Source organism: Crassostrea angulata, chromosome 4 (genome assembly GCF_025612915.1).
Source record: "Crassostrea angulata isolate pt1a10 chromosome 4, ASM2561291v2, whole genome shotgun sequence".
In the NCBI taxonomy this organism is placed as follows: Eukaryota; Metazoa; Mollusca; class Bivalvia; order Ostreida; family Ostreidae; genus Magallana; species Magallana angulata.
In genome coordinates, this window is record NC_069114.1 from 8,900,853 (window position 1) to 9,045,031 (window position 144,179).

Below are 144,179 nucleotides of genomic sequence, written 5' to 3' on the forward strand. Positions count from 1 at the left end.
TGGTAAATATACATTGTTTTCAATAATTTAGAAAGAAATAATGAGATGTGTTCATATTTAAATTTTATAGAATCTTATCTATCCCCAAATAGGCAATTTACACGCCTTATTCACCCACCCTCTTTTACCGGGGTGTCAACATTTGCCTTTTTCACACAAATATTTTCTTTTTAAGAAATTTTTAAACTGAATCACCTTAAATTCTTTTAAAATACAAAATGCTTAGACAACTGAAGAAACGTGGCTCTTTGCTAATATTATATGTGTTTAATTTCTTATGAACAAATCAATTCCTTTGAATACTCCCCTTCTTTGATATTAACAAAGGCAAAAGTCTGATCCAAAAATATAATTATAGAAAAAGGATCAAAGAATTGAACCGTTTATAAAATAGCATAACTCACACATGTGCCCTAGTGCAAATAAAAAATAGCAATAATACATACCGCTTGCAGGTATCGGTATTTAACTTAATTGTAAAAAATATTTGATTTTGTAACGTGTCACGTTTTTAAGCGTGTATCATATTGGAAAGATGTGCAAAAAGAGGACGTATAAAATGTTTATTGTTTACATGATTATTTCAAACAGTCAAACACCGGAAGTTGTGAACCCTTCAGGGTGGTGTGTGTGTGTATATAACACCTGACTGAAGCCATTGTTTAATTAGTGACACCAATCAGTTTCATTTCCTGTTTATATAAGATCTACTGGCAAAATTAATGTTGAAATAAAAAAAACCCAGGTTTAAACTGCTTTTTTAATGTGAGTTTTAACTACATGTAAAATTATGTATTTTCATTTACACTTCGTGATGGATGTTTACAAACTCACCTTGGGTAAGTACTCCTTTTAAAGAATTACAAACCAATACCACTTATTTTATTACAAAATACTCGAAATTGAAAAAATAAAATACAAATGAAAAAATATATACCCCGGACCTTTTATGTTAGGCGGACCTTTTCTTATACGGGCCGGACCCTTTTAGAGCAAAGGCGGACCTTAAATGTTAACATTCATGGTCCGTCCCGGACCTTTTTACAGGGCGGACCTTAAATTATACGACACCGGTCACACCCGCCGTGTTCTCTTTGTCGTAATCGGACACGGAAAAAAACCGTGGACAATTGCTAGTGGATGATTAATTGTTGTCTTACAATAAGTATGAAAAACATCAGTCAGCATGCGACCCAGTGGAAGATTGTATTTGCTGACAAGGTGTTGTATCGACCATATAACTTACGAAAAGATGACTTGAGTCAAGACTGTTAATAGTCCTGGATTCGGTTGCACGAACGTTAGTTAAATTTAACTAGCCGTTAACTTGACGTTAACGTGACGTTAAAATTAACGGCGAGTTAAACGGGTTGCTCAAAAGTTAACAAACTGTTAAAGCTTAGTTAAGTATCTAATTTAACTTACAGATTTAACTCAGGTTACATAGGTACATTAAATATTTAACTAAGCATTTAAATCAAAATGGCGAACTTGTTGTTGTTTGGTAATTTGTTTGCTGGAAGAAAAGAGAGAGTATACAGGCAGAGAATAGAGATGAACGATTTAAGTGACGATCAAATCCGATCCAGGTTTCATTTCAAACGAGAATCAATTTTATTTATCGCAAACCTGCTGCGTGATGACCTACAAAGGGCTACTAAAAGAAGCCAATTAATTGCCGTGGAAACGCAAGTATGTCATACGGGTATTTCCATTTTATTTTATTTTTATTTCATGAATAAGTAATCATACATGTTTACGAAATACCCCCTTCCCCTTTCTCTCTTTCTCTCATTGAATTAAAAAAGTACAAACTGTATGTCTTAAAAATTGTTTTAGAGAGCTACAAGTAATGCAATATGTGTATAGTACATTTCTTCAAAACATATATATATATGATGTATTTGCATGTATGTATGCTACATGTATCTTGTTTTACTTTTTTTTGTAAACGAACGTCGAATATGACGTCATTTTTACTTTGACGTCATAAATTTTTTCACAGGATCCTAGACATTAAACGTTTTCTCAAAATTTCTAAACCCTGTAAATATAAGGTAGAAACTTATACCATTTACCTGATAGTTCATTTTTATTATTAGAAAAAAAAACATATAACGCCAGATGCCTGTGCATTTTTACTCTGAAATCTCCTGGAAAAAAAATGTAGAATGGGTGTTAACAATTAGTATTCATTTTAAACTCCTCCACGATATGTAATTTCGCATTGCAAGTACGGGTAGTTTCTTAGATGTACTTGAATAATTACGCTTATTTTTTTCTAATATGAAAATTGGGCTGAAATTAGGGCTTTTCGAACTACAGACGGAAAACCTCATATGAATCAGGTTGCGTACTATTTATTTAACTGATATCTTATGATTGTTAATCAACTATAGTACTGCATTCTACTATCTTTAGTTGAGTACGAAACGGAAAACAAAATAAAATCTACACACAATGAAATGTTAAGGTGGCTGGGCGATCAACAAATTAAGATCTACCGAAATTTTAAGATATGATTTGTTTAGGTATTAACTATTGTGGTGTAAAGAAATTATCCGTGTATTTCACCTTTTAAAGTTGTGTATTTCCCTATATTTTTTAGAGCTTTTCTTTTAAAGGAAGTCTAAAACTGGCCACGACCATCGAGTCCTCTTAAACCACAGGCACTTGGGGCATGCCCCCCCCCCCCACCCTTTCAATTGGGTTTAAATTTAGAAAAAAAAATGAGCTGTAACACACTTTTTTCTTGTTTAACTTTCCCAGTATGTGTAATATATCACGGATTATGCAGTCCATTCGTCTCTACAAATTATCGAAAAAAATCGCATTTCTCGACTGACAATAATAAAAAAATCTGCGGTAAAATTTCAGATATGATTGGTATTATTAAGCTAACAATGTAATGTGCAGAAACTTAACACATCTATTTCAAATTTGGAATTGTTAAAAAAAACTTCCCCAGCAGCATATTTTTTTGTGTGAAGAAAGATTACCATGATCATCTTACAGGTAATGCTTGCACTTAATTTCTTTGCTTCTGGATGACCACATGTGATAATTTACACCACTTTATTAAAATAAATAAATTATGTTTTTGATTTTCCTTCCCCTTTAACGACGAGTTAACTAAGTTCGCTCTGTTAAACCCTAGTTAGCTAATAGACACTTAACAATATTTCGAGCAACCCAAAATTAACTCATAGTTATGTAACTTGCCATTAAAAAATAAACAGCTAGTTACGGTTTTAACTAAGTTAATTTAACTAACGTTCGTGCAACCGAAATAGTTGTCATATTTTTATCAGATAAGTCGCGATCAGTGATTATCTAATTAATTCAACTTAACTATAACTTTTCTTAAACTTGCAAGATTAACAATATTAAATAATGAATAATAATCTACTGATCTTCATGGTGCATCAGATCCAAATAGTTTATAAGCAGCAATGGCCCCCATCCCCCACCCCAACACCTGAAATATGCCTTTCCTTCGACCAATTACTCACAGATTTACAACATTTTATGTAAAGGAGGCGGTGTGTATATGATATTAAGTTAATAAACATTATATATAATTTTTATAGATACCAGAGAAAAACCAACTGTACCTAGAGTGGGCAAATATATGTGTATATCTAGAGTGAGGGGGTCGGACAACCCCCCCCCCCCCTACCCGGCAAACAAAATATACAAAATTTCCAGCCCCCTTCTTTTGGGTTAAGTTTTCTTGATGTTGAAGGCTCTCTCTCTCTCTCTCTCTCTCTCTCTCTCTCTCTCTCTCTCTCTCTCTCTCTCTCTCTCTCTCTCTCTCTCAATCCGCATCAATGAAGATGATAGAAATTTCGCGCTACGCCAGAACAAATGTTCCCACTCTTTATCGACATGCAAAATTGTGATAGTTTTAGAGAACTGAACCTGTGTTCCGGCAGCAACATGAAAAAAATATTGTATCATTAATATCAATGACTAGTATATGTATGCATTTATTTGTTAAAAAGAAAAATAAACAATCAAGGTGTAGCTTGATTACAGCCCCTGTCCCCTCCCTCCCTCGAAATATACAACATTGGCAAACCAGATAGTCTACATTACTCTAAATTACTCTTTAATTTTTTTTATAAGCAATTAATTTCTTAATTGTTCGAACATATAGCAAATTCGTCAGAACTTATATTTTGTTTTTCTTCATTTGGTTCTAGGCTCTTTTACGCCGCAATACATACCAAAGCATATTGGTTTTAAAGAAAAAAAATTGGTGTGCAAAAAATATATTTCTTAAGTGTAATTGATAATGCACTATTTGTTGAAATCAATGTCGATGTTATAAATCTGTGTCTTATCTACAACCACTACCACCATCTCGCTTGCGAATCCAAAGCATTTGCGTTCATTTGAGTGAACACTGGTGTGCTGTCCTAGCTATTTTCCTAGTCTGCACGTGTTTTAAATTGTATATACATGTATGAGGCACTTATCATCTGTTTTTTTAAAAAGTGACAAAATTACCCGATATATTGATAAGCAAATACTTTTTTTTAATAAAATTATAAAAAGTCTTCAAAGTTTAAACCTTAAATTATAAAAATTAAATAATTCTTAAAAGCTGTGAATTTCAGTTCTATTTTTTTATTGATCATTAAGGGTGCTAAAAGGTGTACAGGAAAATTGTATAAAAAACATTCATAATGTACAATTAACACATCCACAAGATGGAACAATTGTATGATTGAAAGGTCACAAATATAAACCACAGCATTCATGTACAATAATACACGGTTATAATTAACAAAGGGCCAGGGGGTGACTTTGCTTCGTTATAACCGATAGTCGTTTTATCCGTTATTTACAACGTGTTATTTAGTCACGGGGAATGAAAATCACTTCACTATAAGCGTCAATTCATTATAAGCGTGTTCTGTATAACATGTGTTTACTGTATATCTATATGCTTAATACATGTATGTATATTTATATATATACGTGTAAATGAATCAACGCCTATATATAGATATTTAAGGAATAAGGAATCATTCTTTGAGTATTATGGGATGATAATTTCGATCGGGACGTGGTCAAATCAATAGATTTGACCACGCTCCGACCAAAATTATCACCTCATAATATTCTTAGAATGATTACTTATTACTTATCTTTACATTATTTCCAATTGCAATTTGTACACTTTGAAACAACATTATTTTAAAACCACTATTATCTACGTAGCACATGCTATAATATATAAATAGTGCCTGTTTGAGAGGGTACTGTTGAAATTGACATCCTGAGACAACCATTGTCAACAGAAGCGAAGCGGAGGTTGACAATGGTTTTCGAGGGGTGTCAATTTTAACAGTTACCCTCCCATACAGGCACTATTTATTTTATTATATTGAATGTCTTAATTTTAAAGAGAATTTTACTGAATTTATATAGAAATGATGCGAATTCTACGGCGAACCGTACGCGCATAATATTCGTTATGTTACCCGTTGCCAAGTGTAATGCTAACGCTGAGGGTAATAGAACGGATTACCAACTGCGTCCAAACCAATCCGATTTCGGTATTTAACATGAAAGTATAATAATATGTATTACTACGGGACGCAGTCAATACCGTTTTTCGGTTATGCTATAAGACACGCCCATTTTGTGTTACTCATGTTTTATGAGGTTATTGGGTTTTAGGGTTCAAAATTGATTCTTTATGTTATCACAGACAGACAGTCGGTTGAAAATGTAATTATGTTAAAATACATACAAAACTGAAATAATTCATCAAGTGTTGAAAAATGTATCATTGTCTTTAAAATACAAACTGATCATGAGGCAATGTCCATTAAATACATTCTATGTGAAGGGAAAGCTTTCGTCTCGGCAACTACCAGGTTTAATTTCATACTCGTACTTATACTTATTTGATTGGTAGATAGTAAGTTTCGATTTGGAAAGAAATATATTAGTTACAGATTTATGATATTTAAAATAAAGAAAGTTTCCCGCGATTTAGCGGTTAACGAGCACAAACGAAGCATTAAATATTCTGTAAAGAGGGGAACAAGCTTGTTGGAAGTATTTGCATTATTGATACATTGTAGTATTTTCATTCTTTCTCCTACCAATGAGGGTGACCGTCGTTATTTTAATCCTGGATATCGTGGTGCTTTTCGGATAAAAATCATAGACTCCCTTTGAATGGGACAGCAGTCTATCGTAGATCAACTTCCAGCCTGAACCGGGACCCAATTTTATCTTTGTGCACTAATACAAATGTATATAAAGTGTCTTGTCCAAGGACGCAACACACAGCAAGTGGCCACACCGGGGCTTGAACCGTCGACCTTTTTATATTTTCATATAACACTCACTTAATATATGATAAATCATATGGCACATGAATCGTTATGAAATAACACACTGTGTGAACTCCAGTATATGTGTTGAGAGATAAACCAAGTTGTACAAAGACCTGTATTGATTTAAATATTCGTTGACCTTTGTTCACGGGATTAAAGAACATAAAGTAACATAACGTTTTGTTTCGTTATTGATTTTATACACTATAAAAATCAAAAACCTGCTACATGCATGCAAATGTTATTACATGTAATACCCATAATTATTAACGTCTGATCACTTTAAGAGAGATAGCGCTGACTTTTACTATCTACTTTTAAAAAGTGTTAAGATGACTGTTGTAATAATTGTATGGTATGAATGTCCTTACACATGTACACCTTCATAACAATAACTCCTTCTTAAATGTCCATTGATTTCACCAAGTACTACATAATGTGACAAATGAAGATATGGATATGTAGGTCACTTCCTATAATAGTTTTCACATATAGCTATTTACATGATATTTGCTACCTCAAATAGAAGTAGCTATCAACAAATATGTCTGTTTGTCATGTAAACGAAATTCCAGTTGATGGTAGACTGGACAGCCGATATTCCAATTATAACTGTATCACACCTATATCTATTGTCGACAAGATAGCTAGACCTGTCAACGGCCGTGTAAACCCAATTCCTTTTGAGGGTCGACTAAAAAGGTCCAAATATGGGATACAGGGTGTTAGCCAGCCCCTTGAAAGAAATCGTATTTTAACTGTATTATACGAAATGTCGCATTTTCGCAGGCTGGCTAAGCCTCTTACTCGCTGTGTAAACCCAATTCCTTTTTGAGGGTCGAATGGGCTGTCCCGGAACCCCATCCTCACCAAATATGAATGTCCAAATATGGAATACAGGGTGTTAGCCAGCCCCTTGAAAGAAATCGTATTTTAACTGTATTATACGAAATGTCGAATTTTCGCCGAGTAGCTAAGCCTCTTACTGGCTGTGTAAACCCAATTTCTTTTGAGGGTTCACTGGGCTGTCCCGGGGCCCCATCCTCACCAAATATGAATGTCCAAATATGGGATACAGGGTGCTTGCCAGCCCCTTGAAAGAAATCGTATTTTAACTTTGTTATACGAAATATGTCGCATTTTCGCAGGCTAGCTTAGCATCTTACTGGCTGAGTAAACCCATTTCCTTTTCAAGGTCGACTGGGCTGTACCGGGGCCCCATCCTCACCAAATATAAAGGTCCAAATATGGGATACAGGGTGTTAGCTAGCCCTTTGAAAAAAATCCCATTTAAACTGTATTATACGAAATGTCGCATTTTTGCCAGGCTACCTAAGCCTCTTACTGGCTGTGTAAACCCAATTCCTTTTGAGAGCCGGCTTAGCTGTCCCGGGGCCCCATCTTCCCCAAATATGAATGTCCAAATATGGGATACAGGGTGTTTGCCAGCCCCTTGAAAGAAATCGTATTTAAACTGTATTATACGAAATGTCGCATTTTTGCCAGGCTAGGTAAGCCTCTTAAGGCTGTGTAAACCCAATTCCTTTTGAGAGTCGACTTAGCTGTCCCGAGGCCCCATCCTCACCAAATATGAATGTCCAAATATGGGATACAGGGTGTTAGCCAGCCCCTTGAAAGAAATCAAGATATAACAGTATTATACGAAATGTCGCATTTTGCCAGGCTAGCTAAGCCTCTTACTGGCCTTGTTCATTATGTCAATGTTCAGGTTAGGTGAGCAAGTAATAATTTTTACTAAAAACTATTTTTTTTCATTCAAAAAGGGAAGTTTATATAAAATTTTTGAATTTCCGTTTATTAGCATGTTTACGGTAATTTGAATAGCGAACCGACCACAGAATTCTATTTGCTATTCGAATAGTGAATAGCTAAAAGCGAATAGAATTCCAACTTTTGAATGCCTCGAATCGTACGCGTTTTGGAATTTTTTGTTTATCTATTTGTTTACATTGTTAAAATGTAATTTTTTTTATACTTAATAATATACATTGTTAAAATGTATTTTTCCTTTCTTTTCTTAATAATTAAAAATTTGCTAATAATTACTTGAAATTATTTGATATGCGTTTCTACTACTTTTATAAAATATGAAATGTATGTTATTCTCTTTAAGATTGCACGATTTCATATTGTAAACAAATGGTTGTTGTGCATGCAAGAAACTATTTAATAGCAAGATAAAACGTTCCATCTCTGAATCCTTGAGAGTCTTGTTAACACAACAGGGACATACGCTAGACAAAAGCATGTAATTGTGCTCAAATGCAGAATACAAGCTACGTCAAACGTACAGTGTGCGCCTAATGAAAATTCAACGATTAACTAGGCATGTATTTCACTTCCAATTGTATCGGCAGGAAAATCACATTACATATACGTGTTGTGTTGTGATAGAAAAAGCATAGTAGTTGTACCAGAAGACACATAGACCACTCGGACCAATGACCAACACAAAGTACGACCAGTGACGAATAACGTATAAGTCCCCTTGTTATACGTTAGTGGTTTGACTACCGCTGTCTTCCGTATGGTATATATCATAGGCATCGGAACCGGGGGGGGGGGGGGGGGTGCTAACTTTTTTTTTGCAAATTTATACATACCAAAGAACTTTTTTGGCTTGTCAATATTTTGTACAAGTCTAGCCCCCCCCCCCCCCCCCCCCCCCTCCACTTTCAATTTGATTCCGACGCCACTCATTTTTTTTTTTGGAAAAACTTGTTTTAAATACCTTCAAAAGGTGTTACATAAATTCCTCCTGTTTCCGAAGTGGAAAAAATCGACTACTACAAATGGTTGAATCGACTTCCCCATACTCTTTGTCGACTTCCCTGCGTTAGGGGTTGTATATGATGACTAAGGTAAATTAGTTAATAAAATATTTTTGAAAGTAATGAACATTTTTGTATTTAAACTCTTTAAATGAGTACGTGATTGTCATTTCAAATTTGCCAGTTTAAAGTTTATGTAAATACTATAAAATTTAAGCACAGTTACGCCTTTTGGACATTTTCATTTGGACAATACTGTCCACCGTTTAAATGCCCAGTTAACTCGTACGTTTATTACTTCTTATTAGAGGTATGAGAAGGTCATGGGCATTTGCAACGGCTTATTCCCCCAGATTCTTTATAATGGAAATTTACACTTATTTGTATTATCGTGTTTGAGTTTATCCATGCAAATGTGATATTGTGGAAACATAAACTTCGTGATTTAGCGGGAATATAATGCGCATGCGCAATATTGTAAAATCCGAAAAATTCAGACGATTTCCAGATTTTTTAAAGGAATTTAGTTTGATTATTAATTAGCAAAGCCTGATTGAGAAAAAACAAATTGGTAATCTCCAGGTACCAATGATGTTAAAAATATATAAAACAAAAGACAGTACTCTTCCAATTTCTCGGTATTAAATCTAAAAAAAAAATCGAGTATTATTTTAATACAAGAGTATAGATGTGCATATTACTTGGATTTGGATTTTTTAAAAATTATTTTATGAAAAGTCTCTTTGCAAAATATTGCATACATATTACTCTATTCATATGGGTATGTAGTGTATTTCAATACAGGTGGACAAATGGATAATAGATACAATTCACACAAAAGAAAACCCAGTGTTTTGTAACATTGACACCTTTTCTTTTGTTTTGTACTGCAATTAATATCTCTGCTTAATATGACACATCAGATGCAAATTGTTATAGGAATGACATAAAGAAACTCCGTAAAACAGTTTTGATATGTAATTCTTTATTTTAAATGTTTAATGTCTGAAAGAATCTTGACTTTTCAATACAATCGACATATAAATTTGTAGAAGCTTGTCCCAGATGATGTCTCTTGTAAACGTGTAGTTGTGTCGGTGCGAAGGTAATTCCCACTGCCAGGTTCTCCTGAATCCCATCTGAAGTAAGTAATAACCTGTCCATCATCGTCAACAAAGTTGGGGCCTGACTTAGTTCCTTGTAGATATATCGGTCCAGTGTTGAATGCATCTGCAATACAGTTATTTTCTTTATGTGGTAAGTTTTAATACCATATGCATTTTTCATATCTTTATACTGCAACCAGCATTTCAATTAGATTTCACAAACTCTTATATTGCAATTAATGGTTTTTACAGTCCTTTAAAAAGGGACGCTCGCGATTTATGCTCAAAAATTAAATTTCAATTTTTCATTTCTTATCGAAAGATTGCTAAATTCAGGATTTTTGCAAAAAATTATAATTCGAGTATCAGTCATCGATTTATAAGTGATGTACAGAACTCTCAACTCTGTAAAAAACAGAGGCCAAGAACATGTTTTTGATTACACATTGAATGATGAATAGAAAATACAAGTGAACCATATCATTGATAGTAAATCTAAAAAGAAATTTTGATTCAAAATGTTCTTTTGTCTTTTTATTGAATGTGGGGGCATTTAATAAAAAAAGGCGAAATTATAACACGTGGTGTTCATCTAAGAGTAAAGTATTATAAATAATGAAAAAGAGAAAAATGGAGTTTAAAATTGTTTGCGTATATTGTTCCTATCTCAGGGTAACGCGACAAGTTAATTTCTTTCGTCTTTAGGGTTAGTGATCATGTCAACATAGAGAATAAGAGTTCGATATGCACCTGTGACATTAAAAGCAAAAATGTTCTCATTTAATGCATTTTTCATTTATCATGATTTCAATTTATAAAATTACAAGGAATTAGCTGTATAACTAAAGCTAAGAAAACAATAAACTTGTTTTTAAATCACAATTTTAATTGGGTCTTTGTTAAATTTGTTTTCAATATTAATATTTCAACCACTTTCATACCGATAATTGAAACTGCAAAATTGTAGGTTTTGTCCGAGTCTATCAATAGGAGTCGACTGCTTGGATGCTCTGACATACATTTTCTCTTGGCGTCCACAGCATTCAGCTCTATGGTGTTTAGATGATAACAAATTTCATTTGATACATCCCAAATGTATCCTTTAGGACCAAGGGAATCACATAATTCTGCAAGATGTATAAAAACAAGAGGCCCATGGGCCACATCGCTCACCTGAGGAACAATAGGTATGATAAAATCAGCTTAATGGAGTCATAATACAAACTATCTGGACAATGTACAATAATACATCTTGATCCTGTATAGATAAAATCCATTTTCCCCTGGATATTCTTATGTTTATAATCATTAGTCCCTTTTCTAACAGGACGATTTTATAGTCATATCATATGTTGAGTATTGCAGTTCTCAAAAAGATCCTTAACAATTGTTTATATATGGGATATAAACGTACATAATCTCTGAACCTTCTTGTGAGGCCAAAGAATTGTCCTAGGGCCAAAGTCTTAACAATTATAAAGAATCATCTGGCTGATTAGTTTCTGAGAAGAAGATTTTTAAAGATTTACCATATATATTCCTTTGTTAAACTTTGAACCCCCATTGTGGCCCTACCCTACCCCTGGGGATCATGATTTTCACAACTTTGAATTTACACTACCTGAGGACGCTTCCACACAAGTTTAAGCTTTCCTAGCTGATTAGTTTCTGAGAAGAAGATTTTTAAAGATTTACCATTTATATTCCTATGTAAAACTTTGACCTTCCATTGTGGCCCCACCCTACCCCCGGGGGGTCATGATTTCACAACTATGAATCTACACTACCTGATGATGCTTCCACACAAGTGTCAGCTTTCCTGGCTGATTAGTTTCTGAGAAGAAGATTTTTAAAGATTTACCATATATATTCCTATGTAAAACTTCGATCCCCCATTGTGGCCCCACCCTACCCCCGGGGGTCATGATTTTCACAACTTTGAATCTACACTACCTGAGGATGCTTCCACACAAGTGTCAGCTTTCCTGGCTGATTAGTTTCTGAGAAGAAGATTTTTAAAGATTTACTCTATATATTCCTATGTAATAAAACTTCGACACCTCATTGTGGCCCCACCTTACCCCTGGGGATCATGAATTTCACAACTATGAATGTACACTACCTGAGGATGCTTCCACACAAGTGTCAGCTTTCCTGGCTGATTAGTTTCTGAAAGGAAGATTTTTAAAGATTTACTCTATATATTCCTATGTTAAACTTCGACACCCCATTGTGGCCCAACCCTACCCCCGGGGGTCATGATTTTCACAACTGTGACTTTACACTACCTGAGGATGCTTCCACACAAGTTTCAGCTTTCCTGGTCTTATGGTTCATGAGAAGAAGATTTTCAAAGATTTACTCTATATATTCCTATGTTAAATTTCGACCCCCAATTGTGGCCCCACCCTACCCCCGGGGTCATGATTTTCACAAATTAGAATTTACACTACCTGAGGATGCTTCCACACAAGTGTCAGCTTTCCTGGTCTTATGGTTCATGAGAAGAAGATTTTTAAAGATTTACTCTATATATTCCTATGTAAAACTTTGACCCCCCATTGTGGCCCCACCCTATCCTCGAGGGTCATGATTTTCACAAATTAGAATTTACACTACCTGAGGATGCTTCCACACAAGTTTCAGCTTTCCTGGTCTTATGGTTCATGAGAGGAAGATTTTTAAAGATTTTTCCTATATATTCCTATGTTAAATTTCGACCCCCCCCCATTGTGGCCCCACCCTACCCTCGGGGGTCATGATTTTCACAAATTAGAATTTACACTACCTGAGGATGCTTCCACACAAGTTTCAGCTTTCCTGGTCTTATGGTTCATGAGAAGAAGATTTTCAAAGATTTACTCTGTATATTCCTATGTAAAACTTCGACCCCCCATTGTGGCCCCACCCTACCCTCGGGGGTCATGATTTTCACAAATTAGAATTTACACTACCAGATGACGCTTCCACACAAGTTTCAGCTTTCCTGGTCTTATGGTTCATGAGAAGAAGATTTTTGAAAATTTCTCGAAAATTTTCATAAATTCCTAATTATCCCCCTTTGCAAAAGGGCGTGATCCTTAATTTTCAAAAATTTAAATCCCCTTAGGCTAAGGATGCTTTGTGCCAAGTTTGGTTGAAATTGGCCCAGTGGTTCTTGAGAAGATGTTGAAAATGTGAAAAGTTTACAGACAGACGGACAGACAGACAGACAGACAGACGGACGGACAGACAGACAGACAGACGGACGACAGACAAAATGTGATCAGAATAGCTCACTTGAGCTTTCAGCTCGGTGAGCTAAAAATGACGGAACAAAATATATCTGAGCCAAAATTCACAAGTGATACCCCGTTCTCATGTGGATATATAAAGAAGTTAACATTTAACTGGAAGTTGACATCGAACTTGTTAAAAAAAATGTATCAAAACATATGGAATGCCTGAACATGAGTATGTAAAAATTATAAGTATATTCAATTTATAGTTTCTCAAAAATCACTGACAAACATTTATTAAAAAAATAACGCTTAAAATGAACCAGATCGTCATTTACGGATGTTGACGTCTAATTGGTCCAAAAATGAATCCCACCATATGGCATACCTTTAAATCAAGAGTTAAAATTTCAAGCATCTGCGAATTAGAGTTCCTGAAAATAGACTACGAGATTTCTAAAATGAAAACTATGCAAAATACTAAAAAAGTCGTTGTTTAACAGGAAGTTGACATCGAAAGACGAAGCACACCAAATAGCATGCCTTACAACGAGATTGTGTTAACATTTTAATCACCTGCGATTATAAGTTAGCTGGAGAATCTTTGACGAAAATATGTGTGACAGACAGACAGACAGACAGACGAACAGACACACGGGAAAACAGTATACCTACTTTAGTTCGGAGCGGGGGTATAATAATACATGAAGAAAGCATGCTCTTGTGCTTGGAGAAAACATGTTAAGATAATATTAAGCAAGTTTTAGATCCGACAGGTTGACAGACATACACATGGTTCTACGTGTATCTTAACTACATACACCTCTTGATAACAGTAATGCAGTTCTTACGGTACAGTCAAAACAACTTAACGGGGCATGATCACGATTTTGGTCAAAAATATTTTTTCTATGTTTGTCAGTTGTTTGATACTGATCATTTTTTGAAGCAACAATTGATCAACTAAAACAACGGTATTTTTCAATGTGAGCATTGAACAAAGTTAATGGTACGTAATCTTTCCCTTTTTACCTTCTAAAGTAAAAATCAAGATGTACAAACATTCCGGGAAGCAATTAAAAATTGTGAATAAAACAGACAAAAACCACGTGTGTTTGTTGAATCGTAAACACGTTGTAGACTGTCTTGCATTTCAACTCATTCACTGGATTGGAGAATCTGTTTGACGTAAACACTGTCACGCGTTAAATAATGTTATCCATATAAGGTAGTGTACCCGGCCTGTTTAATCAAATACAAGTCATCCTAATGACCACTGATGTGTTCAAACTATATTTGGAGGTTTATCAGGCTGTGTGAAAAAGAACTGGACACGAAAGCCACTGAATCTACCTCTATAGCCAACCTTAGCCTGTGTGCAAATTACCCCTCTTCTTCTACCAACCCTTCGTTGACAATTAAAACACCAAATATTCTATCTTAAATCTAGAACTTTCTTGCTTTATGCGATGGACTTTTCGGTATCATATCACGGATCATACGGGAGGAGGGGTCTGAAACTCTGTAAATTTAAATTCACATATAAACTATAAATATAGCCAAAACAGACCTCTCTCCCCCACCCCTTCTCCGGCCTAGTGAACACAAATTAGCGAAATTCTGAGAAACTCCACCTCACGGTAAAAAATGGACCCCCCATTAGCTTTATCATTAAGAGAGGGTCATGTATTAAAAGTCATCTTCCTTTGGAGTGTATATGAATCATACAATGGAAGAAAACTTGTGTAGATTGTTTTTGTAACTAAGAAAAACCTTTAAGATTAATTGAGGATTTAAGATTAATAGAAAAACTAACACAAGTTTAAATTGTTTTAACATAAGTGTTTCATAGCCAGCTATTAGTCCAATTACATACATGTATTACCTTTCATAGTCTGCGTCTGTTTTCTAGGATAGTTCAAAACAAGAAGAGCAGTCGTCAGTGCGGCAAACTCTAGCGGACTAAACGTGTAGCCCCCATCTGAAAAAAATAAATGTAATTAAATTTCAGAGTTAGCTAAGAATGTGAATTCCTAATTACAACGCTAGGAATAATTAGCAAAAATTCGCAGGAAGCAACCCTCTTGAATTTAAAACCTTTTTTTCTGGTAGTTGTGAACCATAAAACTGCAGCAAAACATGGGTACTGCCGGGTTTTGACATTCGATACAAAACAGAGGAATTGCAAAATTGAGTAACCGCGATAAATATGGAATCTACGTTAATGCCCAAGGAAATAGGACAGCTACATATTTACACATTGCCCACTTTGCTTTTCTCATTTGAATCTTACTCGTTATGAACGTAATTCAACACAATGTTTCAAATGCATGTTTCAAAATTACAAATATTTATAAGATGCCGTTGGAATCGAACTTTTTAATAAATCTAAATAAAGTATCACAAAGAAAAATCTAATTGTCGTGTCACCTTTACCATTTAATAATGTATTTATTACATGTGCAATTATTATTAACGTTGGTAATAAAAAATGCCCTTTCTTGTTTCATAAGATTCAAATAAGTTGTTCTCTCCTATTCGATACAAATTCTCTATGCATTTCCAAATCTTCTGGTTTTAAGGTAGGACAGATTTAAAATAAATGGTTATCAAGAAAACAGAAGTTGTAATACCTTTTCATACTCATGTTTATTATTTCTAATTTGAACTATTTTTTAAAATTGACAACTGCAAAAATCAATGTTTAATTTTATGATGGTTCGCATGACCGCACACAGAACCTACTTTTTATAATTCACACAATAATTATGCGATGTGTTTTTCATAACGGACAAAAAAAATCTGAACAAAATTAAACTCTTAAACTCTTAAAATGTGCAATACTACTTACATTGTGACGCCGCAAGAGCCGAACCAACCAGCACTCCACTTAGAATAACACGGTTGTCCGTTGTCACCGCAACAGAATTCATCATCATCAATGAAATCACGATCACTGTCGGTATCCTAACAGACTTCAACATATCTTCCATCGCATTAAAAATTATCTACAAAATTGTACATTAAACTACTTTTATAAATCTTTTTCACTTGGAAAATGAATACTCCAGTAATTGCTGTGCATTCCTTCAAAAGTGCAAATCAAAGAATCGCTCAGCAGTGTTGTTTACAGTGCAAATACAATTGTATTACTATTATATTATTCAGGTCACAAATGTATGAATACTCACAAAAACAGAAAATGAAATCTGCATAAACATACCGCTTACTATCATCACGAACCCCTTCACCCAAAGTAATACCTACGAAAAAAATTATAACAATGATCAAAAACATTTTAATATTCACCCTCTATCCTCGTGTGCGACGGGTTCATGCAGTTACGACGTACACATGTAGCATCAAGGAACAAGAATAAAAAAGCTGTAGTCCCCTCCGGTGAAAACCGGTAGGGAACTAATAATGTTACAGGTAGGTCGATGTAATAGTTGAAGTAACTTTCCCGGAGGCTTTTCAATTATAACCATTTGGTTCACTCGTCGGTGAATTTATGTCAGCTGTGTATTCACATTCACACTTTGAGCAATCCTATGCGACATCGTAACCAAAAATTGAAAAAGTATCAAAACATTGTCAAAATCTAAATTTTGATTAATTTACATGTGTTTGACTGTCTCAAGCCCTAAATGAGAGTTTTTTTAGATTGCTTGTTATTACTTAAAAGACTTAGTAAACACTTCAAACACACTATAATTTACTCATGCACTTTATTCGCACGCTTGATTGACGTTCCACCTAGCTAAGCGGTTTTTTTTTCAAACTTAATACAGTGACCTCTATTTAGCCGTAGCAGCGCAGTCGGGATTTCGCACTCGAGTATACAATTTTATTTATTAATATCTTTTTTTACGATGGAAAACCTTATTGTTTTCGTGCTGTTTAATATTATTTTTTCTTCCAAATTTTTGTGCAGTCTATTTCTCATACACGATTCGACCGACCTCAACCAATTTTATATTACAGATGATTAAATGTGACCTGAATATTTTATGTTTCTGAAATTGTTGACGTCGTCACTTCCGGTACCGATTTACGGCAGATACTGTTATTTTGTACGACCTATTTCGTTTTCGCGATTTGTAGACTATAGTTTGAAGTTGTGCATTATTTTGTTGTTTTAAAGCAATTTGAGCTGTATTTTTTAGATTTTTTTTTCGCTGCAAAAACTTACTAGTAAGATAAGTATGCATGTAATTCAAACTTTTATGATAGAAAAGATTTGAAATTATCATTGATGTTTTTTTCAGAGAAAGAATTCTCTTCTAAGGAATATATAGCAGGTCAAAGGTCAATTTTTGTACAGAACGACAGTAGTGCAGCTTTTCCTAAAAAAAAAAAAATAGGGCTAACAGAAATCTAAAAAAGTACTGTAGTAAATAACGTTTTCGTTTAACATAATTTCAGCATGAAAATTGCAGCTCGTATTGCTTTAATTTCATTTTTTCCAAAATTCATTTCCTGTTGTCCGTTTCATGTCCTGCGACAAAAAGCTTGTGACATCCAGATCTAAAAAATGATTAAGACGTGAGCAATTAGATTTTGTAGGATTATAGATCTATAGTTGTAGCTATCTTTAAACTATTTTGTTTGGTTCGTCATAATTTCTGGTCGTCACCAGTTGCACTTCAATTATTTTGCGTTAAATTTATATCAAATACAATTGAAATATGGGTATTGATCCTTATATATGTCATTTATCCGATATCAAATAAATAAAAAAAAAAACTACTTCCGGTAAAATACCTAAAAAATTTCGGATACCCTCTTTCAAACAAATGTTTTACCCAAGGGATCTCAGAAAGTGCAAGTGATCATTAATTGAAAATGTGTTTAACCGATATTGATTTGACTCAAACGAGAGGCGATGTAGACACTAGTAGATAAATGTTTTATCATTGAACATTATTATCTGGTTTGTTATAATTAAATTATCGAACTAGAGTATTGAAATACTGGTCTCTCAGACTGTCAAATTCACTATTTCACCGATTTTCTCAATATGAAAATTTAATCAATTAGATAATAAGTAAACACAGATTAACTTCGGTTATACCCTTTAGAAAAACAGTCAGAATTGAAGTTGCCAAAGATAAAAGTATAAATGCAAACAGCACTGAACAAGCGGTTTGGATCTAGTCAAATATTCTACTTCGCATGTCAGCAGTTGTGTAGTTACAGTGGACCTCTCAATCAAGCTGTCAAAATTGAGCAACTTTTATCATGAGTGGCCATTTTGGTCTAGAGGGGCAAATCTCATTAATCAATATTAAGTAATACAATCTATCAATTACATCTCATACGTGGCGTTACTTGAATTTGATTTATGGCATTTTAGCAACCCCCCCCCCCATTTAAATAATGCTTTTCGAATATTTAATCTTTAACTTTTTTTCAAACGTATTACACAATATATCAAATGTATATAAAAGGTAGACGTGACCTATCTTCCATTATTTTCTCTTTCGATCACCGCAATGCGAAGATTTCCACTGGTTATGCCGAATTTATATTTTCATGTTACTCATTTGTAATGGTAAGTAATCACATCCGATTGAAAAAGGGTGTGTGTTCAAAGGAATTTAAAGATGGTGGTTTGAATATAATAAGCATCATAGAATTCATGATAATTGGATTGGATGAAGAACATTACATTACAAAATAGCAAAATATATTTAGTCTTTGATATTAAGAAAATGGTTTATGTGGGAAAGAGTCTATTAAGAAAAAAAAACAAAAAATGTAAAAGATACAATCTTCAAGGATGTTTTATATCCATATTAGTGCCATTAAATTCTAAACGTCATGCAATTTACTACTGATATCGTCTCTTTACTTTCCTCAGGCGTTCTCCGGAACACGTAATCTCAGCAAGATTCGTCGAGACTGAAAAATTTTTGACGGACGGACGTCTCTTCCGAATCTCAGACCAGTGCCACACAAAAAGATTCGGGAAAATTTGCCCCAACTTCGGCCTATTGTTACGATAGAAATACGCTGAATTGAATCAACTGCCCGCTTCAACATTTTACCTTTAACATCCTATTAACTCCCTATCAACATAAAATGTTAGGTTCCTACGTATACCGTTAAAAGATTTATATCCCACAAAATATGAACTTGTTTATTTTTCAATTCATTTCCACACTCATTCACATCTCCAATGCTGAAGAGTTCCAGCCAAGGTCAGAAATAGCCTTTTTAACGTACGCCAGTCACCATTACGTGAAGAAACTGACTATAATACACCTGCATGCACAGTTTATACCAAAACATGTCTTTCAAGTCACATTTCACAACGACCATTAATTATCGACATTTTTGTAACATGTGTACTAGACTTAATGCATTGTAGGCTTTTAAAATAGTTTTTGAGTAGTTTAACAATGTAAGTAAGTATGTTATTACCGACGAATGACTACTCCTTAGCACGTTTTAGATTGTTGACAAAATCGAGGATTGCTTTTCAGACTGTTTCATGCTGAACAATATTTAACGAGATAAGGCTAATCACCCCAAACTTCGACTTCACATAAATAAACAATTGTTCTGCAACTTTAAATAATTTAAAAGCTTGCCGATATAAGAAACATAAACTTTTACTTACTTTTTTCCATTTAAACTCCTCTCTCTATTTTCACGAGTCTGATACTGGTCTCGTTAAAATCCCGAGAATTACGAAGTTTTGACGTTCTCGGGTTTTTTCATTCTTTCGTGAATATAAAAACCAGAAAGGTTCCGAATATGCTAATAAGGCTGTGAGGTGTGTAATAGTATAATTTGAATGATGGAAAATAAAAGTGAAAAATATATTATTACAGCACATAATATGAAATGCGAGAGAAGAAAATTGTTTGGAATCCCGATGAAATAATACAATCAATAATTAGAAAGAACTATATATGATATTAGTCAAAGGACTATGTGCGGTTTTATGCATTTTTTGCCCCCAAAATCAAAGTTTTAAAAAGAGCTTTAAAAATACGGTGAAAGATAGTTAAAATCATATTGGAAATAAAGGTGTAAAAGGTTATCACCACAGTGACGTCATAATGTAGAAATGACGTCATGAAGATTGCATTATTTTGATAAATTGTTGTTTTGTAGCAAAATATGGGTGTTTTCCGATGGTTTTTCGACTGGGAAACATCGAGCGCAGGCTTGCTCAAGTACCATTTTTTAGTATAATGTGTATAACTATCTGAAGAAAAATATATGTTAAAATCGCACTTGAGCAGACCTGCGCTCTATACTTCCGAATGCAAAATATAGAGAAAAATTGAAAATATTTTCGTTTGTTTGCAAATTTGCGGGAATTAGGTCATTTAGATGACGTCATAGATAAACAGCAAACAAGCAATGATGACTAAAATTAGGATTAAAGTTTTAGGCATCCTCTATACAGTGATTTGTGAAGATTTGATTTTTATACGATACTATTTAAAAATTGGTTGAACTCGGGGGCAGATATTTGACCATACCGCACATAGTCCTTTGGCCCCCAAAATTCGCTATTTTTAAAATGATTCAGGTACACTAATTTGTTGTGTTATTTTATAAAGGAGATGACATGAAATATGTTTTTCACTTAATTTTTTGATTTATATGCACTCACTGGCAGTATATGACGTCAGAAGTGACGCTATTTTTATAATTCAATCGAAATGTATCAAAAATTGATATTTTTCTTATCTTTTTTCGAATGGGAAATATATACAGAGCGACTCTTTCAACAAGAACAAACTTCTTGTCATTTATAAGTATTGGAGAGATACGTCTTTGGCGAAAATATTTTGTTTGTTCAGGCAGTCGCTTAATGTTTCCTTAAAGAAAAACTGCCTCAAAACAAGCCGTTTTATGCTAAAAATGAGAAAATGGCGGGAAAGGGTAAACTTTATGATGTCAATTTTTAAATTGTTGGCACTAAAATCAAAATGAAAATTGTGAAAAAACTTCAAATGTATATTTGTACAAATAAAACAAAGAATGACAGTAAAATGACAATGTTCATTTTAGGGGGCCATTTTAGGCTCAAACCATAATTATATAGTCCTTTCATTATTTGACTATTGTCAACTGGATTAACGAAAAATAACAGGCTGATGTTTAAACACAATGATTACAATAAATGGGTACAAGCAAATTATCGATAACTAGGAAATCCGTATGTATGGTACCAGAGACATGATAAATGACAGAGATTGGCAACTGATCGAAATCCCGCGGTCCCTATTGTAAAGTATTCCCAGTTTAAGTCAGTATATTTTTCTAATAAACAATTATATCGAAATATAAACAGCTAAAACCTATTACCAAAACATTCAAAATATTATCATTTCATGAGTTTTTGTCTTATAAACAATATTAAAAGAGGAGTTTTAGGAGGCAGTTGGCTAACCATCGTCCGAGATTTCACCAATGTTTTATAGCTGGCCAAAATTTAGTTATACATCACATACAAATCTATACATGATACATGTATTTTTAAGAAAAAAAAAAATAAAAAATCAACTCCAAAAAGTTGTTGGAGAATACATATGAAAAATGAATAGGCATAAAACATTGTGCAGATTTTTGTTTATTTCGCCGAGCATGTAATTTCATTGTATTGATCCGTCAGAAATATGTGTAGTGACGTCACTTGTCCCATGGTATATAAACAATCTGGCACCGTCTGGAACATCCTCTGTTTAAAAAAAAAACAAAAGATTAAAAAATATTACTAATAGCTTAAGCTTACAAATGGTTTTACATTGGATTGCGTACAACGTTAGTTTGATTACGGTACTCAATGTCGGAAAATCGTTCATTACATGCCTCACAGTTGTGTCTCACCATAAAGAGCAAGTAACGATTAATTATGTAATTATATTTTCATTTTGCAGTGTCTCTGTGACAAAATTACGAGTCAAATTTCGATTTTTTTGTCAAAAACTACATCACAAACGTGTACAACAGCATCAAGTAGTAACTTTGTACGACGTTTAAAACATTGTGCAAAAAACATTGTTTAAAAGTGGGTAGCTCGGAGGAAATTTTTCCTCCGAGCTACCCACTTTTTTAAAGATCTTTTTTTTCTGCATAATCCCTAGCTGTGGTACACTTATCATAACGCCTCCAATACAATTTTACAAAAGTCCATCAAGGGTTATATCATTACGGAAATTCTATGGAAAGAAAGTGAGCGCACAAGATTGTAAGTTTGCAGGAATCCTCGACACGAATCAATTGGGATTTAAATGTCTATAACCTCGAAAGGCTATGTACAGGTTTCAACAAAAATATATTATGTTGAGAGTCGAAGTACATGGCTATTCCGGTTATTAAAAAACTCACAAAGCTTTCAAAAAATGGCAATGAGAGGTAAACCGATAACTAGTTGGAAATGTTAATGAAAACATTATTTAATGAAGTTATATTGTGTTATCCTAAAATACTAGTAATAAGAAAAGAATTTTTTTATAGTGTTCATACAGCAGATCTAGAAATCAATAAAAACAAATTAAAATATACCCGTATATTATAATTCAACATCATGTTATAATAACATACATTTAAAACAAAAAAGTTTTATTTTTTTTAAAAAGACCACCAGTTGGATTTGAACCCAAAACAGTGAGTGTATGTATTCACTAAATCCAGGACGAAACCACTGAGCCACGGGGACTTGTCAATATATGCTCTATAAAGTACTGTTTGAAACACCACTGTCATATCAATGGACTTTGTTTTTTATCCTTCAAAAAATAATTTGAAAAGTACATATTTAGTCATCTCTGGGTCATCTCTCCATCTTTTTTTAAAATGCGACATTTTTAATGTTGAAATATGTTACCTTTACACGTTTCAAATTTGTGGAGAGAAGACCCAGAGACAACAGAATCATTTAAAAACAGTTGTAAATAAGTAGGATTTTGCATGAATTGCATCGTGTTGCTATATTTAGACCCATATTATAATAAAACCTTTTGCATTTCAAATATTTTTCCACTCATTCCACATCCAACAGAAACCAAATAACGGTTATAATTCGAAAAATATTCAAAATTAATTGATGAAATTTTCACTCTCCTTGTGCGCACAAATTCCTGCCGAATCTACGTCTTAAGCGCCCACATTCTTTGTTAAAGTGCATGCGTTATATACTGTAAATTCCTAATTAAACGCAACGCGAGGAATTGATATCCGCGTAAAATCGCGAGAAGCCCGTCTCGCGAGTTTTAAAATCTCGCTTTTAATTTTCAAACATATGTAAACTACATGAAACTATGCTAAAAATTCGGCATTTGCGATTTTATCGTCTCGCGATTTGATGGAAAACCGTTGAATCGCGGCATTAAGTACTCGCGTAAAAAAAAGGAATTTACAGTAGATAGCGTATAGTTATTTATGTTCATGGAGAAATGTGTTATTAAGTCCAGTGATGAGCCTTCGACGCCGGGTCAGAAATCTAAATAAAATGCTACTACTGACCACGGTGCGTCAGATCATTAGTATGCACTTGATCGCATTTACTTATTAGGAGGAGAATGTTGTAGCGCAGTCCATGCGTATAAAATGGGGGTACGGAAAAAAACAGCTCTCCAGTAGCCATCTGGAAGCTATCTCTCTGCCTCCTCTTTTTATACAGACTGAGACACGGGCTACTCCCCATGTAGGTGTGGGCATGTTGGAACAAATATCTCGAGGATCTAAATAAATATCATAACACTCCATATAACCCGTGATGGACTTTTATAAAATAGTATTGAAGGCGTTATGATATAGTGATGGAGAACTGTTGGACACAGGCTGGGTTAAAATTATAAAAATAATGTAAGAATTTAAATAATTTTTATTGTACGTTCAGAAATTGAAACAAGAGGCCCAGGGGCCACATTGCTCACCCGAGCAACAATAGCCTTAACTCTGATAGTATAAAAATCAAAATATCTTGACAATTAAGTACAGAAGATCTTGCTAAAGAATTTAAAAATCTGCCAATTTTTTGGCACATATTTTTATAGTAAATATCAAGCCCCTTGTGTTGCTGTACCTGAAAGATTTTTCTCAATTCCTATATTACCATGATTTAAAGAAACTTGATTCTACACTATCTGAGGCTACTTCCACCCCAATTTGAACTTTTCTGGCCTAATGTTTTTTAAGAAGAAAATTTTTAAGATTTTCTCTATATATTTCTACGTAAAAATTTATCCTACCATTGTGGCCCCACCCTACCCCCCGTGGACCATGATTTAAACAAACTTGAATCTACACTATCTGAAAATACTTCTACTCTAATTTCAGCTTTTCTGGCGTAATAGTTTTTGAGGAGAGGATTTTTAAAGATTTTCTCTATACATTCTTATGTAAAAATTCATCTCTCACAGTTGTCCCACCCTACCCCAGGGACATGGATTTGAACAAACTTAAATCTACACTTCCTGAGGATGTCTCCATACAAGTTACAGATTTTCTGGCCTAATAGTTTTTGAGAAGAAGATTTTTGAAAACTACCAACAAATTTTCATTTCTAAATAATCTCCCCTTTAAAGAAGGCGTGACCCTTTATTTGAACAAACTTAAATCTTCTTTACCCAATGGTGATATGTGCTAAGTTTGGTTGAAATCTGCTAGGGGTTCTGGAAAGAAGGTGAAAATGTAAAAAGTTTACAACAACGCCAACTCAGGTGAGCTAAAAAGGGATGCGAAAATAAGTGATATGGAATTTGACTTTTATGAGACTGGTCATTACAGTCCGTAAGATGTCAGTTAATCACCTATCAGACTCACGCAATGAAAGTCTATAAAGATGATTACTTATTCTCTTATCATATTAAGCATATCATCAGAACTTACCGAATACATTGTCTGTGGAATTTTCTCGAAGACGGGCGACTGTATGTCTGACACAAAGAACCAGGCGAACGCCACCAAGTGGCCCCTATCGTACATCAGATGTAAGGGGGCTAACTCTTCACAGTACATGTCCTTACGTACATTGTACTGGTACTGGTGTCCTGTAATATCACAGTGATTAAAATACAGAGGAAGCATACTCATATGTACTAATAAGTAGCTCTAATACATGTAGAAATTATATCAGTAGGTTGAAATATTTAAAACTGTTACAATTAAAATTCGCCACAACATATAATGCCCTGGTCAGAATGAAAGCCATATTATATATGTATGACAGTAACTTTTGATACTGAATCGTTTTTTAATTACGTTTTAAAGTAAATCCACCCTCCTGTGACGTCATACATTTTACATAAACCATGAATTCATTAAAATTCTTGCAAGTACATTTGTAATTTCTAAGTTATTATAGGTGCACATCAAAAACTCAAATCATTGTTTACTTGGAGATATTTAATAAGCGTTTTTCATCCTTATATGCGACATAATTTAATAATGACAAAGGGAAATAACTCTTTTCTATTTTTTCTAAGTGATATATCTAAATGCTATAATTTTTCTAATGTAAACAATTTTTTCTTTTTTTTAAATTAATTTTAGTTTTCTGGCATAGTAAGCAATAAAATTTAAATAGATAAACAAGTATCCATCCACTTTTATTTAATTTTTAAACAAGAAAAAGTGTGATTTTCAGATGATTATTTCAGCCTTTGGTTTTTAATTCCTTACATCTTAAATAGTATGGATACATATATATTTTATTCATTTTTTGATGAAATTCAAGTCCAATAAGTTAAAAAAAGTTAAGTTTTTTAACTTTGAACCCATAATTTTATAGGTACAGGAGTTACCTTAAACAACAATTTTTTTTGTTTTCAAAAGAGAGAACTACATTTTGTAGTTGAAGGTTTTATAAATCGAGGAATCGATTTCATTTTGAGCAAATTAAAAGGGTTTCAATATTTTGACAGCAAACTCATCAAACCTTTGCCTTGTTTTTCGTACGCAATGCGTAAAGTAGTAGGAGGGGTGTAAGTGATACTTTAAATTTGAAGTTGACCCACCTAGTCTGGGCACACACTTTCCCTGTCCCCACAGCGTCTGTTGTATCGTGGACTCGTCTGACGGCACCGGCACGGCGTCCGTGAGGGGGTTGGGACCGTTCTGGAAGTACAGGCCCGACCCTATCCCCTCCGATATCATCTGGGCCTCGGTCCGCGTGGATGAACAGATTTTTGCTGCATAATAATATTAGCCACTTTTCTAAGTTCATGTCGAATTAAAAGAGCTAAGAAAAATATCTACGTGACATCGTATTTCATAACAGGAAAAATATTGAAGGTGGGCTGATTTACGGGTATGTAGTTAAAGAACGTACTTCTTTGGTGTACATTTCATATGTAAGTCTTTTTGCATAAAATAAACATTATGATCTTACAAACAATATGCAATGGGACTTTTGGATTTACAACAATTATCTCTGTGTCGGGGATTTTAAGAATGATCTTTTTGATCTGATAACAAAAAATGCTTAAATGTTTACGAAATCAGTAGTTAAAAACAACATGAATATAGGCTACTTATCAAATATTCTAAGCTTTATGTAAACGATAAATGACGTGTGTCCTCGCCAGATTTATATCTGTATTTTACAAAGTTGAAGACAAAAATAATCTTACATGGTTCCATGAAGTATGCGGTGACGAACAGAAGGTTTCCCTCCAAAACAAATGGGCGGGGTTTCAAATTACGGGTAGGGTATCCATTGGGCAAGTTATCCGGGATCTAAAAAAAATGTATTATTATAATATTTATCATGATGCATATATACGTATATACTTGTAAATCAACGGCAACACTATAGCCCTCATCTGACTTAGCACATGTTGTGCCTATTTCACACATAATTAATTAACCCCCCTCCCCCTTCTTCTTTGAGGAAAGAAAACAAACTTTTTGAAAGCTTAATTAGTTTTGGAGTAACCTTGTATACACACGTCCATATTCACAACACCTAAACTCATACGTTGATGTTCAATATTATATACACTGTATTATATAGTTTAAAGTGAAACACAGTTATAGCGAAGACGCTTATAATGAATTGACGCTTACAGCGAAGTGATTTTCATTCTCCATGACTTTATTTCATGTTGTAAACTTGATGGATATAACGATTTACGCTTTTAACGAAGTAAAATCGCCCGTCCCTGGTACTTCGTTTTAAGCGTGTTTTACTGTATAAAGATTTTAGGTTCTGTTAGAACATGTTCATGTGCCAGTGCTCTTATAATTACGGGTAGTCGCTCGATTCAACCGATTGGTAAGGATATTTGTCAACCTTTGAACCATGTGAGTAAAAATAATTCAAATAAGCCATACACATAATAAATACCTTAGTTACAAAAGATACAAACAATTGAAACAAAACAATTCTGACATGTTAGGAGGCTGTGTGGCCAACAAATTACCTATCAGCTATATCTAAGACTTATAATTTTAAATATGATTATATTTTATTCAATTTCAAAATATTTTAGCTTTCACTTTAAAAAAATTGTTCCCATATATCTTTACACAAAACTGTTATTCTCGACTAGATTGATAAGATCTATAAAAAAAAATATTGACGATCTCATATCTTGCCCTCCCGAGGCCCCGTTATACAGTATGACCCTTACCCCTGTCTGTATGCCGGCTATCAGCCCCTGGGAGTCGTAGATCAACACTAGGGCGGGGTCGTTGTTCCGCCAGTACCGCCTACCCACGAAATTCGCCGACCCTGAAACCGTAGAATATCGTATTTAATATGGAAATGTACTTGCCATTTTTTTTAAAAGAGAATGTGAATCAATTTTAGTAAAGCATCATGATTTACACATGTGAACAAAAGAATCTTAAAATTCCTTTAGGAAAAATAAATTCAAAATATTCATTTACGTATTAATACGACAAAACAACCCACTTCACTTATCCACCATTCTCCGCAGTCAATTTCACTGCCTGGATTTTCTTAAAGACCATTTTTTTTATCATATGCTTTTTTCTAGTTTTGTCTTGACGACAAAATACACAAATACGTTCTGGTATGCTATTTCATGAAAGGGGCACAGTCACGCTTTTGGTCAATTTTTCTCTCCAGTTTTTAAATTTTACAATGCTTCAGTAGGACATTTTTAATAATCAATCAAAATTTGAATTTGATTGTCAGTCGTCGATTTATAAGCTCAGATCATATATTTGATTACATTTTGAAGGTTGACAAGAACATTCTAGGTTTTGACCTAGAATAAATGTGACAAATTCTAGGAACTGTTAATTTTGCTCAAAACAAATTAAAAGAACTTCTACCGGTAAATTTAACCAATGTAAACAAACTCATGGCACGAGCCGTGTTAACATATCAAAGAATTGTGAGCTCTGTATCTTGCTTATAACTCTACAACTGACGCTCAAATTTTGATTGATCAATTGATATGCATTACTAAAGCATTGTAAACAATAAAAGTAGAAAAATAAAATTTGACCAAAATCATGACCATGCCCATTCAAAAGAAAAATATTGCGTCATGCGAATGTGTCTTACTTGTAAAATACAAGCATAGAAAGAGGGTGTGACAATGACAACTAATCCCACAGGTGCTTGAGGACAGGAACCCCCCCTCCCCCCCCCCCCCCCCCCCCCGGACTTAGAAATGGAGTAGTTGACGTTTTTGTTATAGAAAATTCTTTAAAATCATATACACATGTTCCATATCATATGTCTGAAAATTAATTGAAAATAAATGATTTATGAACAACCCAACCTGCATATACGTATATGTATATTATATGCAAGAGCTGGGGGGGGGGTAAATTAATCGTTAATTTTTCGTTAATTTTTATATACTTATAATTATGGAACATGTTGTATACATGACTTTAAAGGATTTTCTATCAATATGTCAACTACCCCGGGGATTTAAATCGGGGGGGGGGGGGGGGGGGGGTGGTCCAGTCGACAAGCACCTGTGAACTAGTCCCACTCAAGATGTTTGCAGTGATGAATGAATTACAATACAATTCATTAGTTAATCATTATTTGTATTTACGTTGAAATCAATCAAAGAGGTGTGTTTACAAATTCGGTCATCACTTGATTGATTGACCTGGATCACCATGACACGACCCATCAATCAGCGAGGGTCTCCTGTCGCTACAATTTATTAGGCAGGTTTATTTAATCAGCGCACGCGCCACAATCGTTTTTGTTTCTGGTGTGATATGTTTCTTTGATCAATCTAACGATGATGTATATGAATACATATTTATGTATGCCCTCCCCTTCCCCACTTATAATCAGCAAATGCATTCTTGTAGGCCTACAGAATAACTTTGCTATTTCTACAGCGTTGCTTGATACTTAATTCAGAATGGCGACTGATCGATAACTAACATTGCTTTATACATTCAGTTGCTTAGGTACTAACTTATTTTTTACTTAGACATTCTCATGTATACTTAATCATGTACTTAACATATACTGTGGAATCATCTTGATTCGTTGTGGTCAATGTTCGTGGGTAGCCAAAATTGTCCTGGTTCGTGGGGACGTACAGCGTAATTTCGTTGGTTGTGTAATCGGGATAATTTTAAGCAAATGATTTTACATGTGTTCGTGGGGATGTAAATTCGTGAGCAAGTGTTACCCACGAAAAATGATGATTCCACGCTAATGTACCAACCAGAACAGTCCGTCAGTAGCATATAACCATCGATGATGGCGTCCGATTCCTTCAGAGGTAGGTGAGCGAAGGCGGACGGATTGCCCATCAGACCGGGTTCTGTGGCGTTGTGGTCCCATGTTACTGAATGGAATAAGGAGTAGATGTATGAACAAACGAGTAAAAAATAAAACACATTTTACGGTTCAGTAATAATGTCAGTGAATGAAAAAAAAAATATTAAAAGCTTGCAAACAGAGAGAGAGAGAGAGAGAGAGAGAGAGAGAGAGAGAGAGAGAGAGAGAGAGAGAGAGAGAGAGAGAGAGACTGTTTGCTAAGTTTTTGAAAACTATAAATATATATACATGTAGAAAATACAATTATATCCACTTGACAAATTGAGACTGGGTTAATAGAATGTCGTTGGCCGAATATCACCCCAGTGTTGTAAAGGACACACGTACTCCGTGATTAATTATCATTATTTCGTTAACGCGATATGTGACATTTTCAAGGAAATTTCCCTAAACCACTCGTGTTCTTACAGCGTTTTTAAAATGACAAATGATAAATAGTTTGTTTGCTATCTGCTTTAGTTGCAAAGGTCATAATTTATCATATGCATTTATGCATATTTCAATGAATTTCATTAATGCACAGATATCCCGTGTCGATCTTTGCATTTTCGTTCACACAGAAAAAAATACCAGATAAAAAGCTAAATATATAGTCATAGAAGCAATAAGATGTTAATATTTTACTTTTATGATATGCTAGTGTAATGAAGTAAAGTATGAAAGCAAGTTATTTTCCATCTTTTTAAAAAAAAATGATATACTACATGTACAAGAATACCTACCTCGTAAGTCGTTCCATTTTGGAGACTGTCCTAGAATTGAAAAGAAAACCAAATTAAAATAAATGTTAAATCAACGAAATCCGAAAGTTGAAGAATATTTCAATATTGTTTTTATTTTCCGTATCCTTATCCTCTTAAAAAACAACACCCTCCCCAAACGCAGATAATATAATATAGCCCCCCCCCCCCCAAAAAAAAAACCTTCCGATTTTTCAAACAAAACATCCCTAAAAGTTTAAAGGTCTGGCTGATGTTTGTTTAAATTCACTTTCACAATATTTACATTTCTTAATTCCCCACCTCTTTAATCATTTACAGATGGTTGCATGTTAATAAAAATTAACAACATGTGCAATACCACAGAAAAAAAAAATCAAACTAATAAACAGAATCAACGCCAAAACAGCTTTAAAAAAAATCCTACCGTCCAATGGGAGCATGAAATTACTCATCTGCGGACCTGAATTTGACGAGGTCATTTCCGGTTGACCTATTGCGTTGGGTGTGATTTGCTGTGTACCGCCTGATCGCTGGATTTGTCGAGAGTTTTGGTCAGATCCTTGCGGTTGACTGGACTGTATACCATTCAAAGTTTCGCTTGGTAATTGATTATTTGTGGTAAATGTCGACTAAAATTAGAAGAATAACAATTAATTCATTTATTTTTCTTTTCGAAGAAACGATATATTGTTCGACAAAATGAGATAAATATCATTAAAAAAATAAATTTTCTTGGAAAACTAAATAGGCCAAATGTGACAAAACGAACGCTGTAGTTTTCATGAGAAAATACAGGTTATTTTCCATAACCATCCATAAAATTTTCATTTCATCATATTTGATGTTAACCACTGAAAATAACGCTATAAGAATATAAATATTGGTAATTTATTCTTTAAGTTTCAATTAAACATATATCTTTTTTTTAAACTTAATTTATTATTTCATTAGAAATATTAAAAAAGCGTTACACGTATAAATCTTAAATTGCTGATCAGAAATAGGATCGAGAATTATGCTCTTTTTCTACCATTAATTTTGCTTTGTACGTGTATAAAACAAAGAAACGGTGGAAACACTATGTAGGTATGTAAGCCGAGCATCGACAACCAGCTAGTTATGAAATAATTTATCTGAATATAGTGACCATTAACAGCAATTATATGTATGTAGTATTGCCGAGATCGATATAAATCGGTGACCGTTGCCACCTTTTCTGGGGCCAGGTGGTAGTAACCACTGATCATCAGTACTTATATTATGTTCCCGTCACATGTCAGAGCCATAAACCTTCTATAACGGGCATGAATGGAGGATCCTTTTATGTACTGTCTTAAATATTTGACCTAATGACTGTAATACTATACGACTAATTATCTATAGCTAATTACTACGAAGAAAAGATTCGATCTATTTTTTTTATATGAAATATAAAATTTGTATGCATCATACAAACGATGCCGATTTGATAGAGACTCGAGACTGTTGAGTCTAAATATCTTGCCATGGATATGTAAGATTTAATATATAAGATTTTAAACATAGATTGTTGTTAAAGCGCTTCAATAATTACCTTTGAATTAGTTGTTGTTTTTTTTTTTTTGGTTGACTTTGATTTAAGTATACACATAAAAAATAAATGATCGAATTACAAACCGTTTGCGCGGGTAATGCGGCTTCATAAAGTGGCACGTTACTTCCAGGAACAATGGATGGAATAAACATTTCCGGTTCCTCACTGTTTCGGCGGTTTTCATTCGGTTGGAACGGAATATAGACCGGGTAGATTTCTCCAGTGGCTGGGACACGCACTGCTAACTGGGGGTAGGGTAAATATATAGGTCTCTCTGGATATTTCAGCCTTCTTGTAGAATCAGTTGTAAAAGGTAAATACGCGTACGCATTTTGCTGCGGAAGAATATATTGAATATAGATGGTTGTTGGATCATCAGACACAACCGCTGTGCCTGCCACACCAGAACTTCCCTGGAAAATTTGTAGGGTAGCGCGATTTTCCACCCTCCGAAGTGGGGGCACATTTGGATAATAGGTATCAAACATGGATTTAATTGTGACGTAATGATCGTCATATCCATTATCAGGAATCGACACAGAGGGAAAGGAACCGGAAACGGAAATAAAAGTCACAACGGAAGTGGTGCTTGGCGGTACTGTTGGCACAGTAGGAATATTGCCTCCACTCTGAGCGGAAGCCATCCACGGTGGCGATGTAGCGGGTTGATTGGCTGGAGTAAAAGCCATGTTCTGAGTAGGGGGTACCACATTCCCAGGGGTCCCAATCGGGGGTAATGTTCCTATACTTTGTGGAATGGGTAGATTGCCAGGGGGCGGCAAACCAGGTAATTGTCCCGATACTTTAACCGTCAAACAAACAAGAAACGCGATCACAAGATTAAAATCCATTTTGAAGAAACGCATCAAAAGACGTTTGCACGAAGTGATAAAGATATAATTCTGTATGACGAGGTAAAACAATAAACCGGATTTCCTACAGAATAAAAAATTCAGTCCATAATACAACAATAACGTGTAGCCGTGCTTCTTTAGCGAGAAAGGTCACTTGTATATGATACTCCGTGTCTGTTAGCGTTATAAATGACCCCGCAAAAGTATCGTTAAGCGGAAACCATTATCATTTTATTCCTGGAAACAATGTCCTTTCAGTCCGAGGCTCGGTGCAGAGTTCTGCAAAATAAAATGAACATGAGGACACCTTAACGCTTTTGTTCAATGCAGTGACCTTTCACCTTTTGTTGTAAGTTTCAAATCCGTCATTCGGAATCATGTAGCTAAGAAATCGATCTTGTTAATCGATTTTTTTGGTCGTGAGACATCAAAGTCAACATTTGTTAGAATGCCTTTGAAATTCATTTAGAGCATCTTACGCGAATCAATTTCACTTCATCAAAAGTCTGACATAAAAAAGCAAAAGTTTGTTTTAAAATCATGATTTCTTTTTCATGAAGATATATCGTAAATATAATAAACATTAAATAAGCATAATTCATTTCCAGCTAATTAGCTGTGTTGTTCAAAACTAATACGTAAAAATACAAACCCTTCGACGCAGCCGACAGTACTCTATTTAGTGTATATAAATCCTATTTTTGTAAGTAAAATTCAAGAAATGTTGTAGTCTGAAATGTTTTCAATGTTCTAATGAACGCACAAACCCGTGCATGTTTTTTTATTATAACAATTTTTTACGCCAATATCGTTTTTGCATATTAATAAACAGAGAGGGATGTTACTCACAATATTACTGTCGGGTTCGGAAGTATGAATCACCCATATTCTGATATATTTTTATATATATATATATAAGGAAACTGACATGTAGATCAAATAACAATTATTTATATAAAAAGAGGTCGTATAACCTAATGATATACTTAATCATAGTTTTGTGGTTTATTAGAAAGTAAAAGAGGTGACGCACTGTCATGTTAAACTGAGAAAATGCTACCTTTACGCATGCTCATTCATTTTTCAGAGTATATAAAACAGTGAAAAGACACATATACGAGACTGCAGAGTCACATTTAAATAAAGCATTTTGAAATATGCCCGTAATTTTGTTTTTTTGATACTTTTGATTCTAAGATATGTTATTGTTTTATAGATTCTAGTAACCTCTCTCTCCTACCCTCTCCCTCCCCCTCTCTCTCTCTCTCTCTCTCTCCCTCTCTCTCTCTCCTACCCTCTCCCCCCCCTCTCTCTCTCTCTCTCTCTCTCTCTCTCTCTCTCATCCACAATTACGTACATATGTTAAGCAAGATCTGCACTTTTTTCTTCTTTACTAGTTTACATTTTAAAATAAAATGTAAACTAGTAAAGAGTAACCGAGTCAAAAAGCTTTCATAGAATACCTTTCTTAATGCATCAAAATTATATATAATCATTTAGAATTACATTTAGCAAAACTGCAGATCAACTACACAAATCAGAAAGACGTTTTCTTAAAAAAGTATAGAATTTAACAATGCATCACAGAAAAGTGAAACCCTGAAAAATAATTCACTAAGTCTTAAAAAAATAAATTAAAGAAATATTCTAAATCAATCACAACAATTACAAACAGAATTGATAAAATTAAATTTCTTACCGGCTTATCGCCATCAGATCCGTGTCATTTTCCGTTCTTTAGCTTGACCAAGCGCACGGCGCAAGCGAGATTTACACGGTGTTTAGACGAGGTCATAAAAATGGCGATAAAATCAGCAAAGCGTTGACACCATAACCGCACGAGACGGGGACAATGTGTAATAAATTGCAAAATATTGGCAAGCGTATACACATTTCTTTCAAACATATGTATGAATATTCCTCCCAAAGTTTGGAATATTTTGTTTGACCTTTATTGTTCGAAGGTAGTTGCGGTTTCTGTAATTGCTTGTATTTGTTTTGTTTTTTAAATCTTGGATTGTTTGGGATTTTTCTTCCTTTTTTAGATATCTGTCGGGAAGATTTATCATCTGACTGATGGACGTTTTTATAATAACATGGCACTATGACGATAAGGATTTATTTTTCAATTACAGGTACGAATTGCATTTAGAAGACCTTTAAGTCTCTTTGTGTAATTTCTTTGTTTTTCAGGACCGCAAAAAAGGTGAATATTTTATCAAAAGCAGAAATCTGTTACATGTAACAATATTAATAAATTCTGGATCAAAGTGATCTATAAAAATTTGAATTTTATATAACCCTTGCAGAATATATCCTATCCGCTTCACAGCTAATTTAAAAAAGTTGAAATGTTAATGTAATTTGAGTACATCTAGGTTCAAGAATTATCCTAACTATACTTATCACCAATCAAAGTACGAAAGTACTGGGCTGCGTTCAAGATCGTAGCTGCTACGTAGGGCTAGGGAGTTGAACGATAAGATAGCCTAGCCGCTACGTAGCCTAAATAGTTTATGTTAAGCATCAAATTCAAGATGGTCACCTTAGTTACCACTTTGTAACAAACATGAAATCTATTTATTTAGTGATATTTTGTTCATCCTTTAAGTTATAATAAATTTTAACATGTATATTTCCTCTTGAAATTAACAAATTATGTCAATATAATTAGTCTTTAGTTGAATATTTCCAACTTCAAATCTGAGACCTAGCGGCTAACCTAGCGGTCCGTTCAACAGACCTCTATATCTACGACCAAGCGGCTAGGCTAGCTGCTACGATCTTGAACGCAGCCCTGATGGGAGTTGATTTAATGGATTATTATTTGGTTTAAAATCAACGATATGTAATTTTGAATGGCATTTAGCTTCTAAGCTGTATTAGAATTACGCCTTTTTTCTATTACCGATATGAATTTTTGGGGTTTTCCAACAATAGTTCAAATAAAACCCTTTAGGAATCATGTTGTGTAATATTCATAGCGATTACATAGAGTAAATTTCATAAAACTATGAAATTTGTAATAGAAATAATTCTTGATATTCAAGGATCCGAGCAATATTGAACTCTTGTCTTGTTCGACCAGACGCTATGCTGTCTCTGTAAAATTCCGACAAGCAGAGCGTCTGGTTGAACGAGACTATAATAAACACTGGCGTAGGAATCATTCCTATAATCTCGTATTCCGAATGCCTACGACATAAATTATCTGAATTGTTCAGCCATATATAACCTGACTATTTGACTATTTCAAGGTATTAATAGATAGTTTTCCATGAAAAACAATGCTTCTGAATACATCATATCAAAGAAGAAAGGGCAGTAAGGGCTTATTTTGGACTCTATTTAGGCATAAATTTAAAAACCGTGTATATTTCTGTAATAGTAATTTATAAACTAGTCAATGTCTGTTTTTTTTAAATTAATGATTATTTTTTTTCTCCGGGAAAATAGATTTTGATACTGTAATGCTAATTTGATCAGAGTTATGGCTATTGTTGCTCAGGTGAGCGATGTGGCCCCTGGGCCCCTTGTTCTATTGTAGTTTTAATGCTCAAAACTACTCAAGTTGGCCCCCTATCTCCATAACTACTTCTGCATTCATTAACATATTCCTGAATGCAAATGGTTGCCATGACAACCATAAACTCATTTTTAAATTTAAAAAAACCAAATCATTTATCAACTATAATTAAAACATTTACCCTAATTACATTCAATGATGTGGTTAATTTAATGAATAGTTGTGATGTTAAGTCAGTGAGTATTACATGATAAGCCATTTTGCAGCGTTTTTATGCTGATATTTTCCCCCCAAAATTGACTTTTCCGAACAGTTTAGTACTGTTTTTGAGAAATAGACATCTACAGCATATTACCAGAAAATTATGATTCGTTTTTGAGATGGGGCCGATTTTGGCCCTTAGAATCCCTAGTTCTTTTTAACATGTCCCGGGTTACCCGATGACTGGGTTTACCCGGTTATACCCAAATGCGCGGTTTAAGAATTTTTTCCTAGACGGGGGGTTCCGAGATTTAGTATGTCAACATACTAGTGTTTAATAATTGGATTTGTAAATAAATAAATCAAGGAAAGGTTGAACAGGTGGTCTGGTTCCCTCCCACCATATTTCAAACCATGGACATTCATCCGTTATATGTTTATGTTCAAACGTATTAGATTCACAGTTGAGTATCCGTGAAGACGTTGAACCCTCTCGCAATGACAAAACAACTGGTGCAGACATTGCCAGGCAGGTCCTAAATTTGACAATTTAACTAAATATTTATCTTCACAACAATTGACGCACTTTACAACACTTTGCAATCGGATTTTGTTGGCTTTGCGCGAGCTATCGCATACGTTGCATGAGCTCTCGCATTCGTTGCATGCATTTTTCCGGGTGCGTTGCATGCATTTTTCCGGGTGCATCAAGTCTCTTCAAAATACTGGACATGCACGCTATTCATGCTATCAGATGCGACCGAATGCGATCTACATTTCTGCAATGCGCCGCACATCCTATCGCATTGGCGCACGTTCAATTGTTCGATCATCTAGTCATTCGTGCGACCCTATCGCATAACCTCACAACACTCGCTTTATTGTACAGCAGTCGCATACAGATTCAATGCGTTTACATCGCACAACGGTCGCTCTGCATCGTGCGAGTTTCGTACGAGTAATTACGAGAGAGAGACTTAGAGTCTACTTTGTTATATACTATTCATGTTTCACCGTGTTAATCTTTAAACTAAGCGTGAAACTGGGGAATCAGCTCTGTGGCTGCTGAGCTACTCGCTTTTACAGGAAATATATATCTATACTTCTATACTACTATATTAAAATAATTGACTCGAATTTTTGGGCTTTAATACCAAGGACTCGGAAGAGTACTGTCATTTGTTTTATATATTTTCAACATTATCGGCACTTGAAGATTACCAATTTGTTTTTATTTTTTCTCAATCAAGCTTCGCTAATTAATAATCAACGAAAATTCCTTTTAAAAATCCGGAAATCGTATGGATTTTTCGGATTTTACAATCTTGCGCATGCGCATTACATTCACGCTAAATCACGGGAGGCTCTTTAGTTTTTGTTTCTACAATATTACATTTGCATGGATAAACTCAGAAACGATATTACAAATTCGTGTAAATTTTCATTGAAAATTTGTCATACAATCACAGGAATTACGGGAGATAAGTCTAACTCAGTGCATTTAATATGAAAAACACGATAGTTTCGAGTGTCAACTCGAAGCGAATGAAAAACACTGCTGGAGAAAGTGTTGAATTCTTTATTAATATGAATTGAATTTTTAGATGAAAGGTATTGGCAGCCCTCAAAATGGTTTATTATGAATAATTCGACTGTTATTTTCAAAGTAACTTCGTTAATTTTCTCCAAAATCGTTTTGGAGCGATTCTGCAATTTTTTGCTACATTACGGGTATATGGGAGGCATTTTAACTGTAGTATCTGAAGGCCTGTCCCGAGACACAGTGTAGGGAAATCAATAGCATTATTGTAGGCTTAAAGCTTTATTATGTAAATGGCAACAATACGGTGTATCTATTTCGTAAATTCCAATATCATATACAATCTCAACCCGTGCACGCACGGGTTAAAGTCTAGTCTGATTTAAAACAAATCAAAAGTCCTAATTAATAAATTTAGAATTGATGTTTATTCAATTAAAGCAGGAAAGAAAGTGCAATAAAATCAATAAAAAATGTACAACAATTAAAAAGATTTTATATTCACCACTCCGGAGAAATAAGAAAATACAACAAATGAAATTAAGCAAAAGTTTCCAAAAATGTCAACTATTTTACCACTAATTCTTAGCATTTTTCTGAGTATTTAAAGGAAAACTTTGCATAGAAAAAAATAAAAATGATCAATAGAAAAATATGATTATGCATATTGTGACCATTTGATGACATTCAAATAATATAATATAACAATTTTGTTTGATTCAAAAAACATTATTTCTCTTGTATTGATTTAAATTCAAAAACATCCATATAATGCATAATCATGTATTACTCATTGTCTAAATACATTGTTTTAGGAAAAACGTCAAATAAGATCAAATACATTTTTAGGTCCGATTAGATGAAAAATATTAAACACTCAAAAAAAAAACCAAAAAAAAAACAACAACTAAAAAAGGATCTTAATATTTTGTGGATATCGATGTGGATTTTTTGAAGTTTTGAACATTCATCAGAGAAAACAAGGTTGAATGGAAAACTTAAACGACTACTCTTATTCTTAAGATCATATGTCGATAATGATATAATCAGCTCTTACAACTTGAATTCTAATTGGAATAACATACATTTACCACTCCTCTTTATAAGTAATGGGCCTTAGTCCCTTTGTGGCCATTGCTGGTAAAGAACTGCTACTCGTCCCTTAAGCATTGTCATTAATGTGACATAACGTTTGCTGATAGCTATATATATATAATATATAAAGTGCATTACCGTAATTAATCTAGGAAAAACAAAGACTATTGAAGTGTTATAGATAAACTCTCATATAATATAAATAAAAAAGAGGCCCATGGGCCACATCGATCACCTGAGGAACAATAGGTATGATATATAATATAAAAATTATAAATAAAATCCATTTTTCCCCCTGGATATTCTTATTTTTATAATCATTAGTCCCTTTTCTAACAGGATGATTTTATAGTCATATCACAAGTTGAGTATTGCAGTTTTCAAATAGAACCTTAACAATTGTTTATATATGGGATATAAACCTATATCAAACTCTGACCCTTCTTTTGAGGCCGAAGAATTGTCCGGGTGCCAAAGTCCTAACAATTATAAAGAATCATCTGGCTGATTAGTTTCCGATCAGAAGACTTTTAATGATTTACTATACATATTCCTATGTAAAACTTTGACCCCCCCCCCCATTGTGGCCCAACCCTACTCCCGGGGGGTGTCATTATTTTCATAACTTTGATCTACACTACCTAAGTATGCTTCCAAAGAAGTTTCAGCTTTCCTGGCTGATAAGTTTCTGAGAAGATTTTTAAAGATTTACTCTTTATATTCCTATGTTTAAATTTGACCCCCATTGTGGCCCGAACCTACCCCTGTGGGGTCATGATTTTCACAAATTTGAATCTACACTACATGAGAATGCTTCCACACAAGTTTAAGCTTTCCTGGTTGATAAGTTTCTGAGAAAATTTTTAAAGATTTACTCAAAATATTCCTTTGTAAAACTTTGACCCCCCATTGTGGCCCCACCCTACCCTCGGAGGTCATGATTTTCACAACTTGGAATCTACACTACCTGAGAATGCTTCCAAACAAGTTTCAGCTTTCCTGAATTAATTGTTCTTGAGAAGAAGATTTTTGAAAATTTCTTAAAATTTTTCATTAATTTCCAACTATCTCCCCTTGAAAAAGATTGTGGCCCCTAATGTTCTCAACTTTGTATTCCCTTTGCCTAAGGATGATTTGTGCCAAGTTTGGTTGAAATTAGCCCAGTAGTTCTTGAAAAGATATGTTGAAAATGTGAATTGTTTACAGACAGACGGACGGACGACAGACAAAATGTGATCAAGAAAGCTCACTTGAGCTTTCCGCTCAGGTGAGCTAAAAACTAATTATGCACAGTTTGTTCACATGCAATATGAATATTTGTTCACTTACACAGCTAATTTGTTTTCAGATATTTTACTGCACAAGAATAGCCAGTTTACAAGTAATATGAAATAAACAGTTTAAATCTGTGCACATACAAAAATGATATTTTGAAAAGGTATTCAATGTATAATGATCACATTTTGTACCTAAAAATGAATGGTTCAATATTCTAAATCATAATATTATTTTGAAATTGTTATCAAATAAAAAATATTCGACCAAAAGAATTTTCAAAATTTTGATTGTTCTCTAATTAATTGCATTGCACCTTGAATTATACATTGATCAAAGTCTACAGGCAACGCATGTTTTATTAATATATTCTAAAAAGTAAGTTGAATTTCATATAAATCTCTTGGTGAGTGTATGCATAGACATTCTTTTGATTAAAATATGAAATAAAGTCAATCATTCATCACTGATATTTTAACAAAATTAAATTTTTTTCCTTTTCATCAAGGAAAGATATCTCCTTAAAAAAGTTCTAGGTGCAAAATGGCCAGCTTCTTATATGTTGTCAGTCATGTAAATTTGGTTAAGGACGTTGTTTACTCAGGGTTCGAGTTCTCAAATCCGGATTGTGAAAAAGTTCAATTTCATGAGTAAAACTTGTTTTAAATACGAAAAGTATTTATCAAATGAATTATTATTGACATAACTATAGATAATTTTACTAAATTATGGAATTAGGCTCTGACAAAGTTTGACTTTCAGCAAAACAGAGGAAATTCGGACTAAATATTTCAGATTTTGTTTTCCACTTAAATATTTTTGGTAGTGTTATGATATTTAAAGTTAAGATTCTATTTGTTAGTCAACATAATTTTGCATATTTTGTTGGTTTATTTTGCTTTTTCGTTTAGATAAGCGCATGGCACACACTACAAAAATATTGAAAAATGCTCAAGAATGATAAAAGACACCATATCTCAAAATTTTGAACATTGACCTCATATAAATTCCATACCAGCAGAGAAAGGTCAATATACTTAGTTTAAAACTATTAATGTTTTAGCATTATCATCATTCAGTTTTTTGTTATAATGAATCAAATATGGGTAGTAATTTTAAAACTGATAGAGGAAATTCGGACTAGAATATTTATAAAAATTGTGAATGAAAACTTAATGCTTTTTCATTTGTTAAAGAGTTAAGCAATTTGTATCATTTTCACAATTAAGAAAATCTCAACCATAGTGTAAAATTTTTATGGATTTTTCTTAAATTTTCAAAAAATATTCAATGGCCATTAACTCAAAAAGTAGGTCATTGACCTACTTTTTTGAAGGTGAAGAATAACACTACCATGTAAAGTCTATAACACACAATAGTTGGTTTTTCATTATCATCAGTGGAATTTTTTTTTATTCTGAGTAAACGTCATCCTTAAATTCACTTTTGATGTAATCTATACTCTGTCTCAAGTGTTTGCTTCCACCACTTTTTGCTTGATATTTCAATAACAGTAAATACCTTTGTGCTCAAACTACGTTCATCCACTAAATATAAAAAATGTCCAGATTATCTGTTTTGAAACGCCCCCTTTACCGCTTCAGGTTTCAATACACATCCCGAAATTGAAAGTCTACGGAGATTTTGCATTGCAACAGCCATTAATAGGCCCGGATGATAACGTTAAAAAATTGCGCGATGTACTCCGAGTGTATTCCGAATGGAGAAAAGATGTAAACATTCCCCATTATAAATCTCCGTAAGGAATCTGTTTTCGTTCCTGTTAATTTTTCTGCGTGGAAAAGGATAATTGATCAATGAAGATATCTTGGATATATTCCCTTTTAACGATTTCAGCTGTATTTCTTCCACAGGTATGTGTAATTTTATTAAAAATCATCAAAAAGCGATGGAGGCAATAACTTGGGACAGACTATAGCAATACATATTAAACTAATTCTAAATTATTCAATTAATTAATAAAATTATTGTTTAATATCCCTTCATTACACATTGAATACCTTAAATCCACATATCAGTTCGATGACATTAAATAATTAAAACTACATGTATTGTAAAATGAATACAGTCACACAGTCTTAAAAACATCTAATAGATTGTCACTCTGTTTACATGTGATACATGTTTCATACGAGATATAAATTAAGTTAGTGATCATTTAGAAAATTTATACATGACCCATTAACGCAGATTATATGTATTTTATCTTTATGACAAATACTTGTACAATATAAACACACACAGCGACCTACGAAAAATCACGGACTGCACAAAACATTCATGATGATAGACTCCAGTTCCAATAGAAGATGATTTTGCTGTTTCTTTAAGCTAGCGCACTGATGTACATTAACAGTAATTTAGTGAATTTTACTTACTTTTTACTTTTTTGACGTGATCAAATCTATCATAAAGCCCGAAGGGCTTTATTGGATTTGATCACGCCCGACCAAAATTATCACCTCATAATACTCAAAGAATGATCCATATATATATATATATATATATATATATATATATATATATATATATATATATATATATATATATATATATATATAATTGGTTCTTTTGATTTCATATAATTTATGCAGTTAATTGATTTACATGTAATATAGGATTTTCTTCACTTTACCTGTGTCACACTCGGCCACAAAGAGGTTGTCTCTGGTGTCCACACATAAACCCCATGGACGGTCTAAATCACAGTTGTCAATGTAGCGGAGGAACTGTCCGTCCTGATCCAGGATGTGGATACGGTGGTTGTAATAGTCTGCTGTCAGGATCCGACCCTGGCTGTCTGTTGTGATGCCCAATGGACTAAATGATCCCTTAGTAGTAGAGGGAGGACCAGTGTAGGTAAACCGGAATTTTCCGGCCTGATTGACCACCACTACTGCACCGGCGTCACAGTCTGACACACAGATATCTAGGTTCCTGTTCTCACTGATGTATTTCATGTCACCATATAGATAGAGACGTTGTACTTTGTCATCGTACTGAATACTTTGTTTCTCTGTGGAGCCAGTGTAACACACGACTTTGGATTGTTTATCATCACTGTCCATGACAACCAGGAGGTCACCAGAGGAGGTACTACAGACACCGCGAGGTTCCCACCCCCGTAGTCTGATCAATGTCTGTATTTGTTTATTCTTCACTATGTTCACAGTTCTATCTTTGTAATCAGTATAAACTAGATCCCCACTCCTTGTGACTGCTATGTCGTCTGGTTCGTTTCCTGACTTGGATTTGATGGACTCCATTAGTTCCCCCCGGAGGTTAAAGAGTTTCATCATGTTATCCCCATGCGTCCAGATTTCTGTATCATTCAGACATGTCACACCGAGTAGATCTACATACACTGCAGTGTCTATATCTGTGATAAGCCAGGGTACATCCATCAGTGACCGGTCTTGCGCAGAGTACGCGTCTCCAAGTGGCGGCATGACTTGTTCCTCTATAGTGAAGGATAATGCTGAGAGAGAACCAAACTGTTCAATCAGCTGATCTGTGTGGATTTCCTGGGGTCTAAAGTTTGGTAAGGACACTTTGAGTTTAGGAGGCAATCTTCTGAATTCAGCAGTCCTGGATTTGTACTCGGAGACAAGGCAGACATCTTTGGATTTCAGTAACTTCTTCATTTCAGCAATAGTCTGTGTGATTTCAGAAATGGTGTGTTTGATTTCATCTTCCTGTGTATTTAGGACGACCAAGTGTTTGGATTCCATTTTCTTCACGTTAGATTTCAGGTTTTTGATAATTGTGTCTATTTTTCTGTGCCAGACTTCTCCTTGTTTGTCAATTGCTGTTGTCAATTTTTTGGAGTTTTTACTCAGATCAGCTTTCTGTGCTGGGATATCAGATGCAATGTCTTTGTATTTAGGATAAATGAATTGCTCAAATTCTTGCAAATCTTTTCGCACCTTTTCCGTTTTGCTTTCGAATGTTTTAAGAATATCATCTTGTATATGTCCTAAATGTTTTTTAGAAGAAATGCATTGTACACAAATAGGAATGTCACATTGTTCACAGTGGAGTTCACATTGTTTGGTGGGGTGTTTCCTACACTTGGGATAGTTCAGGGTGGTTAAATATTGATTAAGTGGCACCACTTTGTGAACAATAGAGGAATCAGAGAAATGTTTCTCTACACAGTCTTTACACATATGTATGTGACAAACTTCACAGTACATGGGGGCCACAGAGTCCTGACACAGGGTGCAGCGTACAACATCCTGGGCACTGTTCCTGGGGTCCATGGTCAGGGAACCTTTATGTACTATCTAGAGGGATCAACTTTTATCTGAAAAAAAATTTAGAACATGTAAATTTATATATTGTCCAAATTACATGATTGAATAGAATTAAATGTAATATTTATTATGCACTACACATATTTTATACTTTACTTACCATAATTATATTAATTTATACCATTACCCGCTATCACTTTTGTCGGTGGAAATTATTTATCAACAACAGTTTTGATTTAAATGTTTATATAATTTGATAGAGTCTATATGAAAATATCACACTAATTAATATATAAATAAATCACTTAAAGAACTTACTCAATTAAAATACCAAACTTCACTACCCAGCATGTCGGGTTCTGGGTGTTTTACTTTGTTCTGGTCTCCCAGCTACCGGTCAGATTTAATTAAAGGTTGCATCATCCTCTGCCCTCAGTCTACATGATGATGACAAAATGTTGTTCTTTATCAACACAATATGGTTCATTTGAAGATATTGTTCAAAATCAAAGAAAATAGCTCTAAATCAAAGTAAAAAAGAACCAATTAATCCAAAACATATGTGTAAGACCTCAATCACTGATATGATATATTTACACTAGCCACATATAGTATCCCCATTTGCCCCCCCCCCCCCCTCCCGGAAAAATAATTACAAGTTAAAGAGAGTTGGGTAGGTTTTATTATGAAAAAAAAAGCCGAGTTGAAATAAGAAGTCATACCTGCATGTTCAAAGACTACCAGAGATGATTTTCTAGAACAACTTTGGAACCACAATGTTATAAACTATTGAAAAACTTTACAAATTCAACATGGCGGGTTGTTGGTGAATATTGTTCCTAAGTCCACCTACCTGTACAAGGTCGCGTGATTCAGACTTATATTTCAGGTACAAATATCACAGGTAATCTGACATGGATAGATAAATCTCTCATATCTAGGTCACACAATGTTAAAATGTTTGAACGGGAACAGCATTCTTTATTTGGTCAAAACAGAAAAACAGTATAAAACATTTGGTTTATATTTTGTTTTTTGTTTTTTTTTAAAAAGCATGCATCCCTTATCAAAAACATATTCTGAAATTGTGTGTTAGGGGAGGAGGGGTGAGGTGTATTTAGAAATCAGACTGATCAATCCGTTTTTAGAAACACGTACATTTTGTACTTAATAGCTTAAAGCCCCTTTCACAATTGGCGCACGAGCAGAAGCGACAAAATATTCGTGTGACCTATAAAATGAGATATGAATCGTAAACTGTTGCCGAAATAATCGCATTTGAAAAAAGTATTCGTACGAAATTCGCACGATCTAAGCGAGCGTTGTGCAATATAAACGCATTAAATCTTGCGATATATCTTGCGTCTATGTTTTACAATGAAAGCGACTGTTGAAAGATAATGCGATAGGATCGCGCGAGAGACCAGGTGATCGGGCGATTGAACGTGCACCAATGCGATTGGACTTGCGATCATGCGTTCCATGGTACAAATGCTCGTGCGAGTCAGAGGGGGTATATATATCGTCCATTTTCGACGCTCTTCAGTAGACATAGTTGAAAGCGAGAAAACATGCCGCCCCAAAAAACCCAGATGCAGCAGCATTTATTATTATACCTCAATATGATTATTCTATTATAATTGTGAAAGGGGCCTTAGATATTCAAAAATGAATATAGTTTAAAATTGTACTTTTGGAAATTTGCTTTCAAAATTATCAAATAGATTTAGTTGAAAAAAAGTTGAATTTTAAATGTTTACGACTAATCAAATGGGAATTAGCGTTGTCTTAATTCCCCCCCCCCCCCCCTCGTCTTCTTAAAGCTAGCTCATGTACAAAACGACTGGCTCCAAATTTGAGAAGTCACATATTATACAAAAACGCTCGCAAAGTGTTATCAAATAGAAAAAAATATATACGTCCAACACAACATATCGTGATCAGTTTATTTATTTTAATGCTATTTACTAAATTACAAACTGTGAGTTGAATAAACTGAATTGGCCATAAATCGAATAACGCATGTTTAAGGATAAAAAAATCTTTAACAAAAGACACAACTTGATATACCGTACAAACTTAACATGCAACTACCTTTTCCTTGCAATTAGGAGACGAGAATCGGAAAAATTTAATAAACTTTAATAACTGGTTTATCTAGATCAAAATATCAAACCTTAAAATAGCAATATTTTTTTCTACTCATATCTGTAAGACCTCTTGCAGTGCACTGAGCTTTGCTCTAGTTTATCATGATTTTACAGAGTGTTGTAGATAGCAAACATTCAAACAGACGTCTCTTTTATAATTTTAAGATTACCTAATTACTAGTAGTCGAAAGCATTTGCATTGTCCAAAACTATGTTCTAAAGACTTTCTTGACACAAGATCTCACGGTGAATCATTTGCATGGCCAATATATTTCCGAAATATATCTTGTTTTTTATTTAATGTAGACCGTTGTTTTAGGATATTCATCTCTGAGGAACTGGCGACAAAGGGAAACAATTTTCTTATTCCTCCAAAATAATAAAAAAAATAAACCCACCGGGTTTCAATTACTAGTAATTAAGATGTGCAATATAATATTGCGTTCTGTATTTCAAAAAGGCCTAAAATGTAATTCAACAAGTCTGAAACACATTAAGATAAAAAAGTTAAATGAATTAAAGAATGGTAAAAATCCTGTATTCATTCATTAACTAACTTTTAAATTAAAACGTCGGAAACATGTGGTTGTTTACACCCTTGATAAAACTGTATCGTTGCATGCATACATGTTTGATTTTAGGAGTCACCAATTCCTTTTATTTCATTACTAGCATGTCTGGTGAACATTTTGCGATTATGTACATTGCTTGTCTCTTAAATGTCATTCGGACAATTTTGTGGATTGATAATTCGACAATATATTGGGTTTTGTAGTCTGTGGTTATCCCCGCCAGTTACTCTGTCTACATGTACGTCATGATCAGTTGAATTCGAAAGCTTGAGGTAAGACGATACTTTGGATTCAGATAAGTGAGGTTAAGAGTTATTTCATAATGACATACTCTTTAGAAAGAGCAATAACTCTTGCATCGTTTTTCTTTCACCAAACATGCATCGTTGTCAATTTATTTCGTAAATATTGGGGGTTCTTCACTAAAATTTAAATTCAAAATTTAATTAAGTTCTCAAACGTTTTAAGATGTATTTCGTCAAATAAACTTATCACAGTTATACAATACATGTATGTATGTACATGTACCAACAAGGTGAAATTGAAATTGAAATAAGTTTGAGCTTTTATAGAACCAGGTATTCGGGAGTCGGTGATGCCAGCGTTTTGACCGTTGCTCTCAGCTGCTGAGTTGAACAAATATGACAATCGCATATAGAAAACAAACACAAACGCCTCCAGCTATTATTTTGTTTGTTTTAATATTATTTCAAGTCCTATATCAATAACAAGGTTCGTCACAGTCACCATTCTAAGTTATATTTAGAGCGGCTCTGTAGCAACCTCTAATGATACACCGTCCACTAATGATATAATGTTGCATTAGTGATCAGGATGTTGACCACTAATGATATAATTTTATCATTCATGAACAACCTAACCGCCCACTTATGATATAATTTCAGATTAAAATCATTAGCGGACAAAAATCGTAACCTCGAATGATATTGAAAAAAAGAGTGAAATAAGTACTACCTTGACCACTCATGATATACATTTGCACATTTTCAATTTTATTATTGGACGGATTTGCAACCTTTAACGATATATATATATATATATATATATATATATATATATATATATATATATATATATATATATATATATATATATATATATATATATATATATATATATTATCATAAAAGGTTGCAAATCCATCCACTAATGCGATTGAAAATGTGCAAATATACATCATTAGTGGTCAAGGTAGTACTTATTTCACTCTTTTTCAATATCATTAGAGGTTACGATTTTTTGACCGTTAATGATATAAATCTCATATTATATCAATTATCATTAGCGGATGGTTAGGTTGTTCATAATGATGAAAAAAAATATCATTAGTGGTCAACATCCTGACGACTAATGCAACATTATATCATTCGTGGACGGTGTATCATTAGAGGCTGCTACACGACTCATCTGCCACGATTTTCTGGCCGCGATTCGCATGCAAAATTGATAGGTTAATATAAATCCGGCCGCCGTTTATAAATTTATTACTTTTTAAGTAAACTTTTGCATCGTCCACATGAATCAACGATACATCTGTTCCTTTTATTAAAAACCATGCCCAGAATTCAGTCTAATGTTTCTCTTATCGATAAAACTAGAAAAAGAAGACGACTGGAAGTGAATGAATTAAATATATATTTGGGGGTAGACCTTTCCTGTTTGGTTGTTACATTTGTCGTGTTAAAGCAATAGAGAATAATAAAGACTTAAACTGATAAATGTAAATGAGACTGGTCAATTAAGCTGACATGAATTCATCAAAGCATTTCGTCGCCATATTAGTTTTGATCGCTCCACTACTGCCACTGGGGCATATACCGGTCGAGAAAGTTACGGTCGGTTGCTTTCCGATCAAGGCATTAAGGTTGCACGCACCTCAAAATGTATAAACTACACATAGTAGTAAAGTGTTTGTAATAAAGAATAATGGAAACAACAATCAACAAAATACAAAATATATTTATTCTTTGAAAGAATTTCCAAGGTACTAGTATCCGTATTATTTTGCACAGATAGTGCAGCCTTACTTCACATGCACATCAAACACGTGTGTCGTTAATATGTCTGCATCTTTTTGAAAACCCTTGCGACACTACATCCAACGCAGTAGCTACATGATAGTAAATCCAAGAAAGTAACAACGTAACATCGTTTCCATCCGTTCCTACAAAAACGCTCCGTTTCTAAAATCCATGCGATCATTGACATTGCTCAATCTTCCACCGTGTTTAGTTGCGCATGTGCAATGTTATAACATAACAGGAAAACAATTTAAAATTATCGAGGATTTTTGAAGTATATGTGCCTTGATTTCAGTCTGTCTTGTTTCGTCGTTCACTGGATATTCCTTGCCAGTTCAGTGGTTGTCATAATATTTTTGTTTACAACGCGTTTCTACACGTCTTTTCGTCCAAGGTAACATGTTCGGGTGTATGAAATACCTGAATGCGGTGAAGCATGAATAGTGCTCTCGGCCTTATATAGGGTATGTGCATCGATAAACAGAACAGTAGAAATCGACATCTAATATGGCGGTTGTCTGAGATAAAAAGGAAATAATGCGTATTTATAAATTCATGTCAGCTTTAAAGGACAGGTCAGGAAAAAAAACCCAGAAAATTGTCCAGATCAGCCACTTAGTGCTAATGAAGGCGAGAAGGTGGTCTCATGTCCAAGGGAAAAGTTTCACCCAGTGGTGATATGTTAAACTGACAGTGGATATATTAATGGCTTTGTATGATGGTCTAAAATTGTTATCATAAGCGATTAATACAGAATGTTTTGATTTTAAAATTTCTAATATTCGTAAAGTTTTCGCTCGTTGTGAGAAATTATCATTTCCGGGATTTGCGTCAAATTTAACTATAGTGTTTCTTCAATATATTCTTGTCTATTAAGTGCAAATTTTCATGCGTGTCTTGGAAATTGAACTGCATTTCCAGTGCGTTTCAACTTGAATTTCTTAAAAATCTACATGTCTACAACTATATAATTTAAAAAAAATTCAAAATTGAGAGACGAAATTAAAGAAACAATTTCAAATATAAGACAGCTCTGTTATACACCCCGTTCAATTGTAAAGCTCGCCTGTGAAGTTCGCTTAGCATTCAAACAATAGAATTCACAACGCTTCAAGAATAGCAGAATTTGTTGTATACTGCAAAGGCTTGATTTTCTATTCAACCTGCAACGATCCCCTTCTATTGATTAGTTAGCTCGTCCACTGACCGAATGGTCAAGGGCGTTGTGCATAACCAATAAAAGTAATTATTTTTTTTCTAAAATAGAAATAGGATTATACATAGAGGACCAAGGAAGATGTAATACGCCTTAAAAACAAAGTATTTACTGAAGTGCATGAGACTTTTCGGCACTTTTTTCTATAGCGTAGATTCTATTGATGTGTTCTACGCGCGGTTCCGAATACATACGAACGTGTATTCACGTCAAACTAACCTTAATAATTGTTTTACCCCCCCCCCCCCCTAAAAAAAAAAAAAACAAAAACAAAAACAAAAACAAAAAAACCAACTAAAGAACATTTATGATAATTTAATCATAGATCATTTTCTTTTGTACATGTTCGTGCGTTAGAAGATCTTAATTAAATCATAGACATTTACTGAACAGTTAAAGTGAGTGTTATAGATGTAATCAAATTACTATGCTGGCAAATGAATTGCTCATAAGCCGAGAAACTACATGTACCGAGATAATATTGAAACAAATATTCGTTGAAAGTTTCAGTTTTTATTTTGAATCAAATCAAATCAATGGATTGAGATAAGTTGTTTCTTATTTTCCTTTTTAGCTGTTCACTGGAAAACAGAAAATAAAACAATTAAATTAAAGATGAGATTAAAATATCTTTAAAAAAGATGAAGATTACAAGAGAGAGAGAGAGAGAGAGAGAGAGAGAGAGAGAGAGAGAGAGAGAGGGAGGGAGAGAGATAGAGAGAGAGAGAGAGAGAGTGTGTTTGGGGGGGGGGGGGGCTGGAGAACAGGATTTAACTTACTGTAGACTACACACAATATTGGTTCCACAAGCACGTTTGTCCAGCCTGACAAACTATTGACCCACAAAGTGATCCGCCGGAGGCTGAAGTAAAACCATATCATTTTGAATTAAACATCACAGGAAAAAAGCAAACAACTTTTTAAGAGTAAAGGCAGTTGATACAATTTTTTTAACATGATAATGAATTATTTGCCATTTTTTATTCCTGTTTTACTTTTTTTGTAACGGATCAATTAGGATTCTCATTCCTTTTTAATGAATATTTACAAAGCAACCCTTTAGGAATCGGATTTGTTTTTTTTAAAGTTCTTTTTTGACGCTCGAGTCATTGATGTTTCGTAGTTTTTCCTTACTTTCACAGTTTGCCCCTCCATAGGACGGTGGGCACTGGCAGCTGTAACTTCCCCCATACACGTAACATGTACCACCATTTTGACAAGGATTAGGTTGGCAGGTTTGGGAGGCTAAGTCACAGTTTGTGCCGGACCAACCGGGTTGACAATTGCATGTATAAGATGAACCAGATGCGGTACAAGTTCCGGAATTCTGACAAGGATTTGGGTTGCAAGGGTCTGTTGTTGTTGATCCTTTGTAAAGAAAAAAATAAATAAAATCAGTAACTGAATTCAAACTATGAAATTCATAACAGAAAATTACTCTTCAATTTAAAGAAAAAAGCTTATTTTATGCAAATTACCCCCAAGTGCCTCCACTTTTAGTTTGAATCCGCCATTTTGAGGTGCAGGTCGATCTTTGGAAAATCTGCTGTCAAATTTAAGGAGCATGATGTTTTTCTCGCCATCGTTGGTTGTCGTGTATTGCTGGTTAGTAAGACTGTTACACTGCCTTAAAACATTTATAAATAGATATTCAACTAACACATGAGTATAATTAAGTAATATTTATGATATGGAAGAATGTATGTATATACATATACAATAAGTAAATAACAACGGTACTAATTGATATAAAAAGAATCATTTCTTCCATAATTTTTATATGCTACATGTAAGAAATAAAATTAATATACAGTATATGACACATACATGCAGACACGATAATCACAATATTCGATACATTTCATTTTATTTCTGGAATTTTCTATTAATTTCTTATATTCTTCGTGGTTTTTGCAAACTTGTTTTTTTTTTTTGGGGGGGGGGGGGGTTAAGAGAGTTTTTGTATTTCTAAATCAAAATAATACAAAACTATGAAAATGTCACTAAACTATGTTCATTTAACTGAATTATCTAATCGTTAATAGATGTTTTAGCAGCTCGTTTTAATAATGATTCGTTTGTCATACAATCCTACAATACATACTTGATCCCTGTCTGACCAATGAGGTTATATCTGATCTCTAGCCAATGGTAGCAGCTGGACGTCGCCGAGTTCAGGGCCAGGTCCAGCTTCTCTATAGTCAATTTAATGTTGGAGGTACTAGGGCCCTGAAAACAGGAGGTGTGTTTGAGTTATTTTACTGCAGTAATCACACGCTTACATCATGGTTAGGACCTGGTTAAATTTGTGCTGGTATAGAAACAATATATACGTACGGTGCAAGTTATTAGAATAACACTTTTAATTTTAAATGAGTTTACGGAGCTTTGTCTTCCAAAGAGTTCAGAACAATTATTTGTTAAAGGTGTACACCATTACTACCAACAAATATGGTACCATGCAAATCCACAATAAATCAAAGTCTTTAGAATCAAGAAGTTCGCCGTGATCAATGATCGCGGAGAAGCAAAACTTGTTTGTGGATACCAACTTCCTGGGTAGCTCGTTTATAGTGACAAATAACCGCAGTTATGAAAAAGCATGTTTCTGTGTATGTAATACTGTCTGCTTCTTGTAATTCAGACCAATAAAATCTAAAAATCATTGGTCAACTACGAGCAATTATAAATACACATGTAGTTATTTCAATACGTACCCTGATCATCCACACACACTCCTTATCTACGTTGTATGTACTGGGGTAGTTGGGGGACTCTATCAGCTGTTGTTGTCCAGCAGATAGATTGATGATACCACCACAGTCTATAATAAACAATTGTTTGAATTCATTCATTCCAAAACTAATCCTATCGTGAATTGTATATATGATTTATAAAAAAGGGTTTAATTATAATAATTCAATTAATAAGGGAAATATTATCATACTGAGATTCTCAATTAAGACCTCAACCGTAATCAAACGATAAGTAAAACCAAAACAAAATATTGTTATGAATATTTCATTGAAACTTTACATAAGTGAGCCCTAACCCACGTAAAGCATTTCATTGTCACATCGCAAAAACAGTTGTCCTATATTTATTCAAATCTACTGTTAACTTCAATAAACATGATATATCCTGCTTGAATTACCTGCGTCAGTTTCAACTTGATCGCATGTACTTCCGGTCAATTCTGGGGGACACATACAAACACAATTATGCGCTACAAATCCACTATTCTGGCAAGTCGGGGAATTTTGGCAGTTAGCTAAACAAATTAAATATTGAAATCTCATGTAAACTTGATTTATTTTTTTAATAACCAGAGAAATAGCAACATAATATTTTTCCTAACCTGCTTAGTGATAAAGATAGATAAATCATATGCAAGAAAAAGAAAATATTATTAAAAGTTATAGTTAATTTTGCATTAAAAAATATGGGAAACCATTAACTGAATGTATAAAAGATACCATTGCATTGGTAAGCTGTGGTGATTTCTTTGACGTCGTAGAAGGTGAGCGTTTGTGAGCTGTCCACAATAGATTCCAGCCTCGGATCCTTAAGCTTCATGGAAGGTGAGTTTTGATTGGTTGAAAAGGCCTAAAATTTCAAAAATATCAATAATTATTTAAACTGTGTATAATAGACGATTTTACATAGTAAAATACATTGTAATAGAAAATAAAATGTTTCGTGTTGATATTAGAAAGTATAATGATTCTTTTTTGCCGATAAAATCAGACTCGGTAAGAAATGTGAAGATACAATGAAGATCATATCAAATTTTTTGAAATTTTAAAATTTTCTCAAATTTATCATTAATCATATATAATTGTAATTTTTGTGAGTTTTACTTACCGACAACGAATACTGCATTAATGACTCGACGTCATAAGGGGTCCTGTCAAAGGTGGGCCTGGTCTTGTCGAAGTTATGATGTTGGTGGCTTGGAATATTGGAGAAGAGGATCTCTATGTAATTGTCCCGATCCGACCGTTGTTGCTCGTGCATTTGTCCTATAGCGTGCATAAACTCGTGCACAACGGTCCTCGTCTGAGTATCATCAGAAGAAAAAAACACGGGTAACCAAGGGTTGGTGAATAATAATATCCCTTTATCTTACCTAACTTGTATGAGAAATTACTAGAAATATTCTGGCATAATATTATTTATGTTCTTTAGAAAAAACAAACATGCTTTTAAACTTGCTTTTTCTTGTTGAGAAGTTATGACGCCAGTTTTTCTTTTTATATCGTAGAAATACCGTGGAATCATAATTGTTTGTTGGGGATCAATGCTCGTGGTTTTCGCAGGTAACCCTTGCCCACGAATTTTAATCCCCACGAATTTATAAACAATCATTTGTTAAATGTGTATTAAAATCATCTTGATTGCACTATCAACTGAATAACGAGCTCCACGAGCCAGGAAAATTTGTGCTTCCCACGAGCATGGGCCCCCACGAATAAAAGTGATTCCATAGTATGAGGAGGTCATTGCAATCCTTAAAAAAGTATGTCTTTTTATTAAGCGCGATTTTACCTGCGAACACATAGGATCCTGCAGTGTCAGATCTTGCTTCCCGTCATATTGCCGACCAACAAACGATGCGCAACCTTGATTGTTCATACTGAAGTATAGAATTTAAACGTTATTTCTATGCGTATTTTGAAATGTAGACTAGGCAAAACTATTATGATTTGATTATATTATTATTGATTATATTATTATTGAAAGAATATACTACTCAAAACGACGCTTTTGTTTTGTCCGTACCCTCTTGTCAAGTAGAGATAAGAAGCATGCGGCAGTCCAGAGGCTTGATTTCTGGGGACAAACCTCACGCAAGTCAAGTCGTTATATATTTGAACAGCTTCAGTAATGGCATTCTGCATTTGTGCGCTGACTAAATAGGAGAAACAATATAATATATATATATCAACACATAAGCAAATTCAAAATATTGTCGAAATAACAAATCCATCTTATACTTTATTAAATAAAAACATTGATATTTTAGCAACGCCATGAAATGGTGCCACTTTTTAATGTATTTGCTTTGTCAATGGTAGTATCACATCTTCTTTGTTAAAAAAAATAACGATATAAGGTACGTAAATTAAAGTCGCATAATTAATTATTTAATGTACATATTTTATATTTCATATACAAAACATAAGAACGTTTATGTTAAGAAAAAGTATAAATTTCTTGAACTTTTTTAGTATCAAAGTATGGATGTTACCCTACAGTTCTTTGACGAAATGTGTCACCTGGATTTAATATAAAAAGTTGTGTGTATAAAGTACTTACACCCAGATTGCACCTCATACGGTACAGTGTTTTGCTCCCATAGTCTTGCATTCTGCAGAAAGTTTCTTTTTCTCTGTTTAGAAACATTGCATACACTAAATACGTTAAAAAGTACATCGGACTATCTCTAGATTGACTTGATCGAACATATCTTCATTGAATTATATAACTATCTTGATACTATTAAACATTTATTGATACTATTTAAAAAAGTTTTTACTTACTCTTCCCCATTGACTTGACTGAAAAAATAAATTGAATCAATTTCAATTTATGATAATTGTGCAGATTTGGAACGTTTGAACGTGGAACATTCTAGATTAGAGGTAAATCAAGTTTATGTTTCTAGTAGATGTTCAACACCATAAGAAATAATATATATTAAAAAGTACCGTGGAAACGGATTTTTGTTAATGCCAAAGTTAACCAGAATCTATTCATGTATATGTATTAAAAAATATCAAACTACGAGGAAATTAAAAGAAAGATGTATCAATTTAAAAAACCAACAAATCCCCATGCATTAACAATTCTTATGTTTAGTTATTTTGATAAGAGATGTTTTAATTTAATCAGGATGCATATAGAATATTATATACAAATGTATTTCCATGGGTCGAATAGGGCATAAATAAAAAATAAAACTCACCGGTTTGAAATAATGATGATCATTTTCTGCAATTTTTACACTCTCTTTTAGAGTTGGATTGATCCCAAACGGCTAGAAAAATAATCCGAAAAACTAGTAACAGGAGGTGTGAGACCAAGCAATGTTCATAATTAAAAAAACCCCAGAAATACTCTCATAATCAATAGCTTAAAATTTAAAAGAAAGGAAAAGAACATACTGTTTAACAATTTGTGTACTCATACTCTAACAAGATATAGAGCCTATAATGTGCATTTGATAAACAAATGTTTTCATTACATGTATTCATTATTCAAAATAAAAATAATCCTCAGAGCTTGAAGTTGATCACAGTGGTTACAACGTTATTGTCGATAAAAACACACACCATTTAGAAAAACGCACGGTCATGCACGATTTATAAACAATTGCTCAGGAAATACGGGCGATCACTAGCTTACTGAATTTTCACGATACACGAAAGATAACAATAAAAAACACAAACGAACGATTATACGCCATTTAACACGCAAAATCAAAAATGATTTTTTTAGATTGGAAATCAGGAAATGCAGACAAAGAGAATTTTTTAGATCTTAAAAATAGTGCTTTAAATGTACTGCAATGCTTTTTTGTCTTCACATCGAAAATTGAGTTTAAGCATAGGTCAAAGAAATTTAAGTGTTTAAGAAATGATGGTAATGTATAATATATACGAATTTATTCACATACGAGTTGATGTGTACGTAATACAAGAGCCTACGTATAATTTAATTGTGCGAAATTTTGGTTAAATTTTACCTAGATTCAAAGAATTCCGATTTTACACATTCAATATTTATATAATGTACCGTGCATAAATGATTGAATTATTTTCATCTTAAATTTTTAGTCTATAATATGTTTGATTTACAGAGCCTTGTTAGCTAGAATGTTGGATACAACTATAAGCTGAGATACATGTGTTACATTAAAAGTTTAAAATCAATTTAAATTTATAATTAACTATAACAGTTTAACTTATTTTAAGATTATTTTGAAAAGTTTTTTATTATTATTATTTACTTGTAAAGGAATTTGATTTATAAATCATAACAATTCTTAAATTATCAAATCTAACTATAAAGATTCTGTTTAACTTATAATAATTTTGTTATTGAACTAAATAACGTTAGTAATTCGTTATCCTTAATATATTAATTAGTTTCACGAATTTTTCATATTTCAACTTAAAATTTTATCGCGCTAAATTAAAAAAAACTCTTCTGTGCTAAGAGATAAACAAGTTAACGTATACAAAACGAAAATAGAAACTTTTTCCGCTAAATTTACAAAACAAGTTTAAGTCATTATTTTATCATATTTTTCGATATTTTATTATTAATCAACTAACTAGGTTCACACTTTGGAATCATGTTTTAGGTAAGCGCTATGCTTGATGTTGTTTAAATTTCTTTTTATGTCTATATATTGTTTATCTGTTTATTGTGTTTCGGAACTTTGTTATCTCTTTGATTTTATAACATGCTTTTATTATTTGTGTATTTCATTAATTTTCTTTATAACACTTTCCAACTTGCGGCTCATCGAAATAAACATCTTTTAATTAATTTCTACGGATTTTGATTTTGATTCCTCAGGTATTGTGAACGTGAGTTCCTCACATAGCCACAATTCTGCTGAGCTATTCCCCAAACATCACAACGGTGAAAACCAGAGTGTGATACATGTACATGTATGTCCATTTCTATATTAAAGGGTAATAAATAAATTAACTCTAATGAACGTTTCCACAATGTTACAGAAAAGAATGCTAATGGTATTTTCAATCAAAAGAAAACTAAAGAAATAATTGATTAATTTTCATAATTGTCGGAAAATGGGTATGCTTGATGGTGAACGGTGAAAACCAGAGTGTGATACATGTACATGTATGTCCATTTCTATATTAAAGGGTAATAAATAAATTAACTCTAATGAACGTTTCCACAATGTTACAGAAAAGAATGCCAATGGTATTTTCAATCAAAAGAAAACTAAAGAAACTAGACACGATCTCGTTGCGAGCAACGAGGAGGTCTTCCGTCTGATTTTAGAATTTGTTCTATCTTGATTTTGCTATTTAACAGCTAAAAATGATTTAGAATAAAAAAAAACAGGGTCTACATTCTAGGGGGCCAGATACTATTTTGTTACAGGTGTAAGAGCTTTGTTCAACAAGTGTTTAGAATTCGTCACTGTTCTTGAGATATCTTAGAAGAAAAAGTTTTAGGGGCCGGTCCCTTGTCTCCTTATTGGAGCCGCTGAACCAAATTTTGAAGATTGCATGTTGTTAAGTACATCATTTTTAGCATCTTTTCTTCTATACTGCATTTCAAATTTTTTTTTCTTTTTGAGATATAGGTGGTCATAGTTTTGGACTCTTGACCCCTAAAAAACCCTCATTACATAACACATGACATTACATTGCTTGGATACATAATTGTAAGATAAACATATTTGCTTCTATATTGTTCACAAAATATCCCTCAGTAAAGAGCTACAGATGAAAAGCTTTAGAGCCCTTTGGTCCCCTAATTTGAGGGGCCAGTCCCTTTTTCTTGATATCAAATAATATGTCATTTAAATCTCAACACATTTTGTTCAACAAGTGTTAAGAGATTTGATACCGTTCTTGAGATATATAGGAAAGAACGTTTTAGGGGCCGATCCCTTAACTCCTTATAGGGGCCATTTAACGAAATTTTGAAAATTGCATATTATTTAGTACATCATTTTGACTATCTTTACTTCTAAACTGCATTTCAAAATATATTTCCTTTTTGAGATATGGGTGATCAAAATTCTGGACTTTTGGCCCCTAAAAACCCCTAATTACGTAACACGTGATAAAATCATTACATTGCTTGGATAAATAACTATAAGATAAACATATTTGCTTCTATAGCCTTTCACAAAATATCCCTCAGTAAAGAGCTACAGATGAAAGACTTTAGAGCCCTTTGGTCCCTTAATTTGAGGGGCCAGCCCCTTTTTTCTTGATATCAAATGAAAGGTCTTGTAAATATAAATCTTTTTTGCATTACAAGTGTTAACAAAATATTTTTCAGAAAAGAGACAAACTAAGAAAACCATTAAAATTACGACGTTTTTTTAGTCTCAATTTTCGGGACCAGGCGAGCTTAAACGCCTTTTGAGCATGACAAATATGAACGCCAAATAGCACATCTACAATCTCTTGTCTACAATCCCTGAAAGTTTGAACTCAATATCTTTTACCGTTTAGGAGGAGATCCCTGGACAAGCCGACCCTCTGAAAATCGTTTAAACGTCATTTTCTCAAGAACGGGAATGACGTCATCAAAATAAAAAAAATGTAGATTAAGTTCAGATTAATATCTATTAGATCTAAAAGTTTCACGAAAATCGGCTGAGCCATTTTCGAGAAATCGCCTGCACAAATTTTGTAAGAAAAAAAATAATAATAATAGGGAAAAAGAAACCGAACGAAAACAATAAGGTCTTCCGTTGGAAAACGGAAGACCTTAATAATTGATTAATTTTCATAATTGTCGGAAAATGGGTATGCTTGATGGCTCTCAATTAAGGTGTCCCTCTTGCTTGACCTAAAGATGGTTATAATTATGTATTAAAATATGCTGGATGCTCAATATAGACTTAATATAAAATTATACAAAACGACCGATCAAAGGATTAGATGAGTGGTTGAAATACTAACAATTTATCGATAGGAGAGATTTGATTTTAAATTTTATAAAGATGAGCGCTGCCGATATAGTACCTCTAAGTTTCGTTTGTTTTTAAAATCTCATTTTCAATTTAACAAAAAAATTAAGTTTCAAAAGTAAATATTAAGATTTAAATACTGCTGTAATTAAACTGCATTTTTATTTCTCTTCGTAAGTCAGTCATACTCTGCTAGTCATAATGATAATAAATGTTGTAGTTAGTCCAATATGTACTATAAAGATATCTTTGGTAAGTTTCAATGAAATAGACAAGTTTAATGAACAGAAAATTTCGAATCATAATTATTCAGAGAAGCAAACAATTCACAAACTTTTTCCGTGGAAATTTTTTTTAAGTCACATTGTTGCGATGTTGTAAAAACTACTGGTCATTGTGTCTAGAATAAATGCTGTCATTCCGTAAAAAAGTTACAAAATGACAAAAACAACATGATCACGCCCGGTAAGAAAAGTAAACTAATTCGTCTGTTACCCGCACGTCCACGCGTGTTACACGAACGAACACCCATGGTATACGGACTACTGTGGTTTCATCAATATTCGTTGAATACCAATTTTCGTGGATTTCGTTTTTAAGTGGATCCATGAAATTAAATGTTCATTGAAATGCAATTTCTATTAACATTTTGTATTCATGGGGTCATTGGCCACGAATTTACATATCATTGAAACTGTGATTTTCACTTTATCCACGAAAATTGATACCCTTGAATATTAATGAAACCACAGTATTTAACACGATTTGCTACCAGAGATTATTCAAGCTAAAGATTTATTACACTGTATAATCAAATAAATGTAGCATTTAGAATTATTGCTCACAACCAATATTCCCTTAAATACATTCTTTGAACTCCATTCCATAAATACCTTATGAGGTCTCCCATTCGAGTCATAGACCAACATGGTCTGAAGAAGAATAGCAACAGGACTGTCTTGGGAACTTCGGTCCTAAGAAAAGAAACATTTAATAAGAAGTATGCTTGTAAGTTAATTTGTATGCTGATTTGAAGACAGTGCATTATTTTCAAACTTACCTTCAGCATTAAAGAAGAAAATATTCTCTTTTTAGACAACAAAACTGCCATTAAAGATTTCAAAATGGTTTGCTTGTAGCAATCAAAAACAAAGTATATTGAAATGACTATACGTGCCTAAAGACGACCCCTGTTAAAAATATATAATGTGTTAAGTTTTGATTATTTATGATTTTTTTAAAATTGCCTTAGAATATTACAAACAGTACATATTTCGGGTTTATGAATGTTGAATTACAACACAAATACATCTTTAATACGTCATGTGTATCAAAATTTGTGTAAATATATATTTATTTATATAGCCTTTCTTGAATGAATCTACTTTGCATTTGAACATTGAAAATAATATCTGACTAACTATTCCATGTACAATCATTGTTGGACGGGCAAATGTGATCTCTGAAGGGTTAATAATATTTATATTCAAATTAAACCCTTCCACACCTGCATTTTACCGACTGTATAGAAATACAATGTCGGAACACTATATTCCCGTAAAGCAGTAAAAAAAAAATATTACGTATATTATTATAACAGTTGTGCGTGTACTCACCCAAGAGTCGATCAGATCTGGCTTCCAGAGGGATGGGTTTCGCTCAAAGATATCCCAGGCAAACCAAACAAAGTTTTCCGGCAACAGAAAAGGTTGTAACGCTATAAAACAAATATTGCGTTAGTGTGTATAACCATCTTCGGTTTAATATCTTTAAAATTGATATGATTTTGATCAGAACTGCATTTGTTATCAACTGTTTGTAATTGGGATATTTATAGATTTAACTTCTAAACCCTGTGTTTCTTTTAAATTATGACCTTTAGCAACAACAACAAAAATAAATAATTTTGACTGAAAGGAAATGCACAACTCTTCTTATTGTCACAGCTTTGAATAAAAATTAAATGTTCAACTATCATAATTTGAACGTAAATTTTGTTGGCTAATGAAATCGATTAAAATATATTTTTTAAGATTAACATTTGTTACAGTAGTATCATAAATTACTGAAAGCTTTGCATTCTAATTTCCGAGTTATCTTCACAATTTAAAATTAAGTAAGCTCTAAACTTCATAACACCAGTATGGTAATCAAATAAGGTTGTACGAAAAAAAAGGAAAATCGCTTAATTTCAATATCTACGGGGTTCTTTTGATCTTAAATTCTGTGAAATAAAGAGTTTCAATGTTCAACAAGAGATGCAATGCTGACTGTTACAAGTAAAAGAAGATTAATTGATATCTATAGATTTGTTTTTATATCGGAATTTAGAAAGGGGAATATATTTCAAAGTTTCTATTTTTGAAACCTTTTACTTCAAGTTTTCATAGTTGATTTGCACTGGTAACATTTCTTTGTGTTAACTTTCAAGCACGGAAAATAATATACTTTTGCTTTTTGTATTAAATAATACTAGAACACTAAAAGAAATTAGGAGAAGTAAACTTTCTTAAATAAGAGAACATCAAAACTCACATTTCTTGGTAAGCCTTCCATGAGGATGTGAAGTAACAATGGCGACAACACCAGTCAGTAGACACAAGGAGAGAGAATTCATCTTAACAAATCTCAAGGACCTCTTGCGAAGATGTGAAGATATCAATTTAGCCAAAGACTTTTATACAAAACGAACAGGATAAAAAAACGCATTAAAAACCCGTTATTTGATTTCTTCTGAGATACGATTATATTCAGAAGTACAGGGGGATTACTTGTGCAGACTGGCAGGGAAGGTAAACACACACACCTAATTATATCTGTTTCATTGGTCTATCAATTGTAAAAAATAGGATAGTACGGATAGTACTGCCAGATAATATACTTCTGAATGAACGACTTATTTTCTGAAAAGTGCACAAGATGCCTGATCCCTTATTTTAAAAAAGGAACAAATAAGTTGATTCATTATGTAGGATGTGTGCGTTTGTCTTGCTTTACTCTGCTTTTGCAGTGTGTTACTGTATATTTTTTTTTAATATTCATTGAGTTTTTGCTATCTTTGTTTCTCTTGAATTGGATTGTTAGTTAAAAATGAATCTGTAGGAAGGGGGTTATTATGATTAAGGAAAGCATCCAAGACTTTCAGCTTAATATATAGCAAGGGCATATACACTGTCTCAGTAAAAATATATTTAAACGATGTCTAGGCGCTATACACTGAAAATCAATCAATTGTGTATATTTAGTGGTAATCGATTTTTATGAAGTGTCAATGTTCATATGAATTCAACGATCGGTCTTTTTTAAATCTTATCATCATTAAATATGTACTTTATTTCATAACATGTTCAAAATATCTGTTGATGTAAAATTGCATATTAAAAAACATCCTGTTTTTATCAACTGTAGTACATTTTTCTATTAAGTTGTTTAATATAAAAAAATAATATAATGTAATATATCTGGAGATTGTTAAACTTTAAATTGACGTACATGCATGCTGGCCAGAAAAATCTGTTTATGGAGGAGAATTTTCTCATTTGTTTTACAACAGATATCGAACGAAAATAAGACACCTGTTGTAAAGCACAATTATAAACCCTCTTAAAATAAAACAGGCATGGTCTCTCAAATCATACCAATCTACTTGTAGCGTTTGAACCAAACTCGATACAAGGGATTGTATGTTTAGTAAGTATAATATTGCTGCTGATGTTGAATATTTTGCCACACAATTTTTCCTTCAGATACTTTATGGATAAGTGTAAAAGGCTGATTATGTTGGAATCATTTTTTGGCAATGTAATAAATAACAAAATTCTACCTTTTGGTTTTTAGTAAGGGCCATCTCAAAATATTAAAATGCACCAAATTATGCTATTCATTTGGAGTATAACAAAATAATGTGGATTAGTATAATGGATTCATTCAAAACTTATGAAAATAACCCAGAAGATAGCATTATTTGGGAATAAAATTTCAACGACGAACGACTTTTGGTTTTCTTTTACGTTATATCTTATATCGTACTCCTACAACGCTTCATTTTACCATAACGTCACAAAAATAATATGGCAACGCGCACCAATAATTAATTTCATGATTGATATGGAAAAAGATCTTATGTAAATGAAAACACAACTGAATAGGGTGGGCACAGACACCTTAATGAGGATTGAATACTCTCAACGAGAATATTTTCTCTTTTCAGTAACATAAAAACTACTGCAAATGCGAAATTGTTTAGATGTATGTTAAATATACTTAAAAATCCCTTTAAATAAAAAAAATAGTGCAAAAATACTTTTTAGAATTGACCTTTGTGTCCTAAAACATCTGTCTTCCACTGCTGCACACGAAAGTAAGACGTTTCAGAACTCGTGAATATCGTGGGTAGTCTTGAATATATCGTGATTTTTTTTCCATTGAGAGCATGCTTATTTTGCCTTAAACCCCTTAAAATTTTATGTTCAATCGACATCACTTGTTCATTTAGGAGAAATTCAAAATTAAATGCAGAAATTGGTTTTTTTTTATTTAAGATTTTGATCTCGGGAAGACCATGAAAACTTCGAAAGCTTGTATCAGCAATGATTTTATTACATATTGTTTACTAGGTGTTAACATAAAAAAGCTTATATGCGTTGAAGAAGTTATTGTGCCGTATTACAATATTTAAAAAATGAATAATATATTCAACGAATTTTTCTATGTTTGATTTTAATGTGTGCAGAATAATCACATCATTATCCTTAGAGGTTACCGTGGGAAATCTGCTAAATAGATTTAGTTTGTAACTGGATTTTACTGAAACGCAGCTGTATATGTCAAAGTTTGAAGCATACACATAGTTAGTTGGTCCTTGTTAATAAGATATAGAAATATTTTTGCAGTTTTTCTTCAGTTTAAAAAAAACCAAGATTTGAATGGAAAAACGTGTCAAAATCCAGTACTTGCGGGAATGTTTTACTACTGAAAAGAGGAACAGTTCCCGTTTAGCGTATTACTAATCATTCCTCAATTATCTGTGCCCAACCTGCTGAATACATATCGTTACAGATTTTGACAAAAACATATAAACCACACGGAAGACATCGTTATTTAAACATTGAATCAAAGCATGTTTTCATGGCAAAATAATTTATTTTTTATATAAAAAATAAATATAATACATAAAATACGGATTCCTTTCTGGTAACAGTTTCTTATACAACACTTTATCTCCTACGACGTCCCCACCAACCATTGAACGCTGAAAATAGAAACAACATGAATATTAACGTGTAAAACACATACCATTCGATGTTATAACGATATCACTAGTTAATAATTACAATGCTAGATTTTACAGACATATACCATAATAAGAAAACCTATATAACCATTTCTGTTGATCAAAAGAAGCTGAATTGAGTATTTATTGTTGTTTACATTGTGTCTCTAAACCACTTACTTTCACAATTAGGACCAACAAATTGTGGTCGGCAGACGCAAGTAATACTGTTTCCGATAATGTTACATGTTCCGCCATTTTGGCAAGGATTAGGCTGGCAAGACTGTGTCTTTACGTCACAAGTAGTTCCTGTCCAACCGGAAGGACAGGTACACTCATAATTTGAACCAGTAACGGCACAAGTTCCGGAATTTTTACAAGGATTAGGATTACAAGGATTGGAAACCAAAGTACCTAAAAACGAAAACAGCGAAAAAAAAGTTTGGTTTACATCTGGTTAGACTTTTTGAATGTATAAAAAAGTTGTTCAATAAATTGAATATAGATAATATACAAATTTCAAAATATGTTTACCCCCAACAGCTTCAACTTGCAAACTGAATTTATGGTTTTGAGAAGACCTTCTGTCTCTGGACAGTTTGCTGTCAAACTTCAGAATCATGATGTTTCTCTCGCCATCATTAGTTGTGGTTATTTGTTGATTGGCTTGTTCAGTGTTACATTGTCTACAAAAAGGCTTCATCTTTACACAATTCATAACTACATGTATACATACCAAACGGTTATATTAACAAACAAATATTTTGGAAACGAAACAGGTTACATATATTGTGTTTTCTATAACCAAGACTAATTTGATATTCCGTTACCTTCTAAGATATCATTATTAATGAGTGCTTCTCAAAATAGATTTACAATAAGATAATATATTTTGGCAATACATATTATATTTTCTTACTTAATTCCTGTCTGTCCTGGCAAATGATAACGTATTTCTAGCCAGTGATAGCAATTAGTGTTTCTGGAGTCCATGGCCAGCTCTAATTCCTGAATGGTCAGTCTAATATTAGAATTTGAAGGACCCTAAAAAGAAAACAATGTTTAAGTAAGACTAAACATGAAAAATGTTAAAAAATACTTAGATGTCGAATAAAGAAGATAAATTATCAGTAGCCTAACCCTTGCCTTAACAAGCCATACACATTCCCTATCTACAGGCACTGCATTTGGGTAGTTTGGGGATCGAATGGTTTGACTCTCTCCTGACGATAATTCTATAACTCCACCGCAACCTGTAATCATCCAACAATTATATACTGACATTTGTACTTTAAAAGTAAAGAAAGAGAAGACAGAAACCTACAGGCGAAGTCAGTATGTATGTCTGTCTTCATTTACCTGTGTCTGTCGAGACCTGATTACAGGTAACTCCAGTCAGATCTGCTGGACACATACAGCGGCAGTTGTGAGCAACAAATCCGGCATTTTCACAAACTGGAGCATTCTGACATTCAGCTATGAAAATGAAATTATAAGCTTGATAAATGCGTTGCGTAAGAAAGACCAAAATATTGTAATAATTTTTAATTTCTTTCGACCTAAAACAAAAATCTTATAAAATTGATTTTATGAACTATGTATATTTCCCAAAGCGATGAGTTTATGTAAGTGGTTTTTGAAATGTAAGTTTTTGTGATATTATTCAAAAGACTATCGATGCTAATTACAATTTCTATACCAGACCTACCAGCACACTGGTAAGCCAGCGTGATCTCTTTGAGATCATTATGTGTAAAGGTCTGTGCAGTGTCTACGAGAGCCTCTAATCTGGGATCCTTTAACTTCATCGTAGGTCGACCAGGATTCAGCGCAAATGACTAGACGAATTAAAAAAGCAAATAAATTTAGATGATACTTATTTGTTTTGATTTAATTCAAAGGAAATGTATTATCTCAAAATCATGAAAAGCGGTGAAGTCATCTTTTACAATTATTATAAAAAGGTAAATTTTAAATAAAAGATTATATGACAAGGAATACGTAGAGCAATGTCCATTCAATTCAATGTAAACAAAAAGTTGTATTTGGGTATTCTTTTTAAGTTATAAGAGCTAAGTATTCACTTTCGCAAAATTTTAGTGTTTCATAATAATCCTTTTTAGCGTTAATATGAACGGTATATTAAGTTGTGCACACACCGTAAGAGGATACTGCAGAATAGACTCCACATCGTACGGCGTTCTATCAAGTGTATCCTCTTTGTCAAAATTTCTTCTCTGATTGGCTGGCACATTGTCATAGAGTATTTCTATGTAGTTGTCTCGATCTGTTCTCTGCTGTTCGTGCATCTGGCCAATCGCATGCATCAACTCATGAATGACTACTTTAGTCTGAAATGAATAGCAAATATACCATCTCTCATAGGCTAAATGCGTTATGCATTTTGTTTATTAGAACATACTAAAGTATATATAGTTCAACAGGAACAATATATAAGGATTGCAAACATTGCATTATATTTTTCTAAAATTTTAATCATTATACTCGACGGTTATAAAAAAACACATGATAGTTATATCTTATTTATAAATTGTTAATTTTTCTAGATCAAAGATTGTTAAATACGTGTATTCAATTTGGTGTATTGTCTTTATTGTTAATCATAGTGTTTATGAGCGATACTAGACTTACATATGCACATGAGCCTTCCTGAAGAGTTATAGGTTGCTGCCCATCGAACTGTCGCCCGATATATGAAGAACATCCTTGTCTGAGGATAAGAAATATTTTCACTTCTTAAGATTAGGATGAATATGAATGGCATATTTTTAGTTTACAGTATATTTAAAAAAAATTTCTTAAACCTTAAAGACTCTATGAATTATATAATTGAAAACTTAATTTTTTGGGGTATTTTGAATATCATTAATCAGGCTTATGTTCACATACCCATTAACAAAATATACGTAGGAATTGTGAGGAAGATTCCTCGCTTGGGAACGAGGGACTATTCTGACACAGGTTAGGTCTTCGAATGCTTTAATTGATTCGTTAATTTTTTCTCGCATGCTTGCCGACACTAAAAACATAAAATTTAATTGTTTATGAAAGGCATTCTTCATCAGTACAGTATACCATTAACAGTTCTCAAAAAAGAAAGGTGGTTGGAGAAACATTGATTTTCTTTATATAAAGTAACAAAAATCATTATCAATTGTATACTTACACCCAGGCTGAATTTCATATGGAACAATATTCTGCTCCCAGAGTCTTGCGTTTGAAAGAAAATTCCTCTTTCTCTGTAAAATATATATATCAAAAATACTAAATTAAGAAAATGCATGAAACAGGAACGTATTTATTAAAGAAAACAACATATGCAATAGAAAAAAAAAATCATAAAACGAGCAAGTTTCGAATACTACTTACCCTTCTATGGTGAATAAATGGACCTCGCTGCAACAAAAAAGGTAACATAATCAGTTTAACTTTTTTATGATAAAATGAAATTGATCATTGTTTAACGATAGCATTGATAAAATGAAATGAAAGGTAGTAGAATTTAAAAAACACTAAATATCCTCACATTTGGTAATATATGGTGATCCAATTCAGCAATTTTGACTGATGCTTTTTTCGATGGGTCGATTCCTCTTGGCTGATCATTAAAACATAATTAAGTAGGAGTTAATATATTCTTTTTTATCTAGTGACAGATGAGACACATAAAGTCACACATGACAGTGACCTTGAACAGTTATTGTTTAAAGATCTATTATGAAAAATATTAGACTGAAGACTATGTACTTTATATGAAGACAAAAATCCGACTGTTGTTAATTAAAAGCAACGTTTCTAGTTCCCTAAGGTTATCTACCTTATGCGGCCGACCAAATTCATCGAACACTATCATAGTCTGGAGTAGATTGGCGATGGGAGAATCTTGGTTCTTTCTGTCCTAAATACGAAAAAGCAAGCAATAGCCATGATGTTAAAAGACTTACATTTAAACTCAAAATTTGTACACCATAATTCAGTGTTTCGATCGGGGGGGGGGGGGGGGGTTCATAAGCAGTCATTGTTTTTTAAAGCTTAATGCTAAAAAATCATTATAATTCATTTTTTATAAATAATATAACCAGGAAAACAGGGCGAAATCCAAAACTTTTAAAAAGAATTAATAAATAAATTCTATCAAATCTACCCAGGAATCAATTAATCCAGACTTCCATTGTCCCGGTTGATGAAATTTTTGCCAAGGATTCCAGAAAAAGTTTTCTGGTAATTGAAAGGGGCCTCCTGCAAAATAAAAACATAAGATGATGTAAACTTAGTGTCCCAATGAAGTCTTCCATTGTATTAATTTTTAAAAATTGCAGAAATTTCAGAAAAAATAAACGTTGAATTGAGTCTCATTTCTAGAAATCAACGATTGTATTACTCTTTCTAAATCACTTTAAATTTTTTACTAAACATTTAACTATTTGTCGGATAATACTTACTGAAAAATTTTGGTCTTAGTTGGGCGTATAACTGCGGCAGAGCAGTAAACGTTACACCGACAAATAGAAGTAAACTTTGCATTTCCTGTCTTCTTAGTATCGGAATGATGTGTTATGTTCAGCTGGAAATGATTTCTTCTTTTTATACTATTTTCCAAAATATTAGTACATAGGACACCGGAACAAAAGTCAATAAGAAGTCAATGTTTACTAATATTTACCAAATACAACAATGAGCCATTTCACCTAAAACAATGCATAGAATGTTTTCTTTAAAAAATATGTATCTGTAAAAGTACATTATTAGGTATAGTCAAATGCCGTAGCATGGGTATCTGGTACGCATAGTTTGAGACAAAGATAATGAACGACAGTTTGTTTACCACATTGCTTGAACAAACAAATAGTAAAACAGATAAACAGGGTCATGTCATCCATTTATCATATGGCATTACCGTAGTTTTCAGTAATCAATATATATTCTGTAATATCTATTACTTATAAACAACACCAGTAATTATTGTTTGGAATGTTTGTGTCGCAGGTCAAAATTAAAGTGCAATGATTTTTAAATGATTAATATCATATTTCTTTTAATTTTCGTACATGTGTTTTGAAAAATAAGGATATGCTTCTCTGTGAGTGGGATTAGTTTTCTTTGATTATGTTTGATTGACAGGTGGAACTTCCTTCCACAATTGATGTATCTAATTAAATAATAGTTTATAGTTACCGTGCATGCTGGGAATTATAATCAATCGACTTTGCACTATCCAATACGTGATTAATTACTATAGGTTAATATACACATGGGCTGGAATAGATAGATACATGAAAATTGTAGACAGATAATGGTATCTTTTATAATTAAATTTATACAGGGTTAAAGAAGGTAAAAAGTGTTTCGTTTTACATATGCTTCTGTTTGTTTTTTTGTTTTGTTTTTTTTTAAGCATTTCCAAACATGCACAACAGCGAGAACACAGTTGGGAGAAAACTGTGCAAAAACGTAAAATAAGATTTAATTATAAAGCGATCGCAATATGTTGTAGGCAGTTAGCAGATGAAGGCAAAATTCCTTTATCAGGGTATGTAGAAAACCTTTTAACAGGAATTCTGTGAACGCCTTCACTTGCATGTACTTATCATACCGAAAGCGTTTAAATGATCTGATATTAACCGTGTGATTTTTTTTTACTCATTTTTAATATTTTTTTTCTTTCATAAAATGTTTTGGAAACGATTTTAGAAATCAATAGTGTTTACAAAGTCTAATCTGTGTTTAGGTAAAGAAGCACTTTTCTGTTGATGTGTTTAATATCAATTTCGATTTGATATTAAATATGTACATGATTAATCAATTTCACCAATATGTGTAATGGAGGAAAATGATAAGATAGTTATCTAAACAAAACGTCAATGCAAGTGTACCTTAAAGTTTTTAATAAGTACTTAAAATTGTTTTACTATAAGTTACACCATGTAAAGGGGGAACTTTTGCAGTTAACCTATTAAAATTTTTAATGCTATTTAACATATTCGTGTCTGAACTGTGTCTATCAAAAAATTTACTGATCATTTTCACCACTCCTAACAAATCGCATTCTGTTTATCAAGTTGTACCAATTCCTATTCCTTTTAAAAAACACTTCAAATAAAATGTATGCAGCTCATTCAAACACCTATTACAGATCATGTTCAGAGCTGTATTGTTTTATACTTTTGAAATCGATAATGTTTAGAATATTTCGTAATCAATGACACATTTTGCAACTTAGGAGCAGGAATTCAACGTACTTGAGAGACCTTATTACGTTGCTTTAATGTATTTGTATATGATTCTACAGTCTTTTGAGTTTCAACATTGACAATCACTTACAATTGTTTGCGTATTTTCAAGATCCATTTTAATGAATAATTGAAGAACTATTTGGACAAAAAGAAGTACAACCAAATAAAATAATTTCTCATGTGTTATGTAACACCTAGAAATTGAGGGATTATTGTAGAAAAAATATATAACTCGCTTATATACCATTTGTGATGTACATATACATTGTTCTTTTATGCTTGCTAAGTTCAGATCCATAAGAAACATACAGAGAAAGGGAACTCTTATTTGTTAAAATGTACGCACTTTAAAGCATATCAAGTCTGTAATATAAGGTTTAAAGTATAATATTTATACAATGATTTAACAATGGTCTCTGTAAATACTAGAAGATACTTCTGAATTAATGAATTAGTAAATACATCGGAAATAGACGGTACTAATCTGTTGGGGACTTTCAGTAAAGAAAGACGTAGTGTAACAATTTCTTGTCACTCTATAAAACTCAATCAAACCACACTTGTCTTCTCATATTTTTAAGAACAAACAAATAATATGCATTGGATTCGACTTTTAATTTGTATTTGCAAGTTCATAAAAACAAAGGCAAATAGTTTGCAGTGTTTGTCACATCTTATTTTTCTATGATATTGTGTTTTCTTTCCAGTGGACAATGTGTAGACAAAAACAATCCTGTTTTCTAAAGAATTGTTAGAATTGACTCCCAACATATATAAATTAACATATCATACTTTCAATTGTTCATCTATTATTTAAATATCATCTATCAAGCAATGCAGTAATTTGAAAAAATAGATTGCTTATATTTAAAAGTGACAGTAAATGTTAAAATTTCCTAAGACTTTTTCATATTTGCCCCTTTATTTTTTGTCATCTAATGCAGTGGCAAAATCTTAATTATCTAAAGTAGAGTGTGGCATTTCAACTATTTTATTATTCTTCATATGTTATAAATCTGAGCTACCTCTGCTGCATATGAAATTAAAGAACGAAAGAGTAAATGCGCAGTTCTATTTGTAAAACATGCCTTCTTTTCCTCTAGCTATATCACAGACAAATACAGCAGGAACAAAAGTCTTTAAAACTAATTTCAAGAGTTTGTAACGTGTTTCTTTTCACCTACAAACGAGTCAATCTGCTTATAATAATCAAGCGCTTCTGGAAGAGCTTGATTATCTTCAACCAACTAAATTAAACTATGACATGTTTCTTTATGTAACAAACATTTCTTTAATCATCCTCATTTGCTTACGTTAATTCCAAACTACAAGTACAAATAATGAACATGAAGGGTAAACATTTTTAAAGAATTATTTGTTGTCTACAAAAGATACCAATATTACGTATTGTGTAGCTGGTATCTTGTATGCAAAAAGTTGAATCACAAATCGTTCATCACTAAAACAAGAGAATTGTAGAACCGATAAACAGGTTCATGGCTTTAATATATTATAATGTAATTCAAAATGTATTGGTTTGTTATTTCAGAATTAATTGATTTACTCGAACATCAATTTCTTAATAAAACATCAATGAATTTTTTTTCTTTATTTTTTTGCAATTTTCTTTTGCATCAATATATAAAGTTTTATTTTAAAATGCAAGGATGTTTTATTTTCTTTAAACAATGTTGGTCGTCTTTGATTCCGTTTGAAAGACAGATTGAAAATTCCTCCTACAATTGATGTCTCTAATTAAATTATGATTTATAGTTTCCGTACATGCTTTACATTCTACGCACGTCCTGTGCACTTCAGCGTGCGATTAACTATCGTTAAGAAATTAACATATCTTGGTGCGTGATGTTGAAGAAACAAAACTAAGTTCATTCACACTGAAGAAGCATTTCAAATGTTAGTTGTATAAGAATCTTTTCAATAAACTCAACGGCCAATTATTTTTTAGGATGGATAAAATATTTCAAAATCGTAGTCTGTTTTTAGGGAGGGGGGGGGGGGGGGTATTGTACGTTTGAGATAAAAACAAAATTTTATATGTATTCACAGAAAACGCACATCCACAGTAAAATATGACTGTGTTTCTTAAGTCTTGTTCTAAAATTTTAATATTAAAACATATTTTAATTTCAAACCTCGTTATCACCACTATCATTTTCTAATACTATGCTTTAAATGATACTTTTTTCATTCTTTTTTCATAAGATTGCTATGAAGAAAAGCCAACTTTACCATGAACGATTCTCCTTACTTTTTTCAACCAAACATTCAAATGTGCCATTAATATTTTGCGAGACAATGGATTGAAAAAGACACAATATTTCATTTTAATGTGATGAGAAAAACAACCACATGGACGATGAAATTCTACAAGTCTATTTGAAAGTCTATGGTTTGGAAACTAATAATATTATTGACATCGACATTGAATTTGAGATTGGTGAAGCATTTTTTATAACTTAATTCATATCTTTCAATGCACCAAATGTAAAAAGGAACTGTTCGTGAAGTAGGAACAAGCTTATCTTTCAAGAAAGACTGAAGTTAGCATAGTAAGATGTAGAAAAAACACCAAAAAATTATATTACAGGCAAATAAATTTTTCACATTTTTTTTTATAATGAAAAATATATCAATACACAAGGTACACATCGTTGTCATCTTGGATGCATTTAAAACTGTTAGATCAGGTGGAAGTTTCGCTTTAAACTCATAATGATCATAAAAGGCGTAGATTTTGAATTCAATCAACTTTCAACTGACGAAAATGGATATGGAGAGTCGTTTAGGCTTTCTAAAAGAAATGTTATCGATATAGTACAATATTTCATTCCAGACTGTCCTCTTCCATTTAAAAGTCACGAACATTTGATGCATATGATTGTAAATTTGTTGACTGATATTACAAATGTCAAGTTAACACCCAAAATAGGACCACGTAATAGTCGGTACTTTTATTGTATCAAGGGAAAATAAGGTCAATCCAGAATACACATACTATCATGTAGGAGTGGTCAAACCTTACGCTGTCAGATTAGGAAGGCATCACAGTGAAGATAAAGGCATTGATGTAACGCTGTTTTATATAATTATGTGTAATTCAAAAGGAACACTCAATTAACTATTACCATTGTTTGTGTTCTACATCTATGTAATTGCTATTGGACGTTCTTGTAAATATTATGCTTCAAATTTGAGCACTATGTTAAATATTTTAAATTACATTGAATTATATACTTGTTTGATGAATTTAATCCATAGAGGAAGTGTAGAATGGTTGCCTGTTTTTCTTATATAAATTAAATATTCGTACATTAATTGTAAATATCTAATAAATCAAGATTATTCATGTAGCTCATTTTTTTCTTTAAAAAGTCAAAAAGTTTATTTTAGATCAATTTCAGTTTTATTGTCTGAGATTGTTTCATTAATGGAACATAACATGATGATTTACACTGCAATTTTTCTGCAGCAGACCAGTCCGGCATCACACAAACCGTCTCCTGCTTCGACACCAAACAAACAATGTTCTGCCGAATCGGTGCATTCCGCCATGGGAAATCTGGTTCCGCACTGATATTCTGCTTCCACTAAATATTAAAAATGTCCAAACATCATCAAGAGAACTTGATTTATTGAAATTAATAAACAATGATGCAGACTTTATAACAAATTAACTCTTAGATGATTAGGCGATAACTGCAATTAAAGATTTACCTAAATCTGTAGGAGATAATATAGGTGGAAGGTGCCAATATATGCCAGGGTCATTTTGTCTGACCTACAGAATAGGCATGTGTGCCGGTCCAACTATCTTGAACATTATTATAACAGCGAAAGTGACGATAAACTAGATGCGTTCTCTTTGCCAGCAACGAGTGGGTCTTCCGTCCGATTTCCCATAAGATGAAGTTCAATTTTTTTTAAAGTTACTTCCGGTGACGGAAGTGACAGCCGACATTCTTTTAACCGAGGTACACCAGACAAAAGTTCTATCATCTCTAAAATTTACAGGCTTCTATCTATACTCGTTTTTGGGATACGTCGCAAACAAAATTTACTTTTAAAAATCGTAAAACACGATAACTACCGACCGGAAGTAAAAATTTAAAAAATTGTAACAGCGGTACAATCTTCAAATAATGAGGCATTAGCCAAAAAAATTAAAATGAAATCAAACGAGCCATCTCCGAAAATTTATAAGAAAAAAACAAAAACAAAAAAAGTAAAAAAGAAACAAAGAGAAAATTAGAAAGCGGAAGACCCTAAAATTGCACTCGTCGTATATATTGTCAACAATCTAGTCTGGCAATATGAAATATATCATACTCTACCTGTTGATAAAGTACAGAAAATAGCAAACAGGGCAAAACCCGTAGTCAGTAGCCTGATGAAAGCCATATTTAGTGTTTATGTAATATCAAATAATCTGAGTCTATTTATACACTTTATTGACAAGTATTAAGGCACAGGTTGTTTCGAGATAAAATTAAATGAGCTCTTTATCTCTTTATATTTTTAAGCGTTCCTATGTTTCATAGATACAACATAATTCACGATAATTCTCTGTGTTTAAAATTTGATAGTGTTAGCGATTACTTGTTTTAATCTATTTTTAACATTGATGCCCAAATGGTGATTTTGTTATTAAAACCTCTTTTCATTAAACATGTCATACTTTTATGTATTTTATTCAGATGAAAGTGTAAGTAGCGTTCGAATTGAATTTATATCCAAAAATAAAAAATACCATAAATTGTAAATCCCAGACATCTATGTATAGGTCAATTGCTAGACCCAGAGATACTTTTTTTTTTAAATTTTTAATTGTACATGTATTTAAAATCTGAATTGGAGCACAATGAACACATGCTTGTATCCATGTTTGAGTACGTTAAGTGTATCTCATAGTATTTTTTAGATATCTCGAAAATAAGACGGAAATGCTTTATGTAATAAGGTACAATTTTTAATAATGTTGCATTTAAAACAACTTTTCCATAGTAAACAAGCCAGTTTTTAAACGCAATATTAACCGCGTTAATAACTACATGTAACACACATTACTTGCATATATACAACAAAATTAGAGTCGTTTATTGACAATCAGAAAAGGAATGGAACAGATTTGTCTAAGTGATGGCGAGTATGATCATATTAAATCAGTTCAGCTTATTGAATATCATCAACACTAATATGAAAAAGGTATATAAGATGAGACGACTATTGCTTATGATACATTTACCAATAGCTAGTTTTTAACGATATTTTTATTTTCATAAAATAATAGATCAAAGGTTCATGTTCATACCTGTAATTAGATTTACCTAAATCTGCAGGAGATAATATAGGTCGAAGGTGTCAATATATGCCAGGGTCATTTTGTCTGACCTACAGAATAGGCATGTGTGCCGGTCCAATTAACTGGAAATACTGCGTTTTTGGGAAAGTTTAATTTTTTCATATAAATAATATGTTTAATATCTATATTTGTTGAAATAATAGAAAAAAAATATGAATAGGTGATAGCACTTTTGAGGTTATCCTAATAAACTGCAGTACTCGGAACTGCCATCAATAGGCATTCGATTCATAGATTTAATAATACAATGGATATTCTTGAAAATCCAATCGTTCAAAATAAATTAATTGTATATACGTCATTTATAAAACTAATAGCTTAAAAATGACTAGAAAAATAAAAACTAGTACAAATAATATGCGACATCAACAAAATACGGCACTGGGTTTCGGCATACAATAGTGGATAGGCAATGTCAGTATCTGTAAAATATCACTGTAGACAGTTTTTTATTATTGAAGAATTGATCTAATTTTTGCTAGCCAAACGAGAATGATTTATAATTACAGTACTTACTGTAATATTATTTTTTGTAGAGGAAATCTTGTGCAGTATTTCTATATACACCTGAAAATATCTAAAGTTTAAAGATAAGGTGAAATAGATAATCTCATTCAAATCAGACTTTTGTCTTTTTCTCTTTTTTATGTGGCCATTGCATGCTTGTGACACTTTTACGACGATTACTATGCATAGCAAGACTGAGATGATAATTGTAAAAAAATTGATTAAAAATACATGAATTTGAGTTGAATTTAAGCTTACTTATAAATGATGTATGTATACACTGTACATGTATTCTTTAAGAATAAAATGTCAAAGAACAAATACTGATCACTGTTTTCTTAAAAAATAAGCGTTGTTTAATTTTCCCAAGAATTTTTTTTCACAGTTTATCTTTAAGCCTATCAAACTATTTAGTCAAATGGAGGCGTATTTAAATGTCTCTTTGAATACTTAAAGAAATTCAGTCCATATAATATAGCATTATATGTTTCATGTAAAGAATTCTTAATTAGTTAATGCAAAAAAAAAATTGAAATATCCATGTGACGTTTTTGGTCAGAAATGCTGTGTTTTATAACCTAATTTAAACCATTTTAAAAAGCCATGAATCAAAAACTTTATTGTATTTGATTTTGTTTTATAAATTCAATGTAAATATGATAAAGTTTACGTTGGACTTCGACGTATTCCAGCAGATCAACCTTGTAATGTATTTTTTAAAAACTTGATATATTGCCATGCATTAGTATGATGATTTCACAAATGTTTAAGACCCGAAGATTTGATTCAACTTCTGATTTCAGATGGCGTTCGACTAAACAGCTTAAATAAATGAAGATTTGCAGAACAACAATTATATTATAACATGAAAAACTGAACTAACGACAAATAAAATTTTTGTTAAATATTTCATTGATTTATTCGAAATCACCTTTGTACGAATGTCTTCACAATTTACATAAAGTTTTTAACGTGTCCGCTAGCTAGAAGAATTAAACATAAATGACAACTAGTACCGAGCACATTTTCTTTCTTTTCAATATTCTCATAAGGGCAGACTATAACTGTTGAAGAATAGGTGGAACCTTCAAAAACAACTCATGCATGGAACTCATGCAGTGGAACTGTGTGAGGGGGGCCTGTCAAGGCAATGTTGTGCTTAAAGTGCGCTGATAAATACCCGAATCATCTTATTACATCTTAACAATATTAATTTGTGACTTGAAATAAGCGTGTTTAATCATTGAAAAGTCCCCCACGATTTTTTGAAGAATACTAGTACACATAGCATGTATTTAATCTAATGTTCACCCCAATCATATGAGAAATCTTTTGAGACCAAATATTTATGAGAGTTCGATGATCGTGGCCATTTTTAGACTAAATTGACCTCCTTTAGAGGAAAAGTTCTTTAATTTATTGAATAATTTCATTTTCAACGCTTACTGTCAGAATGCACCACATCGCAAAAAGTGGCAAAATCGTTGACCACAACTGTCACTGTATGTGTATCTGCAGATCTGACTGATGTAACTTGTAATCGAGCCAAGACAGGCACATGTAAATAGAAGCAAACATCAACTTACATATGGTTACAAATATTAGTTTATTGCTAACTAAGGGGGATTTAGAGATTTTTCGCTCGGAGATACCAAAATTATCTCATCCCCGAGCTACTTATGTACAATGCCCGTAGATAGGTAATATACATCTGCCTTGTACAAGGCAAGATATATTGTAAAATATCCTTTTCCATTCAATATCCAAGTATTTATTTGGATGTTTCTAATGTGCGGTATTATTTATACATATTTTTTAGGGCATTGAATCCAACATCAGACTTACCATTTAGAAACATAAACTGTCCAAATACTCCAAAAATATTAATTGCTATTTCTGTCTAAAAATATTTTATTATTGGTTGAGACAAACAATTAAAGATTAGGTAAATATAATATCTACTGCAAGATATCCTTCTTAGTTTAAATCTAAACTAAACTAAACAATTTTTAAAAAGAATTAGAATACCAGTATTAGGTATTAATCAAAAACCGTGAACCATATTGAATTTAAATATGTGCGGCATGGTTAAAAAAAATACCCTGTTCTGTGACGTTCCCTGTCCTGCTTCATTTGATGCAGTTGATGCTGATGCTCGATGAGATATATTCTAAATGGGCTCTGGACGCAGTGGGCGGACTCACTTGAGTCATTCGACGGCAAGAACTGATTATCAAAATCACTTTCGATTTCACTCGCTGTTTAATTTTGTTTTGTAACTCAGAGAAGATTTGAATAAAAGGAAGAGCCTATCGCGCGAGCTCGTAGTCCAGGAAGTATAGAGTTACGCCCTTTAATTAACAACACGAAAATCATCGTTGTTCATCTGAATAACATGACTAAATGCATGAAATACATGGTTCATCCATATATGAACCAATTATTTTTACAATCCTCCAGTAGTCCAAACAATGTATTGATACGATAGATAAATTTGATTATATATCTTGTCGATGCAGAAAAGTTTATATAGTTTCAAATATTTGGCACTGAACCATCAAAGTTTTCGAATCCATGAACCATGAACCAACAAAAATATCGAATCCATGAACCATGAACCAACAAAGTTATCGAATCCATGAACCATGAACTAACAAAGTTATCGAATTCATGAAATAGAATATAAATACATTTTTTATTCAATAAAAAGTTCAAAAGTAGATAGTAAAATGATTTGAGTTGTAGCACTCTTCCATTTCAATTGGGGTGCGACGATAGCTCCATTATCCTAGTCATCGTTCAGACGTAGCAAGTCACTGTGAGGTTTAATGTACACAGGGCTCGGGCAGGTCATGGTTAGGTCAGTCGACACTGAAAAATAGACAACACAGAAGGCAGTATATGGTTCTAAAAGGAGAAAAAAGGGGAGATGGTGGAGGGTTGAAAATTAGGTTGAAAATTATCTACAGTACGTTTTTTGAGATAATTAAAAAGTGTCTTACCAGTCTTAAGAAGAATCTAGAAAGGAAGCGTTAAAAGAATACTTATTTAGAAGTAAATTTATCTGACCGGGAAAGATCCGGATTAACAAAAATACTATAGATAAATTTGCATATCCTAGACAAACGAGGAAATTAGGTAGTGTTCACAATATGATATAGATGTAAGTGCAATAAAATGAAATTATATTATTGCATTGACAATCATAATAGTATATATGCTTTGTGGCAACGCACTTTCAAAAAATTACGCACTTTTTCAAAGTGCGTTAAATTTTGGACAAAATCAACGCACTTTGAAAAAAATTTTCAAAGTGCGTTAAAATTTGGACAAGATCAACGCACTTTGAAAATTTTTTTCAAAGTGCGTTATGAATGAACATCAACATTTTTTGATATCGACACTCTTAACGCACTTTGAAAAAATATTTATATATCACAAATTCTGGAACTGAATTTCTAATTTTTTGTTAGTATGATGATTTGTTAACACTCGTGAATCTAATTTAACGTATTTAGAACGGGGATGGGGATGGGGTGGGGGTTAACCAAAGATACAGGTCAAATACCAGTCCATCATTTAATTGATTACATAAAGAAGGTCCCCTACCTCTCATTTTCCTTCCAAAACATATGATATTCAGTAACTTTGGGTAAACATTTAAGATCGGAAAAAGAAATATGCTCTGTATTAGTACATGAAGTGATATTAAAAAAAACGAGCTGGCCGAACAATAATTTCTCCATTGGTATGTTAAAGAATCTATGTGTTTCAACAGTAACCCTCTTTTCGTATTCTAATCAAATAAATCACTTCAATAAAAGAATATTAACACTAACGAACATTAAATTATTATAAACTTAAAAACAAGCATTAGGATGTGGGTTAATTTTTTTTTGCATTTATCTTTTCAGAGATCATATTGCTTTTGATAAACAGAATTAAGGTACCCTTTTTTCAAATCATATTGCAATAAGACAGTTGAAATATATTATACATTGATTTCCATTATTCATATATATAAATCATATTCGTTCAGGCATAGCCCAATACTAGTATACTAGATAAGAGGAAAATTTGCTGCATACTCAAAAAAGGAAATGCAGTTGCTAAGCAATGAAGTTCATGTGATATTTGATAATTCAAACCTCCCGAAATTTTTGGTGTAAATTGTCGGCATTGTCTTAATAGCTTAGGAGAAAAGAAAAAAAAAATCTCATTTAGAAACTGCTTATCAAGCTAGCTGAGAATGCAATGAGTTCTTCTTTAAATATATCACATTAAGATGAACAAGGTTAAAACAATCTTTTCTTGTATATAAAACTATCAACTGTTTTCATTAAACTATGAACATTTTTTTTCAAAGTGCGTAATTTTTCAAAGTGCGTTGTAACAATGCTTGCATCAAAATATTTTCACTTTCACAAAGTGGCTGATTTAAGCTGCTCTAGAATGGGTGGAACTTGTCGATACAACTGGACCTCTTGCAGCAGAAAAGAGACAAGGCTGAGCGTATTTTGTAGGGGAGCCTGTCACGACAATGCTGTATATCATGTTCAACATTGACAACTACGTCTTTGTGAACGAATCGAATAGGAACCGATAATTGAATTCATTGAGATTTGTTTTTAAATTCTGATTGTTATCGAATGTTTGCTTTTAGTAAATTCTGATATTTATCTTTTATGAACTAGTATTTTCATAAATGATAATACATATTGACATTTTTTGTGCTCGTTTTGTCATAAACAGTTATAACCTGACGTCTTTCGCATAAAAATTACCATGGTTATAAGACACTAAAGATATACATAATTATGTACCACTGGATCCAAAAATTTGTAACCAGTTCACAATTTATAAAAATATACCATCTCAATACATTTTGCTCCCCTACATCTGATTCAATGCATACGTAGCTTTCATCAGTTCTGTTTTTAATTAACTGTGCGCCAATTTAAATAAAGGCATAATAAAACGTAGCATAATTAAGAGATTGGTATGATAAATTTCTTAAATGTCGGACAGTTAACGTATATTAAAAAATGTGCAATTGTTTCTAGAAGCATTTTTTTGACACTGTAGCAAATACAATTTCTAAGTCATCCCTTAAAGAAAGATCTTTTAGCTGTGATTTTTTAAAAAGAAAATAATCGCAGTTTTCTCGCAGCGCATTGACTGATACATGTAGTCTTTGATAGGAAAGGAAGCAAAAAATCAAAATACACAATACTTATCCCAAGACTCACTTTGCTTTCACGCTTTAATAAACCACAGGATGAATCTCTGCCATTCAGTCAACTGAATGATAACTGAATGGTCTGGAAAGGTGACTGAATTGCACACATATGCCGTTACCTTTTAGTCACCTTTCAATTGACTGAATGGCAGAGATTCATCCTGTGAACGTTTTTAAAAATGTATTCAAAAGAACATCACAAATACGCATATAAGTTATATACTTTATTTCTGTTTACATTTTTGATTGTCCACAAAAGGACTACATATTCGATAACTGCTGACATCAATATTTACAGCACTGCCTGTTGTTGCCCCCGCCACATAAATTCGCGCCATCGAAGCCTCCACGGCAATAACTACTAGTGTACTTACATCGACCCAACCAGTACTTCTGCTCACAGAGGCGATCGGCACCTGAATCCAATTATACATATGATTTAATATCCTCTAGTGTATATATACGTATACATATAATTTTAATGTTTGAATGTTTCGCTGTGTTGTTGTACGGTTATTTGTAATATTTCATAATGGCGTGCTATACGTCTTCCTTTTTTCAGCATATTGTAGAATTGTACTTTGACAACTTAATCATGTAAAACATTTTTATCAGTTTCCTTTTATTAAGAATTTGTTATAATGGTATTTTTAGAACACTTTTGATTTCAGTAAAATAATTATTTGATTTCTATAGTTATAAAAGCATTTTACTTGTTAATAGACATGACAGAGCCTCATACTTTTTATCCTAGACATTTGCCAAGGAACTTTACTGTGATATTTCCCATATCCTCAATATGGGAATATGTTGAAAATTTGCTTACTTTTCATAATTCTTTAATAATTTTTTTTCTGTTTTAGTGTTCAAGCTACCACTTGCATTATCTTACCGATACACTATTTCAAAATCATTTATCACTGTTCGTTTGCATTTCAAATGTCCAATGCTTTTCAAGACACTTTGTTTTTGTCAGTTTAACTTTTACGTCATTCCTGTATACAGATATTGTTGTCAATCTTTTCTTTCAAACACTTTATACATAAATATATTGTAACGTAGTCTTAATTTACTTGTCATTTTAATTAATTATTATTTGTTTTCTTGCATTACCTATTAATTACTCTTATTTAAGCGATCAGTCAACCCCTCTTCTTCGATTTAATTGGACAAGGTCAGTCAAAACCTTACGTTGAAACTTTTCTAAGGTTAACGTCTATCAAAATGGAAAACTTCTATTTACGAAATTTGCTATTTTCATCAGGCTAAGTATGCCTGATATATGCCTAAATATTGTTGTGTAAACTCAATTCTTTTTAATGATCGACTTGTATTTGCAAAATCTTCTTTTGACCAAATATGAAAGCAAGCCCCCTGATCAGTATTCCCTTAAAACTGTATTATACGAAATTTGCTATTTTCACCATACTATATATGCCTGTTGATGTTGGTGTAAACCAAACTCCATTTAAGGATCGGCTGGAATTTCCAGAGGTCCTGATTTGACCAAACATGAAAGCTTAAATATGGAATCCAGTGTGTAAGTACATGTACAGTATTCACATTGAATGTATTCCTATATGATGTGTTACATTTCGAGACAAAAGAAATCATCTACACGTTTTTTAACACACCAATAAAAATATGTTTCTCCAATTGACTCTAAAGGATAAAATTTATCCTCCCACCTCTTACACAGCACTGTCTGTTGTTTGGCCCTCCACAGAGTGGCGCGCTGTTATACCGACCGCACGGCTCACTCGTCCACTGACATCGCCCGTTCAGTCTCCAGCATGGAGAATCGTCAGCTACAGCATTACAGACTTGTTATTAGATTTGAATACAATACGAATCCAATCATCTTGCGTAAAATATTTTAAATCAAACTTTTGATTTAAATGATCAGTTAACCACAGTTATTGACCGTAAGCTCATATTTTTTATTAAACATGGTCTTTACAAAATCAGTTTTTAGATACATCAAAAAGGGTTTATTTATTATTTAATGAATATCATTCAATGAGAAAAAAGCTTACCATTGACACTATTCTCAATTAGTACAAACAATGCATAGACAGAGACAAAAAGCAACAAATAGTTCCTCATTGTGTCAAATCTATGGTAGAAATAATGTTAGCAACGACAGTATCATATTCATATACCTCAAAACAACACTTAATGCTAAACAGATGTTTGAAGCACTATTGATGTTGTCTTATAATTGCCACCGTAGCAAAACTGATGTTACATTAATTGGTTTGTTTGTAACATACGTAAAATGGTTACTTTCAATAAATGGCACTGACAATACTGTCAATTGTACTTAGTATGACGATTTCAAACCAAAATACACTTGAGGCCGGTTTCACAAAATAATAAAAAAACAACAGTACGTTTTGTTGAAATTAGAAAAACTGTTTGATTCGCATAAATATGTTGCCACTTATCAGAATAGGGTGAGTCTCAACGAGATTACCGTTCAATATCAAGTGCTTCTATATTGACATGTAAAAAATTATTTGGCGTCCGTTTGATTAATGTACACAAATAATTATTTATCCTAACATATTAGAGTAGAACCAGAAATATTTGTTGATGAATTAATTTCGTAATTCTCGTTGCCAATATTAATCATTGAAATTAAACTCACAAATTTTTAACCAAAGTTTTCTTAAATACAGAGTTGATACATGATACATTTCAAAAGATTAAAATATGACGAAATTAAATCTCAAAGAAATTTTGTTTGGTTTAAAAACAACAAAATTTAAACTTAAAGAATATTTATGCTTCTACAGTATATCTTTCATGATCAAAATTACTTTTTATCATGAAAATGTTTTAAAGTTAGAAAATTATAGAAGGACTTTGTAATATGTGATTGACGACATAGATATGATTTACACGAATGTTTTGTTAATATATTTTTGATTTAAATGTATCTAAAAATTATGATAACGTGTGTTGCGTGTACCTTCTGGTTTTTTTTCTTGGACAATGCATGGCGCCCATGATCATTTCAACGATATATATGCAAGGTATTTTTTGACCTATTCGAATAATTTCTCACGTTTAAAGCGTCAGTTTATTAATATTTATTTTTTTTAAAGATTTTTTTTAATCTCCCAACTTATCTTCTTGTATTAAAAAGTATTCTAAAATTAGAGGCCTACGAAAATCTGCAATATATGCAACTTGAAAATAATGCGATGATGACGATAAATATTGTCCCAAGATTGTTTAATAATTATTGAAGATTATATAATTATACAAGATGTCAATGATACAGTTTAAAACCCATAGATAATTAATTTGTTAAACATAATACTGTTTCTCCAATATATAGGAACGACGGTGTTGTAATTTGATTTTCTAGATTTTAATTTGTTTTCATACTTTGGAAGTTAATTATTCTTGGACGTTTTGGAAATAAAATCGTCAAACTCGCGGCAAGTGTTTTACTATTTGGCTACTTATCATATATAATGTCAATGCTGATCCTCATAAAATATCTTCACTTTTTATAAGAATTAGTTTTGATAACATTATTTTTAAAATGCTTACAAAGGGTTATGAATATAGTATGAATAAAAAAAATAATAAATATAACATTTATTAATACAATGAAACCAAATAATTGTTCATTATTCAAACACAAACTATAAATGCCATCATATTTTGAAATTCCCTAATTCAGATATTGTGTCTAACATTTCAAATATCTGTTATAATTGTTCATTTAATGAGAAACCAGAAAATGCATGAAACAGATTTTTTAAAGTGACGACAAAAAGGACTACTTGATATGCTTATCTCATGCTATGGCATCAGATTTGGAGTTGCGTTGGCAGCTATATAAGGGGCAACTTGTACAATCCAGTCAGCTTCGTTTTTTCGACCGTCTACCATGCAGCTGTTAAAATCAGTTTCTGTTACAGTCAGTCTTTTACTGATTAGCTCAGTTTGTTTTGTTAAAGGTTGGGACATGTTTTTTTAACTTTTAGTTAATAAATTGATATGCTTACAAAAGATTTTTTAGTTTATTTTAGTGTATGAAATGTAAAAATCTTTTTGTCAAGTTACCTCTGACGTTAGTTTTTGCATATATTAAAATTTGTATTTGGATGCATCAAATATTTTTTAAGTTTTATGTCAAAATATCGATGTTTATCAAACCCAACGAACAATTTAGGCTCAATGATATGACTCAATGAAAGAGAAAGACTAAAAAACTTCTATTTATTTGAAGGAGATGACTCTGCATGTTGGGCAGCAGGTGGAAGATGTCAATATACTTCAGAGTCTTGTTTCTCCTACAGAACTGGATTGTGTGCTGGTCCCGCGAACCGGAAGTGCTGTGTTAGTGGTGAGTTGTGCTACAAACTTTCTCAACAACATAATTAAATATCGTTTTTGAAAATGTTGCGGTGTTTGTTAAGAAGCAAAACTATACTTAATATTAATCAGTGAAATATGACTGCAAACAATGTCTTCATTTTATTCCATTTTTTTTTCAAATACTCATTGTAACACAACATTTAAGAATCGAAACCACATGCTTATTGAAATCTTTAATACTTGATGAGTAATTGGGATATCAATAGCTTTTCATTACATTTTTAAACCATTGCTTTTGAAACTGAAGAATGTTTGGGTTGGGATTTTTTCAAAAATATACTTGCAATAGAACAATAATTCGGTTCTATGAGTGATCGAAAAAGAAGATCGTTTCATTATCAATGAACATTTTAATGCTCAAAATATATCATGTTTGCATATTTTTTTGGGAAGTTAATAAGTAAAACGTTTTTAACGTTTAAATTAAAGTGGTCCAACAGATAAATAAAAGGTTAAAGAGAAATGTCTGATTTTTTCCCCCAAAGATATCAATCAAACCGCAAATATTTCTTTTAAATCATTCAAAACAGATATATCATCATTAACTCTTTGTCTATGTTAATCATTTTGGGTGTCTTGTTTAAAGGATCGGATTTGCGTTGCTGGAGAATAGGTGGAATCTGTAAAAACAACTGGAACTCCTGCAGCGGAGGTTACATCAAGGGACTGTGTGGTGGAGGCTTGTCAAGACAATGTTGTGCTTAAAACAACGGCGGCAGAATTTTTAAAAATAAATCAAACATATCTTAAAATGTTTCTCTTTAATTCAGAATATAAATTATTTTGTACGGACCCTTTAACATTGTATATTACATTTTTAAATTCATATAATAAATAAAGACATTATTTATCTTTATTTAAATTCAGATTATAAATTATTTTGTACGGACCCTTTAACATTGTATATTACATTTTTAAAGCTAACAATTTTCATTTAAAAAGAAAAAAAACATTATTTATTTTTATTTGATGTAATCATTTAAAAAATATATATATCAACTGAAACTAGGCTTTTCTGAAGCATTACTGATTTAGCTTTTTCTGTCAACCAACTTAATAAAATAAGTTTCGTATCAGACATTTATTTTAAATTCTTAGTCTTGGACATTACGTTATATAATGTATCTCATTCTCCCTGTGGTAGGAATGTGATAATTTGGATTTAATTGACATAAAGATGTGAAGAAAAAAAGAACTGAAATATTAATAGTATCATATTTATACTACAGTTAATCCACAAACGTTTATACATTTAGAATATGTCTTGAGCATATTTTTACCAAAACAAATAGCAATGAAATCAAGACCTCAATAAACTCTCAAAACCAACTGGAACTTCTTGTATACATTTTTCGATTAGTTCACTTTCTTGTATATGTGAAACTTTACAAAGATAATTGCATACATGTATATACAAGCATGGTTAAAGATATAATTTCAAACTTTTTATCGGTAAAATATCTTATAAATATAAGATCAATTAATTTTGTATATAAGATAAGAAACAATGCCTTGAGCCTCGAAGTCGACTGAAAAGAGTTTCCTCTGAGAGAATGTATTGGTATTATGTAAAAGTGAGCATGTCAGCTGTTTTTAAATTCAAATTCAATTTGTTTGAAACATCATCAGGTAGTGTAGATTCAAAAAAGAAACCAAAAATTCCGAAAAAGTAGCACATATTCAAATACTTGTTTACAAAACGTATATGTATTTGAGAGAGAAAGAAAAATATCCCGAAATTACTTTCTCTGCCTCGGTTATTTCAGGAAACAAGACCCATGATATTCCAGTCGGATACAAAACACTGTTTCTATTTGTTTAATTTTCATGGCACAATGCACGAAGAGCGTTAAAAAGCTTATCTAGCCATATAGAATGACACATATTCAAACTGATTTAACATATTAAGTGCATGTCTCTCAGAATTCATATCGGTAGTCTTGTACCTCTCTTTTTACATCTATCTTATTATGAAAAATGAAAGCATACAATTTCATATAATTCTTTGAAAGATAAATTGTCGACCTGTTAGAATTTCAATCCATAAAAATGCAGACTTTTATTTCTAATTAGTAAAGAATATTTTGGATACATATTTAGATTGATAAACATTTACGTACTCATGATGGTCATAATTTTGTCATTTTCCCCTATTTTTATTTATTACAATGCTTACAAATCTTATAATCAGCTAAAATTTGAGTGTCAATAGTTGAGCTTTAAACAAGGTAGAAAGCCATGTAAAGAAGCCATGTGCCCTGTTTTTGTTAACAATGGTTCAATATACCGATAAAAGTTGTTTTCAAGCTGATATCTTTTATTCTAATTCTTTAACATAAATGCAGTTACTATAGTTTATCATGTTCTATCATGTTCATTTCAGATCTAAGAATGGAATTTTCACTTCAATTTTTCAAACTGTAAAAAAAATCGTGACGTAAGATTCGTTTACATGACAAAGAATTGAAAGCTTTGTTTGTATCTAGCTTATAAGACTACGACTGTCACTCAAATTTTGTTTGATTATTAGAAATGCCTTACCATGGTTATGTAAAAAAAAAGGGGGGGGATTACTAAAATTGTGATTTGGCCACTTTATTAAAATGAAAACATTGATGACTAAGCAATGCGTTAAATAAAAGAACGCTTCGAACATCACCATAAATATCATAGTATGATAAATGCTTGCTTGTTTATATTGTTAACAATCAAGTCTCACAATTTTAACATATTACATACTATTCACGGTGATGAATTACAGTAAATAAAAGTAACCCGAGCAAGGTCCCAAGTCAGAGGACAGGCATTCTACTACATAAGTATCTAGTGAAAATCACAAAACCATGTGCCCATTTTACACTGTACACTAATGTAACAAGTATTCAGGAACAGGTAGCTTTTGGGTCAAGTCAACTGAGAGATCAAAGTCTTCATATTACTTTCACAATTGTAAGTTTCATAGAAACAAAATTATTCACGTGAAATGCCCTGTTATAAATATGAGAGTGTCAGTGATCAGTTGTTTTGGATAATGGTTAACAAAAATCAATATTAAATGGGGAAATGTTTGGACAAATTATGCCCTTTTTAGGAATATCTTTAAAGATTATATTTGTATTGACAATTAATCCTGACGATTGGAGAAGTTGAATTAATGGAAAATTACACATTAAAAGAAAAAATAGACAACGATCTCATATTCATTATTAAACATATTACTATTCCTTTTTATTTTATTTCAACTGTTATGCTCTTTCTGAATATACAACCATGTCACACTATTCTGCATTTAAAAGTGCCAGTGATTTGAGATATAATTCGGAATTGTAAATATCATAAAAAATTAATGTGAATCACAGACATATACTTATGAGACAATTAGTAAAACTTGAAACACTTCAACATGCAAAAATACTGGTTAAATTAAATTCAGAGGCTTAACTTGAGCGCAAACAATTTAATTTTGAATCCATGTTTGACTGAATTATCTTAAGGTTATGTCATAGAAAACCTATTGAAAATGTGACAAAACCCCATTATCATATATTTATACATATCATACTAATTTTCAATATGTTTTCAACAATCTTTACCTTTATTAATTTTTGTTCCTATTTCTAGTTTGTGGGTAAGAAATGCATAACACAATATGTAGTCCTTTTAAATTAAAATAAATTTCATTTCCTTTTGTTTGTACAGATTTACAAAGATTGATGCTTACATACTTGTATGGTTAAAGATATTCATTCCAGTTTTCATTTCTTATCCAGCTCATGAGTTCTAGATTATAAATTGTAAAAGATTTTTTTATTACGAGAGATATGCATAAACTGTTAGGCTTCTGGTTTCTATAACTCATACTAGTGTGAAAAATAAAAATCTGCTGCTTTTTCAATTTACTGATAAATCAAGATGCATAGTTTAACTTAAGAGAAACCAGAATTTTCACAGAACAGATGTTTTGAGTGCTGGCACAATAAGATCACTTGAATATCTCCATCTGTTTGAACAGCATCATGTGCATTATATAGTAGCTATATATAAGGACAATATCGACACTTTTCACCTAACACTCTTAAGCCTAGTAGCGTTTTCAGTATAAACATGGCGTTTCTGTCAAATACGACTGTTGGTTTTGCTATTGTATTGCTCAGCATAATTTGCCTTGTTCATGGTAAGAAAAAAGACCTTAACTATAATTGACAATTTTTTAAAACTGCGAACAGTTTTATACAAACATCTTAAGTACTAGTATTAGATTTTGATACCGATTTTTATAAGTTTTAAACATTTTCTTATTTTTTTTGGGGGGGGGGGGGCTTATAAAATAACAGAATATCTTGATCTATATAAGTTATTCATGTATGTTTTAAATTTGCTGTTTTATGTTGCTATCGGCTCTTGCATTTTTAAAAATCAATTAGTAGTGTAAGATTGTTTTGTTTAAAATGCTAAGAGTTCAGCAAAAAATTTAAAAATACTGGTAGTTTGATATTATTTATAATGGTGAAAATCAACTTTTGATAGTGTTATAGAATTCCGGAATCGGCGTTAACTCGCAGACATACTCGTAGTCCAAGTTAGACAAGTAGCATCGTTTTTGAAAGTTTTTATCATAAAGGTAGAATAACAAAAAAGTGTTAAAAATTCATTTTTCGTATGTATTTTTTTAAAATATATTTTTTTAAAGTTTTGAGTGAATGGTAGAGAGTATCCTTGTTAAGAAGAGCTTAAAATGTGACATTGTTGTAAAAAGATGATCGTCGTAATTGTGTCGATCAACTCAACAACTAAATAAAATAAGTAAACATGTGTCTGAAAACAAATATTGACAGAACCACAGTATGACGTTAAAAACTCCTTAAAAACCTTCATTTCTTTTCTTAAGGAGATGATTCTTCTTGTTGGTTGAAAGGTGGGCGATGCCAGTATACATCAAATCCATGCTATTTGTACATATCTGGTTTGTGTGCAGGTCCCATCAACCGGAAGTGTTGTATACCCGGTCAGTGCTATACACTGTTTGAATCATCATGTTATATCCACTGCAGTACAAGTATTGAAATAACAAAATGAATCTATTTAGCGTTCTACAAAAGAAATGAACAACTTGAATTAGTTATAACCGAGTTGAAATTTGCTGACAATTTTTTAAAGGACAATTATTATCCTAAATATTGTAGATGCATACATATTATCTAATTCATTTTCCCTTTCCTCCTTTTCAGATCATTTTTAGGCCCAAGTTAAAGCTGGTAGAAAATAAATGATACTTGTAAAGATTATTGAATTTCTGAAGCCGTATTTATTGGAATGGAGTGTTCCTGGCTTTCTCTTGCATAAGCCGCGTCAAATTGTAAAATTAGTCTTATGGAAAAAGCATACTTTCAAGTGAGCTCTAACGACTGTTATGATTCTATTAATGACAAAAACTTTATTGTTTGTAAAATTTAATTGAAAAAGACTTTACAGACGAAAATCATAAATGTGTTTTGTATAATGTCAAAACAATTGATTTATTTTTATTCGGATTTGATTTCATGTAAGATATAGATTTGACAAGATCTACGTAAATCGAGAATTATTCTGTGAACGTAATGTTAAACAAAATTTTAACCTAGCGTAGTGTTCAAAATCGGATGATTTAAATAACGCTATGATTACAAATACGCTATATTAAAAACAAAATACTGGTTAGTATAACTGCTTAATTGTTTCAGAATAATTATCAAGTTTATAACGACACTGATTCGATAATTTATGAAGAAATAATCCGTGTTAATTCTCATTACGTAAAAAGTATCTATTTGTCTAGATTAGTTCAATCTTCACTAAACATGTACATATGCACATTTTTATATTTTACTGTGGTTCAAATATTAGATTTTATACATTTCACACATTCTTGACCACAATCTGCTCTGTAGTGAGGAATGTTTAACCACCACTACTGCATCGGACTCTTTTTTTAAGGACACATATATATCTAGGTTTCTATTCCCACCAATGTATTTGATGTCACTATTTGAAAAAAAAAGTGGTTGGTTTTTGCTATGGAATTGAATCATAATTTAAAGTTCAGAATCGGAGTAACACAGAACTCTTGGTTGTTTATCGGCACTGGTCATGTTAACCAAGAGGTCACCATATGTTCATTGTTTTGCAAAGGCTCAAAAATTGGTAAGGACACTTAGAGCTTTGAAACAATCTTTTGAATTCAACAATCCATGATTTTTACTCGGAGACAAGGCAGATATCTTTGGAGTTCAGTAATTTTTTAAGTTCATTTATGTTATGTGTAATTTCAAAAATGGTGCATGTGATTTCATCTTCCTGTTTATCGAGGACAACTAGGTTTTTGGATTTTATTTCTTATACCTCAAATTTCAGGTTTCTGATATTGTCTTTTTCTTTGTGCCAGACTTCTCCTCTTTTGTTGATGGCTGTTGTCAATTTTTGGGAATTTCTTATTAGATCAGCTCTCTGCACAGGGATGGTACTTGTGATCTCCTGATATTTAGGATGAATGATTTTTTTCTAATTCTTCTAAATCTTTCTGTAAATTTTCTTTCTGGTATTCGAGGTTTTTGAAATGTCAATTTATTTATGTCCCAAATGTTTACTAGATGAAATACATTGTACACAAATAGGAATGTCACATTGTTCATGGTGGAGTTCACTTTGTTTGACTGAATATTTTTTAAACTTAGAGTAGCACAGTATTGTTTAAGTGACACGACATTATGAACTTTAGAAGAATTAAAGAAATGTATTTCTACACAGTCTTTACACAGATGTATATGAAAAACTTCACAGTGCATTGAGGCCACAGAAGTTTGACACATGGTGCAGCGTACAACACCCTGTGCGTTGTTCCAGTCCATGGTTTACGAACCTGTTTACTAAATATTAAGCAACCAAATAATATATATACAAATCTATATAATATATAATTATATATTAAAACTTAAAACCGATTGTGTGATATTTGTCCTATATACATATTTGATATTAGGATACTGATTGAAATCTTGCACTTTAACACAGACAAAATAACATTTAAAACATATAGTCAGGAGTTTACGCTTTTATTCTATACAGTCAACATAGGTCATTGATTAAGTATTTTGTTTGTCCTTTAAAACAGTGATACTATGTAAAAAAAAAATATCTCTTTTTTCTCATTTAAATAAATGAGATATTTGATGTTCTTGGTATCTCTCTTGTTTTATTTTACTTTTAAATATTATGAAGTATTATCCAAAGCTGAAATAGTTTTAACATCATTATTTAGTATCTTTTACCCCTCTTTCTCCGTGTTTTGGAGATTAGCGGGCACATGGGAAATACCGTTCCGAATCCTGATACTTGTATGATCACGTGATCACTGTGAAATGCCAGGGTCTAGATTCAGAAGAGACTTTGATTGATATCGTCAACATCAATTATTAGAAATTCATCTAATATAATATCAGTTTTTGCTCTATCACAATGTATGCATCGCAAATTTTTACCGCAAACATTCCGTTTTAAAAGATGTAATGGAGCCAATACACGTCAGCGAAACAAGAAAAGTAGGAGATGCCGATGAATAAAAGGTATATTAAAAAATGTACCCTAAAAATAAGGTATTTAAATGCATTACTAAGTGTGCGGAGTTTTCCCGCATTTCTGACGCACATTTTATTCAAATCTAAAAAAAAAAAACCGTGTAAATACATATAACTAGTCGCCCCATTAGAGAAAACTTGTGGTAAAATATCAAGTTTACTTAATTTTACACAATAAAACTGCTTTCTTGTGTATGATAGCATAATTATATGTGCGGGTTTTTTAAAATTGTCTATACATGAAATCTGTTTTATCCGTATCGTGATTTTTGTCAAGGGTTTGATATGATCGGTGGCTATTTTTGTCGGCCATTTAGAGACTACATTGCTTGCCACGTTGTGTGTGGATTTTATCGCAGACAGTGTGATTTACTAGTTCTTGTATTTCGTATGCATTTCTTTTATCTTGAAGTTGATATCCATGTAAAGAGCTATTTTGAAGAAGGGTATCTATTTGTAACACAGTAAGTTGTGTTTATACTCAAATGCTGAAAGTATTCCATTTTACTTTTCAATTTTATTGAAAACAAGACTTTATAAAGTTAAAAAAGGATTTCTATGCCATTTTTGTAGTATTCTTATAAAAAGTAAGTGATACAGGTAGTACGATTATTATAGCAATGTGTATTTATTTGTTTTGCACTTTTCTAATTTTTTCCAACATAATCTTTAATTTATATTAGTCAAAGTTTAACTGCTCAATTTGATTGACTTTTTTCCTATCTATGATTTCATTGGTTCGTATTAACCAATAATATTGAAGTTTTAGGTGTATATAAGTTATCTATACTACTAATTAAGTTAAAGAAGTTTATCGTTTCAAGAATAACCTATCCAGTCAATATCCGTAGCATCTTATGGTTTGTAATTTTCATATTAACCTATGTGTTACTTATCAGTGTAAATGTTTAGTCTCTTGTTTTATTTTCATTGCATTGTCAATACTGAAGTGTATTTTTGAAGTTAAAGTTTCAGAACTTTGAATATATCTATAAAGTTCAAAGGTTACCTTTCTTTATAGTTCACACTATAAACGAGTTTTTTTTTATGAAACGTACTGTGTATTTTTGGTAACTTATAGCAAATGTAAAACTTCCTTTAATTTGTCAGATTTCTTAATTGCTATATTTTTTGTAGGTAAATGCCTGTATATTTTTTTTTGTAAAACAAAAGTTAAAATTTTCCTTTTTATTTTATGTTTTTAATTAACTATATCTAGACACGGCAATTTTTCACCAATGCACTTCCAATCAGTTGAAATAAATTCTTCCTATACTTTCAGTTTTGACGTTAATTAAAAAGGCTTTCTTGAGACACTTCATTAAAATAAAATTTTCGAATATAAATAACTCAAAGCCATGAGAGATGTCTAAACATATTGTGCCCATGTTTAAAATGTTCATTTTTTCAATGTTTCTAATAAACTATATCTAGACAAGTCAATTTTTCACCAATGCACTTCCTATGAGTTGAAATTCTTCCCTTTTTATTTTCTTCCTAGACTTCCGGTTTTGTCGTAATTTAAAAAGGCATTCTTGAGACACTTCATTAAAATAAAATTTTCGAATATAAATAACACAAAGCCATGAAAAGCTTTCTAGATTCATTTAGCACATTCTTCCTTTAAGGGGTGTTATAAAAATAATTGCACTTGACAGGTGCATACCTAAGCCAGATGCAGTGAGGCGTGACTAGTCATGTCTTACCAGTACTGTCGCTAATATTTGAAAGTTATTCGGGAAGTTAGAGTGCTTATACAAGCTACTTTTGGGGACTAGCAGTTAAAAAAAGGTGTGAAACTTAATCGACAGGCGTAATATTTCTTCTATGTTAATCGGAGTATCATTAAATTTTACCGCACGGTTAAAGGAAGTAGGATTTATAGTTACACACTATTTTGTGGTAAAAACAGACCGTCCAAAATAACAAGTGAGTTGTGTATACATTCACGATTGCAATTTTTAAACAAAGCTTTTGTTTAAAAAGGCATGCTTACGTCATTTTGGATGGATGTTAAAAAATCTGAATTGATTAAAACGAATTCAACTCGCACATTTTGATATATATTAGATTTGTGGTTGATGTTTTTTAAATTAATTTTACTCTGAGTTGTTAATACCAAATCTCAGGAACAAGGTGTTGCACAAATATTTTAACATTTTTTTCACAATAATATTGTAAATTTGATGACTTCAGGGCCTCCCAACCCTGACATCAAATAAATTTTTGAGTTGTCTGGGACAATAAAATATATAAATTAAAAAAAAATATTTTAACATATGCAAAAATGCTCAAAATCCGAACTTGGAATTTTTTTTATTCGCACATTTTGTTACTTTTTAACCTTTTTTAAAGAGTTGGTTTGTAATGAAATATATAGTGAAAAGGAAATAAATGGCATACGTTTTGCGCCTGACATTATCTTTACTAGAGCACTCGGTACCCTATGTAATGGGTAAGCGTGATTTTTTATGACATTGTATGCAATAGATAACGAGTCTTTTTCAAACGTAAATATAAGTAATAACCAGCAATGTTAAAAAGTTCACCTAGATATGATGTTGGTTGCTACATGATCAAATCAACTGAGATGCCCTTCGGGCTTCACAGGATTTGATCACGTGACCAACCAACTTCATATCTAAGTGAACTTTTTAAATTGCTGTTTATTTCTTAAATGAAAGCGAATTATCTGGATATCTTTAACTCTGCAACTGGGTATTTTTTTTTAATCTTGATCTGCCCTATTTACATGCGATTTCATAATTTTATACTTTTAATATGTTAAAATCTTGATATTTTTAATCAATATTTACTTTAGAAAAAGTTAACTCTGAAGCTGTTTTTAAAAATCAGGTTAATTGTTCTTTCTTAATAGCGCCATAAATAAAAAATTCTATACTTTTTGGCAAACAAGATGTTAAAAAGACAGTGAGCATTTAATTACGTAATACGTTATCTGTGCTCTCTTATTTTTTTCTTTTTTCTTTTTTTCTTTTTTTTTCGGGAGGAGTGTGTTGATATTTTTGCTTCTTCGCAGAACACTTAAAAGCTTAAATCAACTAAATTAAAAATAGAGCTATGTGTTTAAGACGTTGTAAGCAGTGCAAACTTAAGCCTTTCAAATTATTTGAAATTAAATTAGATCCGTAAAGGAATATTTAACTCTGCACATTTCTTACACAAACAAGAAAAACAAATTATTCCCTGTTCCCATAAAGCCTACAATTAGGTGGTTGGGCGTTTCAAATATGAAAAAGAGCTATGTAGTTACCACATCACTAAAATTCACGAAACAAACATTACCGGGTGTTAATAAAACTGTCATGTTGCGTTTTCCAAACCTTGCTGCGATGCTATTTTTTCTTGTTAATGTCATCAAAATTGGAAAATGTGAATCTCTTACAACAAATTGGCTAACCCAAGCCATAAAGTGTACAACACAGTGAAAATTGTGGGATGGTCATTACGTTGTGCCATTAGGTCGTTAATTCCTTTATTAAATCGTCTGCTCTATGCCGCCCTCTTTTAGGATAACGTTTACTCAGTGTTTGAGGTATCAAAAAATATTTTTACAAAGTTCAATATCTGAAGACCAAAGTTGTTTTAAAAACACAAAATAACAGCGCTATTAACAAATATTGATATTGATATTCATGATTTGTTTATCCGAGGAAGATGTGCTTCGACAAAGGTAGATTAATATTGAAACAGAGGAAATTCGGACTAACTTTTTCATTTTCTTATTTTCTCTCAAAAACTTTCTGTTGCAATGTTATTGCAAAAGTTAAGCTTCTTTTTGTTTTTCATATCATTTTACATATTTTATGGTTGTATTTACTCGTCTATAAAATTTATATCACTGGCTGGCACGCGATCAGAAATTTTTTTAAAATGCATAAAATCGATTCAAGATAAGATATCCCGAAATTTTGATCATTGACCTTATATAATGTTAATGTCAACATAATACAGGCAATAAAAACAGTTTTAGGCAATCAATTGTTTGGAGCTCTTATTAGTCAGTTTTTTTGTAAAACTCGATCAAAAAATGGGTACAATATTGGAAATTGATAGAGAAAATTCGGACTAAATTAAACTTCTAATATGAGCTTCAGACGATTCATTCAAAAATAAATTAGTAAAGCTATTCATATTTTATCATTTCCCAACCTACAAATTGCTTTATTATTTCTAATACTAACAAAAAAAAGAAAACCTTGAAAATGGTAGACAATTCTGACAAATTTTGACATTTTTTTCAAAAAACAGTCAGAGGTCACTAGCAGAAAAAGTAGGTCATTGACCTAGTATTTTGAAAATGAAAACTAGCACCACCAAAGTAGGGCTCCAGTGTACAATACGTAGTTTTTCGTTCCTATCAGTGGTTGGTTTTTTTTTTGCCCCTGAGTAAAATTCATCCTTAAGCATTATAATTTTACTGTTAAAAAATATTTCTTTAGAAAAAAGTGTGTATTGCATAATTAAGAGTATCATTAAGTATACACTGTAAACCACGATGTTTTATGGATTATTTGTCGTACAAGAATTGCATTCGTATGTTATTAGCAAACTCTAATTTTGATTTACTTCTGAGTTTCATTGGAGTTTGTTTCATTGGAGTTTATTTTGTGCTGCCTAAAAGCTTAATCCATGGGTAATAGAAATGAAAAAAGGTTTATGATGCATACTTATAGCAAACTATGCTGCATGAAATACGTCAAAAAGGCATACAAATCCTACATCCACTAATACCTAACAGATAGTTCCTTAAAAAGCAAAGACAAGAGTGGTGGATGTAGTCTGTACGGAAATGGCAGCAGAAATCATCAGACAACAAAATCAAGCAAAATACAAAGAAATGAAAACTGCGACCCCGCTCGTGAAAATACAGCTTACTCCACTTATATTGAAATCGCTTATTTTGAAATTCCGCTTATTTTGAAATAGAAATAAATCCCCAGTTTTTGCCTCTCATTTTCTTTGCATTGATTTAACGGATATAATGAAATCGGCTCTTTTGAAATATCGCTTATATTGAAGCCACTGATCAGTCCCCATAGGGGATATATAGTTGTTTTTATAGTGGTTATATTGAAGTACTCCCTGGCGGCTGTCGTCACGGTTGGTGACAGTAATTATGCCAGACTGACCGGTTGATATACAAAGGTGTGAATTGATAAGTTCTCATCATGTGTTTTTATACTTTCTTTTAAAAAGTAAAATTTATTCACTGTTGAATTTTTTTGTTTTTACGCATACGGATGTATTGAGGCTAGACGTAGTATGGAAACTCCATGGAAAAGAAAAAAACCATATCTTCGGACATTAAATACGAACTAGCTATGGCTATTGATAAAAGGACAAAGCCTGAATACGAAATAGCTAAGGATTTTGAGATTATCGCGAGTACACTTACGATGATATACAAGCAGTGTACATCAGTATTTGAAGCGTTTGAGTCTGGTGATTTTTTTTCTAAAACGTAAAAGAATGCGATCGGAGATTATGATGAAGTTTAAGATAGTAAGAAAATGAAACTTACAAAACTTATATAACGAATATTATTTTAATCAAACTTTCAAGGACTAATATCCATGTAATCTGATCACTGTAACAGATAAATGATGACCAAATAATTTGTTTGGGTTTGGTTTTCTATGCTTACATCGGGATTGAGCTTTCAAATAATGGTGGCTTCACGTCAGTCAATTTCGCTTATATTGAAATACGGATATATTGAAATAATTTGCATGGTACCCTGAATTTCAATATATCCGGAGTAGGCTGTAACAGCAGATACATTTTGGTTTATTCAATCTTGATTGTAATACCAGTATATTCATGAGTGTTGGATACATATTATTCAATAGAGAAAATTTCAGTTTATATTCATTTTTTATAGTGCCTTTTTGCCAATTAATTTTCAAAGCTTTTTTTCTGTTTCAGAGTTAAAGTGGATCATTCAACAATATGCAAACAGCTTTCAACATGCATTAAAAACGAAAAACATCTGGCTGGGTTGACAGCATCTTATTCTTTTTAAAATGATAAGATGATGTACGTCTGAAGTATTTAACAACATCAAAGTTAATAAACTTGAAGACTTATCCACATATGTTATGAGTTACTGAACTTGGAATCAGTTGGCAAGTATATTCACAAAATGTCTTATACTTCCCAATTATCGACGGGCATGTATGTGGGTCTTTGTCGTTATATTGGGACACCGACAGAGATCACCATGAGAAGGCAGGTGATAGACATTGAAGAGTTGATAATCAATAGACATTGCGAGGGTAGAGGATTGTTTAGCGGTAGCTTCAGAGAAGGTTTTCGTTTTAAATCGTCTGACAAAGACTACATGCTCTGGAATATCAGGAATAAAGTGATCACTGACCTATCTCAGTGCGTTATCTATGATCTTTCCAAACATTCCATTTTATTAGTAGAAGATAAAGATACACCTCCAGGGTTCGTCAGACTAGAGCTTATTTCATCCCTATGCGAATTGCTTAACTTATCTGCAATTCGTAGAAATGATATCAGGTACATATCAAGTTTAATGTACAAAAATAATCTTTGCAGTTATATGCCAAGACGTAACAAAACAGCTTCAATTCATGGTCCGTGTTTACAAAATTGTTATGAATATGAAGAAACTGATTTTGCTTTCTGTTTCAACTGCATTCATTGGCCTCGAATGACTAATAATTGGGTTCAGAGATGTATTCGGCATAACTGGCCTCCAAAAACTGTGTTTGCCGAAATTCTTAAGAATGGTTGTCACTTTGTGCCTATCGGTAGCAAAACTTCATCAGGTGAAAATCCATTAGAATGGAGGTTGTCATTCTCACAAGCAGAACAAAAACTTGTGTATTCCATGAATCATACTCAATTTCTTTGCTATGGACTTTTAAAAATATTTCTTACGGAGATTGTAAATTATGGCAAAACAGAATCACTCCTGTGTTCATATTTCATAAAAAGTACGATATTCTGGTTAATACAAGTACGGCATATTTCCTGGTACCCAAATAACTTACTGTATTGTTTCTGGAAATGTTTCGAATTTCTGTTAGATTGTGTCCAACGAGGAGTGTTTCCAAACTTCTTCATTCCACAAAACAACATGTTCGTAAACAAAGTGGTTGGATTTGCACAGCAATCTCTCACAGAACAGCTAATGGGTTATTACGAATGTGGTATGTCTTGTTTGCTCCAAAGCCAGACGCTAAGAGTAATTATGGAACAACTTACACATATAAACGTTTTTGGGATACTACCAATGATGGGAGACACAAAAAGTGTCGTAGAGATGGATATATCCATAAAAAAAGAAGTATTTAGGATGTCTCTTCCATCACTCGATTTAAAAGGTTGCTTCATCAATCTAGAATCAATAGTCAGTCTATCACAGTTATCACTTTCTGAATATCAAAAATTAACATTACAGTATTCTACCGTAGATGTTCTCATACGTACAGCATTTATATACCTTAATGCTTACCCAGATTGTTCCAATCAGAATGATTATAAATTAGACAAATGTTGCTCTAACATGCTAAAGCAGGCCGGTACTCTATGTGATGAGTCAAATTTGTTGTTCCTTGCGATGTATTATTACAGAACATGTAGATATCGAGAGGCGCTTATGATTGCAGTGACAACTAAATCAAAACTCATGCAGCGAAATATGATGTGTTTTAAAGTAGATATGGAAAGATACTATGAATCTGTAGTTGGTTTGTCTCTATCTAACCGAATGAAAAGATATTGGTCGGACAACATTCGTCTCTACGTTGATATTCTTTATATTCAAGAACTAACTTTAGAACAGGAAGCCAGCTATTACAGCAGTTTTAATGCCTTATACATTTCACCTTATGTTCTGCCAGAAATGGTTTGTGTGTTATGTCACCACAGACTAGGCAATCGGTCCCAGTGTCTGCAGTCACTGATAGACCTACAGACACTGCTGCTCTATGACGACGGGAAATATGTAGACCTCGATGCAAGAGACATCTCGTGGCAGATACTGGGGATCTGTCAGCACGTTGTGGGGGACCTCCGTGCTGCGTTACGGTCGTATCTTCAGTCACTTCGACAAATACCATATCATGGAATACAAAAAGCTACTGTGATCAGAATAAGACACATATTAAATCAACTGCAAGTATGATAAGACTAAAAAAGAATGCTGGTTTCTGGGCAATTGTATACATCATTTGACATCTTTTTAAAACATGTGATTATCCTAGTGGTTTTCTTTAGCTTTGTCAATTGCAACTTAGAGTTTTGCGTTTGATTTGATATTCACATGAATAACGTACCTGCAAGAAGTACAAAATTCGAAAGTGCCATAGTTTAGTTATTAATTTTAATATACAATAATATAGTATTGTCAATGCTTAAAATGTTGGTCAAGTGTTTATACCGCTGCTACAATGTACTGATAAATTGCTGTGACTGTCGTTAACTGAGAAAGACCTATATTTCTGCGAGTTCTAATTATTACCGATATTTGCTGAGATTAAATGTTGGTTTTATTAATTTCTGCAAATAACTAAAAATATTTACGAAGCTAAAAATGAGGTGAGTGATGTGGCCCATGGGCCTCTTGTTTGTAATGCTCAACCAATCCAAAGCCTGTGCGATGTTTACTATGTACTGCGCTTAAGCTTGGCGTATTTTATATTGTTAAAAGTATGTGATGTCTGCACATACTCCACACTCCACCCGCTATCTCAGGTAAAACCAAATTGTTTTCTTACATGTCCACACAGGGGCCAAGCCCGTTTGTAAGATTTTTAAAGATTAGTGCGAATGTTTCTCGACTTGTTGCAATACTGCTGTTGTCATAGGCAAAATCCCATCGTGAGCCCTGGACCGGTAAATGTCCGAGTAAAAATAAAATGGCGACTTCGAGAGAATAATGACGTATATCTCCGCTATTGTAAGACTCATCAACTTGAAATTCGGCATGAGTGTATCTCAGACATTACGTTTTTGAAAAATACATGCATATTGCGAGTGTTTTAAAAAAAATAATTTATTTATTACGTTTTTGAAGCGAGCTGTTAGATTTTTATCTGGGTCAGAGTTCGACCCCTTTCTTTATTTATGGTTACATTGAAATTAATGTTAAAACGGGCTTGGCCCCTGTGCACGTCCATAATACTGTCCACTATAAGAGGTTTCTCCACAGCTTCTAGATTAAAATTAAACTCGAGTATACGTATTTTAGCTGATTCCAACTAAATTTGACGAAAAAATATCATTTGTAGCTTGAAGTAAAACAATATCGTAAATGGCTTTGAGAAAAAGACTTTATTTTCATATGCCCCTGCATGCGTGCGTACAAGTAGAGATGAAAGAATAAAGAAATTGAAATATGGGTAATAAATACAGTTCACATTAAATATCGAACTAACTTCGTAATTCAGCGTCAGTCCATACTCTTGTGATAATAGAATATATCATACGAAGCGTTTTTTAAAGCATGATTTTAGGTATTCTATTGTTAGGTTTATTATTAGGTTCAACAATCTTTTCCCAACACACATATTCTTTCAATGCAGTGTTTTTCGTAAAGGGGGAGGGGAATATTATTTTATCGTATTAATAACATTTTTTTTAGTTTTGAAATGCCAGTTACAATTCCAATAACGACCGACTGTTTTCTAATGCAAAAATAGGATAATTCAGGTCACAGTTGGCAGTTCAACAGCCGTTGTCTTGGCGGATATCCTGTTGACCATCCAGTCTCTGTTTACTTTGTTGACCACCCAGTCTCTGTTTACTTTGTTGACCACCCAGTCTCTGTTTACTTTGTTGACCACCCAGTCTCTGTTTACTTTGTTGACCACCCAGTCTCTGTTTACTTTGTGGCCCACCCAGTCTCTGTTTACTTTGTTGACCACCCAGTCTCTGTTTACTTTGTTGACAACCCAGTCTCTGTTTACTTTGTGGCCCACCCAGTCTTTGTTTACTTTGTTGACCACCCAGTCTCTGTTTACTTTGTTGACCACCCAGTCTCTGTTTACTTTGTGGCCCACCCAGTCTCTGTTTACTTTGTTGACCACCCAATCTCTGTTTACTTTGTTGACCACCCAGTCTCTGTTTACTTTGTTGACCACCCTGTCTCTGTTTAATTTGTTGACCACCCAGTCTCTGTTAATTTGTTGACCACTCAGTCTCTGTTTACTTTGTAGTCCACTCAGTCTCTGTTTACTTTGTTGTCCACCAAGTCTCTGTTTACTTTGTTGACCACTCAGTCTCTGTTTACTTTGTTGACCACCCAGTCTCTGTTTAATTTGTTGACCACCAAGTCTCTGTTTACTTTGTTGACCACCCAGTCTCTGTTTACTTTGTTGACCACCAAGTCTCTGTTTACTTTGTTGACCACCCAGTCTCTGTTTACTTTGTTGACCACCAAGTCTCTGTTTAAACTGACTAATAGGAGCTGCAAACTATTGATAACCTAAAACCACTTCATTGTCTGTATTCTTGTATTTTTCCCATCGCGTGTCAGCCAGTGATATAAAATACACGATATCATTACTTATTAGGTTAGTTACTGACTCACTACGGAAATATAGTGGGTTGATCAATCTCATAGACGGCTCGGCTTCGCCTCGCCATCTATGAAATTGATCAACCCAATATATTTTCGTAGTGAGTCAGTAACTAACCTAATAAGTGTTTTGTTTTCCCGAGGACTATCAAGCGACATATTAATTCACAAATAGCGGTGATCTACGCAAAGCCATGTACAAAATACCGTATATCTCGTCCAATTAAACTCATTTAAACTCTTCAAAATTATCAATACCAACTTTCAAATGCGCTTTAAAAATCTTCGCTTCACCCATATTACTTACAATGTTTTGTTGCTATTCAATTTTAAACCTCTGCAGAGATTTGAGCAAATTTAGACGCTGCCATTTTATCCTGCTCCAGACACAACAATGTGACGTCAATATTCAAAGGGCAACTACTCTAATTTAAAAAAAATTCCAAAGGGCCACTACTCTAAATATTATAAGGACTTACTGAACACGATTTCTGTGTTCAATAACAGGAAATATCGAGATGATTAGGTGAGGCGGCGGCCAATGACGGCCATATTGCCTAATATTAATCCTCAAAGAACCTATATAGAGATATATGAGGCAATCACGTGCCATGTTTAATCCAATGAAAATGTGACATTTCAGTCCGAGGGAAAACAAAATACATTAGTAAAATATGTAAAATGATATGAAAAAACACATAGAAACTTTAACTTTCGCAATTACATAGCTACAGAAAGTTTTTAAAAGAAAATAAGAAAATGAAAAAATTCGTCCGAATTTCCTCTATTTCAATTTTTATCTACCTTCATCATAGTATATCTTTCTCAAACAAACAAAACATGGATATCGATATTGATTTTTGTTAATAAAATTGTTATTTTGTGTTTTTAAAACAACTATTGACTTCAGGTTCTCAACTTTAAAAAATATTGTTTTTGAATTCTCAAACCCTGAGTAAAAGTAATCCTTAAGTTGTGAGTTAAATATTTGATATGATTCGCAAGTAATTAAAAGCGAGCCGAGAATGCCGCCTCAAGTTGGAGGCGGCGAAAAACTAGAGGCGGCGAAATTCCAGTTTTCGTAAAGGCAAGCAAATATCATAATCGTTATAAAAAACTAGGAAAACGTTAGATATTTTGGGCTTCTTTATGCACAATGTTTGAAAGGGAAACAAAATCAAATACTTTGTTATGACGCCGACACACAAATGACTAGCACGGTTTGGTACTTTCAGAATTGCTAGATTAGCTCACATTCATGAAATTCAAAGATTTCTGACAAAATCAATATTTGTTAATATTGGTTATTGAAGTAGTATTAATTTATAACGATAAAAACATTTATTTAATATTTTAAAGATTGCGGCAGTTTTTCCAGTTCATATTGATAATTAAGATACCGGTACATAAGACATATTAGATCTTGACATATTTACTAAACATCAATCCTGAATTTCATACGCAATCAAATTGTTAGGGGACAATTTTAGATAACTGACACAAACTAAAGAATAAACAAACAATCCCATGCACAATTTACCCCTAGAATGAAATGATAGCTTGCGTACCGACCCAGGCGTTGTAGATAAACGATAATACAACTAGGCAACTAGTATAACTGTTATGATTGTGTCAGAATGTATCTATCAAGTTTATAACGACACTGATTTGAAAATATATCAAGAATAAATCCGAGTTAATTCTAATTATGTGAAAAGTATCTATTTGTGTACATGTAGATTAGTTCAATTTACACAAAACATGTACATATGCACATTTATACATCTTACTATCTTTCAAATATTAGATTGACTAAAAACGTGTGAAAATATTTCACAATTCCACACATTCCTGACCACAAGCTGCTCTGTAGTGAGGAATGGTGTGGTAAAATATCAACTTTGCACAACGACATATGATAAAGGCTCTAGAGTTTGCTATTTCTTTTCTTTGCACTCTTTTGACTAGCAATAAAAATACTTTGATTCCCCTTGTTAACAAATACGATTATTTCCAATTCTGATTGTAAAATAGAATCATATCCTAGAATAATGACAATATCAATAATGTTGTTTCTTAACATTGAACAAAAGAAACTGTTTAAAAAAAAAAACCTTTTTAACCATTTTGACTGAAGAATTAATGTATCGCTATTAAGTCGTAATTTGATATGTCTCACAGTTCTCACAGCTTTTAATCTCAGCTGTTTACAAAGAATGCTGACTTTGAAATAATTCAGTGCTATTTAAATTTTTAGCAGCCTTGGATGTAACATTTTATGATTTTTTAACAACAACTTTTAAGACGATATGTAAGAGTTAAGATTTTTAGGTCTAAGATGGTATTGTAATGGATCGATAGTCAGAGTATCTGGAGTAGATATGGCATCAGAGTTTAAAAATCAAAAAAATAATTCTTTGTTGACTGGGCAGGGCAAGCAACGATTTACATTTAAATTAAGACATATTTGATGTTTTCCAAGTTATTGTAACTACAAGATCTAAACGTTTAGTTCATGTTAGTTCATGTTGTTCAACGAATGCACTGATTGGGTACCGTGCATATTTAAGTCGAGGAAAAATGCCCCTGACATTTTTTTTACATCTATACATTAGATTATGTACTGCAGTTTTAACAACTTGTATCATTAAAAAATGATAATAAAATTTTTGCTAAGATATGTAAAAGTATGTTGTTTACATCAGAAAAACCGTAAGGTAAGGAACATCTCCTTATTTCGGTACTTCCTACCGAAATAAACAATATATTATGTATTCAAGTGTGATTTAAATTTAAATCAACTAAGTATAATTTCCACTGTTTCGCACAATTTTTTTTTTTGAAATTCATCGCCATATAGAAACGAACAGGTTTGAAACCTTTATGTCCTGTTTATCGAATGGTCGGAACCTACAGTGACCTAAGAAAAATCACGGGCTACACGAAAAACTTATGATGATGTCAGACTCAAATTACAATAGGAGACGATGTTGTTGTTTCTTTAAGCTAATGTTTTGATGTACATGAACAATAGTGTATTTGACTTACTTTTTTTACAATCAGTGATTACCTATATTTAATTTGACATCATTTTAAAGAAGAAGTCAAAAGCTTGTTTCATTCCGTTTTTGGATAGACTGTAGGCATTTTTGATATATTTTATTAGGCAAAAATGGACAAAACTCCGAAATATGTTCTTTATTTCCTTCTGTTTTGATTGAAAATTTTAAAACTTTAAACATACTTTTTCATTCTGTGATACAAAGCTATTGTTATAAAGCATTATGGAAAGAATTTATATCTTTAATTTCATAAAAGGCATCTTTTATTTACTAGATCTTGATCTTAAACCGGAATTTCCCGGTCTGTTTAACCACCACTACTGTATTGGCCTCTTTATCAAACACGCATATATCTAGGCTATCTTTCTATTCCAACCGATGTATTTGATGTCACCAGCTGAAAAAAAGCGTTGGTTTTTGCTACTGAATTGAATGAATAGGTTTAGAATCAGAGTAACGCACAACTCTTGATTGTTTATCGGCACTGATCATGTTAACCTAGAGGTCACCATATGTTCGTTGTTTTGCAAATACCAAGAGGACCTCAAGCTCGTAGTGTGATCACTGCATACATGTATATCCTTGTATTCTTCATCATGTTAACGGCTTTGTCATGTTCATTAGAAATAACAAGTTCCCACTTCTTGTCAGCGCAATGTTTTGTGGCATATTCATAGATTTGGTTTAGGACAGATTTCTTTAGTTCTCCGTGGAGGCTAAACAGTTTCATAATGCTTAAACTACCACACGTTCATAGTTCTTCGTCCAGATCTCTGTATCATCCAGCCATGACACGCTCCATTGAGGTCCATGCCCTGTGTCTTCGGGCTGTGATAACATGGGGTTCATCCATCAGTGAAAAGACTTCGGAGGTTGACTCGGTCACCGGTGTCGGCATAATATTATAATATATCCTTCGCGTGTAATATCTTCTCACCATAGAGAGAAAAACAAAGTATTTATAAACCTGCTCTTTGATCATTTTTTGAGGCTTGAAGTTTGATTATGACACTTTGAGTTTTCGAGACAATCTTCTGAATTCAGCAATCCTGAATTTATGCTCAGAGACTCTTTTGTTAATGACTGTTGTCAGTTTTGAGGAATTTCCTTTTAGATTATTTTTCTGCATTAGGAAGATATTTGCGATCTCCTGATATTAGGGATAAATGATTTTCTCTAATTCTTCGAAATCTTTCTGTAAATTTTCTCTCCGGTGTTCAATTTTGTTTTAAATGTCAATTTGTTTATGTCCCAAATGTTTACTTATAAATGCCAAAAATGTAAAACAAAACTATTGTTTGTTCATAAATTTTATCGCTTTTATGTTGTAATAGAATTTTTAAAATTGATTTATTTTCAAAGATGTGTCTCCTAGTTATGCACTTAGCATAGTTTATAACAGTTGAGGATACCCGTACTCATGGCAAACATAAAAATAACATTGCTAAGTTACGTCAACATTCTACTGTTTTTCCATTCATTCATTCATTCATTCATCTTTTATTTCCCCAATAAAGAGATACAGAATTAAGAATTAAGTTAATTAACACAGTAATCTATACACAATTCAAATGATAATATATTATATATAACCAGTTTAAACCGGTTTTAGGAAATAGCTATTTTTGCGTTTACTCATGTATTCTCTCTATACTGATTTATTCTTCTTTTTTTTTTAATAATTGATTTTATCAATCAGGGAATGTAAATACAAACTGTATAAGCATTAAATGACTTTTTTGACGTCATTGTGTCAATAACTGCCGTCATTTGAGCAGAAAAATTATCATAACGCGCTAACGCGCGTTATTCATATTGTCTGCTCAGCTAACGACAGTTATTGACACGATAACGTCAAAAATAAATCATTTAATGCTACTAGATTTGACCCATACGTGCACGGGTTGACATTGCATATGAAATAGGACATTTACGAAATAGGTACATCGACACGGCGTATTGTTGACATTTACATAACCAAGCTTTAAGACTACAATATTGCTTTTAATTTCACTACACTCTGCTTAATTAGAATCTAACAGTGTCTCGGAACAGGCCTTCACCACAGTTAAAATACCTCCCATATACCCGTAAAGTAGCAAAAGAAATTCAGAATCGCTCCAAAACGGTTTTGGAGAAAATTAATGAGGCTGCATTGAAAAAAACAGTCAAATTTCCATCTAAAAATTTTATTCATTTAATGAAAAATTCAACACTTTTTCACCAACGTTTTTTCCTCGCTTCGAATTTACGCACCATGTTGATACTCGGAACTCTTAGCATATTTCATATTAAATGCACTGAGTTAGAGTTATCTCCCGTATCCCTTTGATGAACAGAATATAAGACAAATTTTCAATGATAATTTACACGTACTTGTAATATCGCGTAAAATGTTTGTTTATTTTGCCTCCGTACGGAACATACCCGCTATGTAAATATAGTAGTCTAGGTAATGTGTCCATATTTAAATGTGGCTCTCAAGCGATACGGATGTTTAAAGGTCCTTTCCACGTTACGGAATAGTCCCACTGTTTTGCAACACCTTCTTTTCGTAAAACAGCCATCGTCGAGTTTCAGTTTCATTGGATTTGTTTTCAAAATCTAACTTAGGAAAAATATGCCTCCTTCATAGATTTAAGAATGTAGTGTTAATGTCAAGCGTTGTAACTAGTGTCTAAAATAGTCGAGTGGTAGCGCAGGTTGATTCATTTAAATGACTTTTTCGGTTCGTACAAATCCGAAAACGATTTGTAATCCTTTTTAGTTTATATAAAAACATGCATTAATATCAACATAAACATGAATTGTAAACACAGAACATATAAATTTTGATCTTTAATAAACGACATTGTATGGACATTGAAAATTCAACTACAAACCTTCCGTATAAAATTTGAAATGGAGCCTATATATACACAACAGTAAGAGATGGAATTAATAATATGTACTCTCAAAAGTTCATTCAGTATTTATCGAGATACTTTGTTAAGCGATACATGCTCTAAAAAATTTCAAAATATGATATACACATATACATGTTCATGCAGCTCATTTCAAGTAGGAACAGTAAATTATTCTTCAATTTTCACACGCTGGATAAAAGTTATAAAATTGGTTTACGTAAATATCAAAATACGAGACACATTTTTTAAATGTACCTATTGAAAGAGCTGTCGTGTTTGATATAAATATTGGCGCGATATATGTATTTTACTTTCATAAAAGACATGCACGCAATGCTTATACAGTTACCTACGAAAGCCGAGAAGGATCATTCGAGATTCGAGATTCGAAATACGAGATTCGAAATACGAGATTCGAGATTCGAAATTCGAGATTCAATATCTAAATTAACCAATCAAATCAAGGATCTGAAAATATGTATCCTAGCGACATAAATCTGTTCTAAATAAAAATCATACGTACATGCTCTTATATACAAATAAATGCTATTTTCACTTCTCCTTACCTAACTAAGTAATTTTTTGTATTTACTTTTACACAGAATATCTAGGTAGACTAGTTATAATGCAGTGTGCTTCGCGGATCTAAATGATTTTGTTTGCCCTGGTGCATTTCCACCTGATGCGTTTGAACCCTATGGTATTTCACCACCAGTAATAGTTTAAAAACCCGGGTTTATTCACCCCTTTTGTGTAAAAATGCGGTTATGGTATGGAGAACTTCATAAGCGTAGCTAATTTTTTCCGTAGGGGGTCCTAGGCCAATTTTAAAAAAACATTTCTATGTAAATTTAATAAGCTCCAATTTTCCCGAGGAGGGGGTCCAGATCCCCTGACCCCCTCCTTTCTAGATCCCTGCATGAAGATTAGTACATGTATCTAAATAATCTAAATATAAATAATCTGTCTTGTTTCACTAATAAATATAAGCATTACTTATCGTTTTTATGTATGCATACAGTGATACACTAGTACGTTGATTATAAACAAATCATTGAGGTATTATCACATCATACGGAATTATTAATAAAATTCATTTTTTTCCTTTTCCTCAGTAAGCAACTTATTATGAGTCTTACTTTTGGAATTGTTTTCAATATAGAGGGATACCTACTCTCTACAATTAAAGGTAGGGATGATAGGGTGCCAATTTGTTCACATTGCCGATTTCTTGTGCAGAGAACAGTAAAACCCTTTATTTGATTGTGCTTGAATATTTCAAAATTAATTGTTGTACATATATTTTGTTATAATTCATTCATTGATATATCAACAAGAAAGAATAAAAGCATATGTTTTACAGCCAAGTTAAGTTTCTCTGTAGTTTCCTACCCCCCTACCCCCCACCGCACCAAAATTGACAATAAGTACATATAAGTCATACAAATGTTTACTTTTTTTGTAAGTAAATCTCTAAAGATGTAAATAAGCACTGCAAACAAAGATGCGTGTATTTAATATACTACTACATTACACTTAGCCAGATAAAATGTAATCAGGATGAAGCTACAAGGGATGAGTGGTGCAATTTGTCGCCATACACACAGAACACCAAATAAAGAAACTGTGAGTGGTGTGTGGAATGCATAAAAGATGGCGGCAAATTATCTCAAATAATCAGTGCAAAAACCCACAAATAGGCTGTTATTTGTTACATATCCTGCAAAAACATTGATAAAAAATGTTATCGTCCCATAACATAGCCGATTAAGTTAATGTGTAAATATGGTCAACGTACATGTAATTCTAATATACAAGAAGGCGGACGTATCTGGCGGGGATCCAGAAAATTAAATTTCAAAAATGATCGGTTGAATTACATTAAATGCTTTGAAAATTGTTTTAAACTATCGCACGGGTCAAAATGCTTGATAGAAGCTATGTACAGTGTAATTGGAAACTTTCATTTTATATCAATATGTAGTATTACCTATTATAACAAATGAGAGTATAGCACAACTGCCACAAGCAATACATGTCCTTTACCGGCACCACCTCCCTCCCCATAAAAAAATGAAACAATTGTCGTTTTATTTGCTAAAATGTGTGTGGTTCAAGATTTTTCTAAAGGACATACCCGATTAGAATTGAAAAAAAAGAAGAGTCGTACGTTTAAAACTAATTTTGTCAAAACTTTTAGATTCATTTGGTTATATTTTGGTCCATTTGGGTAAATATATGCATCAGCGCAGCTCTAATTTATATATAATCAGGCCATAAATTCAAAATATTTTCAAAAATTAATAGCTTTAAATCCAGTGGATGAAAGAAAAGGAGAGCAAGTCGAACTCGAAGAGTGCAAATACTTGTGTTGAATGAATGGTACAGTAGGATATGCGCAAAAAAGTCCCGTCTACTCTTTCCTACCCTATAATTATTGGAATACTAGTATTAAATCCAATTATAAGAGTCAAATTAAAAATCAAGTACGGATATGTACCTGTTTATCAAAAGTAAAACTACTCATAATTTATCTACAGTGCATCGTTATGGAGCTACACAGAAAGTTTTATATTAATTTGCCAAGCCAAATAAAAAAAACCTGGAAAACGAAGAGAAAACAAAGTGGGGACAGAATAACTGACAAATTAATTAGGACTATATGGCCACCCCCCCCCCCCCCCCCTCTTGAAATGTATATACTGAAAACAGATTATTGGCGTATAACATCCGCACACAATTTTAAGAAAATTTCATGTTTTTTTTATCATTTTCGCTAGCTAATGTAAGACATCACAAATACCCCAAGCCCCCTCACGGAAAAGGAAATGCTAGGTGATGAGAGAGAGAGAGAGAGAGAGAGAGAGAGAGAGAGAGAGAGAGAGAGAGAGAGAGAGAGAGAGAGAGAGAGAGAGAGAGAAAGAAAGAGAGTCGATGTAAATCACAGGTGCGCTAACACCGTTAGAATTAAAGCTTGCTAGTTGGTCTGCCCTACCCTAGCTACCTCCTCTCTTTTCTCGTTTTAGAGGCTTAATTATTGTCTATAAATGCTTGTAACAAATCAAATAAATTTCAAATTCTAAATCAAATTGAATTTGACACTACAAAACTCTGTCTGTCTGTCTGTCTGTCTGTCTCTCTCTCTCTCTCTCTCTCTCTCTCTCTCTCTCTCTCTCTCTCTCTCTCATATCGACAATGGCATTGCCATACCCTACAATACACTATTCTTATCTGGATTTTTGTCTTTGAGGTTGTAAATCATTATATCTTCTATGGTTTAAAACTTTATCATAACCTATATTTTGACATGTCGATTATTTTTTTGAGTTTCGTTTCATAGCTCAAACATTTAGATTAAACAGATCTTTCTTCGCGAGCCGATTTTTACACAGTTGGGGCGAATACACTTCGGGTTAAAATTGTTCGGGGGGAAATACATACAGGGCAAACAAAACCACTTAGATTCGCAAAGCCAACAGTGTTATTTCTAATTTAATTGTTTATACTGTGTGGGGTTAATTCATCAATGTTAATTTAACCATTTTATAACCACTATATAAGAGCTATTAAGACATTTATTTGTAGGAAAGAGCAGGTACGAATGATCTTTATTTAGAACAGTTTGATGTTGCTAGGATACAGGTTTCAGATCCATGATTTGATTGGTTAATTTAGATATTGAATCTCGAATTTCGAATCTCGAATCTCGTATTTCGAATCTCGTATTTCGAATCTCGAATCTCGAATGATCCTTCTCGGCTTTCGTAGTTATCTACTGATCTGTGTCCATATTTGGGAATGACTCCTCATGTATTTGAATGCAACACTTTGTGGACGGAGTTTTCCTGCATTATTGTAGCACGTTTTATTCAAATTGACGAAACGTGTAAATACATATAACTAGTTGCTCCGTAATAAGTAAAGTTGAGGTAAAATTTCAAGTTCAAATAATTTTACACAATAAAACTGCATCCTTGTATATGATAGCGTATATGTACGTTTTTTAAATGTCTGTGATCTAAACATAAAATGTATTGTGATGTAGTCAAGGGTTTGGTATCGTCGTTAGGGGGAGAGGGGTAATTTTGGCAGCCGTTTATTGTTTGTCAGGTTTTGTACGTATTTGATCACAGACACTGTGGTTTTCCAATTCCTGTTCTTGTCTTTCGCATGCCTTACTTTCATTTTGAAGTTAATTTCAATGTGAAGGGCTACTTTGAAGAAGGGGATCTGGTCGTAACTCAGTAAGTACATGTATATCATTTTACTTTTCAATAGTATTAGAATTAAGACTTTATAAAGTTGAAAAGGATTTGTTTTGTCATTATTCGTCACATTTTTATAAAACTTTATATTAATTAAAACACCAAAACTCATTTGTGAAATTTGGTATTTTTAACATCAAATTTAGACATTGTAAGAGTTCTGATTATATATATATGTACTGCAAAGTGTGAGACCCAATAAATTGCTTTAAATTGTTGTAAATATCGAAGCAATGGAACAAAGTTTTGGACAAATGTTTTAATATTATGCCAAAGAGCTAAAAGTATTCCGCATTAGGAAAACAAGAGGTTTACAATATCATCTTAGTTTTACTTTTAAACTTTAAAAAAAATTAGTTTCCTATAAAATATAAAAATGACATAATCTTTACAACTGAGTGTATATTTACAAGAGCCCTCGGTATCCTGTGCAATCTGTGATTTTGTGTTTATAACATAGTATATAATCGATATACGGGAATTTCATTTTATTGTTTGACAATTGTAAACTACAGCTATCTAAACAGTCAACCATTCAAGCTGAATATTTGTGCTATCTTCATCTTCTACTTATATAAATCTTATTTTTCTACGTCTATATTAATTAACATATCATGTGAGCAGATAACATTCTGACATCTTTTGGAAAAGGCAATTTTATTGATAATTTTAAAGGTAAGATACCTTGCTGAGATAGTGAGATGCACATACAAGAACCGCACAGTCACACTTGTATGTACATACGTTAAAAAGTATATGATAATGCTACGAAATTTGTTATTATAAAGATAATGTTAGAATAAGTATTTAAAAAATAAAAATGCTCTCTATTTTGATTCATGCTGGATATGAAGGAAGCGGCATTGGACAAAAATACATAACCTGCGTTAGCGCGTGTTGTCAAAATATTCTGCAATTATCGGGACTTTCATAATCCGCATCAATCGTCATAGAAAGCATTTTTCATTTGCATTTAAATCTTTTTTTTTTTTTTTTACAAATTTGTGAATTGATTGTAAAGTTAGGCAAAAGTAACTTAAAGAGGTTGGCACCTGAAATACTAGTAATGTCAATCATCCAAAACCCACTTCGATATAAATATAGGGACCTAAAAGTTCATTTGTATTATTTCTTACCCATGTCACATGCCATTTTTTTTTATGTGGGGCCCCAAATAAAACTTATAATTTTCCTGAAATTTTTGTTCAAATGTGGCATGGAATTGACTATTTGAAGAAATCAAACAAATATTTTTGTTTGAACTATTATTTGATTATGATTTTTTTACAGTAAAAAGTTGAACACATGAAGTGACTATAAAAGTAATATCTTAGTTAAAGTTTAAAAATATTTCTGGTGGCTTCAAATGCCAGTACATAATAAAGATGTTAAAAAAGTTTGAAAGAATCAAATTATAAGGCAAAAAAGAAAAATATTAGTAATATCATCTTTCCAAAACTTCACATTCAATTAGACATTCATTTAATGTCTGATTTAAAAGTACAAAAAGAGGGGGTCACATCTCAAAAAATTAAGATAAAGCATGAAATAAGCTAATTTAAATCCAAAAGTGGAGTTAATTTTTTCTTAATTTTTAAAAGATATAAGCTAGATATGCCAAGATATATCGATCGTAGAAATATCAAAATATTTTTGATCATGTTTTTTAGAACATCATGAATATATTGTAATACACAATCTATCTAGAAGTTTGGTATGCGCTTAAAATAAGGAAGCTATAAACTAACAGTTCTCTAAAACTACTGAGTTATGATCATTTGTCATAAGATTGCAAACGTCCCATTGTCTAGACCCGTTTTAAGCTGTCGGGGTTATGACAATCGCCTCATTCAATTTAAAAAATAACAATCCCTATTTTGTACCCACCTTTGGATAGACGCTTAAATAATTATCAAGCCATATCAATTGGAATGCATTGATATTCTCTGCAGGTATAAAAAAGAAACTGGAAATAACTCTGATCACTTAGTGCCAAAAATTTATCACAGGCCTATTCTCAAAATCCATCTTTTCTTAATTTACCTTTATATTTGTATTTGAAACAGGTTTTTCTAGAAGCACGTATGACTTTTAATGGCTATTGTTGTGTGATTTATGGTGCAATACAATGTATGTGGCTCAACGAATGTAGGAGAAAAATTGTGCTTCTCTTGTCACGCTAAAAAATATCGAATTGTCTTTATGTTACATGTATATCAAATTATACAGTTTATAATCGTCTTTTTAACTGTTGTGTTTGATGAAAAAAATTTGCACAAAATGTGTATTACCTTTAAAAAGACACATGCAATGATAATGACCTGTGTCTAATTTACAGATTGCTCTCTGTGTGTTATTGGTATTTAAATGCCTTTTCGGTATATTGAATATTCCCGCATATCTTCAACATGTTCAAATTGAATAATAATGTTAAAAAATTAATAACTGCTCTATATGAGGATAAATGTGTTAAAAAAACTCAACACAACATCGTGCATTAAAACACATTGTTGTAAATAATAGCATATATGTACGTGTGAAATAAATTTTTAACATCCATAATCCAAACATCAACCCATTTTATCCGTTTTGTGATTTTGGCAAAGGTTTAGTACGACCAATGAAGGGGGTGATGCTTTATCAAATACTTCCGGTCCGAACTATTTTTGACAAAGCCCCTCGCTTCATCGCTTCAGTGACCTATTTTCGAAAATTTGCTAGTATTTTCAACATACAGTCAGTTCAAGCATATCTATTACAACATACACCATAGCATAGCAAAGCATTGAAATCTCATAGCATAGCATTGAAATCTCATAGCATAGCATAGCATTGAAATCTTATAGAATCGCATTCGCCATATCATACCATACCATGCCATAGCATAGCATACAACATTATTTCAATTCGGTTTTAAATGTTTTTATTTGAAAAAAATAAATCTATTACATGATAGATTTGTGGTAAACTTTGGCTTCTTAATATTTGACTTCGAAATGTGTGGAACTTTTCTGTGTATGGGGGCGTTTTTGTTCAATTATCATAGCATACCATATCATTAAGCCCTTAATTTCGATTTCTCATAGCATAGCATTCAAATCTCATAGCATATCATTAAAATCGCATACCATAGCATACCTTAAAATTGTAAAAGATAAGCATGGAATGACTGTAAGTATATCTACTACAAAAATTGATATAAAATGGATTTTGTCAAAGACTTAAATTACAAATATGAAGGAAAACACATAACTGCGTAGCATAGGCGTCGGAACCCGGGCCATTGGGGCATGCTTGCCCCCCCCCCCCCCTTTTTTCCAAAGTTATACATAACGGTAATCGTAACAAAAAGACCTAAAGACCTTTTTTCTTGTTTGTCAAGATTTTTGATAATTTTAGCCCCCTTCAAACTTTCAATTTGCTTTGTGAAGTTTATAAAACTGCAAATTACGTTTCTTATATCGAGGAGTTCATCCTGACAACGCGATGAAAACAGAGCGTACCGGTTGTGTTTATTATACAAGAACTTAGCGAAATAATGCTTCATAAGAGTTTGATTCCACCACCAGGAAGCATCCTTATTTACTATTTTCAATCTCGAATCATTAGGCTGGTGTTTGTGTTATAAAACATTAACAACTGTTTCTCGTTCGAGTCAATTCAAACTAACGAGCATTCGCAACTTTCTGTAGGCCTATGTCAACAAACTTTATTATTCAAGTCTTCTGATCAGTATTTCCATTAAATCAATTAAATTAAGCGTCTTCTCACAATTTCATCTGCTTGAGAACAATCAACATTACTGCGAAGCTGGTTTTTCCTTTCCCAGAATAATTATAACGAACATATAAGCCTATACAATTTCACGGTAACACTGCTGTTCAAATTCGGTAACGATAATTTTTAAATGATCGGTCATTAGAATAAGCATTGTAAAGCAAAGCTATGAGTAATCCATCGACTTCTTCGGCGCATTTCAAGCGGAAAATATACCATTTACTGATTTAAGTACACCACTGGCTATCTAGCTACCACAACGTTTACAAAAGTTGCTTATACATACTATTCTTTGTCGACATATCAACTATTTTCGTCCACGATCGCCTCTCAAAGGATGTTTATGTCCAGTTGCATATTCCTGCGATCTCAAATGAAAACTAGATTTTTTACTAGTTTTTCTGCACAGTGATAATATCACATGCTATCACATGTATTTTCCTTTCGTTTTCAATTCAGCCGGTTCAGATTTTAACTCACTATTTGTGTTTAATCTATTAAATTCAGCTCAAAAGCTCTGCATCAGCTGAAGGCGCATCCATTTTGAATATTGTTGCTGTTGTTTTTTTGTATTCATACGCGCCGCTTCATTTACATTATTTACATTTTTGATCAATGACACTTCGCATTTTTTTATTTGAAAATATTTTATAAATGATTAGAAATGAAGATTCGCTACGCGCATTGATGAAGTTTTCCGGTCAATTTTTTCTTTGATACGTCGATCGATAGAAAATTTTTTATCCTTATTTCTTAAATCACTAGTATTTACAACAGTATCTATGTAAAAGAATGAAGTTCCTGATGATGTTTTATTATGCAGAATGAATATCACTTATTACGTTACCATACATTCCCTAAGAACGATCGAAAGGAATGTAGATCGTGACGTCAAAGTTAACTATGACGTCATATCTTATGAAGGACAGACAAGTTACTTCCGTGAAATTAATCGGACAGCCTTATGGACTTTGGATCCTGTTTGATACAAATATGGACGCAAAATATGTATTTTACCTTCATGAAAGACATGCACGCAATGCTTACACAGTTATCTACTAATCTGTGTCCATATTTTGAAATGACTCCTTGTGCGTTACATGTTTTTGAATGCAACACTTTGTGGTCGGAATTATCCTGCATAACTGTAGCCAATTTATTTAAATTGACGAAACGTGTAAATACATATAACTAGTTGCTCCGTAATAAGTAAAGTTGAGGTAAAATTTCAAGTTCAAATAATTTTACACAATAAAACTGATGCCTTGTATACGATAGCATATATGTACTTTTTTTAAATGTCTGTGATCGAAACATAAAATGTATTGTGATTTAGTCAAGGGTTTGGTATAGTCGATAGGGGAGAGGGGTAATTTTAGCAGCCGTTCATTGTTTGCCAGGTTTTGTGCGTATTTGATCGCCGACACTGTGGTTTTCCAGTTCCTGTTCTTGTCTTTCGCACGCCTTACTTTCATTTTGAAGTTGATTTCAATGTGAAGGGCTTCTTTGAATAAGGGCATCTAGTTGTAACTCAGTAAGTTGTGTACTCGAATGCTAAAAGTACATGTATATCATTTTACTTTTCAATAGTATTAGAAACAAGACTTTATAAAGTTAAAAAGGGTTTTTTATGTCATTATTCGTCACATTTTTATAAAACTTTATATTAATTAAAACACCAAAACTCATTTGTGAAATTGGGTATTTTAAACATCAAATTTAGATATTTTTAGAGTTCTGATTTCAATATTTGTATTGCAAAATGTGAGACCCAATATTTGCTTTAAATTGTTGTAAATATCGATGCAAAAGAACAAAGCATTGGACAAATGTTTAAGTATTATGTCAAAGAGCTGAAAGTATTCCGCATTAGGAAAACAAGGGGTTTACAATATCGACTTAGTTTAACTTTTAAACTTTAAGAAAAAATACTTTCCTATAAAAAATATAAAAAATGACATAATCTTTACAACTGAGTGTATATTTACAAGAGCCCTCGGTGCCCTGTGCAATCTGTGATTTTGTTTTATAACATTGTATACAATCGATATAGATGAATTTCATTTTATTGTTTGACAATTGTAAACTACAGCTATCTAAACAGTCAACCATTCAAGCTGAATGTTCGTGCTATATTCATATTCTACTTATATAAATCTTATTTTCCTACGTCTATATTAATTAACATATCATGTGAGCAGTTAACATTCTGACATCTTTTAGAAAAGGCATTTTTTATGAATAATTTTAAAGGTAATAGACCTTGCTAAGATAGTGAGATGCACATGCAAAAACCGCCCACACTTGTATGTAAATACGTCAAAAGGTATATGATAATGGTGCAATATTTGTTATTATTAAGATAATCTTAGAATAGGTATTTTAAAAAGTGCTCTATATCTTGATTCATGTGGGTTATGAAGGTAGCGACATTGAACAAAAATACATAACCTGCGTTAGCGGGTGTTGTCAAAATATTCTACAATTATCGCGACTATCATATTCCGCATCAATCATCATAGAAAGCATTTTTTATTTGCATTTAAATCTTTTTTTTCCACAAAATGAATTGATTGTAAAGTTAAGCAAAAGTAACTTAAGGAGGTTGGCACCTGAAATACTAGTAATGTCAATCATCCAAAACCCACTTCGATATAAAGATGGGGACGTAAAATGTTCATTTGTATTATTTGTTACCCATGTCACATGCCATTTTTTTTAAATATGGGGCCCCAAATAAAAAATTTGATTTTCCTGAAACTTTTGTTCAAATGTGGCATGGAAATTGACTATTTGAAGAAATCAAACAAATATTTTTGTTTGAACTATTATTTGATTATGAATTTTATACAGTAAGAAGTTGAATACGTGTAGTGACTATAAAAGTAATATCTAAGTCAAAGTTTAAAAATATTTCTGGTGGCTTCAAATGCCAGTACATAATAAAGATGTTAAAAAATTTTGTAAGAATTAAATTATAACGCAAATAAGAAAAATATTAGTAATATTATCTTTCCAAAACTTCACATTCAATTAGACATTCATTTAATGTCTCATTTGAAAGTACAAAAAGAAGGGGTCACATCTCAAAAAATTAAGATAAAGCATGAAATAAGCTAATTTAAATCCAAAAGTGGAGTTAATTTTTATATAATATAAGCTAAATATGCCAAGATATATCGATCGTAAAAATATCAAAATATTATTCGATCATGTTTTTTAGAACATCATGAATATATCGTAATACACAAACTATCTCGAAGTTTGGTCTGCGCTAAAAATAAGGAAGCTAAACTAACAGTACTCTAAAACTACTGAGTTGTGAAAATTATTCATAAGATTGCAAACGTCCCATTGTCTAGTCCCGTTTTTAAGCTGCCAGGGTTCTGACAATCGCCTCATTCAATTTAAAAAATAGCAACCCCTATTGTGTACCCACCTTTGAATAGACGCTTAAACTAATATCAAGCCATATCAATTTGAATGCATTGAAATACTCTGCAGGTATAAACAAGTACTATAGTATTCGTTTTAAAGAAATGATCGGCAATATTGATATATAGATAGTTAGAAGCAATCAACATGATCAGTTGGTTGTAAAATAATTTAAAAAGTACTGTATTTTTACAAGATATAGAATATTTTGAATCTGTACACCATAATTTCATCATTATAAACCGTCAACAAATTTAATTTTGAAGTAAAGGACTATGTGCGGTATGGTCAAATATCTGCCCCTGATTTCAACCAATTTTTAAATAATATCGTATAAAAATGAAATCTTCACAAATCATTGCAAAGAGGATGCCTATAACTTTAATCTTGATTTAAGTCATCATTGCTCACTCGCTGTTTATCTATGGCGTCACCTAAATGACCTAATTCCCACAAATTTGCAAACAAATGAAAATATTCTCATTTTTGCTCTATATTTTGTGTTCGGAAGTATAGAGCGCAGGTCTCCTCAAGTGCGATTTTAACATATGTTTTTCTTCAGATAGTTATACATATCATACTAAAAAATGGTTCTTGAGCAAGCCTGCGCTCGATGTTTCCCAGTCGAAATATCATCGGAAAACACCCATATTTTGCCACAAAACATCAATTTATCAAAATAATGCAATATTCATGACGTCATTTCTACATTACGACGTCACTGTAGTGATAACCTTTTACACCTTTATTTCCAATATGACTTTAACTATCTTTCACCTTATTTTAAAGCTCTTTCTAGAACTTTGTTTTTGGGGGGCAAAAATTGCATAAAACTGCACTTAGTCCTTTGGGGACAGCCGTTCGTTATCTCCTTGTCTAGTTTTATATTTTTAGCGTAATTACTAAATGTTAATGCATCTTCTTTTTCTTCTGAATACTGAGTAGGGCTCTTCAAAGAGCATTAACACGTATACAAAGAAAGAGTTTTATTAAAATAATATAATGCGACTGAAAAACATTGAATGCCATCATAACTTGCTATTGAGGTCGCATTATAACGTAACCTTGTTTGTAAATCAAACCGTCTTCCTAGCTACTATTATCCAACATGAATAGATCGAGGTCAGTTCATGGAGCATCTTCTTATGATCAAAGTCAGTTCATCGAGGTCAACTGCATTACTGAATGAATCTTTCGATCGAAATTCTTACGAGTGAAACAAAATGTGCTTTCTTTAATTACCAGGTTGAACTGTAGTTAATGTATGTTTGCATCTCTTAAGGTAAATGAATTGAAATAAAACTGAGTAAAATGTTATATAAATACTAAACCAAAGCTTCGAGTTTTTAAAAGAACTACTTATGCAGGTGGAATATGTGCGCACGTAGAAGCATTTGCCGGATGCCTCATATGAACACAACAGTGATCGGCCGAAGCCGATCACAAAAAGAAACCGGAAATAACTCTGATCACATAGTGGCAAAAACATATTACAGGCATATTTGCAAAATCAATTTTTTCTTAATTTACCTTTATATTTGTATTTGAACCAGGTTTATCTAGAAGCACGTATGACTTTTAATGGCTATTGTAGTGTGATTTATGGTGCAATACGATGTATGTGGCTCAACGAATGTAGGAGAAAAATTGTGCTTCTCTTGTCACGCCAACCAATTTCGAATTGTCTTTATGTTAATATCAAATTATACGGCTTATAATCGTCTTTTTAACTGTTGTGTTTGATGAAAAAAAATTCGCACAAAATGTGTATTATCTTTATAAAGAAACACACTCAAAGATAATGACCTGTGTCTAATTTAAAGATTGCTCTCTGTTTGTTATTGGTATTTAAATGCCTTTTCGGTTTATTGAATATTCCCGCATATCTTCAACATGTTCAAATTGAATAATAATGTGAATAAACTAATAACTGCTCTATGGTGAGGATAAATGTGTTAAAAAAACTCAACACAACATCGTGCATTAAAACACATTGTTGTAAATAATAGCATATATGTACGTGTGAAATAAATTTTTAACATCCATAATCCAAACATCAACCCATTTTATCCGTTTTGTGATTTTGGCAAAGGTTTAGTACGATCAATGAAGGGGGTGATGCTTTATCAAATACTTCCGGTCCGAACTATTTTTGACACAGCCCCTCGCTTCATCGCTTCAGTGACCTATTTTCGAAAATTTGCTAGTATTTTCAACATACAGTCAGTTCAAGCATATCTATTACAACATACACCATAGCATAGCAAAGCATTGAAATCTCATAGCAAAGCATTGAAATCTCATAGCATAGCATTGAACAATGAAGGATGTGTGTGTTTTGGCAATTATTCAGAGAGTTCGTTGTACCCCAATTTTATTTTTTTTTTGTTATTATTGCAAAGAGTGGGTTTTACCAACTCCTTAATTTTGCCTGATCTACTTTCATTTTGAAGTTGCTATCATCGTGAAGAAGAACACCTAGTATATTGTGCAGTATGACTTTTATCTATATTCACGTTTTATTTGTATTAAAAGCAAGACAAAAGGTAGTCTGACGTCATTTTGGTAAAATTTTTAAAGAAATTTAAATTGATTAAAACAAATGGAATTTCCACAAGTTGAAATACGTTATCATTGTTTTTTTAGAATTCATTATATATATATATATATATATATATATATATATATATATATATATATATATATATATATATATATATATATATATATATATATATATATATATATAGTACCCTTTATTTATTTATCAGTGCCTTTTGGCAGTTATTTTTTTGTAATTGTTTTTGTTCTGTTTCAGAGTTCAAGTGATTCATTCAACACAATGCTTACTGCCGTCAACATGAATAAAAAAATTAAAAAACAATAACCATCTCGGTTGTGTTGACAGCATCTTATTTTTTTTAAAAGGATATGCATCTACGTATAAAATATTTAACAACGTCAAAGTTAGTAAACATGGAGACATATCCACATATGTTATGAGTTATTAAACTCATCATCATAAACGAAAAATCGACAAAAATATGTACAAAATGTCTTATACTTCCCAATTATCGACAGGCATGTACGTGGGTCTTTGTGGTTATATTGGGACACCGGCAGAGATCACCATGAGGAGGGAGGTGGTAGACATAGGAGAGTTGTTACATAACAATGAACCTAAATGGAAAACATTGCTCAGCGGTAGCTTCAAAGAAGGTTTCCGTTTCAAATCGTCTGACAAAGACTTTATGATCTGGATAACCATGGATAAAGTGATTACTGACTTATCTCAGTGCGTTAATTATGATCTTTCCAAACATTCTATTTTATTAGTAGAAGATATAGACACACCTCCAGGGTTCGTCAGACTAGAGCTTGTTTCATCCCCCTCTGAAACGATTAACTCATATGCTATTCGTATAGATCATATTAGGTACGTTTCAAGTTCAATATACAAAAATCTGCTTGTAAATATCGGTTATCCAACATTTTCAATTCATGGTCCGTGTTTACAATCATGTAAGGAATATGAAGAAATTGATTGTGCTTTCTGTTTCAAGTGTATTTATTGGCCTCGGTTAACTGAAAATTGGACTCAGAGATGTATTCTGCATAACTGGCCTCCCAAAAATGTGTTTGACGAAATATTAAAAAATGGTTGTCACTTTGTTCCTGTCGGTAGTAAAACTTCATCAGGTGAAAATCCATTAGAATGGAGGTTGTCATTCTCACAAGCAGAACAAAAACTAGTGTATTCCATGAATCATACTCAATTTCTGTGCTATGGACTTTTAAAAATATTCCTTACAGAGATTGTAAATTATGACAAAAAAGAGTCAATCCTGTGTTCATATTTCATTAAAACGACGATATTCTGGTTAATACAAGTAGGGCATTTTTCCTGGTACCCAAATAACTTACTGTATTGTTTCTGGAAATGTTTCGAATTTCTGTTAGATTGTGTCCAACGAGGAGTGTTTCCAAACTTCTTCATTCCACAAAATAACATGTTCGTTAACAAAGTGGTTGGATTTGCACAACAATCTCTCACAAAACAGCTAATGGGTTATTACGAATGTGGTATGTCGTGTTTGCTCCAAAGCCAGACGCTAAAAGCAATTATTGAAAAACTGACAACTATAAATGTTTTTAGAATATTACCAATCATGGGAGATATGAAAAGTGTCGTAGATATGGATATATCCATAAAAAAAGAAGTATTTAGGATCGCTCTACCATTACACAATTTAAAAAATTGCTTCATACATCTAGAATCAATGGTCAGACTATCACAGATGTCACTTTCTGAATATCAAAAATCAGCATTACAGTATTGTACCGTGGATACTCTCGTACGTACATCATTCATATATCTGAATACTTCATCAGATTGTTCCAATCAGAAGGATTATAAATTGAACCGATATTGCTCTAACATGCTAAAGCAGGCAGGTACTCTATGTGATGAGTCAAATTTGCTGTTCCTTGCAATATATTTCTACAGAACATGTAGATATCAAGAAGCACTCTATATTGCGGAGACGACAAAATCAAAACTCATGCAGCGAAATATGATGTGTTTTAAAGTACATTCGGAAAGATACTATGAATCTGTAGTTGGCTTGTCTCTATCCAAACGAATGAAAATATATTGGTCGGATAACATCCGTATCTACTATGATCTTCTTTATATTCAAGAACTAGCTTTAGAACAGGAAGCAAGCTATTACAGCAATTTTGATTGCTTATACATTTCACCTTATGTTATGCCAGATATGTTACGTGTGTTTTGTAATTACAGACTAGGCAACTGGTTCCAGTGTCTACAGTCACTGACAGACCTACAGACACTGCTATTCAATGATGACGGAACATACATTGATGTATATTCAAGAGACATATCATGGCAGATACTGGGGATATGTCAGCACGTTGTAGGGGACCTCCGTGGTGCCTTACGGTCGTATGTTCAGTCCCTTCGACAAACACCAATTCATGGTATACAAAAAGCAACTGTGATTAGAATAAGACACATATTAAGTCAACTGCAAATATGACAAGACTAAAAAATAATGTTGGTTTCCGAACGATTGTATATACCATTTGACAGCTTTATGAAACATGTTATTATCCTAGTGGTGTGTTTTTAGTTTTGCTTTTGATCTGATATTCACATGAATAGCGTAAATGTACTTTTGTCATTTCAATAAACACTGGGCGAGCTTGAGATCTGAACAGTTAATCGTTTTGTTATTATTTTATAAATACATGATTATTTTGCCTTGTACTAGAATGTAGGAAGAAGCAATGAGAACAAACAGGCTATAAATTGTTTTTTAGATTTAAAGATTGATTAAATAAACAGTTTATTATCCTTTCAATATTTCATCATATTACTTATTGGCTGCAAGAAGTACAAAATTCGAAAGTGCCATAGTTAAGTTATTATTCTTGATATACAATAATATAGTATTGTCAATGCTGAAAATGTTGGACAAGTGTTTATACCGTTGTTACAATGTACTGATAAATTGCTGTGACTGTCGTTAACTGATAAAGACCTATATTTTCGACTTTTTTCTGAGAGTTCTAATTATTACCGATATTTGCTGATATTAAATGTTGGTTTTACTAATTTCTGAAAATAACTAAAAATATTTACAAAGCTTAAAATGAGGTGAGTGATGTGGCCCATGGGCCTCTTGTTTGTAATGCTCAACCAATCCAAAGCCCGTGCGATGTTCACTATGTACTCCGATTAAGCTTGGCGTATTTTCTATTGTTAAAAGTATGTGATGTCTGTACATACTCCACACTTTTGTAAACTCCGCCCGCTATCTCAGGTAAAACCAGATTGTTTTCTTACACGTCCACACAGGGGCCAAGCCCGTTTTAACATTAATTTCAATGTTACCATAAATAAAGAAAGGGGTAGAACTCTGACCCAGATAAATAAAACTACCAGCTCGCTTCAAAAACCTTATAAATCAATTATTTTTTAAAACACTCGCAATATGCATGTATTTTTCAGAAAAGTAATGTCTGAGATACACTCATGCCGAATTTCAAGTTGATGGGTCTTAAAGGGGCATGGTCACGATTTTGGTCAAAAATTATTTCGATTTTAATGTGTATGATGCTTTAGTAAGGCACTTTTAATAAGTGACCAAAATTTGAATGTCATTTGTTGAGTTATAAGCGAGTTACAGAGCTTACAATTCCTCGCTATGTAAACAAAGCTTTTGTTTACATTTTCAATGTTGAAGTGAAAATTGCAGTTTTAGACCTAAATGAATGTGTTAATCGTTAGGAACTGTTTATTTATGCTTAAAAAGAATAAGAATATAGACAAATCATCTTGAAAAAGATTTTTCACTGGTATATTGAACCTATGTAAACAAAAACAGGGCACGAACCTTGTTTACATGACGAAGAATTGTGAGCCCTGTATCTTGCTTAAAACTCATTGACGGGCACCCAAATTTCATTTGATCATTTGAAATGCCTTCATAAAGCATTGTAAATAATAAAAACAGAGAAATAAGATTTGACCAAAATCGTGACCATGCCCCTTTAAAATAGCGGAGATATACGTCATTATTCTCTCAAAGTCGCCAGTTTATTTTTACTCGGACAGTTACCGGTCCAGGGCTCACGATGGGATTTTGCCTATGACAACAGCAGTATGCAACAAGTCGAGAAGCATTCGCACTAATTTTTTAAAGTCTCACATCAAACGCACACTAGCTACTTACATTTTTAAATTCCGATAAAACTCCTTAAATACTCTCCAAACTGAACTTTTATTCTGCAGCCACATCAACTTCTGACCAGACCCGCCATTGTGAAAGCTAATGTTAAACTCAATTTCATTGGTTAATATTCCTGATGGTTCAATCAGAATAAGTCTTTCTCGAAGATGTCAAAATGGCTGGCCCTGTCAGAAGTCAATGCTGTTGTCATAGGCAAAATCCCATCGTGAGTCCTGGACCGGTAAATGTCCGAGTAAAAACAAACTGGCGACTTCGAGAGAATACAGACGTATATCTCCGCTATTTTAAGACCCATCAACTTGAAATTCGGCATGAGTGTATCTCAGACATTGCTTTTCTGACAACTGCATGCATATTGCGAGTGTTTTAAAAAATAATTGATTTATTAGGTTTTTGAAGCGAGCTAGTAGTTTTTTTTATCTGGGTCAGAGTTCGACCCCTTTTTCTATTTATGGTTACATTGAAATTAATGTTAAAACGGGTTTGGCCCCTGTGCACGTCCATAAAACTTTCCAAAGGTTCTAGATTAGAATTAAACTCCAGTATACGTATTTTAGCTGACTCCAACTAAATTTGACGAAAAAATTTCATTTGTAGCTTGAAGTAAAACAATATCGTAAATGGCTTTGAGAAAAAGACTTTTTTTCATATGCTCCTGCATGCGTGCGTACAAGTAGAGATGAAAGAATAAAAGAAATTGATATACGGGTATTAGGTACAGTTCACATTAAATATCGAACTAACCTCGTAATTCAGCGTCAGTCCATACTCTTGTGATAATAGAATAAATCATACGAAGCGTTTTTTTAAAGCATGATTTTAGGTATTCTATTGTTAGGTTTATTATTAGGTTCAACAATCTTTTCGCAACACACCTATTCTTTTAATGCAGTGTTTTTCGTAAGGGGGCATGTTTTTATCGTATTAAAAACATTTTTTCTAGTTTTGAAATGCCAGTCACAATTCCAATAACGACCAACTGTTTTTTAATGCAAAAATGGGATAGTTCAGGCCACAGGTGGCAGTTCAACAGCCGTTGTCTTGGCGGATATCGACCTTTTGTGTCGGTTTCGGGCCAAGTTATGATTTTTTTATGTTTAGAGTTGAAACTGATAAATTTTCAAGTTAAAATTTTGGATTTTTGTTCCTTATCGAATGTTAGTTTATAACAAAAATATTTTATGCTAAAGTTTAAAGCAGATCTGATGTTTACTTTGTTGACCACCCAGTCTCTGTTTACTTTGTTGACCACTCAGTCTCTGTTTTCTTTGTTGACCACTCAGTCTCTATTTACTTTATTGACCACCCAGTCTCTGTTTACTTTGTTGACCACCCAGTCTCTGTTTAATGTGTTGACCACCCAGTCTCTGTTTACTTTGTTGACCACCCAGTCTCTGTTTACTTTGTTGACCACCCAGTCTCTGTTTACTTTGTTGACCACCCAGTCTCTGTTTACTTAGTTGACCACTCAGTCTCTGTTTACTTTGTTGACCACTCAGTCTCTGTTTATGTTGTTGACCACCCAGTCTCTGTTTACTCTATTGACCACCCAGTCTCTGTTTACTTTGTTGACCACCCAGTCTCTGTTTACTTTGTTGACCACTCAGTCTCTGTTTACTTTGTTGACCACCCAGTCTCTGTTTACTTTGTTGACCACTCAGTCTCTGTTTACTTTGTTGACCACTCAGTCTCTGTTTACTTTGTTGACCACTCAGTCTCTGTTTATATTGTTGACCACCCAGTCTCTGTTTACTTTGTTGACATCTCAGTCTCTGTTTACTTTGTTGACCACTTAGTCTCTGTTTACTTTGTTGACCAATTAGTCTCTGTTTACTTTGTTGACCACCTAGTCTCTGTTTACTTTTTTTGACCACACAGTCTCTGTTTACTTTGTTGACCACTCAGTCTCTGTTTACTTTGTTGACCACCTAGTCTCTGTTTACTTTGTTGACCACCTAGTCTCTGTTTACTTTGTTGACTACCCGGTCTCTGTTTACTTTGTTGACCACCCAGTCTCTGTTTAATTTGTTGACCACCCAGTCTCTGTTTACTTTGTTGACCACTCAGTCTCTGTTTACTTTGTTGACCACCTAGTCTCTGTTTACTTTGTTGACCACCTAGTCTCTGTTTACTTTGTTGACCACCCAATCTCTGTTTACTTTGTTGACCACACAGTCTCTGTTTACTTTGTTGACCACTCAGTCTCTGTTTACTTTGTTGACCACCCAGTCTCTGTTTACTTTGTTTACCACTCAGTCTCTGTTTACTTTGTTGACCACCTAGTCTCTGTTTACTTTGTTGACCACCTAGTCTCTGTTTACTTTGTTGACTACCCGGTCTCTGTTTACTTTGTTGACCACCCAGTCTCTGTTTAATTTGTTGACCACTCAGTCTCTGTTTACTTTGTTGACCACCCAGTCTCTGTTTACTTTGTTGACCACCCAGTCTTTGTTTACTTTGTTGACCACCCAGTCTCTGTTTAATTTGTTGACCACCCAGTCTCTGTTTACTTTGTTGACCACCCAGTCTCTGTTTACTTTGTTGACCACCCAGTCTCTGTTTACTTTGTAGACCACCCAGTCTCTGTTTACTTTGTTGACCACTCAGTCTCTGTTTACTTTGTTGACCACTCAGTCTCTGTTTATATTGTTGACCACCCAGTCTCTGTTTACTCTATTGACCACCCAGTCTCTGTTTACTTTGTTGACCACTGAGTCTCTGTTTACTTTGTTGACCACTCAGTCTCTGTTTACTTTGTTGACCATCCAGTCTCTGTTTACTTTGTTGACCACTCAGTGTCTGTTTAATTTGTTGACCACCTAGTCTCTGTTTACTTTGTTGACCACCCAGTCTCTGTTTACTTTGTTGACCACTCAGTCTCTGTTTACTTTGTTGACCACTCAGTCTCTGTTTACTTTGTTGACCACCCAGTCTTTGTTTACTTTGTTAACCACTCAGTCTCTGTTTACTTTTTTGACCACCAAGTCTCTGTTTAATTTGTTGACCACTCAGTCTCTGTTTTCTTTGTTGACCATCCAGTCTCTGTTTTATTTGGTGACCACCCAGTCTCTGTTTACTTTGTTGACCACTCAGTCTCTGTTTACTTTGTTGACCACCTAGTCTCTGTTTACTTTGTTGTCCACCCAGTCTCTGTTTACTTTTTTTGACCACTCAGTCTCTGTTTACTTTGTTGACCACCCAGTCTCTGTTTACTTTGTTGACCACCCAGTCTCTGTTTACTTTGTTGACCACCTAGTCTCTGTTTAATTTGTTGTCTACCCAGTCTCTGTTTACTTTTTTTGACCACTCAGTCTCTGTTTACTTTGTTGACCACCCAGTCTCTGTTTACTTTGTTGACCACCCAGTCTCTGTTTACTTTGTTGACCACCCAGTCTCTGTTTACTTTGTTGACCACCTAGTCTCTGTTTACTTTGTTGTCCACCCAGTCTCTGTTTACTTTTTTTGACCACTCAGTCTCTGTTTACTTTGTTGACTATCCAGTCTCTGTTTACTTTGTTGACCACTGAGTCTCTGTTTACTTTGTTGACCACTCAGTCTCTGTTTACTTTGTTGACCACCCAGTCTCTGTTTACTTTGTTGACCACTCAGTCTCTGTTTACTTTGTTGACCACCCAGTCTCTGTTTAATTTGTTTACCACTCAGTCTCTGTTTAGTTTGTTGACCATCCAGTCTCTGTTTACTTTGTTGACCACCCAGTCTCTGTTTACTTTGTTGACCATCCAGTCTCTGTTTACTTTGTTGACCTCTCAGTCTCTGTTTACTTTGTAGACCAACCAGTCTCTGTTTATTTTGTTGACCACCCAGTCTCTGTTTACTTTGTTGACCACCCAGTCTCTGTTTACTTTGTTGACCACTCAGTCTCTGTTTATTTTGTTGACCACTCAGTCTCTGTTTACTTTGTTGACCACCCAGTCTCTGTTTACTTTGTTGACCACTCAGTCTCTGTTTACTTTGTTGCCTTACAGTCTCTGTTTACTTTGTTGACCACTCAGTCTCTGTTTAGTTTGTTGACCACTCAGTCTCTGTTTACTTTGTTGACCACCCAGTCTCTGTTTACTTTGTTTACCACTCAGTCTCTGTTTACTTTGTTGACCACTCAGTCTCTGTTTACTTTGTTGACCACCCAGACTCTGTTTATTTTGTTTACCACTCAGTCTCTGTTTAGTTTGTTGACCACTCAGTCTCTGTTTAGTTTGTTGACCACCCAGTCTCTGTTTACTTTGTTGACCACCCAGTCTCTGTTTACTTTGTTGACCACTCAGTCTCTGTTTACTTTGTTGACCATCCAGTCTCTGTTTACTTTGTTGACCACTCAGTCTCTGTTTACTTTGTTGACCAACCAGTCTCTGTTTACTTTGTTGACCACACAGTCTCTGTTTACTTTGTTGACCACTCAGTCTGTGTTTACTTTGTTGACCACCCAGTCTCTGTTTACTTTGTTGACCACCCAGTCTCTGTTTACTTTGTTGATCACCCAGTCTCTTTTTACTTTGTTGCCAACCAGTCTCTGTTTCATTTGTTGCCTACGGTGATCAAATACATGTATGAACTGTATTTTCATTTCATAAAATTGCAATTGAACCATCAGAAACCTTAAAGAAAAATATGTTTAGAGTGAACAACATGCAAATGCTATCCTTTTTACTTTATCAACGTTTCTAGGTTTAATATTTTATTTAAATGTATTTGATCAATCTTTATAGTCAAGTACTCTTTACGCACTTCCTTTGAAAAAATGCAGTTCCATTCATGATCAGCATTTTGCCAAACACAAAATTACAGCAAATGTTTAGAATATCGATGGATATATTATACGTGGACGAAAACAAAATTTATGTAAAAATGACTTTTCCCCAAAAATGTAAATAAGAAGTATTCATATTACGACGTTCGCTGCCTTCTCAGTCTTCTTCATGAAATATTTGTAATTCTCCGATTGACAGTTTTTTATATAAGGTAAGCCATTTTTATTTTTGAATGTGACTTGGGTCATTTTTCTTTACTTTTTTCATGTTTAGCATGAAGAAAATAGACCAATGGGTCCTTTTTCTTAAAAATATTCTGCAGCTGGGGGGAGGGGTCATTATTCTACGTTGAAATTGACCCCCGGTCATAACCTATACACCTATAGACGACTCGGTCGACTGGTCAGTCGGGCAATTTTTTGAAATTACGTTAAACATCTACCGTCTGTCGGAAATGAGGAAGTTGTATGAAAAAAAATTATTGTTATGAAAAGCCTTCTGTCTTTAAACTTTTCAGTTACTTTCAACAAAGAATATCAAAAAGTTGTGCAATTTGGGAAAATACCTATATAAATGCTCAAAAGTACGATAAAAAAATAATTATTGTAAGCTTTTGTTTTGAAAATATACTCTTCATTATCCTGTTTACTTTTGTCATGTACACTTTGCACAGTGTTATGTGCACACGCAGTCTAATACAAGTTTGTCATGTTTTTTTAAAAAATGTCTACAAATGTTTGTTCACTTTACTTATGTATATATGTTAAACCTATGTATCGTATTGTTCTTGGTAATAAACAATACAATACCACAACCGTCTGTCGGAAGATAAGCGGCTACCAAATTCACGAAGCCATGCTTCAGATTTTTTACGTCAATAAACTAAGCATTGCCATATAATTCCAAATGGATATTCTCAACAATTGCAGTATTTGTTAAAGTAAAAAGGAAAAAAATCGAGCAACAATTCACCGACTAATGAATATTCAAACTTTTGAATAATATCAATGCTATTAGGAATAAATCTGACTGCTGCGTCTTTTCCGATTTTGTAGATTTGAGATTGAAAACATCCTTCAGTTTCGCGAGATTTAAACAATGCCGCGATCAGACAGTTCGATAAAATGTGTAGAACAGACGGTTTCTAGAGTGAAAGAACCCATCAAAGCGATATGATTGACTTGCGAAGTCATCCTTTTATCGTTAAGTTGTGAGTTAAATATTGATATGATTCGCAAGACTAGTATTTAAAGGCCAGCCGAGAATGCCATCTCTAGTTGGAGGCGGCGAAAAACTAGAGGCGGCGAAATTCCAGTTTTCGTAATGGCAAGCAAATATCAAAATCGGTAAAAAAAAAAAAAAAAAAAAAAAAAAAAAAAAAAAAAAAAAAAAAAAAGCCACGAAAACGTCAGATATTTCGGACTTCTATTTGCCCGATGTTTGAAAGTGAAGCATAAAATCAAATACTTTGTTATATATCATTTTTAATAAGTTTTCTCGTTATGTCACAAATAAGATGATTTTATTTCTATGCCCTGAAACAGCTGAATCACACCGGAAATAGTTATATTGCCCTCCCGGAAAAAGTTATATTTCACCGGAAATGTTTATATTGCCCTCCGAAACTGTTATATCATCCTTGCGTAAACAGTTCCTCGAAATTAAAAATGTCATGACAGTGTCTGCTGTTCAGAGAAACTCACTTTAATTGTTTAATTTAAATAATTATATTCTTTTTGAAAGTATCGATCGATATTTTACAAGAAAATTGATTTGTAAGGTATTAAGATGCATTAATAGTTAAAATACATATGTTAATGGGGTAAATATATTCTTAAAAAGATTTTTATTTTTAAAAATGTTATTTAACATATATAACATGGCTTCGAGGGCGACAAATTAGAATATTTGCCCCGAGGTGACAGGAAAGCCCTGGAGTGTTATGTCGCCCGACGCCGTCTACGCACAAACAACTAGCACAGTTTGGTACTTTCAGAATTGCTAGATTAGCTCACATCCATGCAATTCAAAGATTTCTGACAAAATCATTATTTTTTTATAAGTAAATCCAACATTTACATTTTATTGTTTCTAAAGGAAACACTTGGTTTATGTAGTAGTATTAATGTTTAACGATAAAAAGATTAACTTAACATTTTTAAGATTGCAGCGGTTTTTCCAGTTTATTTTGATAATTAAGATACCGGTACATTAGACATATTAGATCTTGACATATTTACTCAACATCAATCCTTGATTTCATACGCAATCAAATTTTTAGGGGACAATTTTAGATAACTGATACGAACCAAAGAACAAACAAACAATCCCAAGCACAATGTACCCCCAGAATGAAATGATAGCTGGCAGACCGACCCAGGCGTTGTAGATAAACGTTGATACAACTAGGCAACATGGCGGCTAAACCTTTATTGATAATACTCGGTTTTCTTTCTCTCGCCTTTGTAAAAGGTAAGAACTCCATTTTATTTTTTACTTGTGAATGATTATATTAAATATAGAGTATTCTTGAAGGTATAGTTTTCTAGACATCTGAGATGTTGTTGTCAAAATATATTTTGGGTGGCCTGTTGAATCTGATCTGCGTTCATTTGGATGTATTAACAACATAATTTGTTCTCATTATAAATTTTGTTTATCAGAAAATCAAATAAAACTAAATTCCATTTTAAATAGTATCCATTATAACCTTTTAAGTTTATAAACATAATTCAGTTTTATTAAAAACAAATATTTTCATACAACTTTGATTTTCATGTTTTGTTTATGCCTTCAAACAACAGCATTTACACATCTTTTTAGATGAAGAATAAAATAAATTTAAAAAATCAAATAGTGACAAGTCGGCATTATTTGATTCCACAATTCAACTACCTTTCTCTGTACTGTGACCTATTATCAAATTAGGTCACATTTTCCTGTCACCAGCTTGATAACATACCAACATTGAATTTCAAAATGATTGCAAATAACGTTTATGATCAGGCATATTTTGGCTCTTCTCGGGAATAATGAATTATCGGTGAAATAGATTTTTTACCAACTGAAGAAGGAATAAATTTTCGAATGATTGTCTTAATATCTTTGCGATCGGTATATAGATCTGTAATTATTTGAAAAACATATTTCTGATTGTTTGTTTGGTTTTCTTTTCTTTTTCTTTTTTCATTGAAACTTTTGATAAAGTGATGAAAACAGACATATGAAAAATAGTATGTTCAAAACACTAATTTCTGAGATTCTTTCAGCACAGACATGATCAAACCTGCGCCTCTGTGTCACCTGTACAATCAGTAAATTGTTCTTTGACCCCGTTTGTATTTCAGGTGATTTGGCGTGTTATTCGGACAGCGATTGTGTATTATCCGGGTATCATTGCTGCTCAGGGTCAATATACTGCTGTCCAGATGGGTACATCTGTACCGGAACCTTGACTTGTATCAGCATTGGGTACGTTCCTATATATATTAAAAAACCACACACTTCTTTCTGTTTGTTCATTCATTAATAATGATGATGATGATGATGATGATAATGATAGATGTTGCAAAGGAAGAAATAAACCTGAACATTTTACTTGTAATAATAAAACTTAATAATACTAAATACTAATACTTACTACTAATACTTAATAATGTAACAGTGATGAATAATCCTTCAGTTATATTGAAATGTTTTCCTGTTACTTTTGCAATGAAATAAAATAAATTATCTAAGGTAAAAATTATTTTATCAAGGTTTTGATCAGAAATAACAAAATAAAGAAAAAATGGCGATGCAAAGACATTATTTTTTATTAAATCAATATAAAAGAATTTATGTATAAAGCTTGACCCCTTTAACAAATTGAGTTATTATATTAATGAATCGGCTTTCCACGCAAAACAAGCTTTTATGAGTTGTGTTTGTGCATTGGAATACTAGTTATTTCCACTGATCTAAAATTTGTTTGTTTACTTGTTTGTTTTGGTTTCTTCTAGTCATTGGCCAAATGTTTTTCAGCCATATTGTTCATTTTATTTTGAGTTAGGCAATTACAAAGTCATAGTTAAGGCTTGATTAGGCTCTTTGTTACAGATCAAATAAAATTTTAATTTTATATAGGATCATATTTTAAAAACTCAATTATTTTTTTAGATGTCTTAGGGGTCTTGCTTTTTGCAAAAAAAAATGCTCTTTTGAAACTTGATGAGATATTGTTTGATATTTCCTTTACCGGCATTGCTACTCTTTCTATACTTGATATAGAGTCATTGTCGGTCCAATAGTTGGCGCCATCGTCCTTATCATCAGCTGTGTGGTCTGCTGCGTCTGTTACCGTAAGTAGTTCCATTGGAGGTATACTTCCTAAGATTGAAAGAATGACCGATGGAAGGAAGTGAAATATACAAAAAGCGTAATGACTTGTGGTCCTAAAAATGTAACTATTTCTAGTTGATATATTTCGTTACCATCGGAAATCTAAGAATTACGTTTCACACATTTTTTCTACGATTCATTACGTGTGTTGTATAAACTTGGCGACGTGTCGTGGAGTTTAGTGATTGAAGCGTCCTCTCTACTCAAAGCACACTTTTAATGAATAAAAACTCTTCATCATTTTCATACTTTGGTAAATAGATTGACTACAATTAGCTTAACTTACAGTTTCTTTTATTATTGCAATGCTACTTAATTATTTATATTAGCCTTCATAACTAAGTCACGTGGGTATAATTTCAGATATGCAAGCTAACTCAAGTTGTGCGTTTATTGTTAGATTGAGGGGAAATGGAATTTTATTAGGTATGATTATTTTTTAGCAAATTATGTGTATATATCAGGTCGTAGAAGGAATTTGCCCGCAACAGCATCATACGGACAACAAGCCCAGCCTCAAGTAGCAGTTAGTTACGGACAACAAACGACATATGGACAACCTCAGGGATACGGACAACCTCAAGCATACGGACAACCTCAAGCATACGGACAACCTCAAGGATACCCCCAGAGCCCTCCTGTGAAACAATGAGAACAATTCCTGATAACGAATGGATGAATGATGATGGAGTGACTGTTTTTTTTTCTTTCAAAAGTGTCCATTACCAACTTAATTCTATTTGATTTGATGATTCCAATGTAAGTCGCCCATGTTGTGTGCTTTATATATGTACATTGTATGTCATATCTTTAATAATAGACAAAATGAGAATAAGTGCGAATGACGTTTTAGATTTTTCAAAATTATTCAACATTGTTTTCATATGTTAATTTTAAATACAACACTTTTGTATGCTTTCCCTGGATTTTTTTATCTACATTTTAAAAACAAACAAACAAACAAACAAACAAACAAAACAATAACAACTTTAAGGTTGTTAAAACAAAGACGTTCACTTAAACTGGGATATTACTTAAAATTCATTATATATATACATTGACAATTTTTTTCTATCAACTGCTATTATAAATTCCAATCTGAAATATGACTGTGCCTACATATGATATACGTGTAAAGACCCTAACTTGAAATGAATAACAAAGTTCAATTATATCTTTTGAAGTGTTTGACAAAGAAATATTATATTAATCTTTGAAGCGTGTTTATATGAGTTTAGTCTGTTGCCTAATCCTTCTGAATCATCAATAAAATATGTTTAAATTAAATTAAAGGACTATCAACGTTTTTCCTGTATCACGCACTGCCTCTGTAAAAACCGAAAAGATTAATACACCGCAAACACTAAAAACGTGGTGTACTAAAGAGTAGTGACGGGTTTGAAAAGGAAAGCAACCCGGATGAGATACCCCAAATTCATTTCTGTAAAATAATTAAGAAACCTAAACAACGCTTGGCGTCCCGTAGGAGACGTATTTTCTTGCTTTCTAGAATCAAATTAATGATATCCCTAATAGTGTTGTATAACCGCTTACTATAAACCCTTGTCAGAATCACTCGGCACACCTCGGCCGATTCGTAACTCATCTAAACTGTTTGATGTAGGTTACGGAATCGACCGAGGTTTGCCGAATGTGACAGAATCCCTGATACGCTACGTTCTGATTGGCTGCTGTTATGTTGTTTGGTGATACAGCTGTAACGATTTAATCATGTGATACAGCTGTAACGATTTAATCATGTGATACAGCTGTAACGATTTAATCATGTGATACAGCTGTAACGATTTAATCATGTGATACAGCTGTAACGATTTAATCATCTTCTTGTTTATGTGCTTTTTGTGAAAGATCCGGTGTTTCATAGCAGTCTACACGTTTTCAATTTTAGTGCCCTTTACAACGATTATTATAATTCAAATGCTATTTGTATATGCAGGTTTTGCAGATATTCTTCATATAATAACGAACAATTATTTAAAAGGTTTTATTTTATCCTCCCCAGTTATAAGTCCAAAAAGTATTTACGATGCAATATTACACCATATAATGATTGATAAATTGCGTTATCTTCTGTTTATCGTTATTCGAATTATCACAAATATACTATTGTAACGTTTTTGGGTTCAGGTATTCGGCTGCTCTGCCTGAGCAATTTAAGAAATATGTAAATAAACTATAAATTTCTCAATCAAATATTTTAATCATTAATATTTACAATATCCCACTCTGTTATGGAGCGCACGCGCTTTCTATTAGCCCTAACAGCTATCACAGCTATCACAAGCTAATTGCGTGGACCCTGAGGTCCACGCAGAAAATATTTAACGAGGTTAACCCGGATGCTATGGGGAAAATTCAGCCTGCGCATGTGCTAGCCTGGTTCGTGTGCGTAATGGGTAGCTCAGGGAACCAGGCTAGCACACGTTTATCTGAATCGGGATCGGGATTCCGTGCCATATGCAAACATAAGTTCAGGTCACATACCACTATTTTTACCCCGTGCTCATTGGCCACGCAAGTAGTTCCATTCTAAAAATGTAACTATGTATTATTTCAAAAATTCCTAGGGGTACTAAATGGTCGAATTTGGTTCCTTTTATGGCATGGATGGAAAGAAGAAGGTTTGAAAAAAAATACAGGCAGGAAAAAATTTAGAAAAATTATCTTTACAGGCGCAATAGAAAGGGTGTAAAGAGGCCAATGTTTACACAAATTCCAAAGTGAAAGTGAATTTTTCATGGTAGGGGTTATTTTAGGGGCCATATCTCAGTCCCCTCTCGATTGATTTTCCTGGAGTTTGGATATATTGTTGGACTAGTGTCATTCTATAGGTATACTGTATTTGAACTCATTTGAGCCGGTGGAATTTTTTATATGATTTATTTTTGTATAAAGGAATAAGAGGGAAAAATAATTGTGGTCTGTGTCCTATCAAAGGCGCTGTAATTGTAAAGTGGTCGGTAAACAGTACAGAAACAAAGTATTCCTTTTAAAGAAATGATTGGCATGTGATATGAACTATCAGTATTATGAAATAAGTTACTTAATGTTATGCATTAAGTAGCATTATTTGCAATGTTTTGTTGTTTTCCGAATACACATGTAACTTAACTGTACATTTATAGTAGGAGAGGCTAGAGAACTTCCCGATTAAATTTTTTAAGCATTTAAGTATGATTGAATAATTATGTCACTATAAAAGTTTAAATCTCAATAAAAATGCATCAAAATATGAAATTTTTAATTTACACAAAGCTGTAACAAAGTAGTGCGAATCGTAATGTGTTCGCAAATAGTAGAATTCACCAGATGCCTGATACTATACATACAATTTTCATTCATAGATAGATCGTAATTATTTTAGAAGTATGAATCCTTTAAATTCTGAGATAAAAAGTCAGGGCTATACATACATGTATACGCAATACAACAAACAAATTTAGTGGTTAAAAGCAGAGGGCTAGAGTCGGTGGAATCTCTGATAATCTTAAGGCTTGAAATCACGTTTTCGTTGGAAACACATGCAAATGGTCCACGTATTGTAGTCCTTTTTTAAAGGACAGCAACTTGTATAATAACAACTCAAGTCTCGAAAGCCTTATTCAGGTACATAAGACTTATCCTAATACCAAGGGTTTGTCCTCACCTATGGAATCTCTGATAATCTTAAGGCTTGAAATCACGTTTTCGTTGGAAACACATGCAAATGGTCCACGTATTGTAGTCCTTTTTTAAAGGACAGCAACTTGTATAATAACAACTCAAGTCTCGAAAGCCTTATTCAGGTACATAAGACTTATCCTAATACCAAGGGTTTGTCCTCACCTATTACGAAGTGAACACTTTTAGCGTCAGACTGCAACTGCCTTACAACCTCCGTTGTAGCCGATTATATACTATCACAACCCACGTGATCAACGAGGATCGAAAGGGAGGATTAAACCGGAAGCTGCTTAGTCCGATTTTATATCTAATTTTATGCACGCTTTTAAACGATGGCTATGCTTAGTATATGTATAATTATAGACATTGCAGTAGTTTTACCCGTCAATTATGCCAAATTTCAATGAAGAAAAATACGTGCAAAATTTGCTAACAAAACAAACGACATTAAAAGGTACCTCGTTATTTCGCCTCATGTTAAATTTCACCCCTGACGACGAGACTGGTATAGTTGTTTTACGAATTTGAAATCGCCTTAAATAAAGGTCGAAATGATCAGACAAATTACAAATAAACATGCGTACGTTTTGTTCGCTAATATATCTAAAGTCTACTTTCTTTACAATCGATGCATAGCACGCGGGTTAAATAACCCCAATCATTCGGGGGACGAAACCAAGCGGTTTCCTTTTCTAAACATTCCCGTGATGCATTTTGGTTTGTTTTTTCGTTTGCCCAAAGAGAAATTATTTTTATTAATTTGAATATTTCTATCTTTGAAAGGAGACTGATTCTGCTGGTGTAAATAGGAGAAAGTCCATAACTCTCTAAGATAAATGATTTGTATGAAAAAAAAAATTGATACTGTAATTACAAAAAAATCGGACCAAGCAGCTTTAATATATTCGATCAGTGCTT

At 32.8% G+C, this 144,179-nt stretch overlaps 8 protein-coding genes across 9 annotated transcripts; 3 read left to right on the top strand and 5 right to left on the bottom strand.

The window, feature by feature from the left end:
* Positions 1–10,114: 10,114 nt before the first annotated feature.
* Positions 10,115–19,549, bottom strand: LOC128179396 (uncharacterized). Its single transcript, XM_052846805.1, has 6 exons — positions 19,526–19,549; positions 16,667–16,738; positions 16,327–16,483; positions 15,361–15,456; positions 11,199–11,384; positions 10,115–10,381 (listed from the first exon to the last, which is right to left on the bottom strand). The coding sequence occupies exons 1-6, from the start codon at positions 19,532–19,534 to the stop codon at positions 10,176–10,178; spliced, it is 726 nt and encodes a 241-aa protein (XP_052702765.1). The 5' UTR covers positions 19,535–19,549; the 3' UTR covers positions 10,115–10,175.
* A 2,506-nt stretch (positions 19,550–22,055) lies between these two features.
* Positions 22,056–35,216, bottom strand: LOC128182493 (uncharacterized). Of its 2 annotated transcripts, none has more exons than XM_052851130.1 (10): positions 35,086–35,216; positions 32,616–33,665; positions 31,384–31,588; positions 30,960–30,989; positions 30,122–30,244; positions 28,079–28,179; positions 27,077–27,182; positions 26,462–26,635; positions 25,335–25,495; positions 22,056–22,179 (listed from the first exon to the last, which is right to left on the bottom strand). In XM_052851130.1, the coding sequence occupies exons 2-10, from the start codon at positions 33,396–33,398 to the stop codon at positions 22,072–22,074; spliced, it is 1,791 nt and encodes a 596-aa protein (XP_052707090.1). In that variant the 5' UTR covers positions 33,399–33,665; positions 35,086–35,216; the 3' UTR covers positions 22,056–22,071. The 2 variants fall into 2 exon arrangements, with proteins under 2 accessions (XP_052707090.1, XP_052707091.1); XM_052851131.1 differs by lacking the exon at positions 35,086–35,216 and adding an exon at positions 34,039–34,060.
* Positions 35,217–43,647: 8,431 nt separating this feature from the next.
* Positions 43,648–44,648, bottom strand: LOC128179572 (tripartite motif-containing protein 2-like). The gene has a single exon (XM_052847013.1). It carries the CDS (start codon positions 44,491–44,493, stop codon positions 43,648–43,650), a length of 846 nt encoding a protein of 281 aa, XP_052702973.1. The 5' UTR covers positions 44,494–44,648.
* Positions 44,649–52,361: 7,713 nt separating this feature from the next.
* Positions 52,362–70,500, bottom strand: LOC128181481 (uncharacterized). Its single transcript, XM_052849895.1, has 28 exons — positions 70,412–70,500; positions 70,085–70,165; positions 69,794–69,865; positions 69,637–69,663; positions 69,434–69,506; positions 69,157–69,286; positions 68,899–68,977; positions 68,406–68,597; positions 67,955–68,084; positions 67,606–67,722; positions 67,387–67,499; positions 67,166–67,290; positions 66,781–66,932; positions 66,427–66,660; positions 62,591–62,691; positions 61,868–61,948; positions 57,249–57,320; positions 56,824–56,841; positions 56,600–56,672; positions 56,063–56,192; positions 55,829–55,916; positions 55,145–55,339; positions 54,757–54,886; positions 54,435–54,551; positions 53,998–54,104; positions 53,385–53,509; positions 52,759–52,907; positions 52,362–52,648 (listed from the first exon to the last, which is right to left on the bottom strand). Exons 2-28 carry the CDS (start codon positions 70,118–70,120, stop codon positions 52,362–52,364), a joined length of 3,153 nt encoding a protein of 1,050 aa, XP_052705855.1. The 5' UTR covers positions 70,121–70,165; positions 70,412–70,500.
* A 13,337-nt stretch (positions 70,501–83,837) lies between these two features.
* On the bottom strand, positions 83,838–85,777 carry LOC128182568 (uncharacterized). The gene is made up of 3 exons (XM_052851283.1): positions 85,663–85,777; positions 85,315–85,434; positions 83,838–84,042 (listed from the first exon to the last, which is right to left on the bottom strand). Exons 1-3 carry the CDS (start codon positions 85,730–85,732, stop codon positions 83,912–83,914), a joined length of 321 nt encoding a protein of 106 aa, XP_052707243.1. The 5' UTR covers positions 85,733–85,777; the 3' UTR covers positions 83,838–83,911.
* Positions 85,778–87,493: 1,716 nt separating this feature from the next.
* Positions 87,494–88,880, top strand: LOC128182057 (lysozyme 1-like). The gene is made up of 3 exons (XM_052850670.1): positions 87,494–87,603; positions 87,876–87,992; positions 88,611–88,880. The coding sequence occupies exons 1-3, from the start codon at positions 87,534–87,536 to the stop codon at positions 88,727–88,729; spliced, it is 306 nt and encodes a 101-aa protein (XP_052706630.1). The 5' UTR covers positions 87,494–87,533; the 3' UTR covers positions 88,730–88,880.
* A 12,713-nt stretch (positions 88,881–101,593) lies between these two features.
* LOC128181821 (uncharacterized) lies at positions 101,594–104,451 on the top strand. The gene has a single exon (XM_052850361.1). It carries the CDS (start codon positions 101,801–101,803, stop codon positions 103,814–103,816), a length of 2,016 nt encoding a protein of 671 aa, XP_052706321.1. The 5' UTR covers positions 101,594–101,800; the 3' UTR covers positions 103,817–104,451.
* Positions 104,452–137,511: 33,060 nt separating this feature from the next.
* Positions 137,512–140,795, top strand: LOC128182364 (uncharacterized). The gene is made up of 4 exons (XM_052850964.1): positions 137,512–137,669; positions 138,545–138,668; positions 139,467–139,537; positions 140,042–140,795. The coding sequence occupies exons 1-4, from the start codon at positions 137,612–137,614 to the stop codon at positions 140,227–140,229; spliced, it is 441 nt and encodes a 146-aa protein (XP_052706924.1). The 5' UTR covers positions 137,512–137,611; the 3' UTR covers positions 140,230–140,795.
* The last annotated feature ends 3,384 nt before the right edge of the window (positions 140,796–144,179 follow it).

Bases quoted from the DNA above. Each gene is read 5' to 3' on its own strand.
- LOC128179396 (XM_052846805.1), bottom strand. The intron at 11,385-15,360 runs GTAATACATGTA...TACATCTTGCAG, and splicing joins ACAGACGCAGACTATGAAAG to AATTATGTGATTCCCTTGGT. The intron at 10,382-11,198 runs GTATGAAAGTGG...ACTGTATTGCAG, and splicing joins TTTTGCAGTTTCAATTATCG to ATGCATTCAACACTGGACCG.
- LOC128182493 (XM_052851130.1), bottom strand. From the start codon at position 33,398: ATGCGTTTCTTCAAAATGGATTTTAATCTTGTGATCGCGTTTCTTGTT. The intron at 31,589-32,615 runs GTTTGTAATTCG...TTCTAATTTTAG, and splicing joins CCGCATTACCCGCGCAAACG to TCGACATTTACCACAAATAA. The intron at 30,245-30,959 runs GTAGGTATTCTT...TATTCCATTCAG, and splicing joins AAAATGGAACGACTTACGAG to TAACATGGGACCACAACGCC.
- LOC128179572 (XM_052847013.1), bottom strand. From the start codon at position 44,493: ATGCCGCCACTTGGAGACGCGTACTCTGCGCAAGACCGGTCACTGATG.
- LOC128181481 (XM_052849895.1), bottom strand. From the start codon at position 70,120: ATGATAGTGTTCGATGAATTTGGTCGGCCGCATAAG. The intron at 69,866-70,084 runs GTAGATAACCTT...TTTAATGATCAG, and splicing joins AATTTGGTCGGCCGCATAAG to CCAAGAGGAATCGACCCATC. The intron at 67,291-67,386 runs GTTAGGCTACTG...TTTTCTTTTTAG, and splicing joins TATGGCTTGTTAAGGCAAGG to GGTCCTTCAAATTCTAATAT.
- LOC128182568 (XM_052851283.1), bottom strand. From the start codon at position 85,732: ATGAGGAACTATTTGTTGCTTTTTGTCTCTGTCTATGCATTGTTTGTA. The intron at 85,435-85,662 runs GTAAGCTTTTTT...GTAATGCTGTAG, and splicing joins AATTGAGAATAGTGTCAATG to CTGACGATTCTCCATGCTGG. The intron at 84,043-85,314 runs GTGGGAGGATAA...AATTGGATTCAG, and splicing joins CAGACAGTGCTGTGTAAGAG to GTGCCGATCGCCTCTGTGAG.
- LOC128182057 (XM_052850670.1), top strand. From the start codon at position 87,534: ATGCAGCTGTTAAAATCAGTTTCTGTTACAGTCAGTCTTTTACTGATT. The intron at 87,604-87,875 runs GTTGGGACATGT...ATTTATTTGAAG, and splicing joins CTCAGTTTGTTTTGTTAAAG to GAGATGACTCTGCATGTTGG. The intron at 87,993-88,610 runs GTGAGTTGTGCT...TCTTGTTTAAAG, and splicing joins CCGGAAGTGCTGTGTTAGTG to GATCGGATTTGCGTTGCTGG.
- LOC128181821 (XM_052850361.1), top strand. From the start codon at position 101,801: ATGTCTTATACTTCCCAATTATCGACGGGCATGTATGTGGGTCTTTGT.
- LOC128182364 (XM_052850964.1), top strand. From the start codon at position 137,612: ATGGCGGCTAAACCTTTATTGATAATACTCGGTTTTCTTTCTCTCGCC. The intron at 138,669-139,466 runs GTACGTTCCTAT...TACTTGATATAG, and splicing joins TTGACTTGTATCAGCATTGG to AGTCATTGTCGGTCCAATAG. The intron at 139,538-140,041 runs GTAAGTAGTTCC...TGTATATATCAG, and splicing joins GGTCTGCTGCGTCTGTTACC to GTCGTAGAAGGAATTTGCCC.